Source organism: Podarcis pityusensis (genome assembly GCF_964106645.2).
Source record: "Podarcis pityusensis genome assembly, chromosome: 14".
Taxonomy (NCBI): domain Eukaryota; kingdom Metazoa; phylum Chordata; class Lepidosauria; order Squamata; family Lacertidae; genus Podarcis; species Podarcis pityusensis.
Genome location: NC_138039.1, coordinates 2001980 through 2107915, shown reverse-complemented (window position 1 = coordinate 2107915; position 105936 = coordinate 2001980). Strand labels below are relative to the sequence as shown.

The following is a 105936-nucleotide window of genomic DNA, read 5'->3' as shown; positions in this document are numbered from 1 at the left end:
ACCCCGGGTTACATACACTTCAGGTTACAGACTCTGCCAACCCAGAAATAGTACCTCAGTTAAGAACTTTGCTTCAGGATGAGAACAGAAATCGTGGTCCAGCGGTGCAGCAGCAGCAGGAGGCCCCATTAGCTAAAGTGGTGCTTCAGGTTAAGAACACTTTCAGGTTAAGTACGGACCTCCGGAACGAATTAAGTACTTAACCCGAGGTACCACTGTACTCCCATGACCGATTTTGCAAACCAAGGGGTCTTCTGGCTGTGTCGAGGCCTTAAAATGTATGGGGTTTTGTTCCCTGTGCGTTCCAGTCTCGGGTAAACGTTTTGTTTTCTTGTGACCACCCAAACAGAAACGTCACCTTTTATTTATTTGGGGTGCTCTTAGGCCATCTGCCTCCCATGTTTTCGGGACCGATACCTTAATAAATTCCAAAATACAGCCGAGGAAGAAATGGCAAATTCCCAGCAACCTCACAGTGCTTCTCTTCCACCCGATTCGCAAGGAGAGCCTTGCAGATTTCTTGGGTTGGTGTAGGGGATGGGCTTACTTTGAGTAAATGGAAGGGTCTTTGCTTCATCTTTGCCCCTGTCTGGCTTCTCCCCACTGCAAGGGGGGAAGGTTGTGAATGCGCCCTTGCCTGTATCTACTCATGTGTAGCCATAGGTATTCCTGGTGCATCGCCGTGGGGTTGGACTGGATGACCTTTGGGGTTTCCTTACAATTCTACGATTCTATGAATTGCCTAACCTCAAAACAGGATGTAGCAAAGGCTCTGTGTAGGTTTCTGGTAGCTGTTGGCCTCCTATGGGCTTGTTACACAACTGTCTATCTTAGAATGAAATCCCTCTCGTTACATCAAGGGGAAGTTGAGTCTGCAGCCGTACAGCTGTCACTGGACTCCCAACATTCTGAACCCCCTGCCAGGTATGAGGGCCGCACCTTTGCTCTCCCTGATTCACCTGTTCAAGGGGTGTTGGAGCAACTATAATGTCTTCAGGGCCTTGGTGTAGTTGGGGACCCCCACCTCTCCCTTCTGAGTTGAAAAGGATGACCCCCAAAAGGCAGAGTGACCCGCCCCATAGAGCGGGTCTCATAGCCCCACAGAAAAATGGAAGGATGGCGAGGTGCCTTAGCTCTGAAGGAGAATGGGCGTCCGGCGTCAATCCCTCAACATGGCCAGCCCTATCATTAGACAGAATGAGGCACCTGCCTCTGGCAACAGGTTCACAAGCAATAGGCTGCGCTGGGCACAGAGCAGTCTGCTCCATGGGTCTCTAACCCCAGCTACTGTATGGTGGACAGTGCAGTCAGAGGTTCCACTGCCTGCCTAGCTGACTCTCAAAATAAATAAATATGGATTTGTTAACAAAAAGAGAGAGAGCGCAAACAGAACAAAAGGGATGAACATTCAAGAATTTAAACCACAAAACCTCACAACCCAGAAGAACAAAAGTACAAAGGTTCAGCACAGCTCCAAAATGGATAATAAAAATATTAACTCATATGAATATCCCCTTTGCAAATACGAAAGATACGTGAAAACAGCCCCCTGCAATGCCAGAATGCAGTTCCATCATTCTTGAAAATAAAGGTTCTATATAGTCTCAAATGAGCCAGACATCTGCATATACCACGTGCCGCAATATTTCTATAAGAAGTAAAATCATGTCATATATCTAAAAAGGGTCATTTGAGCTCTGCCCTTTTGATACTTCTAATTCATGAGATAATTTTAGTTTGTGAGATGCTGTCTTGGCGGCTTCTGTATGTGGGATGGTCCCCTGGACCAGCATCCGCTGACCAGATGCTCTCCAGATGTGTTGGCTAAGACCAGGGGGAGCTGTCGTCCGAAACACCTGGAGGGCACCAGGGTAAAGAATCGTGGCTTCGGTGTTTTTTTGCCTTCTGTATCAAGATGTGCATCAATGCCAGATCTTAAGTGCTGTGCTCTTCTGCGGAGGAAACTGCCCTTCCTAACCACGCATATTTTAAGATCACAGAAGTGACATTTTGGAAGCAACAACAAACCTCTTGGGTCCCACAGTGAGAACTAAGAGGAAGAGCAGAACATCAGAGCGTCGTTGTGGTGGCCTGGGACTCGGCTCAGACTCGGAACCAGAGGAGTCTCATTCTGCACCGTATCCTTTGCCTCAGGCATCACCTGAACCAAGTCTGGGGCCTGATCCTGAAGAGCCCCAGTCTGCACAGGTCTCCCTGCAACAAACACCAGCTGGGCCGAGTCAGGGGCTGAGCCTGCCCTCGCTCCAGATGCGGGGATGACCTCATTGCCTCCAGCTGGGCCATCACTTACAGCTGCTCCACTACCGGTTGGGTCAGGGGAGGCTGAGGCGGCCTCTGGGTCTAGTAACCCACCGACGTCTCCCAAGCTGCAGAGACTAAGGCCTGAGAGAAGGAGAGACCTGAGTACTCGCAGTAGGAGTGCTCACCTTTGGGTGAAACAGGGAGGTGAGTTGCCGGGGGATCAGGACCAGCCGCTACCCTGACAAAGATAAAAGGCTGTCGGACCCCGTCCCAGGTTGAGGGAGCAACATTGCTGTATGCTAGAACCTGCCTGAGATCCTGTACCTGCCCTTGCCTGGTTTCCTGCCTCGTGTCCTGCCTTGGCCCTGTCGGACTGACTCCCAGCGGAACCTTCAGATTCTGGACCAGACCTGGACCACGTTTCACAGGTTACCCCTGGGCCCAGCACAGTCATCTCAAGACCATCAGGGACAGATGGCCATCCAACCTCTGCTTTAAAAGTTCTTCCTGACGTTGAGCTGGAATCTCCTTTCTTCTGACTTGAAGCCATTGGTCTTCCCCTCTGGAGCAGGAGAAAACAGCATCTTCCATGTGACAGCCTTTCAGATATTTGAAGACGGCTCTGATACCACCTCTGTCTCCTTTTGTCCAGGCTCAACATGCCCAACTGTCTCCACCATTCCTCCTAAGACTTGTCCTAAGTATGTTTCCAAGCACAATTCAAAGTGTTGGTGCTGACCTTGAAAGCCCTAAACGGCCCAGTAGACCTGAAGGAGCGTCTCCACCCCCATCGTTCAGCCCAGACACTGAGGTCCAGCTCTGAGGGCCATCTGGTGGTTCCCTCCCTGCGAGAAGCGAGGTTGCAGGGAACCAGGCAGAGGGCCTTCTCAGTGGTGGCGCCCGCCCTGTAGAACGTCCTCCCATCAGATGTCAAGAAAATAAACAACTATCTGATGTTTAGAAGACATCTGAAGGCAGTCCTGTTTAGGGAAGATTTTAATGACTGATGTTTTAATGTATTTTTAATCTTTTGTTGGAAGCTGCCCATAGTGGCTGGGGAAACCCAGCCAGATGGGTGGGTTATAAATAATAAATTATTATTATTATCCAGACCCTTTATTATCCTTGTTCCCTTCCTAAACCCATTCCAGCTTGTCAATATCCTTCTTCAACTGGGGTGCCCAGAACTGGACAGAGTATTCCAGGTGGGGTCCAGCCAGGGCAGAATAGAGTGGTGCTATCACTTCCCTTGATCTGGAAACTAGACTTCTTTTCTGGCATCAGGGTAAGATGTTTTATTTACCCAGACATTTTAATCTGTCTCCAATTTGTAATATTATTTTTTTTGTCTGCTGCCTTTTATTACGGTTGCTGATGTGAGTGTTTTGCTGCATTGTTCTTCCTAATTTATTATCTATGTCGCTGTGTATTCCACCCGGGAATCGCTTTTGATGGGCTGAATTCTAGAGAAGGCATCAATGAATATGAAGGGATGGTGGAACTACTCTGAAGGCCACGCTTCGGCCCCAAGCCAGGCTCTGCTGGGTTGCTTTGCAATGGCACTGGACAGAAACAAACTGAGGCCCGTGTTTGGGCGAAGCATTTGCACAACCAGTTCACCACTGATGCCTTTTGAGATCAGAACACAAGCAAACAGCCTCGTCCCAAGCAAAAGGTTATATAAACCAGCTCTGTGAATTTTTAAAAGAGGTGCATGAAAATTAAAAAATAGTTTACTCATTCCATTTCACATACCTTTTGCTTATTGCACAAATCCTATTGTTTGCACCTTCTATTTCACAAGGAGTTGATTCATGCGTTCATTCATGCTTTCTGCATGATGCCCCGGTCTAGACTACCCGTGAAGGGGGATTTTAAAAAATCAGTGCCTGAAAAGCACAAATAGCTTATGTATTTGCCCACCTTATTACTTAACAAATAAGCATAAAAGTCCTGTGGCACCTTAAAGACTTAACACATTTGTCATGGCATGTGTTATGTACTGAGTTGAATAGGATCCAAAATGCAGCAGTCTGATTGGTCCTAGAACAATAGGATTCAGAAAGCAGCAGTCTGATTGGTCTGCAGGAGCCACCCAATCCAGCTCCAGGTGAAAGTGAATCCGCAACCTGATTGGCTTACAGGAGAATCCCAGAATTAGCCAATCACGTGGGGCCCATTGTGTAAATAATGTATATAAAGCAGACGTTTTGGGGGAACTTGCATTCCTTGCCACTATGAGCTGAATAAAGAGCATGAAATCCACACTCAACTCCGAGTATATTTCAGCATGGGCCGGTTCACTCCAGCGGAGATCCTTCCGTGGGCTGGGTTGCGCCCGTGCCCATGATTTCTGGCGTCTGCGTCTGCACAGATGTGATTTCCGGCGCCATGGAAGCGAGTCCCCGCAGTGCGCAGCGCCAGTTTAGCGCAGCACGCGGGGACTCGCCGAGCGGACAGCTCGGTTCAGGGGTGGCTCATGGGCCAGTTAAACGACCCCCGTGGGCCGCTTGTGGCCCATGGGCCTTAGGTTGCTGACCCCTGGCATAAGCTCTGACGGGCTTGGAGCCCAACAGGACAGGCTTAAGACTTGATGCCTCCATAAACGTGTTGGTCTTTAAAGTTGCCAAGGAGCTGCAGTCTTCTTCTTGTCACAAGAGATTAACATGGCTACCCCTCTGGTTTTATTTATTTAAAACCCATTTGGTAAAACAACTCTTTTTGAAAGTGCAAAACTGCAGGGGGGGGGGGCTGCTTGATGACAGGGGAGCCAGCCAATCGGTTCTGAATCACCCTGAGATGTTGTGTGAACCATTCCTGAGATCTACGGGCACAGGGTGGGATACAAATTTAATAAATAAATAAATTTAATAACAAATAGGTAGCGTACACAGCTGGCTTCTGCTTCAGACTACCAGAACCTTTTGCTTTCTCCAAAGCTCAGACTTTTGGGGACAGGTACATTCTGTCCTTCCAGGACAGCTTGGCTGAAATATCAGGGCAGAACAGCTGTGATAAGACGTGCCAGATTTTTCACGCCAACCAGGAGCAGTGCTAGGGGTTTGACATCCCATCCCCCATACCCATTTCCAGGGCTGTGCCCGTGAAATGCGCCTGGTTCATGCCTGCGATATCTGTGTGTCTGCCACCCTCCCGGCCATTATTCTGCTGCGTCTGATCTCAAACTGGGCAGCGGAGAATCAGCTCCAGCCTCAGATTGGAATCGAGGATAACCAAAGGGAGTTTGTCAAATGTGTCTGTGGAACAAAACACATCCCAGTTGCCTGAATATTGACAACGAGCGTTAGATAACAGGTTTTAAAATAGGGTTGCAATATAAAAAGCAAACAGCCCCACACCTCTTTTGCGGTTGCTGTGTATGGAAATCATTTCCTGTCTGGCCTTATCTTGGTTGCGGCTTTTCTTTTTATTTTCCTATCGAGGATTTGCAGGCAGCAATCTCTCCCCCCCCCCCCCGGCCTCTCTTAATACTGGCTGTTTGTGTGCTTTTATTCTTCAGCTGAAGGGAGTTAACGTGGGGTTAATTAAGCACATCCAGGAAAAAGCGCAGAGAACATCTGTACTCCTTCCTAGCGACAGCTGAGGCTGTAAAAAAACAACAACCAAGGCTGCTTTTCTGGTAGAGACCAGCAAAGCTTGCTAGATAAGGTAGAGAAAGAGGCTTGCCTGACGCTCCCGCTTTCTGATAGATGAAATAAATTGGTTACCTAATACAGATTTTTAAAAAGCATTGAGGTAAGGAGCCTTTGATAGCCCTCTCCTCCTCCATGAATTTGCCCAGTCGTCTTCTAAAGCCATCCAAGTTGGTGGCCATCGCTCCTGTGGCAGGGAGTTCCACAGTCTCCATAGTTCCGCTTAGACTTTATCTCTCCTGAATCTCCCAGCATTCAGCTCCGTGCACACAAGTTTGAGGGAGGAAAGCTTTTCTCTATCCGCTGGTCCACGCACTTTGCACTCACCCGCACGCTAATATTTACAAGGCTGCAGAAAAGTAGTGCAAAACTCACGCCAAAACGCTACTTGCATTTATAGTTGTGTAAATGGTGCAGTTTTTGCATCTGTGATCTGCATAACAGGCCTGTTCGGACTGGCCTTGGAGAGAGCCAAGGAGCTACGTATGGACGCTCTGAACCAGGGGTCAGCAAACTTTTTCAGCAGGGGGATGGTCCACTGTCCCTCAGACCTTGTGGGGGGCCAGACTATATTTTGAAAAAATAATAATGAACGAATTCCTGTGCCCCACAAATAATCCAAAGATGCATTCTAAATAAAAGGACACATTTGACTCATGTAAAAACACACCGATTCCAGGACTGTCTGGGGGCTGGATTGAGAAGGCGATTGGACCGCATCTGGCCCACGGGCCTTAGGTTGCCTACCCATGCTCTTAACTCATAAAACTATGGAACTCACTGTCGCTGGAATCAGGGATAGCCACCAACTTGGATGTCTTCAGAAGAGGATTTGACAAATTCATGGAGAAAGCAGGCTATCGATGGCTTTTAGTCACAACGACTGTGTTCTGCCTCCACGGTCAGAGGCAGCAATGCTTTTGAATCCCAGTTGCTGGAAGAAACAGGAGGGGAGAGTTGCTCTTGTGTTCGATTCCTACTTGCATGCTTCCCGGTTAGGACATCTGGTTGGCCACTGTGAGCAGTGCCAGATTTATGCAGAAGCTAAACAAGCTATAGCTTAGGGTCCCACTCTCTTGGGGGCCTCAAAAAAATTTAAAGGGAAAAGACTGGATGCACCGTATTTTTCACTCTATAAGACGCACCAGACCATAAGACGCACCTAGTTTTTGGAGGAGGAAAACAAGAAAAAAAATATTCTGAATCCGAGAAGCCAGAACAGCAAGAGGGATCGCTGCGCAGAGAAAGCAGCAATCCCTCTTGCTGTTCTGGCTTCTGGGATAGCTGTGCAGCCTGCATTCGCTCCATAAGACGCACACACATTTCCCCTTACTTTTTAGGAGGGAAAAAGTGAGTCTTGTAGAGCAAAAAATACAGTATATTTCCAAAAGATAAGATAAAAAACAAATAAAATAAAATCTACATAGAGCAACAATGTTTTGTGTTGTATAGGCTCCTATGATGTAAATCATGGGCCCTGCCTGCTAGCCTGCTCCCTAAAATATCACTGGTTTGCTCTTTTCTATAATAATAATAATAATAATTTATTATTTATACCTCGCCCATCTGGCTGGGTTTCCCCAGCCACTCTGGGGCAGCTTCCAACAAAGTATTAGAATACAGTGGTCTGTTATACATTAAAAGCTTTCATAAACAGGGCTGCCTTCAGATATCTTCTAAAAGTCTGGTAGTTTTTCTCTTTGACATCTGACAAGAGGGTGTTCCACAGGGCGGGCGCCACCACCGAGAAGGCCCTCTGCCTGGTTCCCTGTAACCTCACTTTGAGGCATCTAATCATAGCCTGCATTTTTATCAAGGCTTATAGTTTGATTAGGGTCTGTATTTTAAAATGAGCTTAAAGATTTTCAAATGTTTTATGCCAGGCAGAAGACCAGCTGCCTAAGTACTTTGGCAAGATGTTTATCCTCCTGGACAAGGGGGCCCCCTGATTTATAGCAGAAAACAATTCTCAAAGTCGTAAAAAGGGAATTACAGGCTGAGAGCAAGGTTACACCACCCTACATAATTAAGAGTTGGTAAATAGTAAAATCATTAAACTTGAGCCATATCTTTCTAAGGTTAAAGGCCAAGAGCAAATTGAAAAGAAAGCAACTGGCTGGAGAAGTGTAAACAGAAGAAGAGGCTTCTTTCCTATTTTATTTTGAGGCTGTAAACTGATTCCTTCCTGTTACTTTGAGAAGGTTTATTCTTCTAAAAAGCTATCTATGATAATGTATGAAATATACTGGCTTAAATGTAATTATGCAAAGGATCTAGAAAGAAAGAAATGTTAAATTCTTATTTCATAGAGTCATATTGCTGTAGGAGACCAGAGGGGCAAACGAGCCCAGCCCCCTGCCAGACAGGAGACGCCATTGAGCACTCCTGATATATGGTTGTCAGGCCTTTGTTTAAAGACCTTCAAAAAGGAGATCTTTCATTGATGATGTATGAGAATGTGAACCCCAGATCTCTGACATCTGTTTAAGATAAAAATTTAAAACTATTAACCATCTGTTTTGGAGGGCAATAGGGCAAGGAGGGCAAGAGGTGAGCTGGTAATTAAGGTTCCTTGTTGAGACAAATGTAAGATATATGACTGCTTATTTGTCATTTATAGATAGAAGAATATATAGCTTTTTGTATCCCATAAAAGGCAATAGGAAATGGGTGTATCTTTTAGGATTGGTTATAGCAATCAGCCAATAGGAAATTCAACCAGGCTGATTGGACAGAGGCAGCCAAAGGAGGAGCAAGGGAGCTGGGCTGAGGGAATATAAGTGCTGGCCATAATGGCAGGAGACCAGGCCAGAGCTTGGTAACCATATACCACTGTGCCTCTCATTTATTTGTCTGACAAATAAATTATTATTTTAATTTCTCTATTGCTGCGTTGAATATTTCATTCCAGCTAAGCGTTAACCACAAGCAGGGTGCTACAACTTCTCACAGGGAGGGAACCGCCAGAAGGCCCTCGGTGCTGGACCTCAGTGTCTGGGCAGAACGATGGGGGTGGAGACGCTCCTTCAGGTATACTGGGCCAAGGCCATTTAGGGCTTTAAAGGTCAGCACCAACACTTTGAACTGTGCTCGGAAATGTCCTGGGAGCCAATGTAGGTCTTTCAAGACCAGTGTTATGTGGTCTCGGCGGCTGCTCCCAGTCACCAGTCTAGCTGCCGCATTCTGGATTAGTTGTAGTTTCCGGGTCACCTTCAAAGGTAGCCCCATGTAGAGCGCATTGCAGTAGTCCAAGCGGGAGATAACCAGCGCATGCATCACTCTGGCGAGACAGTCCACGGGCTGTCAATTGCTGCCCCAAGTGCAACTGAGCAGCTCAGTGATTTGCAAGGTGTGTTGGGGGCACATTGCCCGCCTAGCTGTCTCTACTTCTGCTCTCGTATTCTCTCTCCCCACGCATAGGGCCAACCAGCCATGGGTTCCGTGGGGGGCGAGCACTTCAAGGACCTCAGCCCCGTGGTGACTCCCGAGGGGAACGTGGTGATGAGCTTCAGCTTCGACAGCTACCAGCTGGAGGAAGAGGAGCTTCAGGCCAAAGGCTGCCAGGCCAAAGGAGTCCTCACCTTCATGGAACCAGGTAAGAGCCCACGCAGGGTGTCGTGGCTCGTGATCAAACTCTTCACCTTATGCAGTTGCCTTTGCTTCCTCAATAATGTCCACTTTTGCAGACTCCCGACGCTTTGGACCACACAAGGGGGGGCCTGTAACAACAACAACAACAACAAATAAATTAATTTATATCCCTCCCATCTGGTTGGGTTTCCCCAGCCACTCTGGGTGGCTCCCAACAGAATATTAGTAATAATAATAATAATAATAATAATAATAATAATAATAATACAGTCATACCTCGGGTTGCAGTTGCTTCAGGTTGAGCATTTTTGGGTTGCACTCCGCAGCGTTACTTCCGGGTTTCACCGCTCGCGCATGCGCAGACCGTCAAAATGACGTCACGCGCATGCGCAGAAGCGGCGAATCGCAACCCACAATTGTGGGTTGCATTTGCTTCAGGATGCGAACAGGGCTCCGGAACGGATCCCGTTTGTATCCAGAGGTACCACTGTAGTGCGATCAAAACATCTGGAGGGCCATACGGTCGCCGCACATGCGCAGTCCGTACGGATGTTGCACGTGCGTCACCAGGTGGTTTGCCCCCCCCCCCTCGGCGTCCCGCCACAGGTGCCTGAGAGGGTTCCTCCACCACTGTAACGGGGTTGTCCAAAAACTTGTAATGAAAATTTTTCCACCTTTCTATATTTCCCAAAAGGAGACGTGGGTCTCCCTTGCCTGGCACAGTAAAGTCACGTTTTGCTGTGGATCCAGACCACTTTGCTCCTCTCAGGCTGGGATGAAGGAAACCACGCTCCCCAGCTCAGCCTTAGAGCCAAGCGCAGGATAGTGGTTTTTTGTTTTCTCCCAGGAAACTGTGACCCGCAGCCCAGATTTGCTCTTGGTTTACTGATGGTGGTTTCTTGGAGCAAAACGAAGCACAAACCTTGGTTTGGTTGTAGAAAACTTAGCCAGGGATTGTGATTTGCTTCTTCTGGGCAATGCTAAACCACATAACTCCAGTACGGCGTGACCAACAGATTTTGCATTTCCTCTGTTTGTTGGACTCTGTTAATCTCTCTGCATATACACTGGTCTTTCCACGCTCCGTGATATGTGATTTGGAGACGTTGCACAGCTAAGATCTGGTATTTGAGCACCTCCTGAGTATCCGCCAAAAGGTTGCAATTTGCCGAATGGAATTTAATCAGACTGGTATTTATCGTCTTGAACGTGCATCATCCCCTCAGGCGCTAGATACCCTGCAAGAGCCTGCCGCTTCCGAACATTAATGCCAGCATCTTAAAAATTAAAAGCAGAGAGGGGTGGTTAAATCCCTTTTCCAAGCTGGAATGAGTTTTCTGCTCTGGAACGTCTTCCGTTTTTATCCTCTGGGAGCCCATGAACAGAGATTTATACCCCTGCCTTCTTCATAACAGCTCCAATCCTGTGCACGCTTACTCAGGAGAAGGCCCAGTGAGCAGAGTAGGCGTTATTTGTGAGCAGGGTTGCAATGTTTAGTTGGCTGAATGAATTAAATATTTTATTGTGACGGCACCTGCACACTGTACAGTGGTACCTTGGTTTTCAAGCGTCTCGGAAGCTGAACGTTTCGGAACCCGAACGCCAAAAACACGGAAGTAATTGCTTCTGTTTTCGAACGCACCTCGGAAATCGAACGGCTTCCGCTGTGTGTTTCTCAATTTTTCCAACTGAACTTGCAGCCAGACCTTTGCGCCTTGGTTTTCGAATGTTTCAGAAGTCAAACGCTCTTCCAGAGTGGATTACATTCAAAAACCACTATACTCTTTTCGGCACCTGCAAAAAACATCCCTGCTTGGGCAAGCCTACCCAGATATCCAGAATGCTGGTGTGTTTTTTTGTTTATTGCTGGCTTTCAATTTTTGAATGCATTGTTTTTACGAATCATTTAATTGCCCTATTCTCTTTGTGAGCTGCTTTGAGGTTTTCTTCACTATAAACGCTACAAAATAAATAAAGGTAGCCTCTTGCTCACCATTTGTCCAAACTAAAAAAAGCTCCAGACGTTGCGACGTTTTCTCACTGGAGAGTTGCTCCATCCTTTTGATAATTTTGGGTGCCCTTTTCTGAACCCCTTTTTCCAACTCTGCAACTTCCCTTTTGAGGTGAAGCGACCTTTTCTAGGTCTCCCGCAGTCACGTCACTCTCATTTTCTCTCCTCTTTCCTGGCTATAGTCTGCGAAGACCCTGAGCCCCAGGACCGCTACCATGGGATTTACTTCGCCATGCTGCTAGCAGGGGTCGGTTTCCTCTTGCCTTACAATAGCTTTATCACAGACGTGGACTATCTCCATCACAAATACCCAGGTACTGTTTCCTCAATATTTAAGAAGAACATTCTGGAAGGTCGAAAAATTCAGGTTTAGGCTGTTTTCCCGGAGCCAGTCATTCCATCCCCAGGCATTCAACACTCCTTCAGATATATTCCCCCTCCCTCCTTTCCTTCTTAAGTATTTTTATTTAATTCTATCCATACTATCCAAATAACAAAACATGAGACAAACACGTAAAAACTAAACTGAATTGTTCCAGGCTGGCGTGGGATGTTAACATTTACAAAAAGAAGTTGTAAAGCTGCTAAGATCATATATGATGCGAGTTCTTTTGACTACTGGTATCATCGAGACGATGCAGCAACAATATTATTATTTATTCTTGTTTATTCAATTTATATACCACCCTTTATCAAAAGATCCCAGGGCGGTGTACAACATTAAAAACACATCACAGAACATCAATGTTAAAAACATAATAAGAAACATAGTAAAAAAAACCATACTGATAGGGAGCCTAATAATAAAGCAATCATCCCAAGAAATATGCCTGAGGAAGGTGGATGGGACCCCTCCTCCAGCTGTGTGTTAGTGGGCAGAGACAAAAGGGTTTATGGGATGTAGGATTTCAGTTTTGATGATGTAAGCAAGGAAAATCGATAGTATTATTAGTTTCTATCGTAATATTTATTGTTTCTTTTAAAACTAAATCCCAAAAACCTTGCAGTGATATCAGTGTATTGAAGCTGAAATCACCAGGTGCGAAAACACTCAAAGCGCCATAGAGATAATTTTAGGAGGTCCAGCTGATGGCTGGAGTTCATAGCTGTCAACTTTTCCCTTTTCTTGCAAGGAATCCTATTCGCAATAAGGGAATTTCCCTTGAAAAAAGGGAAACGTTGACAGCTATGACGGAGTTGCTCCCGTCTTGCTTCTGGTTTGAAGGCAGAGCTGGCGGCCAAGAGAAAGCAAATCTCGTGCACCTGGGGCCTGTATCCTGAAAGCTTATTTTGCCCTTCTTGCTGCCTTCCTCTCCTTCTGCAGGGACCTCTATCGTGTTTGATATGAGCCTTACCTACATCTTGGTTGCCTTGGCAGCCGTCATCCTCAACAACGCACTGGTGGAAATGTTGAGCCTCCACACCAGGATCGCGGTGGGTAAGTCTGGCCATGCAAAGCTCATGTTAGGCTCGCCACTAATGCAGCGAACCTCTGTCCACAGCTTTCTTCTGTTTGTCAACATCTTCCTTTAAAAGCGCAGATCTCAGGAAAGATGCAGGCCACGTTTCGCCAACCTCGAGCGCTCCAAGGACTCAGCTACATTAGTTAAAAAACAGTGTTTCGAATGCGTTATAAACATGCAACACTAGATGGCAAAAAATAAATAAAAAAAAAATTCTTTGTGATTTTCCATTGTGGTTCCCCCCCCCCTTTTGTTATAACGATTTAATTTCTGACATTTATAGCGCTTTCCCCCCTGTGTGTAGATCCACTCCAAGTGTTTTGTACTACAAATCACATCCATCCCAGCCAGATGTTTTGTAGTCCAGAACATCTGGGGGCACCAGGTTAGGGAGAATGCATGCAGCCTCCTAGATGATGATGCAGATGTTGATGATGATGATAAGTAAAAAAAAATTTATTTTTTTTTTAAATTTATATGCTGCCCATCTGATTGGGTTGCCCCAGCCACTCAGAACAGCTTCCAGCAAAATATAATCTGGTTGACATCCATCTGCCTCAAGAGACAATGGAAGAGTGTGCCTTTGGGAGTGAGGTCAAGCTGTTGGACAGTTGCAGCACCTGCCGCGGCTGTATAGACCGATAGGGGAGAGACATGTTTTGTTGCAGCCGGGGCAGATGGAGGCGTCCAGTTGCCCTGATTCAGATGCACCAAGGCGTTTCTTCTCTCTGTGCTCCTCCCAGTGGTCATTCCTCCTCTGTTCACTGCTATGGATGCACAACCTGCCTGTCTCTCTCCAGGCACTGTGGTTGTCTGCAGGGGAATCCCACACAGTGGGGTTGATGTCGCCAGCCTTTGTAGATATCTTTGTAACACAGAGTTGGTCTGCCAACGGGCCTGGTGCCTGAAGCCAGCTCCCCACAGAGCATGTCCTTGGGGATCCTGCCCCCTTTATTATTTAAATTTATATGCTGCTGTTCCATATAAATATGCCCAAAGCAGCTCACAACAGAACAGTATTAAAAGCACAACTCTTAGTAAAAAGAACATTTTCTGCTGATAGTCCCATGAAGAACCTATTCCAGTAGAGCTACCATCAGATGTTCTTGTTCAGGTGTCCTTCCATTCTGTGGACCTGACCAAGCCAGCATAGAGGTCACTGAGACAGGGATGCAAACATGCTGGGAATGTGGACTGTTGCCAAAATTTTAGGGGAGAATGAAAGAGGCGAGGCAGCTGCTAAGTGGGAGGGATTTCCATCCCATAATCCCAGTTCTAGTTCAGGATTTACATCATCACCATCATTGTTGTTATTTTACAGTGGTCCCTTGGTTCTCAAACTTAATCCATTCCGGAAGTCCATTCCAAAACCAAAGTGTTCCAAAACCAAGGTGTGCTTTCCCATAGAAAGTATTTCAAAATGGATTAATCTGTTCCAGACTAAAAACAACCCCTAAAACAGCAATTTAACATGAATGTTACTATCTAACGAGACCACTGATCCATAAAATGAAAGCAATAAACAATGTACTGCAGTCACACAATCAATCAGTAGCTGAACTGGGTTCCACACAGTCACAAAAACAAACAAAAAAAAAGAGCTGCAAAAATAAAACCGCAAAATAAATAGCAAAAACAGACAGACCTCAGCGTAACACTCAAAATGGAAGTGTGGCACTCAAAACAGAGCACGTTTGGCTTCCGAAAAAAGTTCACAAACCGGAACACTTACTTCCGGGTTTGCAGTGTTCGGGTTCCAAGTTGTTTGAGTACCAAGGCGTTTAAGAACCAAGGGACCACTGTACTTATCTTGCAAAAAATTCAAAGCGATTTGCTCCAAGAAACAAACATATATTAAAACCAAATCAAGCATGCCACCCACTCAAGCGAGCCACAGTTAGTGAAGAGCCAAAAGCCTTGCAAAAAATGATTTTTTTCCCCCTGGCACCTAAATAAATGTAACAATGGTCCCAGGCCAGCCTCTCTGGGGAGAGCATATTCCGCAAGCTGGGAGTCACCACCGAAAAGGCCCCGTTCTCATGTTTCCACCCTCTGGACCTCACCCAGGGAACGAAAAAGGGTCTCAGCTGATGGACACAGTGTCTGGGTCAGTTTGTAGGGTTTCAGTGAATGTGGTTGGCTTGCAGCTTGAAGTCAAGTCAAGTAACCTTTATTGGCATCACATAAGAACATTCAGAATACATTCAGAATAGATAGGCCAGTGTGATCTCGTCGCCACCCCAATGGCACAGTCAACCACCAAAGGGCAGAAGGGGCAAGCAATCTGCCTCATCTCTGTGGGTTTCCAGCAAGGGCAGGATCCTGTAGCATACTTCGGCGACAAAAAAATAAATCAAATACAGTGGTGCCTCGCAAGACGAAATTAATTTGTTCCGCGAGTTTTGTCGTCTTGCGATTTTTTTCGTCTTGCGAAGCACGGTGTCGGGAAAGTTTTGGAAAAGCTTCAAAAATCACCGAAGTCTTTAAAAACCTCAGAAAAGGCTACCACACCGCGTTCTATGAGTTGCTCCTCGAAGTCAAGTCGCAACTGTATTAACGGTGTTAAGAAAAAGGAAACAAACTTGCAAGACGTTTCCGTCTTGCGAAGCAAGCCCATAGGGAAAATCGTCTTGCGAAGCAGCTCAAAAAACAAAAAACCCTTTCGTCTAGCGAGTTTTTTGTCTTGCGAGGCATTCGTCTTGCGAGGTACCACTGTAGAGGAATTTAGCTACTGTCTTGGTGAACTCCTGGTCTCTCTCCTGTAATATGAAGCTCATAACTTCCGTCTCTGGTTTCCATGTTGGGATAGGTGGTCTAGAAATTGTTGGCAGAGATCATCACACATTTTACATTTAAGGGCCATGTGAGCTGGAGTTTCCACCAGGTGGGCATCGCATGGGCAGAGCCTATCTCCTTCTGCCAAACCCGCAAACCTACCCCAAAGGAGGTTAGAAGGATTAGAATTGAACCTAGCCAGCGAAAAAGCCCTTCTTTCTTGCGGATTAAATAAGAAATTTAAATAATTAAGATTAAGTTCCTGCGTTGCAGCTTGAAGCTCCGGGCACTTCTTGCTGAGAAATGATTCCCGCCCCCCTTCTCTGTTCCAGGGTACCTGTTTGCCTTGGGCCCCCTCCTCTTCGTCAGCATCTGTGACGTCTGGCTGGACCTCTTCACGCAGGCGCAAGCTTACGCCATCAACCTCATTGCCGTGGGCGTGGTGGCCTTTGGTTGCACAGGTAGGCGGGGGGCGGGCAGGGGGCAGCCAGCCTCACAATGGACACAATAATCATAATTTATTATGTCTACCCTGCCCATTTGAGAAAGATGGAGGGCACAAGGAGAAGGGGGCGACAGAGGATGAGATGGTTGGATAGTGTCTTCGAAGCTACCAACATGAGTTTGACCAAACTGCGGGAGGCAGTGGAAGACAGGAGTGCCTGGCGTGCTCTGGTCCAGGGGGTCACGAAGAGTCGGACACGACTAAACGACTAAACAACAACAACAACCCTGCCCATCTGGCTGGGTTTCCCCAGCCACTCTGGGCGGCTCCCAACAGATTAAAAACAGCATAAAACATTGAACATTAAAAACTTTCCTAAACAGGGCTGCTTTCAGATGTCTTCTAAAAGTTGGATAGTTGTTTATTTCCTTGACATCTGATGGGAAGGCGTTCCACAGGGCGGGTGCCACCACCGAGAAGGCCTTCCGCCTAGTTTCCTGTAACCTTGCTTCTCGCAGGGAGGGAACTGCCAGAAGGCCCTTGACACTGGACCTCAGTGTCTGGGCTGAACGATGGGGGTGGAGACTGTTAGGATCGTCCTCCTCTTGTGTAGGGCCCTGGTAGAGACATGTGCCTGACTGGCATGTTCTCTCCCTCCTGGTCAGTCGTTCGGGAGCTTCAAAAGCTTTCTTCAGCCTGAACATCACAGCGACTGATACCAAAAGGCATCAGCACACTTACGATCCTGCAGAGTATTTGCGTAACAGAACTCAGTAGCTCAGCATTTTGGCTAATCTACTTTATTTACATATAATACACTTGGAGCATTCTGACTTAGCTCCTTCCTCTTTCTCATCAGACAGCAAAGAGAGAGAAAAACAAAGGACAATAGTCCCACTTCACGGAACACAGTAATACCAAAACATCCTGTCTCCATCACTTCCCACTCTGTGGAATGAAAACATATACCATCATGTGATAGACAACAATCCCATGACTGCAAACATGGAGCAAGAATCCTAACTCCTTCAGTTATAGAGGGCCGTTTCCCCTCCCCTTTAATTGCTTTAGCTGGGATTCCTGCATTGCAGGGGGTTGGACTAGATGACCCTCAGTGGTCCCTCTCAATTCTACAATTCCACAATTCTGCCATTTTCCTCCCTGAATTCCTCTGCTCCCCGTAGGCACAGCCCAGATCAAAGGCAGGACGTAAATGTCACAAAACGAATCCAGAAAGCCGTTTCTGGAATAAGTCTGGAATCAAGCTTTAATTTGCTGGCAGCTTTATCCAACTCAGTTCCCTCCGGATTTGTGGACTTCTGCTTCCATCAGCCCCAGGCAGCCAAGCCATTGCTGTCCAGCTGGAAGCCACTAGGCTGGGAAGGCTGACAGAATAGCCATGCTCCTATTCTAGGGTTACCAGACGCCCCGGTTCCCGGGGACAGTCCCCGGATTTGCAAATCTGTCCCCAGAAAATGTTGCAACGGCAGCCTCAGCAGCCTAGAGCCAGCCTGGTAGTGCAGTTGGCTCTGGCTGGCTTCAGGAGCTGCTCGCTGCCATGGCCCCACCATTTTTCCTCGCCGAAAGTCCCCATATGATGTGTTGCGCACAAGACACATCATATGGGGACTTCCGGGAGGCAAACTGGTGGGCGCCACAGCAGCGAGCAGCAAGCAGATCCTGAAGCCAGCCAGAGCCAACTGCGCTACCAGGCTGGCTCCGGGCTGCTGACTGCCGCTGCTGAAGGGGAACCAGGGACATCTGGCGGTACAGATCTCCTGCCCCCTTCCCCCTTTGTTTTGACTGATTGGGGACTGAGTTGTGGGTGGCTGGCTGTTGCCCAGTTTTTAAAAAACTCTGTGCATTTATGTTTTACAATTCTCACTACTGACTCCCTGTTGCTACTCAGCTTCAAAAAAAAAAAAAAAGTGTCCCCGGATTCATTGGAAAAAAATCTGGTAATCATATCCTAATCTTTTCTTCTGTCTGTCTGTCTGTCTCTCTCCTCTTAAGTGCAGCAATCCAGCTTTTATGGCTACACCGGGATGTTACCAAAGCGCTACACCCAGGGGGTGATGACCGGCGAGAGTGAGTATTGTCCAAAATCCAACCCCCCATTTTTTTGTTGTTTTCACTTATTTACCGTATTGGCTCGAATATAAGCCGCACTCCCCCACCCCCTAATTCCGACCGTGAAAAGTTAAAGTTCGGCTTAAATTTGCGACCTTACAAAAATGGGCTTTTACGATATCGCTGCTGAAACAGACGTGCGGTAAAACGGAACAGGAAAATGTTTTATGGCCGATTTGTGAGCTCGAGGCTGTTCCTTTGCCATTTGCATGTGTGCGTGCCTGTGGAATTGTAGCAACTGAACAGCGATTTGCGATGTTAGCGATTGTACTACAACTTTTGCAGGCTTGCAAGATCAAAGGCTTAAACTGACTTGGAGTTACAATTCTACCAACCGCAGCGATTCTCAGCCTGTAACCCAATTTTAAGGGAGCAGCTTGTATTCGGGTATTGTCTCCCCACCCCCTTGAATTTTAAAGGTGCGGCTTATTTGTGGGTGCAGCTTATATCCAGGCCAATACGGCATATAAGAAACAAGAATCAACATTCAACAATCCATCTGTCAGGGACTGTTTATCTGTGATTCCTGCATCGCAAGGGGGTTGGAATAGATGACCACTGGAGATGACAAGCAATCATTTGAATGTTTATTTCAATAGTGTGAGTGAATGTAAATACACGGCTACTCCAGGAGAGAAATAGCCAACAGAGTCCCCTCCAGGTGCCCACCATCCCTGATCATGGTATCTGTTCAGCCACTGTGAAATCAGGATGCTGGACTAGATCAGCCATTGGCCCCACCCAGGGGCCTCTCCTTATGATCTTACGTCAGCCATGCTGCCGTCATCAGGTGAGGAAAGAGATCTGAAGTCCTGCTTCTTCAGGGCCAGCTAAGTGTCTGGATATCGAGATCTCCTGATGATGCTTTTCTTAAACCAGCGGTTCTCAACCTGTGGGTCCCCAGATGTTGTTGGACTACAACTCCCATCACCCCTAGCTAGCAAGGCCAGAGCTCAGGGATGATGGGAGTTGTAGTCCAACAACATCTGGGGACCCACAGGTTGAGAACCGCTGTCTTAAAACGATTGTGCAGGGAGGGCTGGGAAACAGCCCAGGTGTGTGTGTGTGTGTGCAGGTGAAATCCTTCCCTGATCAAAATCACTCTTCCTCGCTCCCCATAATAATAATAATAATAATAATAATAATAATAATAATAATACTTTATTTATATGCCACCCATCCAACTGGGTTGCCCCCAGCCACTCTGGGCGGCTCCCAACGACTACAACAAAAAGTAAAAACACAGTACAACTTTGCACCCTAAAAACTTCCCTGCTTTTTGTGGGGGGCAAATGCCTTCCCCCAGGGAGGAACTAGAATGGTAAGAGCTCTTTTTACCATGAACAATGAGTTACTAGAGGAGAAGGAATTGGTATTTTCCTCTGCTGCACTTCTATAGGTTCGTGATTGTAGATTCCTAGATTTCTCTCATACAGAGAAGCTCCTGCTGGAGCTGCCATTGATTTCCGTGGGCAGTAAACGCTCCTCAGTAGTGCAGTATTAATCTGACTAATAATGAGCTTGAGCTGGAAGATTAATCAACTGAAACTCCGGAGAAGAGGGGAAGGTTGTTAGATTTCTGCAGCAGGCTGCTAGGAAACCTGCCGTTTCTCTGTCTCGCGAGGGAGGTGCTTGAGAGTGTCACATCCCTGCGGCAGAAGAGTCAACCTCTGAGCCCAGCTGACCCAAATTTTGGCCCCAAGGAAATCTAGATTCTGGGGCTGTGGTTAAATAAGGCAAACCAAGCAGATTGGGAAGAGGACGTTCCTGGCTTTGAGGCATTTTGTAATTTGTAAATGGAATAGAATAAATGGCTACTGGTCTGTTTCCAGGCACAATTCAAAATGCTGGCTGTGATCTGCACTGCTTATATCCAGGCTATCAGAAAGACCAGGGTTTCCCAAACTTGGCCCTCCAGCTGTTTTTGGACTACAACTTCCATCATTCCTAGCTAGCGGGACCAGTGGTCAGGGATGATGGGAATTGTAGCCCCAAATCAACTGGAGACCCAAGTTTAAGAAACCCTGAGAAGGACTATCTTCCCTCATGCACCCGCCACCCTCAGAGGACCACTTGGTGGGGTGGCGGGAGAGGGCCTCCTTGGTGGTGGCTCCTTCCAGGCAACTTTGGAACTCCCTGCCTAGGGAAGGCAGACTGGCTCCCTCCTTGCCGTCCTCCTGCCACCATATTGTTCCAACTGGCTTTGGGGAACTGACTGCTTTCATGAAAGCCCTGGTGCTGTGCTATTTTAATAGATCAATTCAGACACTGAGAGATTATATTAATGTTTAATTATTTTAAATGATTGCGGGTCTGGTTCCCCCCCCCCATGTTTTTGACTGTTTTTGTCTTATCTTTGAGCTGCTTTGTGTCCCTGCAAGGGGAAAAGGTGGGGTATTATTATTATTAAAGGTAAGGATGCTAGTAAAGGTAAAGGTAAAGGGACCCCTGACCATTAGGTCCAGTCGCGGACCACTCTGGGGTTGCGGCGCTCATCTTACTTTATTGGCCGAGGGAGCCGGCATACAGCTTCCAGGTCATGTGGCCAGCATGACTAAGCCGCTTCTGGCAAACCAGAGCAGTGCATGGAAACGCCGTTTACCTTTCCACCGGAGTGGTACCTATTTATCTACTTGCACTTGACGTGCTTTCGAACTGCTAGGTGGGCAGGAGCAGAGACCGAGCAACGGGAGCTCACTCCGTCGCGGGGATTCGAACTGCCGACCTTCTGATCGGCAAGTCCTAGGCTCAGTGGTTTAGACCACAGAGCCACCCGCGCCCCAAGGATGCTGGTACAGAGGCCAAATACAAGTGTTTTTGCACATGCGTGTAATAATAATAATAATAATAATAATAATAATAATAATAATAATAATAATATCATCATCTTTGGAACGTAACCCCTGTGCAAGATGCGACCATACTGAAGTCTTAAAGTCGGAGGTTTCTGCAGCACAGATGAGGCTCAGGGTTGCACCTGACTTGCCAGGGTCCCCTTGCTGTATTCCCTACCTCCTTCCCCCTTCTTCCTAGAACTGTGTGTGGGAATGTTAAAGATAGTACAAAAGGATATATTGAATAAGTATTATCCTTATTTCACTCACCCTAGTGATGTAGTGATGTAGCAGAGCAGATTCCCCTCAATATAGCTGGAAGCTAGTGTGCAGATTTATTTGAATCTCTTAGTTAAGATTATTTCTCAGTGTCCCCTTTAATCCCACTTAAAAGAATAAGGACACGAGAGTCTTTCAGAGTACAGTAGAACCTTGTGTTATGTACCGTCCTCCTTGCGAACGCTGTGGGTTACGAGCTCCGCTAACCCGGAAGTAGTTGCTCCTGGTTGCGAACTTTGCCCTGGGATGCGAGCAGAAGTCGCGCACCAGTGCCAGCAGCGGGAGGCACCATTAGCGAAAGCGTGCCTCGTGTTATGAGCAGTTTCAGGTTAAGAATGGACCTCCAGAACGGATTAAGTTTGTAACCAGAGGCACCACTGTAAAGTCACAAAAAGTTTACTCACATTTCAGTTCATGATTTGATCCCTGAAAGGCAGAATTTACAGTGGTACCTCGGGTTAAGAACTTAATTCGTTCCAGATGTCCGTTCTCAACCTGAAACTGTTCTTAACCTGAAGTACCACTTTAGCTAATGGGGCCTCCTGCTGCTGCCACATGATTTCTGTTCTCATCCTGAAGCAAAGTTCTTAACCCGTGGTACTATTTCTGGGTTAGCAGAGCCTGTAAAAAAAAGCGTATGTAACCCAAGGTACCACTGTGCTTGGTAGTTACACAAAGAAACTGTGGTTGATCTCATATGGAGGCTGAACTCAGGTGCTGCTGACTGAGAGCCAGCAGACAGCAAAATTATGTTGAAATAACAAAATGGCTGCAGGCAGGAGAGCAGCATGGCAGCAAAAGACAGAGCAAGACAATAGAAAGATAAAACAGACTGAGAAGCTGGCTGCATGACTTGGCTCTTTATGGAGTCAGCCAGATCCATGCCCATCTCCCAGGTCACATGTACGGGGGAGATGCTCCAGGAAGTTACACTGACTGGATGTCCCCCTGCCTGTGCCCACGCTAGGGAAATAAGACATGTTGCATTTGACTGCACCAGCGGATTACGTCCCACACTTGGAAGGGACCCTGAGGATCATCTAGTCCAACCCCCTGCTTTGCAGTAATCGGGGTCTGGGTGTCGTTCGCTTGTTTCTGTTTTTATTTTCATTGTGTACAGTGGACCCTCTGGATATGAATTTAATTCGTTCCAGGTGTCGGTGCACACCCTGAAAAATCTGTATCCAGAGGCGTTACTTCTGCGCACGCGCGAGCGGCGAAACCCAGAAAAATACTTCCGGGTTTGCCGCTTTTGCAACCCGAAGTTGCGAAACGTAACCTGAGGGTCTACTGTACAGTCGTACCTCATGTTATGTTTGCTTCAGGTTGCGTGTTTTCAGGTTGCGTCCTGCGGTGACTCGGAAGTACCGGAAAGGATTACTTCTGGGTTTCACCGCTTGCGCATGCGCAGATGCGAAAAATGACATCACATGCATGCACAGAAGCAGCAAATCGCGACCCACACATGGGTAGACATGGGTTGCGTTCTTTTCAGGTTGCGAATGGGCCTCCGGAACAGATCCTGTTCACAACCAGAGGTACCACTGTATTTGTGTTTTTATATTGTAACCTGAGGATATAGGGCGGTATATAAATTTAGTAACAATAATAATAATAATAACCAAAATAAAAAATATCCTTCCAGTAGCACCTTTAAGACCAACTAAGTTAGTTCTTGGTATGAGCTTTCGTGTGCAAGCACACTTCTTCAGATACACTCTGTATCTGAGTGTATTTCGTGCTTGCACACGAAAGCTCATACCAAGAACTAACTTAGTTGGTCTTAAAGGTGCTACTGGAAGGATATTTTTTATTTTGACTATGGCAGACCAACACGGCTACCTATCTGTAATAATAATAACCGTCAGCTTTCCTGCTCTCGCTTCCTCAGGCACCGCTGGGGTCATCATTTCGCTGAGCCGCATCTTCACCAAACTCCTCCTGTCGGACGAGAAGGAGAACACCATCATCTTCTTCTTCATCTCCATCACCCTCGAGCTCCTCTGCTTCATCCTCCACCTCCTGGTGAAGCGGACGCACTTTGTGAAGTACTACACCGCCCGCTCTCGGGACAGGGGGGCCCCCGAGTGCAGGGGGGCCGGGGGCCACGGCTCCGGGTACAGGGTCCACCACGACGTGACAGCCGAAGACATCCGATTTGTAAGTGGCCCCTTCCCCGTGGAAGTGAGCCCACGAGTTGGGCAGGGGGTGTCAGGATGGAACCACTTTTTCTCTATTGCATTTGAAAATTCGGATCATTGTTGTTTTTAATTTAAAAACAGCTGTGTCTTGAGCATATAATTTAAATAGACAGCGCCTATATGATATCGAGCAACAGAATAATCTGACCACAATAAGGAAATTTTGTCCATGGTATTATTTTCCACCTAGTCATTTCTACGTGTCTCTCTCTCTGTGAATAATAATAATAATAATAATAAATTTTATTTATATCCCGCCCTCCCCAGCCGAAGCCGGGCTCAGGGCGGCTAACAACAATAAAACAGTACAAAAGTACAGCATAAACAACAGTCTAAAATCATTCGTTATAAAATTAATTAATTCAAGCCACTGGCAACCATTGGGCCAGAGCTCCGCGAAGATTGCCGAGGGAGGGAGTCAGGCTGTGCCCTGGCCAAAGGCCTGGTGGAACAACTCTGTCTTGCAGGCCCTGCGGAAAGATGCCAAGTCCCACAGGGCCCTGGTCTCTTGTGACAGAGTGTTCCACCAGATCGGAGCCACAGCCGAAAAAGGCCAGCCTAACTTCTCTGGGGACCTTCAAGATGTTTTTATTCGAAGACCGTAAGTTTCTCTGTGGGGCATACCAGGAGAGGCGGTCCCGTAGGTACGAGGGTCCTAGGCCGTATAGGGCTTTAAAGGTTAAAACCAGCACCTTAAACCTGATCCTGTACTCCACCGGGAGCCAGTGCAGCTGGTGTAGCACCGGGTGAATGTGATCTCGCAGCGAAGACCCCGTAAGGAGTCTCGCTGCAGCATTCTGCACCCGCTGGAGTTTCTGGGTCAGTCTCAGGGGCAGCCCCACGTAGAGCGAGTTACAATAATCCAGTCTGGAGGTGACCGTCACATGGATCACAGTGGCTAGGTCAGGGCGAGAGAGGTAAGGAGCCAACTGAATTAAAGACCTTGGTAAGAGCTTCTTGCCTTTCCGCTACTGGCAGACCGCCGTGAGGGAGGGGGGTCAGATTCCCTGAAGGACAACAGGTGATGAGGCTGGTTCTTTCCTCCCCTTTTGCTCTCTCAGGAGAACCGGCCGGGCAGGCAAGAGGCCTCCCCCCCAGAAGCCTTTGGGCAGGAAGGGGAGCTGGCTGGCGGCGGAGGCACTTACGTGAGATTTGATGTCCCTCGGGCCAAATTCCAGAGGAGCTGGCCGAGCTTCAGAGGTAAGGGTAAGGGGTCCCTCCCAGGGGCGTCGCAAGGGGTGCGTGGGGGGTGCGGTCCACCTCGGGTGTCAGGCCTGGGGGGGTGAAAAAAATCTCCCTGGGTGGATTGGTGTGGTGGCGCTCGCACTCCCAGTGGGCAGATTTTTGCGATTGGCGTAGTCGTTGGCGCGAAAATACACCCGCTGATTGTGCAAATACACCCAGCGATCAGTCTCGCACCCCCCTCCCAGTGTACAGCGTTCGCACCCCCCAGTGGGAGGAGCTTGCATCCTCGTCGGGCAGTTTTAAGCGATTGGTGGTTGGATTATCGTGCTTGGCGGGTGGCGCTCAGTAACCTTCCCTAAAAACTCTGGGCAACGTTCCCAAAAATTGCAATGGTGGCGGGGTGACAAAAAAAAATTGCACCAGGTACCACCTGACCTTGCTATGCCTCTGATCCCTCCTGGGGAGAAAGGTGCCCAAGACTTTTGTGGGTTCAGCCGCTGCCTGGCCTTTCCCCATGATGTTGTTCCCTGCTGTGGAAACCCCTCTCTGCCCCTTTGTAAAAAGGGTGCAAACTCCCCAGTCCCAGTTACACCGCGACCCCCACCTCCTGTGCCACTCCTCCTTTGCAGACATGATGCTCCACCGATACATTGTCTCGAGAGTCATCTGGGCTTACATGCTCTCCATCGCGATGACGTACTTCATCACGCTGTGCCTCTTCCCCGGACTGGAGTCGGAAATCCGGAATTGCACCCTCGGGGAGTGGCTTCCCATTCTCATCATGGCCATCTTCAACCTCTCAGACTTTGTGGGCAAGGTAGGAGCTGGCTGCCCCCCCCCATCCGAAGTAGGTACCCAGCGCCCCACTGAGAAGGGGGATTTTGAGTTAATTTATTTCAAACATAGGCAAACTCTGGCCCTCCAGATATTTGGGACTACAGTTCCCATCATCCCTGACCACTGGTTCTGTGAGCTAGTGATGATTGGAATTGTAGTCCCAAACATCTGGAGGGCCAGAGTTTTCCTATGCCTGATTTATTTACTCCATTCACGCGCCACCTTTTTCTCCAAGTAAAAACATAATAGAAAAAAACACCAATTTAAAATACAGGTTAAAATGCGGCCTCATTTTAAAAGTAGCCCATAGATCAAAATCGTAAGGGGAGGGAAACATAAGGGTCAGACTGAGTCCAAACCAAAGGCCAGGTGGAAAAGCTCTGTCTTGCAGGCCCTGCGGAAAGATGTCAAGTCCCACAGGGCCCTAGTCTTTTGTGACAGAGCGTTCCACCAAGTCGGGGCCAGTACCGAAAAGGCCCTGGCCCTAGCTGAGACCAATCTAACCACCTTGCCACTTGGGACCTCCAAAGTGTTGTCATTTGTGGACTTTAAGGTCCTCCGCGGGGCATACCAGGAGAGGCGGTCCTGTAGGTACGAGGGTCCTAGGTCGCATAGGGCTTTAAAGGTCAAAACCAGCACCTTGAACCTGACCCTGTACTCCACCGGGAGCCAGTGCAGTTGGTAAAGCACTGGATGAATGTGATCCCGCGGCGAGGACCCCGTGTGGAGTCTTGCTGCAGCATTCTGCACCCACTGGAGTTTCTGGGTCAGCTTCAAAGGCAGCCCCGCGTAGAGCGAGTTACAATAATCTGTCGAATGGTCTCTTTAAATTTGAAGGGTCATTATTGTTTCACAAGATGTGTATGTCTTTAACGCCCAGAGCAAATAACATGACCTGGTTTTACAGCTGTGAAGCAGTATAGCAGGTGCTGTTAAGATGTGGTAATTAAGCTGTTGGGTATGGGATATAAAGAGCAGTATGTAGCTCTCTCAGTACCCTGGTGGATGGGTCATGCTTATGGATATATTGTAATTTAGTGTAAAAGGAGTTTTTGTTTTTGTTATTAAAACCTAGCAAAAGTTATTTTGCGTTTCTTGAATGTGTGGTCTCCTCAGCACGCCTTCTGCAGCGCAACTAATCTGCAAATAGACAACATAATCGAGCCTGGAGGTGACCGTCGTGTGGATCACTGTGGCCAGATTGGGGCAAGAAAGGTAAGGGGCCAACTGCTTAACACAGCGCCTTCCTCTTTGCCCTTCCAGATCCTGGCTGCCTTGCCTTACGACTGGAGGGGCACACACCTCCTCATCTATTCCTGCCTGAGGGTCGTCTTCATCCCGCTCTTCATCATGTGCGTTTACCCCAATGGGAAGCCCACCTTTGGCCACCCGGCCTGGCCTTGCATCTTCTCCCTCCTGATGGGCATCACCAACGGCTACTTTGGCAGCGTGCCCATGATCCTGGCGGCGGGCAAAGTGAGCCCCGAGCAGCGGGAGCTGGCAGGTAGGCGGGCAGGTGGGGAGCCGGCTGCCCTGCCCTGCAGGGGGGTCGCCATGGAGGAAGGGGCTGGCAGAGTATCCACAAAGGGAAGATTCACACCTGGGTCCCATTGCACCGAGAGAGGGCTCGTAGGTGGCAGGGATCGCCATGGGGCGAGGGTTCATCCATTTCGGCTGTTACTCGACGGCATTTGCTTCCAGGTCACTCCAGAGCCATTTTTTCATTAGAGAACGACGCCAATTCCCGGGAAGTTCTTACAGAAATCGAGTGCTTTTAGAAGACATCTGAAGGCAGCCCTGTAAAGGGGCGTTTTTAATGTTTGATGTTTCCCTGTCTTCTTCCACTTGCTTCCGGGTTTGCGGCGTTTGAGAACCAAGGTTGTTGTTGTTTAGTCGTGTCCGACTCTTCGTGACCCCCTGGACCACAGCACACCAGGCACTCCTGTCTTCCACTGCCTCCGTCGTCCCCTTCTCCTTGTGCCCTCCATCTTTCCCAACATCAGGGTCTTTTCCAGGGAGTCTTCTCTTCTCATGAGCTGGCCAAAGTATTGGAGCCTCAGCTTCAGGATCTGTCCTTCCAGTGAGCACTCAGGGCTGATTTCCTTTAGAATGGAGAGGTTTGATCTTCTTGCAGTCCATGGGACTCTCAAGAGTCTCCTCCAGCACCATAATTCAAAAGCATCAATTCTTTGGTGATCAGCCTTCTTTATGGTCCAGCTCTCACTTCCATACATCACTACTGGGAAAACCATAGCTTTAACAATATGGACCTTGGTCGGCAAGGTGATGTCTCTGCTTTTTAAGATACCGTCTAGGTTTGTCATTGCTTTTCTCCCCAAAACCAAGGTAAAGGGACCCCTGACCATTAGGTCCAGTCGTGGCTGACTCTGGGGTTGCGGTGCTCATCTCGCTTTATTGGCCGAGGGAGCCGGCGTACAGCTTCTGGGTCATGTGGCCAGCATGACTAAGCCGCTTCTGGCAAACCAGAGCAGCGCACAGAAACGCCGTTTACCTTCCTGCCAGAGCAGTTCCTATTTATCTACTTGCACTTTGACGTGCTTTCGAACTGCTAGGTTGGCAGGAACTGGGACCGAGCAACAGGAGCTCACCCCGTCCCGGGGATTCGAACCGCCGACCTTCTGATTGGCAAGTCCTAGGCTCTGTGGTTTAACCCACAGCGCCACCCGCCTCCCAAGAACCAAGGTACCACTGTAATAATAACTGTTAACGTTTTTTTGGCTGGCCATCCATCAGGGAGGTTTTAGCTGTTTCTCCTGCAGTGCCCAGGGGTGGACTAGATGACTCTTGGGGTGCCGCCCTGTTTAACCCTTTGCCCTCCTTGTCTCCTTTCCCTCCTTCCCAGGTAACACCATGACGGTCTCCTACATGTCGGGCTTGACTCTGGGCTCGGCTGTGGCCTATTTTGCTTACAGCCTCACAAGCCTGTCCCACAGCACCTGCTTCCGCACCGAGACCTACAACAGCTCCATCACGCCAGGGTACTGAGTGGAGGTTCCCCCCCAGGGCCGCCTCCACTTCCTCCTCCGACTGGCAGGGTCCCAGGCAAGGTGGGGAGGGGGAGAGAGAGAGAGGAGGGGTCTCCCACGAGGCTGCCGTTCTGCAGGAGCAGCTGCCGGACAGTGTTGGGAAACGCCAAGCGACCATCTTCCTCGCTCTGGCTGAGAAGGGGAAGGACCAGCAGCGGGGAAGCTCTCCTGCGCAAGGCTTGTTGGAATTGGGAGGGGACCCTCAGGGGTCATCCATCCCAACCCCCTACAATGCAGGAGCTGGAACTGAAGAGTCCCTGACAAGCGGCCACCCAAAAGAAAACCTCCACAGAAAGAGTCCTCTGCCTTCTGAGGAACTCCATTCCAGTGTCAATCAGCTCTTACTTTTCGGTGCAGGATAATTCCCCCAGGGGCCAGATCCCTGCTCCCATCTGGCCCCTTTCCCACCCCGATGCAAGTTCTCCTGCCACCCTTGCGAGGTAGGACCCCTCGCGAGTGCTGCTGCTCACTGGGCTTGGGGGCGGCCCAGCTTCTGTGAGTTTGTGGGGAAGGGGATTCAGAAAGGGTTCGCTTTGCCCCAAAGTGGGGAGGGGTATGGCTTTGTCTCCCCCTGACTTTGGAGGGGCTTCGACCGGGGTGGAGGCAGGAACCCTGAGGCAGCTTTTTCACACACCAGCCTTCCCCCCCGAAGCTGATCGGTCCTGTGGTGGTAAATTTTGTCCCATCCTGAGACTTGTCCAACTGAAATTAAAACAGGTGCACTGCTTTTACGCTGCAGAGGAGAGTAAGTGTGTGGTTTGGCTTTGTCTGGATCACACTGCGCAAAGCTGCAGGGGAGTGTTGTTTTTTTTAATTTGAAAAATATTCAATTCAGAATCAACAGCTCCCTTCGCATAGAAAGCTAGCATGTTGAAGGACCTAGTTGGGTCTTCTCCCTGACTTGCTACCAGTGCAATTTTTCTAGAAAAAGAGGTGCTGGAACTCACCCTTGTTCTCTTAGAATGGCAATGGTGCCAACCCGAGAGGGGCTGGAACTGAGTTCCAGGGAGTTCGGGATGAAAAAAGGCCTTACTTGCTACCTTTCTAAGTGCAGGGCAGTTATGTGAAAACTGAGAATTCAAACAGATTTCCCATCTTCGCATGTTTCTAAAGCAGAGACTGCCCTGTCTATGCCCCTGCCAGATGTATAAATTGGCTGTTATCTCTCGGGGGCCAGAAAGGTCACATGGATAAATTATCCGGTCCTAAGAGTTTTAGGAATCTTTACTCCAAAGTATTAAGGGATGGGAGAAGCAAGTTAGTGGTTCTGTATCTCCCCCATGCCTTTTTATTGATGAAGCAAACAAGCTAAACCCCTAAAACCTTCTGCTCCTGCACCCAGGTGGACAGTTTTACTCCCAAGGCCTCTTCTGTCCTAGCTGCAGACCCCTCTCCATTGGCCTGTCTCCAAAATGAGCTTGCCAAAAGCAGAGATGCACAAGATGTATCTCTGCACAAGTCGGGACAGATCTCCTTGCTTTGTAGAAGCGCCAAACTTGTATCTCTCGGGTGCAGCGCCATCGTGATGGCAGACAGCCTCTCTGAAGCCGGCTAGCTGCTAACAGCGGCTTGCTTTTCGCACCGAGAACGTCCAAGATGCAGATTGCCTTCAGCAATTGTCTTGGACACCTGGGGAAACCCCTCCCAGGAGCTGCAGACGGGAAAAGGGGTGTGTGTGCACGGGGAGGGTTGCTCAGATATGATGTGGAGAGGAAACTGGTGGGTGGGGAAGGGTGCCGGAGAAGAAGCACCCCTTCCCTCCCGGCCTCAAGCTGTATCCTCCCCTCGGCTGTTTTGCGGCTGTTTCGCCCACTAGGCTCCCACAGCTCTGTGTCTTCTGCCAAAGGTCTGTTTTTGTCTCTTTCTCCCATGTGTGCAACCCCCCCCTCCCCGGCCCCCAAAGTCCCGCTGTCGGCCTCATTTCTGCACTCGGCGTGGCACCGGTTTTGATAATCCGGTTAGCGTGGCACACCCTCCTTGAAGCGCTGCAGCCCGGACACTGTTGCCAGCTCCCCCCTCGCCCCCAGCTATGTGTGTCTCTTGTTCAACACAGCCAGCCCTCCGTGGCCTGCACCCACGAGAGCCACGGGCCGGGTCACGGAACAGGTTCTTCGAGGAGGACAGGGCGTTGTGAAGTCTTGTGTGCGTGTGGCGTGTGCATGTGTGTTGGCTGACAAATAAAACTGTTGGGTTGGCTATGTCCCCCCTACAGAAAACGCACTTGCAGTTCAGTTTTTCTGTCTCAAGGAGGGTTGGTGGAGCATAAAACTGCGGGTGCGCAGACTTCGTTCTGCCTGCAGAGGCGCCCTCAACACGTGGGAAGTAGGGATTTGAACCCTGGTGTCGCCCACATCTGACACTCTAAGCACTACCCCTCTCTGTGCAAACAACAACAACAATTTTATTATTTATATCCTGACCATCTGGACCAACAATCCCTGTGCATTTCAAAGGCTTCTGTTGATTTTCCCCACCAGCGAAGATTAATCTCCAGCCATGTTTCTTTTCTGCAACCAGAAACCTGTACGTTTTGTCGATTCCCCCAACCAGCCCCACTGATTGCAGCACTTGAAACAAATAAACGAAAAGGAGGAGGGACCAGGCATTGCTTGCAGAACTGCTGGTCTGATCCGGGCGCTTTCGTTTTCGTGGTGAAAGGTCATCACAAAGTGGTAGAGCAGACAGGACTGGCAAAGACCTCTGCCAGAAAGAAGCGTCCCGGTTGCTCCTTTTAGGATTCTGGCGAGGGTCAAGGGGCAAGACACCTGCTCTGGGCGCAGCAAAGGGCCCACGGCTGCCCCTTGCCAGCACAGGCGTTGGGTCTTGCAGGGAGCAAGGCAGGATAATCGGACAACCCAGTGGCGTAGCGTGGGTTGTCAGCACCCGGGGCAAGGCAAGTAATTTGCGCCCCCTAACCCGTGGATTTGCGCCCCCTAACCCTAACCCCCAGATGTTGCGCCCAGTGCGGCCGGCCCCCCCTGCACCCCCCACGCTATGCCACTGGGACAACCGTCAACAGAAAAGCGATTTTGAGCACCATGGGGCAGTAGCCTGACTCAGCCCCTAAAGTGTATTTTGTAAGTTAACCACAGGAGGCTTGGCTGGATGTTGGACAGGCCATGTTGATGCCAAGGGGCTGGGGGGCAGGAACCTTGTGTCCTTACAGATCCAGCCAGCCATGCTGAAGGGGCCTGGTGGGACTCCCACAACACTGGGACGTCCGCAGGTTCCCTGTCCCTGTGTGAGACGGCAGTTTGGGATCAAACAAGGAAGGACTGCAGCTCAGCGGCAGAGTGTCTTCCTTGCAAGCAGGTCGCAGGTAGGGTTGGGAGAGACATACCTGAAATTCTGCCGGTCCGTGCAGGCAATGCTGAGCTCAATGGACCAGGTGGGTCTGTATAAAGCTTTCTATGTTCCGATGAACCACTCGGCTTGTCTCTGAATATGCAGCCCCAAGTATGCATGCAGGTGGATGCAGTGCAGAGAAACAAAAAAGTATATGTGCATTTTATCTGCAAGTGCCTTGGAAAGGAGCAGGCAAGGCAAGGCAAAAGTTGTGCAAATTACACACCAGACTGGCCTGCAAGGAAGAAGGGAGGCTGTAGCCCTTTAACCACCAGATGGCGACGTTGAAGGCACCCATAGCCTAGTGTCTCCTAGTGGGTGCTGCTTGGGAAGGAGGTGTCGGGAACTGGGAAATTAGCCGCCACCACTCGAAGCTTGCTCAGCCGGCAGTGGAGAAAAGTCTGCTGTGGATGTGGGGCAAAGGACTTCATACAGGTGTGTGGACTCAGAAGCAGCTGCCCACCTGCCTAGCAGGGCTGGGCCTTCACCACACAGCTGCGCCAGTGGGCGCTGCAGCTGGAAGACACACCTTGGCATAATGTACTCACTGATTATTCTGGTACACTCTTCCTGTTTCAGTACTGTGATGTTTCTTGCCAAAGTGGCAGAGCTTATGGCTGTCCCTTTAAAGACCAGGCAATGGTATAAGATACCCTTCGCACCTAACTCCAAACCCAAACTTGTGATGTTTCCAAAAGACTGACAAACAGGATGGTTGTTTTTTGCTGGGGGGAAGGACACACACCAAAGGAAGACCAAAGTTTGGGGCGTGCTTTTCAACAGGACAAAAAAGTTCTGCCTCAATTTGCAGACAGCCATAGAGTGTCTATTCTTGAACTGCTATAATAAACATGAGAATAGTAAGTGAACTATTTATCAAACAGCTGTCTTACTCTCCATAGATCTAGCAAATTTAACGTTTGAGCCAGTTAAAAAAAAAGTCTTTGGTAATCTAAGGCAGGGCAAAATTAAATCACCTCTGTCATAAAAGAGAGTAATTATTTACAAACCCTAAGCTCCTGGGGCATATATGTAAACATTTAAAGCAAACTGGAATCTCCCCCCCAATAAGGTATGTCCTAAAAAGAGACTGTGCAATAAAGGCACCAGGCGCTCCTCTATGAGAAGGCAGTCCCACAACTCAGGGGCCACCACAGAGAAGGCCTTCTCCCCTTGCCCCCCCCAAAGCCTTTGAGGATGGAGGAACAACCAAGAGGGCCCCCTCTGTCAATCTCAGCACCCCACAGAAGGTCTGTAGGAAAGCAGGCAACCTTGCAGGTCTTTGGGGTCCGAGTCCTTCAGGGCTTCTGACATCAGCACCTTGTATTGGCCCAGAAACAAACTGGCAACCAGGAAAGGTATTTGAAAACAGGGGATATATGAACTGTAAAGGGAAGCCCAGACAGATTTATGGGACCAGTCAAAGCTTCCATGTTGTCCTCCAGGGCAGCCCCACGTTGAGCTTGTTGGATTATTGTAATCTGAAAGGTTATTGGAGTAATTTCAGGATAGGGTGAATTTCAGGGGGGGGGGTATTCGCTGCCCCCTGCCAGCTCCTTCCTCCAAACACCTTTTATTCCCCAGGATGATGAGGAGGAGGAGGATGATACAGCCTTTTGAGAGTTGGGGCATATTTTGGCCAACTAAAGACAGTGGGAAGGAGGTAGGAAAGTGCCCTTGCCTGTGCTAGGCCCGGGGGTAACCCGAGTAACGCGGTCCAGGTCCGGTCCCGAATCCAAGGGTTCCGTGAGGAGTCAGTCCAACAGGGCCCAGGCAGGACACGAGGCAGGAAACCAGGCAAGGTCAGGCACAGGATCACAGGCAGATTCTGGCAAACAGCAACATTGCTCCCGCAACCTGGGGCAGGGTCCAGCAGCCTTTTATCTTTGTCGGGGTAATGGCCAGTCCTGATCCCCCAGTGACTCACCTCCCTGTCTCGCCCGAAGGCGAGCACTCCTCCTGCGAGAACTCAGGTCTCTCCTTCTCTCAGACCTCAGTCTCTGCAGCTCGGGAGACATCGGTGGGTTACTAGACCCAGGGGCTGCCTCAGCCTCCCCTGACCCAACTGGTAGTGGAGCAGCTGTAAGCGATGGCCAGCTGAAGGCAACGAGGTCACCCCCACATCTGGAGCCAGGGCAGGCTCAGGCTGCTGACTCGGCCCAGCTGGTGTTTGTTGCAGGGGAACCTGTGCAGACTGGGACTCTTCAGAATCAGGCCCCAGACTTGGTTCAGATGATGCCTGAGGCAAAGGATCCGGTGCAGACTGAGACTCGTCTGGCTCCGAGTCCCAGGCCATCACATTGCCTTTTGCGTCTCTCCTTGAAATTTGCTTTCGCCCCTCCAAATAGCCAACATTACCCCCACTCCCAGTCTGGCCTCCCCACTTGGAAAAAGGGGGTCGCTGCAGAAAACAAGGTGGGGTTGCCCCAGTGGGCTGGATTGTGAACAGATGCAGCAGGCAGCTTGCAGCAGACATGGTGTGGCTCAAATGCTCATGCTGGGAGCACATTTTGCGGGAACCGCCAGGGTGAACTGTGGGGTTTCTCCACACACACACACCCCCACTGTGGAGAGGTGGCCTTTTATTCCTTGCTTCCAGGCTGCTTGGCTCATTTGCGCCGTAACCCTTAGCGTGGTGGGGGGAGGTATGGGGGGAAGCAGGCTGAGGGCCAGCCAGGCCTCTGAACACAACAGCCCCAGCCAGGATGAAAAAGGGACAGGACTCGTTTCATGTCTAGAAACTCTGGATTCTCTACTTGGCCACTCTCAGGGCAAACAGGGCTGTGAGGCAGGAGGGCACACACGCAGGGCCATCGTACGGCTAGGAATTCATGGCTCCTTTGGCCCAAAGCTCTGCTGATGGTGGCAGCAGCAAAACAACAACAAACCTCTGGTTACGTGAAGCACAGTCAATAAACTCACAAGGCGTAAGCGGATGTACTTTTGAATAAATAAGGTATACAATTCATTGTATCAAATCGTAGATTTCAACGGAAGTCTCATAAAGTCCAACGAAAAAAGCAGAAGAGCCAGTGGTTCAGTTCATGCATAAGGTCCATACATGTATAAGTGTCTATCCCACCTGTCTGTTCATAGAGCCCAATAATCCACATGAAGGGTTGTTACATTTCCACAGAATCCTTTCAGAGAGTCTAAAATATTAGCCTTGTTTCGCCATACTAGGCTTCATCAGTAGTACAGGCTCATATGTAATGTTACAGGATAGTGGATCTTATAGCATGGTACAGTGGTACCTCTGGTTGCAAACGGGATCCGTTCCGGAGGCCCGTTCGCAACATGAGCAGAATGCAACCCACATCTGCGCCTGCACGGGTGATTTGCCGCTTCTGCGCATGCATGACGTCATTTTTGTGCATCTGCACATGTGTGAGCGGTGAAACCTGGAAGTAACCCTTTCCGGTACTTCCGGGTCACAGCAGGACGCAACCTGAAAACGCACAACCTGAAGCAAACGGAACATGAGGTATGACTGTGGGGTTGCAGTGTAACATTACATATGAGCCTGTACTATTGATGAAGCCTAGGACGGTGAAACAAGGCTAATATTTTGGAAATCCTTGTCTTAGACTTTGTGAAAGCATTCTGTGGAACTGTAACAACTCTTCATGTGGATTATTGGACTCTATGAACAGGCAGGTGTAATAGACACTTATACATGTACGGACCTTATGCATGAACTGATTCACTGGGTCTTCTGCTTTTTTCGTTCAACTTTATGAGACTGATGGTGGCGGCAGCACACAACCCCTGGAACTCCTTGCCACAGGAGGCAGTGGTGATCACCAACCTGGATGGCTTTAAGAGAGGGCTGGGCGTGGAGGACTCTGAACGGCTACTAGCCACGAGGGCTCCAGAGCAAGACATGCTTCTGAATCCCACAAGAGGGCAGAGGGCTCTTGCACTCAGATCCCACAGGCACTGAGAGAACAGGATGCTGTTAGCTCTGCAGCAGCCAAGCCATCACCAGCTCAGAACGGAAGGAGGCAGGAAAAGTGGGAGAGGAGAGATACCACCCTTTGTAAGTGTGGGATGTGATCCAAGGCAGTCAAGTACAACATTCCTTGTAATGCTAGAGAAGACATGCGAGGGAACGTTTGGTCCAGCCAGTCAAAACTTCCTGTTCCTCCTGACTGGAACATCCTTCCTCTTGCATGTGATAGGTGGGCGTGACCTAACCTGTCCAGGTAACATGTGAGGATACCCAGAGCTTACAGGGTTAACAGCTCAAGGGAAATAACGTCCTGTCAGTGGGATGTGTTCACATACGGGTGTTGTACTTTGTTATGTGAAAAGTTTTACTTTCTGTTTTGGCTGCGACAGGAGAAGCATCATGCCTTTGTTGTTGTTTTGCTGCTGTACAATAAAGTTTCATAGAATAGAAGCAGCTGTTGTACGAGAGTTTTACTGCATGGCTGAGATTCCTTCCACACAGGCACCGCTGCACAAGATACTCTGCTGTAGCCGGGAGAAGCAGATTGGCACAGTGGAAGCGGACTGGACGCCACAAGAGTCCCGCTGCTCGCAGCCGAGATGGACGCTGAACGGAACAGGTTATGGGGGCCCAAGTCGCCCAAGTTCTGGACGCTCAACAGAACATAACAAAAGGACGAGTTACACAGCAACCTCCCTCTCTCTCTTTTTGACTTCCTTCTTCATTTGACCAGCTTTTAGCTAGGGCTGCTCTGCCAGCTCTCAGCTAGCAGAAGCACTGGGATTATTCCCCCATATGGGTTAGACCCGCATGTACATCTTTGTAACTAAGTCTGCCTTCCGGAATCCCAACTGTGAACTGATGTGAGTAAACTTCTTTTATTGACTTTGAATAAGATTGCCACATCTTTTTTCTTTTAAGAGGGATTCGAGGGAACTTACCAGGAACGTAAATTCTGAGACAGACTGAATTGTAGAATAGTGAGAGGCTCACACGAGCCTGCAACCAGCTATCGGCTGTGGATGTAAAAAGGGGAATGTAAACTCCGCTACTTAAAGGAACTTGCTAGCACAAGTTAGCAAGGATATTAATAAACAATATATCCTCTTCTGCCACCCTGAATGTTCCCACAATAAGAACGTAACAGCCCTGGTGGATCCAGCCACTCCCCAGCATCCTGTTCTCACAGGGGTCAACCGGTTGCCCCAAAGGGATGCCCACAGGCAGGATCCTGGCATAGGAGCCTTCTCCCCTCCTGCAGTTTCCAGGAGCTGGTCTTCAGAAGAGTTTACTGCTGTGAGCTATAAAGGGAGAGCATTGCTATCGTGGCTGCCACTGAGAGCCTTTCCCTGGCTCCCGTTGGAGCCAAAGGAATTCCTTAACCAGAGCCTGTCCGGGTGTGGATTTCTGTCGTGTCCTTGGGACTGTGTGGGTGTTTGGGATCCTGTTCCCCCCTGCTCCAAACCCAACTCCTTCCACCCTCTCCGCAGGGGTTTTTAACAGACCTCTTTCTCAGCGTGGGGCAGCCACCTCCACGAGCCTTCTGCCCCATCTTAACAGCTCCTTCGGCTTCAGCAAATACAGGATCGCACCCTCATCATTTATTTTTTTTAAAGGGAGGGGGGAAACCAAGACGACAAAAGAAAGGCAGAGCTCGGGTTGTTTTTTTGTTTTGTTTTTCAATTGCTTTTTTTATGAAAAAGGATCGCACATAATTCGGCAACAAACAGAATGCAAAAAGGGGGGGTGCGAATCGAAAACATAAAACAACAGGGGGGGAGAAAGGGACAAAAAACCTGGCTCCTTTCCTCTCGATTGTCTGCAAAATATCCTTGTGTTCCATAGAAGGCAATGGGCAGTTAAGTGCTTTCTATTTAACATTCACATAAATTCTCTCTTTTTTTCTCTCTCTTTCTTTCTCTCTCTCTCTCTCTCTCTCTCTCTCTCTCTGTGCATCTCTCTTCAAACATCTGCTCGCGCAAGGTTTGCTTCCACAGATACAGTACGCAGTTCGTGTGGAAGCAACGTTTTGGATCTCCTGTTTCCCCTGTGTTCTCTTCTCTCTCTCTTTTTACAGTCACAATCCAACGGGAAATAAAAAATAAGACTCTAAATGTCAGACTGTGTTTTGCTTTTATAATTTCATAATTTTTTTTCACAGTTTTTTTTAAAAAAAGTTTATATATTTATATATATTTATATATTTATACTTTATATTTATAATTAAAAAGTTGAATCCATTTTTGCTTCTTCTCTTTTCCCCCCTCTCCTTTCCTTTCTCTGTTTTTAAATTTTTGTTTTTTTTCCTTTAAAGAGCTTATAATACAGGGATGGGGTGTGTGTGTGTGTGTGTGTGTGTGTGTGTGTGTGTGTGAAAGGGGCACATTACGAGTCTTTTGGTACGTTAAAACTGTACAGAGTGACTGATGTTGCTTTTAGAAATATTATCCACCAAAGTCTTCGGAAAGCCGGGAGAAGGCAGGCAGTACAGCACCACTGTGGTTCTTTAAAAGGAGGGGATTGCAAAATTTGGGGAGATGGGATGGCGCCTCTCTCCGCGGCTACAGGTCTGTGGTATTTCTCTTTGTACCAGGTAGTTTTAAAAAAAATACACCTGTCCGAGTTAAGTGAAGTAACTCCCCTCTGTAGTGTTTGAATTGTACACTCTGTTCAGGGCAGAAACAATCGTGGCGTCTTGGGCTTGTAGTGTGTGAGGTTTCTTAAGTGCAAAAACACTGTGTCGTCATTCGAGTCCTCTGCCTCCGTCCCTCAAAACCAACCTACTCTCTGGTCGTCCCTACTTCAAGTGGGCTTCGTACCCTGCAAAGTCCAGAGCTGTGGACCCAGAAAGGGAGGTGGAAAACGGCAGAGATCCAGGGGCGAATTAATGGACACTCACAAACTTTGGGGGAGGAAAACAATCTGATTCGGCATGTGCTGGGTCCACACTTAGCTCAGCGCAGAATCCCGCCATCCTGCGGGGGGCGGGAGGGAGGAAACGTGAGGTTTCTGCAAGTGCCAGTCTCCTCCTTGCCCTTCGTAAGTAGTGCCAAGGGGGGGGGGAGGCACGGAGAAGTGGGGTGGGAAGCGAGTTGAGGCATCTCGTTCTGCGTGGACATCTTCAGAAGGCAGCTCGCTGGGTCCAGAAGACGTAAAAAAGAAAAGAAAAATAGGAGGAGGAAAAAGTGTTTTTCTGGGTTCCTGAAGAGGCAGCAGCAAATTGACCAGCAGCAAAACACGATTCTTCTCCTCCCAAACTGTGTAATATTATTTATAGAATATCTGATGTTTCCAAGAAGGACTGGGCGACTTACATTCAACTTACACGAGGAAGGGAAATGCTGTTGTTTGGGAAACAACCCCCCAATGGTTGGAGAAGTGGGGCTGGCCCAAAAATAGAGGGGTCCCCCAGCCCCGTGCTGTGAAAATGGTTCAGCACCTTATCTCCTCGCCCGTCTGCTCGGCTCCTCGTAACCTAAGAGGGATGTCGGCCCACAGTTCTTTGCGCCCAAGCGACCCCCTGCCCCTCTTGCGACCGGAGATTTCGGGGATGCTCCCCTGTATCAGTTCCCTGCTAGAGAGCGGAGAAGAGGTCCTTTGAGGCGAGAGAGTCAACAACAAAGTGTTCCTTAACTGGCAGTCAACGCACGGTTTGCCCCCTCCCTGCCCTGGCAAAAGTTGGCTGGCGAGGGAAGGTGGGACGGGTCACCTTGGAATCGGAAAGTCCAGAGAAAAACATGACCAGTGTCCTGAAATATCCTACGGAAGTCTGAACCCGAGGGAAAAGTTCAGGGGTTGTGGCCACAAAGCCGAGGGGCAGAATCTGATCTGCCGTTTCTTTTCCTGCAAATCTGTTCCCTTCTTCTGCAGGAAAGGCAAGCTGTTGGATCTCAGCTGATTTCGGGAAATCCCTTTGGGCAAGGCGAACCTCTTTCGTATTCCGGAACCTGTCTTGTCGCAATGCGGCTGGGCACTTAAACAATCATGCTGTCGTCGGAAACAGGCACATTAACTTCTCTTCTGCCCCGCTCTGCTCCCTCCCTCCCCCCTCGGACAGGGGTGGGTGGGCTGTATTGATCCAAATGCTTTGGGAGTGTCGGGGTGCCTCCCGGAATTCCCTTTCCCAGAAGCGGTTAGCAGATGACCGGCACCCCGTCCGTGCTGAAGATCATGCCCGTGGTGGGCTCGTACGTCCCCGCTAGGTAGTAGAGGTCCTCACTGTCCTGGTACTTCTTGGTCTTCAACATCTGCTCGTACTCCTCCAGGTCGACCACCAGACACTTGTGCGAGATGGTCTGGACGTCGTTCTCGTCCACGTGCGAGGACTGGTACAGCGCTCGCTGGGGGAGGAATGGAAAAGGGAGAGAGAGAGAGAGAAGAGAGAGGAGAGAGTTAGCAGGCAGTTTGGAACACACCTCTGGGCTGTGGGTTCCCAAAGCCAAAGCGGGAGGAAGGGAAAAAAATATCAGAACCGGTCCACCTATTGGACAAAATGAGCCAATGGCCTCAGGCAGAGGGAGGCTCACTCCCCTCTTGGTGGTGGCAGGGAATCTTGGCTTTTTTTGGTCCCTTAGGCCTCTTAAGTACCTATCCTGCATAGGACTGGCAGGAGACGCCAGACAGCCTCGCTAAGAGAAATGGTGGGCAGGAGAAGGCCCTTCTTCACAGTGGCCATAGATAGTTTAACAGTTTTTGTCTAGTGCCTAAAGATGTTGTTGTTGTTGTATTGAAGGAATGTCTCCACCTCCATCGTTCAGCCCAGACACTGAGGTCCTTCTGGCGGTTCCCTCCCTGCAAGAAGCAAGGTTACAGGGAACCAGGCAGAGGGCCTTCTCGGTAGTGGGGCCCGCCCTGTGGAACGCCCTCCCATCAGATGTCAAGAAACAACTATCTGACTTTTAGAAGACATCTGAAGGCAGCCCTGTTTGGAGAAGTTCTTAATGTTTGATGTTTTATCATGTTTGAATAGTTTGTTGGGAGTCGCCCAGAATGGCTGGGGAAACCTAGCCAGATCGGTGGGGTAGAAATAATATATTATTATCATCATCATCATCATCATCATTATTATTATTATTATATACTGCCCTATACCTGGAGGTCTCAGGGCGTTTCACAGAGCAAGACGCGCTTTTCATTTGGGCGGTAATGCAGTTTGAAACTCTAGCCTGCATCAGTTGGGTAATGTAATGAAGGCACCAGATGAGCCTCCCCAGGGAGAGCATTCTGCAAATGAAGTGCCGCCCCAGAGGACGCCCCCCCCCCCCTTGCAATCTTCAGGAAGGAGCACAGCTCTGCGAGGAGTCGAGAGATCCTGGAACACGTCCCAAAGACCAGTTTCAACCACCCACGCCAGCTGCCTTCTCTTACAGCCAGATGGGCAGGGTATAAATTCTTCATCGTCATCATTATTATTATTACACACCTCCATGAAGTCCTTCCTCTGGCTGGAGGCCTGGAGAGCGGTCGAAAGGCTCCTGCTGGATTTCTGATCCCAGCGCTGGCAACAAGCAGAGTGATGGGGCGGTTGGGGTTGGCGAGGAGAGGAGAGGAACAAGAAAGGGAAAGCGAGATTAGGAGGCGAAGCCCAGAACTGTTCAAATCATTTTAACATTTCAAAACTTGACTTCCCTCCCCCTCTTTCTGCGGTTCCCTAAAAGTTATTTTTAAATATCTTTTGCATATCCAAATCCATTTAATTTTCTTGTTCATTTATCTACTTTAAATATATATTCTTACAAAACTGCAGGTTATTACAATAATCCTGCCAATGTTTTTATCTGTTTGCAATTGAGGTGTGAATATGCAATAAACCATTCGTTTATAAAAAGTCTGTTATCTTGATTTCTTATTCTTCCACTAAGTTTCGCTCTGAGCTAATATATAGAGACTTCCACCCATCGAGCAAACCCCCCAGCGATTCTTGGCTCGTTTCTCAATGAATCCTTGGTTGATGGTGCTGCGAGGTCACGCCTGGGTCTCCTACCTTGCCTTCGTTGAGCTTCTTGCCAGGGTTGGTTTCTTCCGGGTGGTAAAACCATTTCACTCGGACAACCATGTTGTTCCCCCAGGATTCCCACATGCTCTGGATGCGGCCGATGTAGGGCAGGTTAGGGCGGCCCGCCGACAGGAAGACAGCGCAGTCTCCAATGCGGATGATCTCCTTTCCGCGGACAATGGCTTTGTAGAAGAGCTTCCGGGCTTTCCCCTTCATCCCACGCCTCTGTGGAATCGAGAAAGAGCAGAGTGGCGTGAGCTCAGAGTCTCTACACATTTTTTTTTAGTGTTTGTGTTCAGGTTCATTGAGATCTTCAGGATGTAAAAACGAGTACTTCAAATTGTAAAATAGAAAATTTAATATATATAAATTTTCTTTTTTACAATTTAAAGTACAGTAGAAGCTCGGGTTGCGAACGTGATCCATGCGGGAGGCACGTTCACAACCCACAGCGTTCACAACCCGCAGCACCGCGTCTGAACACGTGCAGGTTGCGATTCGGCACTTCTGTGCATGTGCAAAGTGCGATTTAGCGCTTGTGTGCATGCGCAACCGCCGAAACCCAGAAGTAACTCGTTCCAGTACTTCCGGGTTTCGGTGCGTCCATAACCTGAAAAAACGCAACCTGAAGTATGACTGTACTCATTTTTACATCCTTAAGATATCAACGACTTCCGTTCTTCTCCTTCCATGGTTCATTTTGCATATCATAAATTCCTGCATATTTTACAGAAACTATACCATTCAGTATTCCATTATTACATCCATCATAACTTATTTACACTGAGGTCCAGCTCCAAGGGCCTTCTGGCAGTTCCCTCCCTGCAAGAAGCGAGGTTACAGGGAACCAGGCAGAGGGCCTTCTTGGTGGTGGCGCCCGCCCTGTGGAACGCCCTCCCATCAGATGTCAAGGAAATAAACAACTATCTGACTTTTAGAAGACACCTGAAGGGAAGTTTTTAAAGTTTTATGTTTTATTCTGTTTTTAATACTCTGTTGGGAGTCGCCCAGAGTGGCTGGGGAAACCCAGCCAGATGGGCAGGATATAAATATATTGTTGTTGTTGTCATTCGCCAAGGCTGTATTTACATTCAATCACATCCTGTGTCATGCAACCTTTGCAATGCGTGCTAAGATAACACCCCTGAGAAAGTGGGGGGGGGGGGGGCAAAAGGTCCCAGCCGAAGACGCAGAAAGCAAAGGAAAGACCCCCTGGCAGGAAAAGGAGCTGACCTGGGTGGGCTTCCCAAACCACTTCCAGAGCTGCCTCGCAGGCAGGAAGGCCGCAATCTTGGGCCGGTTCTCCACGGAGGGCAGCCTCTGCCGCTTGGCCAACTCCTTGGTGGTGGGCAGGTGGATCCCCTCGCGCTTCTTGGGGCGGGTCTTGCCCCCCGCCTGCTGCTGTTGCTGCTGCTGTTTCTGCACCGCTTGCTGCTCCTGCTTGGGGCTTTGGGGGTTTGCGGCTGATCGAGACTTCCCTGCTTGCTTGGCCACCTTGGCGGGGAGGGTCTGCTGGGCGGACGAGGCCCCCGCCTGGGAGTCAGCCGCCTCGTCGTCCGAGCTGCAGGAGGAGTCTTCGTCCGTGGCGGAGGAAGACGACGACGAAGAGGAGGAAGAGCTGGAGCTGGAGGACGAGGAGGAAGAAGTGGAGGACGAGGACGAGGAAGAGGAAGAGCTGGAGCTGCTGGAAGAAGAGGAGGACGAGGAGTTGGAGGAGGAGACAGGCGTGGAGGCCCGCGAGCTGGCCGAGCTGCTGTCGGGGGCTCCCCCTCCGTTCTTCTCCGCCTCCTCCTCCCCTTCCGAATCGGAGCTGCTGCCGCTGCTGTTGCTTTCCGACTCGTCTCCTGCCGGCCCGGCCTGCGCCTTGTCCTCTTGTTGCTTCGCAGAGTTCTCTCCGGAGCCACCAAACTTCCCCCCAAAGTTCGGGGCCGGAGATTCGCCGCCAGCCCTCTTGGCCCTGGACGCTTTTTGCCGCTTGGCGTCGGCCACGGGGGTGTAGCTCAGCCCCAGGATGCTTCTGGTATCCCTCCTGCCGGCCAGGCTGGAGCTGCCCAGCATCCGCATGGCCTCCTTCGTCTTCTTGGTTTTGGGAGACATCACTCCTTCGTGGTCCAGCTTGATGAGGATATCGCTGTCGGGGATCTTCCTCTGGGCTTTGGCTGCCGAACCAAACTCTGGCGACTCCTCTGCAGATTTCTCCTTCTTGGACCGGGCTTTGCCAGAGGAGGTGTCCGAAGAGCTGAAGGCTCCAAGGACGCCTGGGATCTCGGCATAGGACTCGTCCCCCCGGGTGTTGCTGAACGCCGGGGGCTGGAAGGCGGGCTGGGCCGGGCCGGGCACCTTGGAGGAGAGCTTCACTTTGCTGCCTTTGCTGTGACGTTTTTCTTCTGTCTGGGAGGAGGTCCTGGTGGGGACCTGCTGTGCTTTCTTTGAGCCTTTTGCGCTTTGCTTGCTAGGGCAAATGGGCTTCTCTGGCACGAGGGATGGGCTTGTTGAAGCTTCTCCCTGGCTTGCTTCTTCCTTGAGGACGGTATCTTCTGGAAAGCAGAAAAAGTAAAATTAAAACTTTTTTGGGGAAATGGCCTTTGCCCAAGGCCAGAGTGCCTCTACTCTGGATCCTAGAAGGATGTTGTCAAACAATGAGGCAGGCTGCTCCAGCTCCCCCTGCCCCCAACCTGGTACCCTTCCAATTGTTGTTGGGACTCCAGCTCTCCCATAGTGCTCTAGCCGCTGGCCGTGCTATGGCTATGGCTGATGGGCATCATAGCCCAGCAAAAGATCTGGAGAACATCTGGATTGGAAAAGGCAGAGCTGAAGACCCAGGCACAGAAAGAGGTGAGTGAACAGAGACCTCTCTTTCAAAGTACTATAGTGTTACAAAGGATGCAGAAGCTGACATGTTTAACGAACGCATTAACTCTGCTATCTGCATATATTATGATGTGATGTTTGACAGTGCCCTTCCAAGAACCATCTCTGAAGTGCAGTTCAATTGACTGCCATATACAGAGAGAGGTGAAGAGGTAACCAGGCACATATGGAAGAAAATCCTAGTTGATTTAATCATTTGAATACAACAATAGTTTTGAAGGAGAAAAATGCTCCCTCGCTATGCTTTTAGATGCCATGACTATTTATGCTTTCTGCAGACACTCTTCTGAGAAGGAGCATTCCTTCCCACAAAAAAGGCAATGCTCTGCCATTTACAGTTCTGTTAAAAACAATCAACTGTGTTGTCTGATTAACTGGAGGTGCCTTTTCAGTCAATCGAAAGCTTTTTAACACTCCAACCTAGACGATCAGAAATTTTTGCTATTATTATTACATTTCTGTCCCACCTTTTTCCCAGTCTAGGACTCAAGGCAGCTTAGAACACATTGGAACAACATAGATAAAATACAAAAAAAGCTAAAAACAGATGCAATGTAATCACTTAAAAGCAATTAAATATAATTAAAACACTATAAAAACATATCTCTTAAAACAGAGGCAGTAAAAGCAGCTCCAAAGGCCTTTCCTTAAGAAACAGCTCCTGAAAGCATGTTGGAATAAAACAGTCTTCACCTCCCGGCGGAAGGACAACGAAAAGGGAGCCAGTCTGGCTTCCCTAGGTTGGGAGTTCCAAAGTTCCCAGCTACGGAGAGGGCAGAATGCAGAAGGTCCCAGGTTCAGTCCCCAAAGGCATCTTTAAGGAGCAGGTGATGGGAAAGAAATCCTTCTCTCTCTGCTTCTGACCCTGGAGAACCACTGGCAGCTCCTGACTCCAACTCCCATTGGCCTGGGCTAGACTAACCTGGCCTAAGGCCATTCCCCGCATTCCCCAGGGTTTCGCCCTCAGTATTTCCACCCGCTAAGGAAACTGCCGCCTCGTACCAGCTTTCTGTTTGGTGCTTGGTTTTCTCCCACGCCCTTTGCCTTTGGATGCCGCTGGCTCCTCGGACCCCGTGCCACTGCCCTCCTTCCCTTCCCCGGTATCCTTGCTGGACTTGCGGCTGCGGCGTTTTGTGCTGGGCACCAGGAGGGCGGGAGAAGGCTCAGCACCTGAAAGAGACCAACAGCTATTCTTGCCATGCGCTGCAAAGACTCACACACAGAGAGAGACAATCACTCCACTCCCCCCCCAGCTCAACAAGGGTTTATTCAAACGGAGACTCCCACCTGTGGAGGTAATGCAAGCAAGTGTTCAGTGTGGGGCAGCTCAGAACCTGCATGGAGACCCACAAGTTCTGGGGTTCCATTTATTAAGGAATTACAGAGCAAAACGTCCCCGGACCTCCAATGCAGACCTTATTAGGCTTATGTGATAGGCCTGCTAAGGACCCAAAAGACCAGAAATTGACTCCCCAGCTTTGATTAGCAGCCCAGCCCATCGTAGCCGAATTCTGGAAGAAATTTAGATTTTTATAATTTGGGTTACTAGTAAGCAAAGGGTTTGGAGAGCGGCTTTCTTTGAGAAGTGAACCTGTAAGATGAGAATGCAAAGAGGTCAAAGAAAGAACAGGCCTTTGGTTGATTTACACCCTATGCCCTTTTAAAATGTGTTTTTTTGTTGGGGGTGAGGAGCTCTTGAGTTGTTTTTATTTTTATTACATATTTTGTGGTTTTATATCTTGATTTCATTCCGTGAACCGCCCTGGGACCCCTGGATATAGTAAAGGTAAAGGGACCCCTGACCATTAGGTCCAGTCGTGGACGACTCTGGCGTTGTGACGCTCATCTCGCTTTATTGGCCGAGGGAGCAGGCGTACAGCTTCCGGGTCATGTGGCCAGCATGACTAAGCCGCTTCTGGTGAAACAGAGCAACGCACGGAAACGCCGTTTACCTTCCCGCCGGAGCGGTACCTATTTATCTACTTGCACTTTGATGTGCTTTCGAACTGCTAGGTTGGCAGGAGCAGGGACTGAGCAACAGGAGCTCACCCTGTCGCAGGGATTCGAACCGCCGACCTTCTGATCGGCAAGTCCTAGGCTCTGTGGTTTAACCCACAGCACCACCCACGTCCCTACCCCTGGGTATAGGGCAGTATATAAATTCAATAAATAAGAAAAAGAATAAGAAAATCCATTTGTGGTGATCCTTTATTGAATATGTGAATGTGCAAACCACTAACAGACTAGCTCCAACCCAATGCAAATCTGGTTCTTTTAGGCATGATGGGTGTAGGAATTAGAATCACTGAGGTGGGAGGGAACCCCAAATGTTATCTAGTCTAACCCTGCAATGTAGGAATAACACATACTGAATCCCTTTTCTTCACTCTGTTCCTGCTGCAATCAGGTACTATGAATATGCTTTGAATGTGCTGATGACAGAAAGCTTTCTTGGGGAGGCAAAGTGAATGCTTTTTTTGGGGGGGGGGAGACACACAAGGGGATTGTATGTTTCTGGGTTCCCATTACCAGCCTACTGTGGGGAAATGAGGGGTATCAGGAGGGGAAAGGGACCTGGGCTTCTGTCCTGTTGTGGGGCAGTGAGGAGGGCTGAGAGAGAGGGGCTCTCAAACTACTCTTCTAAATAAAATAATAATAATAATAATAATAATAATAATATATTATTATTTATACCCCGCCCATCTGGCTGGGTTTCCCCAGCCACCCCGGGCGGCTTCCAACCAAGTATTAAAATACAGTGGTCTGTTAAACATTAAAAGCTTCCCTAAACAGGGCTGCCTTCAGATGTCTTCTAAAATTCTGGTAGTTGTTCCTCTCTTTGACATCTGATGGGAGGGCGTTCCACAGGGTGGGTGCCACCACCGAGAAGGCCCTCTGCCTGGTTCCCTGTAACTTGGCTCCTCGCAGGGAGGGAACAACCAGGAGGCCCTCGGAGCTGGACCTCAGTGTCCGGGCAGAACAATGGGGGTGGAGACGCTCCTTCAGGTATACTGGACCGAGGCCGTTGAGGGCTTTCAAGGTCAGCACCAACACTTTGAATTGTGCTCGGAAACATACTGGAAGCCAGTGTAGGTCTTTAAGGACTGGTGTTGTGTGGTCTCGGTGGCCGCTCCCAGTCCCTAGTCTAGCTGCCGCATTCTGGATTAGTTGTAGTTTCCAGGTCACCTTCAAAGGTAGCCCCACGTAGAGCGCATGGCAGTAGTCCAAGCGGGAGATAACTAGAGAATGCGCCACTCTGGCGAGAAAGTCCTCTGGCAGGGAGGGTCTCATCCTGCGTACCAGATGGAGCTGGTAAACAGCTGCCCTGGACACAGAATTAACCTGCGCCTCCATGGACAGCTGTGAGTCCAAAATGACTCCCAGGCTGCACACCTGGTCCTTCAGGGGCACAGTTGCCCCATTCAGGACCAGGGAGTCCTATTCTGCAACAGAAGGGCCAAACTCACACTGGATCTTGTAATCAGGCGGAAGGAGCCGGATGTGGGACAAGGGAATCCGGCCGGTGTCGCCATCATCAAACTCCACTGTTATCAGATCCCCGTCTTCCTCCTGATCGTGAGCCCCTTTGGATAGAAAAGGAAATGATTGTCGTCAGAACACACACACCTTCCGACTGCTAAGTTCACTCTGCAGTCTTGGGTGAGGTACTTCGCGGAAACCTTCTTGAAAGTCCATTGCATTAAGTGGATTACAAATATCTGCATGCTTTCTGACACTTCCAATTGACATTCCCTTGCAGAAGCCATGCTGGTTTCGCTTCAGCAAGGCTTGTTCTTACACGACGATTTACCCTTAACAATCCTCCCCATTTTCCTGGAACTGACGTTAACCTAGCCAGACTGTAATTTCCAGTCCATGCCCCCACTTCCCAGATCCCTTTTCTAAAAGCAATTGGTGTTACATTGGCTACTTTCCAGTTCTGTTATGGAGGCTGAGGGACAAGTTGCCTGTTTTTGTTAGTTAAAAATTCACATTTGAATTCAGACCCACCCAGGCCCAGTGTTTATTTTGTCAGTAAGGCTTGGCACTTCATCTCATATCACCAGCACCTGCCTCTTCCTAAAACTCTCTTCCTGCAAAAGGCACTGCGATCTTCTCTATAATTTTTGCTATGAAAACAGATGCAAATAATTCATTCTCTGCCATCTCCTTATCTTCCTTTAGAGCAGGGTGGATAAAAAAAAATCAATGATTTTTTTTAAAGATAAAAAAGATTGGATTTTTTAAAATGAAATGCTTTTGGAGGAAAAATCTTCCTAAAGATAGCTTTCTGTTTAAGTTACATTACAGTCCAAAGGCTATTCATCAGGAAATAAAGATTTGTATTAAGTTTTTCATGTGTGCTAAAACTCAGTCCAAGTTTGTTTTTAAAAAATGCTTAACCACATCACTTAGCAAACATGGATACATATGCTATAATGTTATTGTTTTAGCTAAATAAATTGTTTAAATTGTTACTAATGATTATTTTTCTCCTTATGATAAAGAACAGCAGAAAAGTTGTCCAAATATAAACAGTTAACTTACTAAACCTCACAATAATTTCATAATTAACGGCCTATGTATTTCTAATAGTATAACCGAATCAGTAATTTTTGATATAACTGTAAAAACTACTCTGGAAATTTATTATTCCAAAAATGAAACCTTCATCTGGTTGTAAATATTAAGATTATACCAGCAAGGATGAGTCTTTCTGTAAAAAAGAAAAGAAAAAAGATTTAAATCAAGTCTTACTGACGTGATTTAAATCGTGATTTAAATTGATTTGATTTAAATCAAATCCACCCTGCTTTAGAGCACCTTTGACTCCCTCATCATCTGACTGAATTACGGTCTCACCTCGTACGACTGTCCCTGGGTAGAGGCAACGATACTGCTGGCTCCAGTAGGCGGCAATTCGCGTGCCTTCCGGGAGGAATCGCACCGAAGGAGGCTTCACGTCAATGATCTGTGCAGAAGGAAGCATCCGTTAACTCTTGCTTTTTGCCCTGTGTGGTAGGTCAGGGATGAGCAAAAGGTAGACCAGGGTGGCAACACGAGAACAGGGCCTTTTCGGTGGTGGCTCCCCGTTTGTGCAATGCTCTCCCCCAGAGGCTCACCTGGCACCATCATTACATGTCTTTAGACACCAGGCAGATGCATTCCTCTACAGTCAAGCCTATGGCTCTTAACTACCTTTTATCCTTTCAATGTTTCGGGGGGGGGGGGAGTTCCTAATTTTTAACTGAATTTATCTGGTTGTATTTTGTACTGCTAAGTCACTTGGGGACTTTTTGTATTTGTAGAAAGCAACTAAGAAATCTAATAAATAAGAATAAAAGCCGGAGCTCCACCAACACCAGCCCGTGTCTTGTGAAGGAAGAAGTCAAATTACTGACTAAGGAAGTCAGATTATCCTCCACCAGGGCCAGGGCCTTTTCAGTGATGGCTCCAACCTGGTGGAATGGCTCTGCAGGATTTCACTTCCTTCCGCAGGGCCTGTAAGACAGAGCTATTCCACCTGGCTTTCAATCTGAACTTAGCCTGATCTTTTATTCCTCTTCCTTCCCTTTTTATGAAGATTACCCACTCTGGGATCCCACAGCTAATTCTCCCTTGGTCTCCTCACTGGCCCAAATAAGGACTAATTTAGCCAGCTAGCCCTGGTGATCATCTGATGTTTATTGGATGGATTTCCCCCAAAAAAGATTTTTGAATTCTGAATTTATTGTTATTCACATTTTATACTGTTTTTTGTTGCATCAATTAAGTGTTTTAAATCTGTTGTTAGCTGCCCTGAGCCCGGTTTTCTGAACCGGGAAGGGCGGGGTATAAATAAATAAATATATATTATTATTATTATTATTATTATTATTATTATTATTATTATTATTCCCCTCCCTCCTCTTCCCACCTCCTTTTCCCAAAGGCAACATGGAGCATCCGTCTTCCTAGAAAACTAAGGGGTCCCACTTACTGCTTCCTGCAGCAGCTGTTCCAGACAATAAATGTGGGGTCGGTTTCCTCGCTCTCCTTCCACCACGACTCGGTATCTGAAACGCACAACCCCAAAAAGCAACAGTGAGGGAGGAGGAAGAGGAGGAGGCGACGAAATATCAAGAAGTCAAAACAAAACCATCAGAGAGAGATTTTGATGTCCAAGAATGCTTTACAAGCCGGTTTCCTTGGGAAACAATTGCTTCGGGTCGATCTGTGCAGAATGGCAATTCAAGCCACCCAATTATTTCCAGTTGCAGGAGGAGATATTTATCAAGCTGGAAATATTTGCAGCATGGCTCGTCATTTTTAAGCCAGAGATTTTGGGTGGAGATAAACAAAAAAGAGCTGTCTTTTGGCCCCCAGGTCAGAAGCAGTGGATATTTAGTGGCACTCCCCTGGTTGATAATTAGAAACAGATAGAAATAGATCCAAAACTACAAAGCTAGATCTGTTTTTTTAAAAAATTAAGAGTCAGAGGCTGTCATGGCATTTAGCATGTGGCTCGCTTTTGCACGAAGCCTGCTAGAACTATTGCTGCGAATGTATGCAGGCACCAAGGTGTGCTATTCTGCGCTTAAGAGCACCATATAAAAGCCCAAACTCTGCATTAATCAAAGCGGGACTCAGTGGCCTTGCACAGATGAAGAACGTTCATAATTGTGCAAGTGGCAAGAAAAAGTGTTTTGCATCTATCTTAAAATGGCAGTAGATGAAAATATAGCAGGAGTTGCGGGGTGAGAGAGATGTCTATTCAATGTGATGTTGGATGCAAAATACACTTCTATATCCTGATAGCCGGTTTCTGCAACAGGGTTAAAGGCAGCTGGTTCATCTGCTACGTGGGTCTTTATGGTTTCTCGAGGGCTGCAGGGACCACTGTGTCAAAAAATGGCCTGGGAGTTTAATAAGTAAATAAAGTGAGCCAGGTTTGTACTGCTTAACGCCATTTGCCTTCAACAGGTTGCTGTCAGTTTGCATTTCTTGGTGCAGAAAGTATTGATCTGATGTGGAGAGATCTTTCCTATTCTAATTATTTCAAGAGGGTTCTGGAAGCTTCTCTGTGTGAAAGAGACCAGCAGAAGGTTCCTGATGTTTGGGTTATTCCTTCCGAGAAGCTGAGTACAGTTGGCTTAAGCTGGTCCTGTTATCTCTTCTGTCAAGGTCCTGCTGACTATAAAAGTAGGGCCAGAAGGAGCCCGGGTTTCTCTTTCTCTTTCTGTCTCTTTTCCTTCTGGTGTGGTGTTCTATATATAGAGTTAAGGTTTAGTCTTATTATAAATTATTGCAAGTTTAAGTTAAGTCTGTTGCAACTGGATTTCTTATGGACGGTGCCAATCCTGAAAGTATTGGATTTGTGATCATTATGCTCATTTGCCTTCAGCAGCAGTCAGTGACGGATTTCCGTATAAGCCAAACAAGCTATAGCTTAGGGTCCCACTCTCTTGGGGGCCCCCCAAAACATTAAAGGAAAAAAAAACTGGATGTACATTTCCAAAATATAAAATAAGTTCAACAATTACTTTATAAAATACATATTTTGTTATGCGCAAATGACTTTAGATACCTATTGGGTCCATCAATTACCATATAGCATATATTCAACAAAAAACAGCGACAATTTGTTGTTGACAAAGGACAGCTGGACATATAAAAGGGCCCCAGTACCTTCAGCAGCTTAGGGCCTCATCAAACCTAAATCCGGCTGTGGTAGCAGTAAAGCTCTGCTGGATGAAATACAATTGCCTCTGGTCTATTTTGGGGGAATCCTGCAACGCGTTTCAAGTTTTTACTTTGCTAACTATACACTGGAGTTCTGTTCTGGATCAATACTGAGTAGAATTCCAGGACAGTTGCTTGTCATCATTTTGCTCTGCTTCTGATTACCGTATTTTTTGCTCCATAACATGCACCTGACCATAAGAGGAAAACAAGAAAAAAAATATTCGGAACGAAACAGTGGATGTATGATTTTTGTGGTTTATGCTGTGGCCACAGACATGATAGGTGATTTGACGGTGAGTTTGGGGTGACCCAATTCAAAAATCCTGAGGATCCATGTGCTTTTACCTCCCCCCTCCCAGGCAGCCTCCTTTATCGCTAGCGTCCCTTATCTCCCTCCTGATCGCTTGTTGATCAGCCGATCAGCAGCTTTGTTTCAACACCCCCTTCCCTCTTTCTAAAAAAGAAAAAAGCATGATCTGCTTTTCGCCCCTGGAAAATTTGGGTCCAGGGACCACACATTTGCTCCATAAGACGCACAGACATTTCCTCTTACATTTTAGGAGGAAAAATGTGCGTCACATGGAGCGAAAAATACGGTAAGTCACAGGCAGGAATCTTGGTGGGGCATTTCCATGCCCACCACCCCCAGGGATCAGAGAGCTTTGGGCTTAAGATGTTGCTGGACAGCAACTCCCAAGGCGCCATGACTTTCCAAGCATGTAGCGCCCGTCCTTTTTCTTACATGTCAGGAGAGTGGACGGTCTTCACGTGGCCAGCGTAGAGGAGCTTGTCATCCATGGGGATGAGGACTCTCAAACCATCCTTCAGCTCATCTTTGTCGATGATGCAAGAACGGGGGGCTGGAGGGCGACAGAGGGAGGGAGGGAGAGAATTAGCAGCACTTTCAAAGGCAACAGAAATCTGCACCCATGTGACTTATGGCATATGCAGCCTTCTCCTTTTTTGTTTATTTTTTTACATACATACAAAGAAGTTCCATGCACTGGGCTGGCCAGCCAGGTGCTGTCTCAAGGCGTGAATGAGACTGATGGTATAAGGAGGAGAATTTGGGGCTCACTTCAGAAGCATTGATGCCCTCAATTGTGGAGGCAGAGGAGCAGAGCCATCCTGGCAGAGGAGCAGAGCTATCCATAGCCCTCTCCTCTCCTCTGAATTTGTCTAATTCTCTCTTAAAGCCATCCAAGTTGGTGGCCACACTGCCTCCTTGTGGCAGGGAGTTCCGCTGTCTTTGGAATGACGTTCCTGAACTATGTCTGAAAGCAGTCCCTGTAACTGCCGGGCAAAACTAAAGGATCCCAAAGATTATGCCAAAATGGCTAAAGTGCCTGGAAGAATAAGAAATCGGGAAGACCAAAATTTTAATAAGGAACGGGGGAAATTGATAACTGATCTTAAAGACCATTGTAAACAGTGAAAATCATTAGTAGGATTGGAATGATCACTTGTAGTTTAATGGTGAATTTTGGACACAGTGGAGAGGTAAAAGATTTGGATCATCATAAAAGATGCAGGAGAAAATGATTAATAACAGGACCCACAAAGGGGACGAAGGAAGTGCAAGAGATTCCTCAGAATCTGGTTTTTATGATCTGTGTTCGATATATGACTGCAAGATTTTAATCTGAAAAACCAAATAATTTTTTTAAAGGATCACAAAGATGGCTACCCCCAGCCCTGCAAAATAATAATAATAATAATAATAATAATAATAATAATAATAGAGGTGCGGGGAGAATACAAACACTCCACAAGGACTGAAAGTTCTTGGAACTGTTTGCAGCCTTTTGGACGGGGCAGGAAGAAATCTAAGGAACTAGGAACCGTCTCTCACCTGGAGTCAGTGGCCTCTCCAGGAGCAAACTGAGCGGCACATTCTCATCCTCCGAGAAGCTGCTGTCCTGGTTGGGCTCAAAATCCTCTTCGGCAGCCATGCTCTCCATCAGTTTGCTGACGGCTCCTCCTTTCCCTCGGTTCTGGGCAAGGGACAAAGCAAGCGGGGGTTAGAAAAACCTTTCTGCCAAGACCCACAGCCCTGGGGCAGAACTTTCCCTCAAGCACCAACTCTCCTCTTTCTCCCCTGCAACCCCCGTTCCATCCTCTAGCTTTTCCAGACCCGTTATCTGCGTTTATTTCCCTCCCCGCAAGTGAAACGACGCTGTGGTTTGTGAAGAGCACCAAGCTTGGCTAGGGGACCCCGATTCTCCTTGCGGAGCAACAATCCCTAGGATTTACACAAAACAAATGCAATACTGTGAAAATCCCTGAAACGAGAAGTAATCGACTAGAAATATTATCGTATAGAATTAAACTAAATAACAAAAATCAAAAAGTTTAAGGAAAAAAATTAGAAAACCTAGAATTGAACAAAGTCTTCATGGGATGCCGGCTACAAACTTCGTTTCTCTGAGCTTTTCAGTTTCCTCAGAAGGAAATAGAGAAATCATAAACCTTAAATGACCAAAGAAAGGGGGTAAATCTCCCAAAAATTCTGAAGTACTATAATCCTAGCTCGACCAAGGTGAAGCAAAACGCAGTAATAAAGGATTGAGGACTCAGAGGTAAAGTTTCTAAAACTGAGTTTGCAAAAAAGGTTTGAAAACCTAAATGGCAAGTTTTAGACAAAGCCCAGCTTGAAGAAAGCCAAGCACAGTAATAAAGAGTTGAAGACTCAGCTGTGAAAATTCTTGTATTGCCCTTACAAAAAGGTTTTTTAAAAAAAACCTAAATGCACAAATTTGAAGAAAGGAATACAAGATAAGCTGTTTTAGATTTTATTTTAAACAAACTCAAGAACAGGGCTATCTCTGTTGGTTTCTGTGTGTTGCTACTGTACAGTCTTAGGGAATGTGTTCAGAAAGGACTCGTAACGGTGTCCTACATGCCAGGTAACGAAATTCCTGCTGATTTATTGTCCAAGGTTGTTCCAAGGGATCAACACTGTACCTATGTACAGAAACTGGGTTTGTACTGAGATTGTACTGAAACACTGCCCAGCAGTGTTCACAGAAAGGGGGAGGATGTTGGTTTCTGTGAGTTGCCACTGTGCAGTTGCCTGGAGTCACAAGACTCTGTTTTGCATTCCAGAGATTCCAGGCTATTGGAAGTTTCACGGAAGACAGGAGACGGATGTGATGTTACTGGTTTCCTGTCCCTTTGTGTTTCAGTTGCTCTCTGCTCTCACAGAGAGAGGATGTTTCTTTTCTGTCTGCGTAGTTAGAAATAACTGCTCTTTGCAATGTGGCTCATACTATCTCGGCTCCTTCCCTGTGTGCTGGATACTCTGCTTAATGGGGGAATGTGCTTGGAGCCTCATCAAAGGCTCAGGTCGTTAATCACGTCGGAGGACTCGACCGGAAGAGTCACTCGGTCTAACACAAGTCCGACAATCCCTAGGGTAGCTTAACAGCCATTCCCCTCTTCTGCCCAGGGAACTCTGGGAAATGAATAGGGGTCTCCTCGCAAACCTCAGCGCACGTAACCAACTACAGATCCCAGAATCCTTTGGGTGGGAGCCATGGCTGTTTTGGCACCGCTGTGCTTTAAATGTATGGTATAAAGGTAAAGGGACCCCTGACCATTAGGTCCAGTCGTGGCTGACTCTGGGGTTGCGGCGCTCATCTCGCTTTATTGGCTGAGGGAGCCAGCGTACAGCTTCCGGGTCATGTGGCCAGCATGACTAAGCCACTTCTGGCAAACCAGAGCAGCGCATGGAAAAGCCGTTTACCTTCCCGACGGAGTGGTACCTATTTATCTACTTGCACTTTGTGCTTTTGAACTGCTAGGTTGGCAGGAGCAGGGACCAACCTTTTGATCGGCAAGTCCTAGGCTCTGTGGTTTAACCCACAGCGCCACCCGCGTCCCTTTAATGTATGGTGTGGTAGTAGCCTAATTCTGGAAGGGACAGAGATGCTTCTGCAGCCCCCTGTGTGGCTGTGGAGCAGCAGAAGAACCCAGGGTGGCGCATGGGGGCTGCCCAGCGCCTGCTCCGAGGTGGCTCTGGAAATGGCTACTGCTTCCCCAGTGGTACCCAGAAGACCAGGAAACTCCTCTGAGGATGGACTGGCTGCAGGGATCAGGGTGGCATTCCTTGGGGGTGCAATATACTAAGGGCCGAGAGCGCATAAAAGGTGTCCAAAATCGCAGTGGGCAGCAAATCAAGCTTCCCTTGGAACCTCACCTTCCTTTATTTTTCTATGGAATTCCAACCCATGAATGCAACTGGATCAGGAGTAGGCAAACTAAGGCCTGGGGGCCAGATCCGGCCCAATCGCCTTCTCAATCCAGCCCACGGACGGTCCGCTAATCAGCGTGTTTTTACATGAATAGAATGTGTCCTTTTAATTGAAATGCCTCTCTGGGTTATTTGTGGGGCATAGGAATTCATTCATTCCTCCCCCCCAAAAATATAGTCCAGCCCCCCACAAGGTCTGAGGGACGGTGGACCGGCCCCCTGCTGAAAAAGGTTGCTGACCCCTGAATTAGATGCTTTCTGAAATCTCACAAGCCACGGGGGGGCGGGGGGGAGGACCCAAGTCCGGGGGCAGAGGGCAGTTTGAGCAACCTTGGCTGCTCCCCCCGTAAGTAGCAAAACCAGAAGCCCATCATGCAAAACAGCAAAAACTGCAGAGCGAATTATGCAAAACAGCAGAAACGTGTGCAAATTCCCCCCTCCCAACATTGATATTATTCAGAATAAATTATGCAAAACGGCAGAATGAATTATGCAAAGTAAGAGCGGGGAAATTTGCAGAGCTTCCCAGTATGAATACTTCAGATCTGACCTACACATTTTTTGGGGGGGGGGGGGAGATGATGGTTGCTGAAGTGAATTCTACCACTTGGGACTGGGGCGGGTGGATGGAGATGCCATTTTCAAATGCTCCTCCACACATCTAAGAGGTGCTGCCAGCCTGTGTGAAGACCTCACCTCTTTCTTCACTTCTTTGGCTTTGGCCTTGGTTTTGCTTTTCTTGCTGGAGCCCAGGGAGCTGGTCAGGCTGCCTCGGGCGTCAGGCATGGAGCTGGCAATGCCCGGAGGCGAGAGGGAAGAGGACGAGGACGAGGAAGACGACGAGGACGAGGAGGAGGAAGAGCAGAAGGGGCCTTCTTTGCTTTTCTTCTTCTGCACAACGGAAATAAGAAGGGAAAGAAAGTTCTCCGTCAATCAGTCTTGCTGGTCAGAAGGAAGGGAGAGGCAGGTGGACAGCGAGTGCGACTCAAGAGGAGCAGGGGAACGAAATCTGCCCGGGACTCCTATCCTCTTTTACCTTGCCCAGCCCTAGTCTCAGGTGTGAGGTGGCTGCCTGTGATTTGCTCCAAAGTGCGGGGAACTGCATTCTGCACATGCTCAAATGACACTTTCTGCATAGGTTCTGGAAACATCGACTACAGCTTCTGCTAAGTCAATCTGGACCGTGTAGTAATAATAATAAATTTTATTTATAACCCCCCCTTCCCAGCCAAGACTGGGCTCAGGGCGGCTAACAGCAGGTACAAAAACAATTGATTAAAATACAACTTAAAAACAAGATTAAAACACAATGTTAAAATGCAGCCTAATTTCAGTAGAAACTCAAATCAAAAACTTTTTGGGGATGAAAACGTCAAATCTTCACCAAGGCCAACTATCCAGGCTGGACCTATGTGGGCCAGAAAAAAGCCAGGCAAGTCCCCAAATAGGAGTTCCATCACAGAAGGAGAAAGGAAAAAAGAAAGAGGGGAAGGGGATCAAGTTGATTCCTAGCCAAAGGCCAGGTGGAACAACTCTGTCTTACAGGCCCTGTGGAAAGAAATCAGATCCTGCAGGGCCCTGGTCTCATGAGACAGAGCGTTCCACCAGGCCGGAGCCAATGTTGAAAAGGCCCTGGCTCTGGTTGAGGCTAGTCGGACTTTCTTAGGGCCCGGGAACTCTAGGGTGTTGCTATTTATGGACCTTAAGGTCCTTCGCGGGGCCTAGTGGGAGAGGCGGTCCCATAGGTATGTGGGTCCTAGTAAAGGCAGGAGGTCCGTCTTTCAGCCCAGTTCAAAGAGGACCAGAGAGCAAAGGCCTCTCATGGCATGGAGCCCTGGAGATGCTTGGCTACATGGACTAGTCGGTCAGACCTCATATAAGGCAGTTTGATGAGATGATGCTTTGGGTTCCTTCCAAAACACTATGGAAAATGGATGGCCGGCAGGCATAAATGAGCTGCCAGGAGATCAGACACCACAGAGCAGGCTTCCCCAACCTGGTGCCCTCCAGATACAACCTCAGCCAGCAGGGCTCACGGCCAGGGATGTTGGTAGCTGCTGCTGTCCAACCACTGGAGTTCACCAGACTGGGGATCACGGTGGCCAGCCAGGTGTGTGTGGGAAATCAGCAAGCAGGATTCGAGCACAAGCGCCCTCTCCCCTCCTGCGGTTTCCAGCAATGGGTATTCAGATACATTGCTGCCTCTGACCGTGGAGGCAGAGAAGAGGACCACCATGTCCAGCAGCCCCCAAAAGCCCTCTCCTCCCATGACTTTGTCTAATCCTCTTTTAAAGCCCTCTCCTCACATGGAATTTGCCATTTTCTTGGCTGGCCACACACTGGGCCTTCCAACGATGAGAAACGAGGTAACAGGCAGGCTGAGATTCCTGCATTGCAGGGGGTTGGACTAGATGATCCTTGGTGTCCCTTCCAACTCTACCATTCTATGTGCGAGCCATTGGCCCAGACCCTGTGGCCACTTCTCTAAGAAGACCCCAAGACTCTACAGGCCAGTTCGCATGTGCATCAAAAACTAATACACCAACTCCTTGGCCAACAAACGAATATGGCCAACTCAAGGCAATCAAATGCTTTAATTATGTTCTGCACCCCTGCCCTGTTTAAATATTATGCCTACACAGCCGTACCTTGGTTTTTTAAACAGTTTAGTTCTCGTACATTTTGGCTACCGAATGCCGCAAACCTAGAAGTGAGTGTTCTGGTTTGCCAACTATTTTCAGGAGCCGAAATGTCAGAAGCGGCTTCCAATTGGCTGCATGAAGCTCCTGCAGAAGCCGCGCTCTGGTTTCCAAACGTTTTGGAAGTCAAACGGATTTCCGGAACGGATTCTGTTCGACTTCCGAGGTACGACTCTACTACAAACAGTCCCAGTCGCTACCTCCAACAAATTCACATACCTTTGGGTTTTATGTCTCGTTTCCCCCTGACAACAATCCATAATTGCATATGGACTACAGTCATACCTCAGGTTACAGCCGCTTCAGGTTGCGGGGTTCTTGGGTTACGGAATGCCGAAACACGGAAGTACTGGAATGGGTTAATTCTAGGTTTCAGCGGTCACGCATGCGCAGAAGCGCAGAAGCGCAACCCGCACATGCGCAGACTTGGGTTGCGAACGCTGCGGGTTGCGAACATGCATCCCGAGTGTCCACTGTATGTATATTGTCACCAGATCCTGTTTGCTAACACTGCGTTTTGCAGAATTTTGTACAGCCTTTCCCTTTTGCACCTCGTGGTTCGTACCTTGCTAAGCTCCTTCCTTTCTTTCCCTTTGCCTCCGTCTTTCTTGGGGCTGAGGGGCGTTCCCTTCACGCAGCGCCCGGCGGCTTTGGCCACGGGGGTTGAGCTGGTCTGCGCTGTGGAGGCCAGCCCGGCCGAAGAGGCCGTGGCGTCGTGGAGGAAGATCCGCTCGCTGCGCCGGCGGCTCCAGAGGTCGTCGTCGCTCGCCTCCAGCCCGAACTCGAAGCTCAGGTCCTTTGGGGACTTCAACTTCTTCAGCTTCCTGCTGCTCTTTTCGGACGCCATCTTGGCCCTCTCCAAGCTGCCTACAGAGGTAACGTCCATTGCGCTCCCTGGCTGGGTGCCTGGGGCACTGCCAGCTTCCGCCAGCCCCTTCTTCCCACGCAGGAGGCCGGAGGGAGACTTCTTCCTGATCTTCACCTCGCTCTCAGAGTCCGTGTATTCAAACTCCGTCCCTAAACGTGGAGAAAAGGGGCAGTCAAACCAAGCAACTCGACTGAACTTGGCAAGGTGCGTTCCTGGTCAAGGGCCAAAATCTGCATTTTTGTTTTGGAAGCAAAGAAGCAGGGCCTTTGCTGAGGGGGCCTCTGTAATGGCCTCTACAGCGGCCGGCTCCTCCATTTTTAAATATATATATATAGAGAGAGAGAGATAGATAGATAGATAGATAGATAGATAGATATATTTTTCAATTAAATTTTCTAAATTACATTTTGAAATAGTCATTTAAACAACCTTAAAGCAATGACTTCCCTTCTTCTCCTTCCGTGGTTCATTTTGCATACCATACATCCCTGCATATTTTACATGAACTACCGTATTTTTTGCACCATAACACTCACTTTTTTCCTCCTAGAAAGTAAGGGGAAATGTCTGTGCGTGTTATGGAGGGAATGCCTACGGGTAGCATGCCTACAGATTTTCCTCCTCTAAAAACTAAGTGCGTGTTATGGTCGGGTGCGTGTTACAGAGCAAAAAATACGGTAACTAAACCATTCAGTAATCCATTGTTACATCCATCAAAACTTATTTACACCGTTGGATTTAGCTTAAGGCTACCAGCATTTTTTAAATAAACACAATAAACGACCAGCTCCTCCCTTATACGACCTTCAAAAAGGTCTTTCAGAGGCTGGCTTGATAGGTAACCGCTTTGACTCGCTGTTTCCCGGCTGCTGAATTTGCTGCGGTGGTTTTATATTGTCCCATTGCATTTCTATGTAAACAGCCAAGAGGCTAGGAAAGGCAGTATATAACAATATTATATATACGTACCACCTTTCACAGCATAGCTTCAAGGCACCTGACAGCTCAGGAAGATGGCTTATGTTGCAAAAACACACATTGCACATCCCTCCCCCCGGGAAAATAGAAAAAAATATGGATTCTCAGACTTTGGCGTGTGTGTCAAACCATTCAGAAGACATCTGAAACAAGGGGAACTGCCCCCAAATTCTCTCTCTCTCTCTCTCTCTCTCTCTTCTTTGAAGATATTTATGTGGAAAAGGTTTGACTTTCAGGAGCTCGGACCTTATTTTGACACGCCTAGCCAGATGTTTAGAAAGTTAATGTGAGTTTTAATCTTGTTGCCTATTGCTTTTTAAACATTCTGAAGTTTTAAATAATTGTGGTTCATATTTGTTATTGATAACTTTACTGTTTCCTCTTCTTCTACAAACCTCTTTGAAGTTTGTAGAAGTTTGTTATGCTTCCCTCCCCTTATGGTTTTGATCTATGGGCTACATTTAAAATGAGGCTGCGTTTTAAGTTACATTTTAACCTGTATTTTAAATTGGTCCCCCCCTCATTATGCTTTTGCTGTAATTTTTACTGGTGTTAGCTGCCCTGAGCCCAGCTCTGGCAGGGGAGGGTGGGGTATAAATAAATTATTATTATTATTATTATTATTGTTGTTGTTGTTGTTGTTGTTGTTGTTGTTGTGTTGTGTGTTTTTACAATCAAACAGAAGCCCAGTTGTCAGTCCCAATACCCTAAAGCCCAAAGTCGTTTCAGTAGCATCCTACTGGCCCTTTCCTTGCATTCTCTTTCAACCGCGAGTCGTGCTTTGAGCTGCAGTCTCCTGGACAAGCGGTTGGTGAGTTTTGAAACAAAATCAAAACCAGGCAAGGTCCTAAAAGAATCATTTTTGGCCCCAGAGTGGAAGTCAGAGCTCTAAAGCCTCCGGACGGGGGTCTCTCCTTCCAGTGCACAGCGGCGAAAGAGAGGAAGGGGAAAGTGGACCAGCCGGAAGGTGTGAATCTAAAGAAAGCCGTCTACCTGGTTGAGCTTCCCAGTGCCGGATCCCCACGCTTGCACCCCCTATTTCTCCCCCTTACCTCACAGACTGAGGGGGGAGAGACCCCCCCCCCAAGGAATTACTGGACCCTCTGCATCTCTCTGGCCTCCTTTTGCCAGAAAGTCTTTTGCTAGCCTGAACCGACATCTCCGTTACCAAATCCAGAAGGAAGGCCAAATTCAGGAAATGAGACTGGGGAAAACCCCCCCAGCGCCGCTCTCGGACCCACAAATGGGTCACAAGATCCTTCCTCTTTTGAAGCGGAGACCTAAGCCTTTGTTTTCTTCAAGCCACAGGTACTTTTCTCAGAAATCCCCCTTGGCTCTGTTCCGACGGTGGGCTCTCTCGCTCCCTTATTCTCAAATGCATATTTTCAAAACTGCATAAAAGGCGAAAGATTTATACGATCTGAGGCGAAACCAGAGTAAGAAAGAGTGAGGAATGGTTTGAGAAGATATTGAATTATTTGAGTAGGTTTGAACAATTTGGGGCAATTAAAATGTTAAAAGTTAAATAAACCTTGTGGAAGGAGGAGTGTTAAGGTATATAGAAGTGTACATATGGTTAATTTGAATATGTTATTATTGAATATTATTGAATATGTATATTATTGAATATGTATATTATTGAATATTGTATACCCAATATATCAGCTGCCTGGGAGGTTTCACTGTGTTTTGGTGGTTGGTAAAAAAAATTATATATATATATATATATATATATATATATATATATATATATGTTTCAGCTGCAGACATTACTGAGGGATCAAGGAGCTCTAGATCACTCTGGAACAGGGGCAAAGACAATACCTAAATTGATTCATGCCCCAACTAGAGATGGAAAGGCCTGGGGGGGGGGGAACTGGGGGGAAATGCCAATAAAACAGGTCCCCCCCATTTTCCCCTGGGGGAAAACAGAAAAAAACCCTGGGTTCTCCCCCAATTTCCCCGGTTTCTTTCCAGACCTTCCCATCTCTAGTTCCGACCAGAATCCCCAACCATCCAAAATCAGCAGTGCTCACCTGGGGCAAGGAAGAGAGCAAAACAAAGACTTTCCCACACATTTTTTTTTCAAAGCCTGAAGGACAAAGTTGCAATAGGTAATAATAATAATAATAATAATAATAATAATAATAATAATAATAATAATTTATTATTTGTACCCCACCCATCTGGCTAGGTTTCAAAAGCCACTCTGGGCGGCTTCCACAGAGACCAAAAATACACTAAAATGTCACACATTAAAAACTTCCCTGAACATTACTCAATTGTAATTATTATAAAGGCTTTAAAAAAGAGGGAGGGGGGAATCTGCGCCAAGGTGTCCTTGATTATGAAAAAAATGAATTTTGCAATCCGTATGAAGAATTCAAACCCTCATATTTTTGCATAATTTAATCTTCCGGTTAAGAAGCCGGACACTGAAGGATCTGGGGGCTGAAGCTTCCTGATCACCAAATGAAGGTGAATATTTCAGGGCCTTAGGGTGAAGGGCAGGTAATCAATAAGAAGGGAGGAGGAAGATGCAGACAACCCGTTTCCCCACAAATCTGTTTGCTTGCAAAATGTTTGCCCTTGCACAGTTATGGTAAGTCCATTTATACATCACTGCTGTATCCAAAATCTTTTTTAAAAAAATCGTTCGGAAATGGGGTATTTCCAATACAAAGAGATGTGTGCCTTTGCTGAAGTCAAAATAATAGTTGATGGACTATGCTGAAATGGCAAAACTAACTGGAAGGCTCAGGAACCAAGAGGACAAGAACTTTAAAAAAGAACGGGGAGAGTTTTTTATTTACTTAGGAGACCATTGTAAGCAGATGAAAACATTAGCAGGATTGTAATCACACTTGTAAGGTAACAAAGAATATGGACAATTTAGATGGATTTTATCATGTGGATAATGGAATGATAATGCAGTTGTAAATGTCAACACTAAGAGCCATGGAGGCGATGGGGGGGAGGGGAAGTCTCAAGATTCAGAGTAGTCTCTTTATATGGATAGGTAATTGGTTTTGTTTTAGAATGATATTTGTAAAATCAAATAAAAATTATTTCAAAAAATAAATAATAATAATAACAACAGCAGCTATCTCTTTTTACAACCATCTCTAGCTGTCCTTCAGTATAGTTCAATATAGTTTAATAATACGTTGGTAGTTTAATATAGTTTAATAATATGTTGATAATATTAATATATGACTGCAAGCACTTGGCAATCGTTTTTAATGATTTCTGTGCAATTTTACATACATTTACTTACCAAGCAAGACTAACTGATATTAACTTAACCAAAATAAGACTATGAATTCCCAAGTCATGTTCAAACTTTTTTGCAATTTGAAAGTGAAAAATTCAACAGGCCCTAATGTTGTAGGGGCCAGCTGGAACTGGAGAGAAAGGAAGGACAGAAATACATTCAATCATCATCATAATTACCCCTGAAATAGCCCTGGGCTATTGCTCTGTGGTTATTGAATGTTGACCTGAGTGTTGAGATGATGGAAACTGAAAACCAGGGACAGAATGGGGAACAGAATGGAGCAGCTGGAAAAGGAGGGAGGAGGAAAGACCCCCCCCCTGCACCCACAACCTCCTTCTCAATCCCCCTTTAATTCTCCTTTAAGGCCTTTGCCACACCTATATATATACCTTTGGGGACATTGGGATGCCACAGGAAAGCATCTCAGACCAAACCTAGGTTTCTATCTCCTTGCAATGCAGGGAGATGTGCAAAGATAGAGCAGCGAGAAGCGAGAGGCTAAAAATAAGGCAGGCGTCCTTTCCCGTTCCGAATTCCGCTATAATTCCATTATCATTTAATACATATTAATAAAGGGGGTTTATAAATGGAGCCTTTTTGCAGAGCTGCCTGCCTTCGAAAGATGTTGCCCTGGGGGGACTTATCCAGCCACGGGCACACGAGGGAATTTGAAAAAGTGAAATTTCCATTATTCATGGAGGAAGCCCCAGACAGGCGGTGGTGAGCTGTTGCCAGATGGGGCCGCCTCTCCAGCCCCGCTCCCCTGTCCCAGGATTCATCCCCGGACATTTGCATAGCCCTAAAGACCAGGATGGGACACAGGTGACGCTGTGGGTTAAACCACAGAGCCTAGGACTTGCCGATCAGAAGGTTGACGGTTCGAATCCCCGCGATGGGGTGAGCTCCCATTGCTCGGTCCCTGCTCCTGCCCACCTAGCAGTTCAAAAGCACATCAAGTACAAGTAGATAAATAGGTACCGCTCCGGCGGGAAGGTAAAGGGCGTTTCCGTGCGCTGCTCTGGTTCACCAGAAGCGGCTTAGTCATGCTGGTCACATGACCCAGAAGCTGTACGCCAGCTCCCTCGGCCAGTAAAGCGAGATGAGCGCCGCAACCCCAGAGTCGTCCACAACTGGACCTAATGGCTACAAGGGGTCCCTTTACCTTTAAACCAGGATAGGTTAATGTAGGAATGAGCCCTGCCCTGGGTCAGACCACTGGCCCATCTAGACATGTCCTGGGTTTCCTCTTACTGCCACCAGGATTTATGGAAGACCTTCATCCCACCCTCTTTAACTGGAGGTCCTGGTTGGCCAGATGAAGTCATTCTGTCCAGCCAAGCTCTACTTCTCTTTCAAATCAGAACCAGTGAAGGTGGCAAAGGTACTGTGTGAGTGCCTGGAGGCGGTTGGAGGATGGATGGCGGCTAAGAGATTGAGGTTGAATCCTGACAAGTCAGAAGTACTGTTTTGGGGGGACAGGAGGTGGGCAGGTATGGAGGACTCCCCAGTCCTGAATGGGACAACTGTACCACCGAAGGACCAAGTGTGCAGCCTGGGAGTCAATTTGGACCCACAGCTGTCCATGTAGGCGCAGGTCAATTCTGTGTCCAGGGCAGCTGCCTACCAGCTCCATCTGGTACGTAGGCTGAGACCCCACCTGCCAGCGGACTTTCTCGCCAGCGTGGTGCATGCTCTAGTTATCTCCCGCTTGGACTACTGCATTGCGCTCTACGTGGGGCTACCTTTGAAGGTGAGTCAGAAACTACAACTAATCCAGAATGCGGCAGCTAGACTGGTGACTGGAAGCGGCCACCGAAACCACACAACACCGGTCCTTAAAGACCTACATTGGCTCCCAGTACGTTTCTGAGCACAATTCAAAGTGTTGGTGCTGATCTTGAAAGCCCTAAATGGCCTTGGCCCAGTAGACCTGAAGGAGCGTCTCCACCCCCATCGTTCGGCCCTGACTCTGAGGTCCAGCTCCGAGGGCCTTCTGGTGGTTCCCTCACTGTGAGAAGTGAGGTTGCTGGGAACCAGGCAGAGGGCCTTCTCGGTGGTGGCACCCGCCCTGTGGAATGCCCTCCCATCAGATGTCAAGGAAATCAACAACTATCTGACTTTTAGAAGACATCTGAAGGCAGCCCTGTTTAGGGAAGTTTTTAATGTTTGATGTTTTATCATGGTTTTAAATATTCTGTTGGGAGCCTCCCAGAGTGGCTGGGGAAACCCAGCCAGATGGGCAGGGTATAAATAAATTATTATTATTATTATTATTATTATTATTATTATTATCATCATCATCATCATCATCATCCAGATTGGAGGAAGAACAAATTTTAAACTTGTGGGTTCTGTTTTGTGTTCTCCTAGCAGGCATCCCCAAACTCGGCCCTCCAGATGTTTTTGGGACTACAACTCCCATCATCCCTAGCTAACAGGAGCAGCGGTCAGGGATGATGGGAATTGTAGTCCCAAAACATCTGAAGGGTCGAGTTTGGGGATACCCGTCTCCTAGGAACCTGAAGCCAACACCTAGAGTGCAGTGCAAAAGACATACAGACGCTTAGAGCTGAAGAATGCGGTGCCTCTGAGCGTCTGCAGAGCGCGGGGATTAGTTCGGAGCGCCAGAACTGAGCCTGACCCATCGATGCAAACTCACCCATCAAGCTCTGCCTCTCTTCCTTCTTCTTGGCTTTCTGCTTGGCTTCCAGCTGGACGATGGAAAGAGAGGGTGGGATGATGGGGCTGGGGAGGGCGCTGGCCGCAAACCTCGCCAGAAGCCCCAAGCCGCTCTCATCCAAGGCGGGGGACGAAAGCCTGCCGCTGTTCCCCACTCCATAGTCCCCCGCTTCCTCCTCCTCTTCCTCCTCCTCCTCCTCTTCCGAGCTGGAATCTGGTAGGAGACAAGATGGCGTTACGAATCTGAAGCGTGGCGCAGCCAAGCAGCCTCTCTCTCTCAGCTGATCACAGCAGCAACGCATCTTGCAAGCTCTCAGCCCAAACAAGGTTCAGCTTTGGGTTGTTGTCTCTGCATTGCCGGCTCCTTTTGGACTGCGGTTCCCATCATCCCTGGCAGCTGGTTCTGCTGGCTAGGGATGGTGGGAGTTGTAGTCCAACAAGACCCAATTTTGAGAAACGCGAGGTTTGAGGAATGGGTAGGTGTATGGGGGCAGAAATGCAGATCACCTGGCCCCCCTTTTGCCCAGGCTCCATCCTTGAATCAGTGAGATTTACAGAACAGAGCGAAGGACCTCTAAGACCTCAGGCCAATTTTGGCTCACCACTTCGGCCCAGAGGCCATTTCCCCAAAACTGCCCACCTATTACTGTATTTTAATATTTTGTTGGAAGTCGCCCAGAGTGGCTGGGGAAGCCCAGACAGATGGGCGGGATATAAATAAATTATTATTATTATTATTATTATTATTATTATTATCATCATCATCATCATCATCATTATTTGGTAGAAGAGGGGCTCAGTAGAGAGAGGAGACTCGCGAGGAGTTATAGGGCTAGAGAAGGCCAACAACTCTGGGCTAACACTGCCCTCCCCCCATGAATTTAATTATTCTTTAACCGTATCAGTTAACAAACATGGATACATATGCTATAATGTTATTGTTTCAGTTAAATAAATTGTTTACATTGTTGTTAATGATTATTTTTCTCCTTCCAATAAAGTGCAGCAGAAAAGATTGTCCAAACAGAAACAGCTAACTTATTAAACCTCGCAATAATTTCATAATTATCGGTCTATGTATTTCTAATAGTATAACCACATCAGTAATTTTTGACAGAACTGTAAAAACTACTCTGAAAATTTATTATTCCAAAAATGAAACCTTCATCCGGTTGTAAATATTAAGATTATACCAGCAAGAACAAGTCTTTCTGTAAAAAAAAAAATAACAATGATTTAAATCAAGTCTTAATGACTAGTGATTTAAATTTTAACCGCTGCGCAAGTTGTGAGTGACCTGCGTTGAGTTTCTTAGCTGCTGCCAAAAGCTTACAGGACAGCTGCACCTCCAAAACTGCTCGCTTAGTGTGGATTTCAAATGATACAAACTGGGAGTTTATTTTAGTAAGGCTTATCTACACACACACACACACACACACACACTGGATTGCTGAGTGAGTGACCCAAAACTTTATGGAAGTATCCTGGACGTTGATCTATTTTTGTTATTTACACCCCACATTCGCATTCTAAAATAGAAACCAGCGCTGGAAAGGGAACCCCCAAAGGCCATCTATCCCAACCCACAGCTACAGCATCTCCAGCAAGTGGCCGACAGCATCGTATCCCAAAAAGGATCCTCAGGGTAGCTAAGAGCCGGTGTAAGATAAGCTAAAAGTCAATGTAACACATAGATGTGCTAAAAGTCACCCTCGTTAATGAGATTAGGAGGACGCCTTTTTTTGCGGTACCATCACGACCAAAATCTGCTTTTGATAGCCCCCCCGACAGAGCAGCAAAAATAAGGGAAGCGAAAGTTTGACCAAGCAACAGACAGACATTTGTTAAGTCACCACATAAATGCAACAAGGGGTGCGGGATGGGGGGAGCGGAGGGCGAGCAATGCACACGGAAGATTAATTTGGCATCGATATCGCAGCAAAGACAGGACGGTTTCATCACAGAGCCAAGCAGACTTGCAGTGTACAAAGCTGGCTAAGTGCAGGCAGACGTTAGACAGCTATGGGGTCCTCCACATCTGGTTTTAAATTGGCCGGTCCAAATTCCAGTAACTTTGGGGTTTTCCTTTCAGAGTCTTACACGCATTTGCAGAAGGCATAACAAGCCTCAGTTATTTTTCCATTTGCGTTTACATACTGCCGACTCCAGAAATAGACTTCCCATCAGCGACAATAATAATAATAATAATAATCAATCATCACTGTTATTATATTATTAACTCTTTCAGATGGTGGCATTGCTATTATTATTTTGTCTCTAGGAGTGACGCAATATTTACTATAATATACCGTATTTTTTGCTCTATAAGACTCACTTTTTCCCTCCTAAAACGTAAGGGGAAATGTGTGTGCGTCTTATGGAGCGAATGCAGGCTGCGCAGCTATCCCAGAAGCCAGAACAGCAAATGGGATTGCTGCTTTCACTGCGCAGCGATCCCTCTTGCTGTTCTGGCTTCTGAGATTCAGAATATTTTTTTTCTTGTTTTCCTCCTCCAAAAACTAGGTGTGTCTTGTGGTCTGGTGCATCTTATAGAGCGAAAAATACGGTGATAATTACAGGCAAGTGTGGTGCGGAGGTTAGAGGGTCAGACTAGGGCCTGGGTTCAAATCTCCCCTATTTGGCCATAATGAAGCTCATTGGGTCATGGGTTTGAGTTCCGCAGCGGGGTGGGCTAGATGACCCTTGGTGTCTCTTCCACCTCCACAATTCTGTGATTCTGTTGTGACATGCAAACACGGCCACAGAGCTCCTCTGCCAGAAGCTGAGTTTCCGCCTTGCAGACACCGACCCACTTTCCAAGCAAAGAAGTCGGCGCAACTGGAGTTCATCTTTTTTTAGGGCAGCGGCCTACTTCTCGTTCAAAGGGCGGGGAAGCAGAAATCCTCACTCAATTTTTGTGCGTTGGGTAAGTAGGAAACTTCCGAGGGGCGTAGAAAACGAGGCCGGCAAAGGAGGTCTCGTGTTTTCCCTCGAGGGATATCCTTTGTTCCCGAAAAACTTTCTCCATTCTCACGTTGCCTCGGGCGGAAACGTTCGCAACAGATAATAACCCACCCCCCGATAATTGTCGTTTTTTCTGGAGCCCTCAGCAAGAAACAGCTGGCTGTTCGCAAAAGTTCCTTGCGGCAATCGAAATGGGCACGCTTAACTTTTTATGGAAGAGAAGGACCGGGAGGGGGAACCAGAAAATTTCAGCGTTTTTGTCATCGAAAACTGAAAAGACCACGAGGCTGCCGAGGTTCAAAGAGGACGTCAAAAGGGGGGAACAAAAGCGTTTTTTGCCTACCTACATAACAAGGTTTAGGGACCTTTCGCTGCAGAGTGCCTGCCCTGCTCCAAGCCAATCGCTTTGCCTCTTGAGCGGAGCGCGAGAACAAACGCGAAGGACCGACACAGACATGGAAAGCATCATGGGGAGGGGTCAGGGGCAGAGGGGCTGCAAGGAGAAAGCGAGCAATGCTAGAAAAGCTGAGGTTAATTCATGGTTTAGTAAAATCAGGGAAAGCCATTAGAAACGCCGCTACCCAAATATCCCTCGTCGTAAAGCGCTCTTCCCTCCCTCCCTCCCTCCCCTCCCCACCAAGATTACGCCAATAATGCACATTTCCAGAGTTCTGTTTTCATCACTGAACAAACACCTAATTTTTATTATTGTTGTTATTTTGGTGGTGGCGAGGAGTCCTGTCTCTTCATCTCTCGTTCCCCCCAAAACCCTAGCCGGGAAGACGTTTGGGGGCAAAGAAGTAAAAGGAAAACAGGGAATTATTATTTTTTTGACACTATAGAGCAGCCACCCCCAAACTCGGCCCTCCAGATGTTTTGGGACTACAACTCCCATAATCCCTGACCGCTGGTCCTGTTAGCTAGGGATGATGGGAGTTGTAGTCCCAAAACATCTGGAGGGCCAAGTTTGGGTGATGCCTGCTTTAGAGCAAATTCTCTATTTGATCCTCCAGAGCAAAGATTAAGCAAAATTTACTTCTTTTTTTAAAGGAGGGAATAGATTTCTTCAGGGTTTGAGGTTTACTTTAAAAAGCCTTGAAAATACAGCTTATGGGGCAAGGAGGCGGGCTAGTGCTAAACTACGGAACAGGAAGGAACATTTACAGCGCGAGCCAAGGCACACTTACTTAAAAGCCATTCCCCTTGTAGTCAGTGGTGTTTACTTTCAGGTAAGTGTGCACAGGATTGCAGCTTAATAGAAGTTATGTTAGATATCTTTACTGGAAAGCCCTCCCCCTCGGGTTCCATCTTTTCTCTCAATTGCTTTAAAAAAAAAAATTATTATGGTTCTTCAACGCTGCCACTGATTTCATGTTTCTGCAACCCCATTTTATAGTTTTCTGTTCCAGAAGTGAGCAAACTTGGATTGAGGGTGGGGGTCATGGCTGTCAGCTTTTCCCTTTTCTTGCGAGGAATCCTATTCGGAATAAGGGAATTTCCCTTAAAAAAAAGGGAAACATTGACAGCTAGGGTGGGGGGAGGCAGCAGAACAGGATTAAAAGGAAGATCCAGCGCCAAAAATAGTCCTTCTGTGACCACAAGTAGGATTTGAACCCAGCTCATCAGATAAAGTCTTTACTTTGAAGGTAACAGCTGCATTCTACATCTCCCTCTTCCCTCTTGCTGGTCTTTGCGGGATCCAAAATTGAGGTGTCTCTCCAATGACCTTTCCCCGTTACAATTATTGAATCAGTCGCTCTAAAATCGGGAAGAAGAGGGAGCAGGGACCCTTGTGGTCTAGCAGCCTAGTCCCAAACATTTCTCCTTTCACCCCTTTTTCTCTTTCTTTCTTTCTTTCCTTCCTTCCTTCTCCCTCCCTCTTTGCCAAGGGGCAAAGGGCACTAATAAAATTGCTGTTTCCCCCCCAAGGCCTTGCATTCAGATCTCTCCCTCTACACTGATCTCATATTAAGTAATTCCTTTGCTCTTGCACATTTGTTGCAAGGTCTGAAATATTCATAACCTGCTTTATTTATTTAATTTTTAAAAAGCAGAATTAATAGGGGTGGAGGGAAGCCTTAAAATTATTAGAGCCCAATTGGAACTGACAAAGAAAAATCGGTTTCATTTTATAGAATTAAGCCATTTTTAGAAGCAAAAATTACTAAGCTTAATCATTCCTTTTTTCTTTTCCCAAGCTACGTCTTTCTTCCTTTATAAAAGTGAATTTGCGGGGGGGGGGGGGCTGGGGAAACAGCCCACTGTGGAATAATCTGTGCCGAACATGACAAGCTGTGTTTTGGAGTCGGGGGGGGGGGGAGAGATTGATGCATAATGTGCTTTTCCTCCTGGAAAACAAAGCACCTTCAGAGAATCTGCAAGCCAGGGATATTTGAATAATACAAAGAACGCCACAATTTTGTTAATTCTCTCTTTTTCTTTGGTGCTAAGACATCGGGAGCGATGAAGGGACAGCGGAATGGGGCGAAGAAGCAGCAAGCTAAAAAAAAAACCCCCACTAGCGAGAGATGCAGCAAGAGAGACGAGGCAGACTGGTTTAGTTAAATACAAACTGGATACTTTTAATAGAAAGCTTGGTACCAAATTGCAGTACAGACATCGAGGGGGCACTCCCACACAACGTGGCATCTAAGTTACAAACCTCCTCCCAAGACCTCTAACACATGCAAAAAAAAGCAAAGAACCACATACAACAACAGCGATGGCGGCAAGAGATGGAGGGTTAAAAAAAAGGAAAGGAACAGATTTGGGAAGGGTCGGGATGGACAGCAAAGGCTAAATGCTCCAAGGGATCTTAGAGCTCTTAGAAGAGCGAGTCAGTAATAAAATACAGGGGTACCTTGGTTCTCAAACTCCTTGGTACTCAAACAACTTGGAACCCGAACGCTGCAAACCCGGAAGTAAGTGTTCCGGTTTGCGAACTTTTTTCAGAAGCCGAACGTGCTCCATTTTGAGTGCTGCACTTCCATTTTGAGTGTTACGCTGAGGTCTGTCTGTTTTTGCTATTTATTTTGCATGTTTGTTTGTTTTTGCGGCTCTTTTTTATTTTTGTGACAGTGTGGAACCCGGTTCAGCTACTGATTGTGTGACTGCAGTACATTGTTTATTGCTTTCATTTTATGGATCCATGGTCTCGTTAGACAGTAAAATTCATGTTCAATCACTGTTTTAGGGGTTGCTTTTAAAAGTCTGGAACGGATTAACACATTTTGCATTCATTTCTATGGGAAAGAGCGCCTTGGTTTTGGAACGCTTTGGTTTTGGAACGGACTTCCAGAATGGATTAAGTTTGAGAACCAAGGTACCACTGTAATAATAATAATAATAAGAGCTAGTGGCAAAAGCAGATGTTGTTGTTTTGCAAAAGAAAATACCAACAAAAGCACCATGAGGACCAAGATGGTCAGCCGGAGCCCCTCTCCCTGCTGCCAACACGCCCCTCATTCACTCAAACACCGACGCTTTGTTTGGTTTTATAATCTAGTAACCTTGATCGAACGAGTCCTCTGAAGAATCACTGAAGGAAGACCCCTCTCCGGGCAGCAAGCAAAACTGCGGCTTCCTGCTTGCCGTGGCAGCCAGTTTAGATTTGAGAGTCCTGGCGGCACAGATGCCTTTCTTGGCTGCCGCCCTGAGGCCTCCTCCGGCCGTCCGGCCGCTCGTGGGGGCCACCACACCGTACAGGCTGGGGGGTCTCGTTCTGGAGCCGTGAGAAGACCACTCGTCCTTCAGGGATCCGTCGTCTTCCTCAGAGTCTGTATCTGCAGCCAACGTAATTAATTTGGTGGGGTGTTCAAAACAAGGTGACAGAATAATTTGCAGAGGGAGAAGGAACCCACCAGCCGCCCTGATTGGCTGGGGCATCCCAGACAGACGGGCGAGGTATAAATAGTAAAATTATTATTCCTCGCTTCCATTTGGCTGCACACCATTGGAGAAGGCAAGGAGAACCTTGACTACCTATCTGTTGCGGGTGTGAAGCAAAATGTTCTTCAGGACCAACGCTTGGCTCCTAGATTGCTGAGGGAGTTGTATTGATGCTACACACAACTGTATCCCACATCGTTCTAGTAATTTCTGTAAAAAACCACCACGTGGGGACACTGCATGGTTCTTTCACGTGCAAATGGTGGTCGATGGCGCCGATATGGGGAGACAATGTGCCATTTTCTCAAACAATTCACGTGGCGGTACTGGAATAGTGTGGGATTCAGACAGTTCGAAGAGGAAACTGCCCCAAACCAGCAATGTATGAATGTTTAGGCAGTATATTTGTAAGCAAGGAACTTCTCCTTCACCTATACAGCGGAACCTCGGCTGTTGAGTGCTTCGGAAGCCGAACACCGACAATCCAGAAGTGAATGCTTCCATTTTCGAACTATGTTCAGAAGTCAAACGGCTTCCAATGTGTGTTTCTCCATTTTTTTTTTTTTGGTCTTCTGAAGGGATTACGTTCAACAACCAAGGTTCTGCTGTAGAAGAAGAGTCTACAGAATTCAAAAGGGCAGCAATCGGGAATTCATGGCCCTGCGGACATTGTGGGACTCCAACGGCCACCATCTCTCAATATGAAGAACGTCAGAAGACCCGGCTGGAGCAAGACCCTGGCCCATCTCGTCCAGAATCCTGTTCTCACAGCGGTGAAGCAGGTCCCTGTGGGAAACCTGCAATCAGGGTCCGAGCACAAGAACAACTCTCCCCTCCTGTGGTTTCCAGCCAGTGGCTGGTAGCCATCAAGAGCCCTCTCCCCTCCATGAATTTGTCCGATCCACTTCTAAAGCTGTCCAAATTGGTGGCCATCCCTGCGTCCTGTGGGAAGGAGTTCCACAGTTTAACTGTACTGCATGAGGAAAGACTTCCAACGTTCAGCTTCATTGAATGTTTTAGGGTTATGAGAGACAGAGAAAATTGGTTCCTAGTCCTCTTTCTCCTTGCCGGGCATCATTCCTTAAATTTTTGTCGTGTCACTGTTGGGCCCTGCGTGGCTGGAGCTGCTGGGAACTGGAGTCCAATGACATTTGGAGAGCCGTTGGTCCCTCGCCGCAGCAGAAGAGGCAAGCCATGCGGCACGGATTGTGGGATCAGCCTAAAGATCTCTCTCGCCCTCGCCACCATGCTCTGAGAAGCACACAGGCAGAGATGGAAAGCAGCCTTTGTCTCTCACCACAGATCCCAATTAGTGGAGATCCAGAGGCAAGATGGCGGCCGATCGCCCTTCACAGTTCTCTCCAGTGTGGCAAATGCTGAACGGAAATCCATTGGACATCCTGATGGAACTGCTTTCTAAGATCCTTCTGGTCTGATCGTCCCTCGATCTATTTGCCCCCACCCCCGTGGTGAAGCAGGGCTCCGTCACTGCCACAATGAGCCTAGAGAATTTGAACCAATATTCCCCAGCCTGGTGCCCTCCAAAGGCTGACGGACTCCAGCTCCCATCAGCCCCGGCCATCATGGATTAAGGGGGCGGCCGTCCAAAAACATCCAGAGGGCAGCAGGTTGGATGAAGCAGGATTAAACCTTTGCAAAGCCCATCAGAAACGCAACAGCTGAGGAAGAGCAGAAATAGCCAAGTTACTTACTGTACGAATAACTGCTAGCTTCGGATATTGTGGGGGAAATGGATGCCTTCAGGTGACCCTTGAGCTTTAGCCCCACCTCCATCTTCTTCATTTTGGCAGCCATTTTGTTTTTACCTTCTTTGGGGTCTTTCAGCGAGTAGCTCAGCGTTTCAGCCAAGCTCCTCTTCTCGTCCCTGCCCAGCGAGGGCTCGTGGGGAGACGCGTATCTGCCGCCGTAACAGCCGCCATTTCTCGGCCTCCCCGCCGAGCCGTCAGCAAACTTAAAAGGGGATTTCAGCTTGCTGTGTCTGCCGAGGGAGAGCGCTTTGTCAAGCTTGCTCACCAGCTGCTCCTGCTCGGACGCCAGCTTCTTCTTCTTAATCTTTAGCTGGCGAAAGAAAGGAGGAAAGGCAACGAACGGGACACGGGTGAATTCGTGGCACAGACGTCTCCGGTTTGGCCCTTCTGACTACACTGAGGTGACTTTTGAACTTTCTGCCTTCGGGGCAGAACTTTCCTCACAGAGGAACCCTTAGATGTCGTTCATGGGACAAAAGAGCATCATGAGGAATTCTGGGGCATGTACTTGGGCATGGCTCTTGCATGGCACCTGCCACTCCTACTGGACCTCACCCAAAAACCCACATGGCCTGAGAACATCTACACTTCGCCAGGGAAGATGGGTAATAGTCAGCAAGGAGCCTTGTCTTCCCTGGTCCTGAATGGGGTAACTGTGCCCCTGAAGGACCAGGTGCGCAGCCTGGGAGACATTTTTGGACTCACTGCTGTCCATGGAGGCGCAGGTCAATTCTGTGTCCAGGGCAACTGTCTCCCAGCTCCATCTGGTACGCTGGCTGAGACCTTACCTGCCAGCGGACTTTCTCGCCAGAGTGGTGCATGCTCTAGTTATCTCCCGCTTGGACTACTGCAATGCGCTCTATGTGGGGCTACCTTTGAAGGTGACCCAGAAACTGCAACTAATCCAGAATGTGGCAGCTAGACTGGTGACTGGGCGTGGCCACCAAGACCGGTCCTGAAAGACCTACATTGGCTCCCAGTAGGTTTCCGTGCACAATTCAAAGTGTTGGTGCTGACATTGAAAACCCTAAACGGCCTCAGTCCAGTATACCTGAAGGAGCGTCTCCACCCCCATTGTTCTGCCCGGACACTGAGGTCCAGCTCTGAGGGCCTTCTGGCGGTTCCCTCACTGCGAGAAGCGAGGTTACAGGGAACCAGGCGGAGGGCCTTCTCGGTGGTGACACCCGCCCTGTGGAACGCCCTCTTGTCAGATGTCAAGGAAATAAACAACTATCTGACTTTTAGAAGACATCTGAAGGCAGCCCTGAATCTGTAAATTTTAATTGTTTCACTTTTTGTTGTTGTATGTGCTGGAAGCCACCCAGAGTGGCTGAAGCAACCGAGACGGATAGACGGGGTTTAAATAATAATAAAAAATATTAACTACCAACCTCGCTGGAGAAGTTTGCCAGCACGTCCTGCTCATCCCAGCTGCGATTCCGTCCTCTCAGCTTCCCGCTCCTGCTCTCCGCATCGTCTTCTTCAAGGATGAGGCCCCTGTGCCTTTTCCTGGTTCCTTCGCCAGCCTCAGAGTCTTCGGAGAGCAGCAAGGATTTGCTCAGCCTGGAAGCCAGATAGAAAATAGTTGGTGACCGGATCTCCCTTTACCTTCCCTCGCAGGGTCACGGGAGACAAACTGTAGATCCCCCTTGGGATCTGGCACTTTGGTGGCGACCAGTAAGAGTGACAGGAGGGCTGTGGCTAGAGAGTTCCTAAAAACAAAGGCGTGGCGGTTATTTACGACATTCGGTACCTCCGGCAGGATGGGAAGTCGTGGAGACGTCGCTCTGTGTTTCTGCAAAGTCGAGGGCAAAAGGAAGGTAAAGGCTAGAGGCATAGAATAGTTGCGTTGGACCCTTGCTGAAATTCACACTTTGCAATTGCAATGGTATTTTGTCTTACTTGATCGCAAAGATCATCTCCTTGTCAATATAGTCTTGTTACAGCCATAGAATTATATAAAGTGGTACCTTGGTTCTCAAATGCCTGGATCCTCAAACACCGAAAACCCAGAAGTGTCCCGGTTTTCAAACGTTTTTTGGAAACCAAACGTACAATGCGGCTGTCGGCTATTGTTTCCAGGCGCCTGCACCAATCAGAAGCCGCGCCTTGGTTTTTGAACATTTCGGAAGATAAACGGACTTCCGGAACAGATTAAGTTTGGCACTTTTGTTTTTGCTATTTATTTTGCGTTTTTAAGGCTTTTTCGGTTAGTTTGTTTTTGTGACTGTGTGGAACCAAGCGCAGCTACAGACTGATGGATTGTGTGACTGTGGAAATGGATAAAAGCCCCCCATCCAAACAACGACTATCATCAGTGCAGGTAAGAAAAAAAAGTAGTTTTAAATTTTATCATCTACAATGTTGCCTTATTTATTTTACAGTACAGTACATTGATTGTTGCTTTCATTTTATGGATCAATGGTCTCGTTAGATGGTAAAATTCATGTTAAATTGCTGTTTTAGGGGTTGTTTTTAAAAGTCTGGAACGGATTGATCCGTTGTGCATTCCCTTCTATGGGAAAACGCACCTTGGTTTTGGAACGCTTTGGTTTTGGAACAGACTTCTGCAACGGATTAAGTTTGAGAATCAAGTTACCACTGTAAATAAAGAGTTGTGGGGTATCCCTGAAGGGTCATTGAGTCCAAACCCCTGCAATTCAGGAACCTCAACTATAGCATCTCTGACAGATGGGGGTGCCCCCTCTACTTAGAAATCCCCAGTGGAGAAAAGCCTGTTGCACTTTTTGTGGTTGTTACACAGAACGGCGCCCTTGCGTGCAATTTTGATTTCATCCTTTGCCTCTTTCTTTTTCCAGCCACTCTTGGGCACACTTCTTCAGAGCCTAGGGCTTGCCGATCAGAAGGTCAGCAGTTCGAATCCCCGCGACGGGGTGAGCTCCCGTTGCTCAGTCCCTGCTCCTGCCAACCTAGCAGTTCGAAAGCACGTCAAGTGCTAGTAGATAAATAGGTACCACTCCAGCGGGAAGGTAAATGGCGTTTCCGTGCGCTGCTCTGGTTCGCCAGAAGCGGCTTAGTCATGCTGGCCACATGACCCGGAAGCTGTCTGCGGACAACGGCGGCTCCCTCGGCCAATCTAGCAAGATGAGCACGCAACCCCAGAGTCGTCTACGACTGGACCTAACAGTCAGGGGTACCTTTACCTTTATCTAAGGTGCTACTGGACAATTTTTATATATATTTCAACTGCGTCAGACCAACATAGCTACGTACCTGAATCCCCAATTATTTTGTCAATAGAGAGCTGGCTGGCAGCTGTTGCAGCAAAAGAACAGGGGGCGCTGCCAGAGGCGTTGGTTTAGGGCACCCTGGGAGCAAAAATCCCAAGGAGAGGTAAGCCTAATTCAATAAATTGTGCCTCAGGCAGAAGAAATTCTGCAGAAAATAAATAAATCACATTCTTGCAAATGTTATTCCAATCCAACTGCTTAAATTTAGCACAGCAGAACTCTGTTCTGAGCTAGCAGGGAGCAGCAAGACATTCTGCAGGGACCTTATCCGTAATTAAGTTCAGCCACTCCCAGGACAGTATGTCCTTGGCGCTTTGAAACGGCAATTAAAAGTTCTCTGGTGAAACAATCATAATCTTGCACCATCGAGAACAGCTGATTCTCTGTTTATTTGGCTTTTGCTAGTCACAGGGGAAGGCCAAGGGGACTCTGCTCTCCACCTCCCCCCCCCCCATATACTGAAATTGGGAAGGCAACGAGATGTTGAAAGGCAGTCTAGAAATATTGCAAATGAACAAACAACCCCTGCTCTGACTTTCAAGATTCCACCAGGCATTTACACACCTCCAGACTGAAAATCTACAGACTCTCTCTCTCTCTTTCTCTCTGTACATAAATTCTCAAGATGTTTTAATTCAGCATTTGGTACCCATTGCTGCATGTGCACAGAATGGCTACAAACTATATATATTTCTGGGCCAGGATTATGTTCATACGAAACCTGCCGTGGCCCAGGAATTTAGCGGCAGAGTGGCAGCTTGGAGATCTGAGGCCACATGGGTAGAGCTGGGCAATATCTGGTTTTCAACACTGTGATATTATCCTCAGCCAGGGCCAGGGCCTTCTCAGTGATGGCTCTGACCTGGTGGAATGCTCTGTCCCATGAGACCAGGACCCTGCAGGATTTAACCTCCTTCCGCAGGGCCTGTAAGACAGAGCTATTCCGCCTGGCTTTCAATTTGAACTTAGCCTGATCTTTTATTCCCCTTCCTTCCCTCCCTCTCCCTTTTTTATGAAGATTACCCGCTCTGGGATCCCACAGCTAATTCTCCCCTGGTCTCCTCCTCCAATTAGGACTAATTCAGCCAGCTAGCCCTGGTGGTCATCTAATGTTTATTGGATGGATCCCCCCCCCCCCAAATTGATTTTTGAATTCTGAATGTATTGTTACGTTTTATACTGTATTTTATGCTGTTTTTTGTTGCCTCAATTAAGTGTTTTAAACTTGTTGTTAGCCTCCCTGAGCCCAGTTTTCTGAACCAAGAAGGGTGGAGTATACATAATAATTTATTATTAGTTCTTTATTATTATCACCAGCCAAACATTGTGATGTATATCGCTATGTCACAATGTCTGAAATCAGGATGGAGTTATGTGGAGTTATGTCTGGGGAGTCTAGAAACCCTTTGCTCCCTGCTATGCTTTGCTCCAGCCTGCGAGACAGAAGCTATCCTGAGACCCACCAGCAGTTTCTTTTCTTTGGGGGGGGGGCAGCTTTCCAAGCCAGATTCAGCTGCAAGGGGGCACAGGGGACATCTGCAAACTAAGGGGAAACTTATATAACGTACAACCCTATCTTACAAGATATGGGTTCAGTTCCAAGGGCTCCACATATACACAAAAAAGCACACGGTGTGTCCACCCACCATGTATTGGGGGGCGGAGTTCCGGCTTCAAGGTCCATGCACAAAGGCAAAATTGTATAAAAGCCACCAGAAACGCAGACAGACATTCCTACCTGTCCAGAGCAGGTTTTGCCCTCCACATCACTTACTGGGCTCTGGGATGTTTGCATAATAATAATAATAATAATATATTATTTGTACCCCGCCCATCTGGCTGGGTTTCCCCAGCCACTCTGGGCGGCTTCCAACAAAGATTAAAAATACATTAAAATGTCACACATTAAAACTTCCCTGAACAGGGCCCCAGAGCCCCCGCACCTCTTTGCTGGAAATAAAAGGTTTTATCAGCCTCTTAAAAAGCTTTGTCCCCCCATTCTCCAATTATTTAGTTTTACCACCATCCTCACAAAGCTGCAATCATGTTAAGTACAGATGAGCGTAAGTTGCAGGTCCTCTGCATATTGTGCAATCGCATCTTACGGGGTGCGTATGTGTTTTCAGTTCCAAGACTCCTGCAAATACAGTCGTGCCTTGGAAGTCAAACGGAATCCATTCCAGGAGTCCGTTCGACTTCCAAAAAGTTTGGAAACCAAAGCGCGGCTTCTGATTGGCTGCAGGAAGCTCCCCGCGGGACGTTCAGCTTCCAAAAACAGTTTGCAAACCGGAATCGTCACTTCCGGGTTTGCGGAGTTCAGGAGCCAAAATGTTTGGGAACTAAGCTGTTCCCAAACCAAGGTATGAAACAGTGCATACTCACACACTTGGAACCGAAACCCTGTGCAAGCATTCGATGCCGCTGCTAGATTTTGAGAAGCCACCCAAGTTCCTGTGAGATCTTGCAGGAGCATCCCAGGCCCAGAGGGAGAGCGGCAGGGCTTGGCGCTGGCTGGGTGCCGTCCCCACACTGAGCTTGAGGGGTTCCAGCCAGCCTTCAAGCCCGTATATTTGAAATCTCGCAACTTAAGTGCACATCAGATGCGGCCGTCAGCGGCGTAGCGTGGGTTGTCAGCACCCGGGGCAAGGCAAGTAATGTGCGCCCCCTAACCCCTAACCTGCCGCCGCTGCCAGCTTCTTCTTGCTGCTGCCTGGTCTGGTCTGGTGTGGTTCTCTCCCGCGCTCAGCGCTGCGCTGGGCGGCCGCTGCACTGTCCCTCCCCCAGATACTCCCTCGCTCTCTCTCCGCACCGCACGCCTGGCACCCACCCCCTCCACAGTGGGCGGCGACCCAGCGGTTCGGATCGGATTCGCACAGCCAGCACTGCAGTGAGAGAGAGTGAGTGAGCCAGGTAGGGGCAGAGAGCTGCGAGTGCGAGCGCGGCCCCCCAGATGTTGCGCCCGGTGCGGCCAGCCCCCCCTGCACCCCCCACGCTACGCCACTGGTGGCCGTACTGCAGACATTGCCCTTCTCCTCTTGACTATTTTTAACGAATTTAAAATATATCGTAAGCTGCCTTGAGAACTTTGGTGATCAGGCCAGGTGTAAACACTCCAAATAAATGAATGAATCAATAGTCTTGAACTAAGCGGTATGGAATAGCGGAGGAGGAAGTAAAGGATCTGTGCAGCGACACACATGGATCTGGTATTCTGCCTTTAAGGAAACGGTAATTCCAGACCCTCTCGATGCAGAATGCGGCTTCTTTTAAGATTCCCATCATGTTTGTCCACACAGACATATACATCAGTACCTTGGTTCTCAAACGCCTTGGTACTTGAACAACTTGAAACCTGAACACTGCAAACCTGGAAGCATGTGTTCCAGTCTGCAAACTTTTTCTGGAAGCCGAACGTACTCCGCTTTAAGTGTTACACTTCCGATTTCAGTGTTACGCTGAGATCTGTCTGTTTTTTGCTATTTATTTTGCATTTTTGTTTTTGCGGCTCCTTCTGTTTTGGGGATTGTGTGGAACGCAGTTCAGCTACTGATGATTGATAGATTGTGTGACTGCAGTGTATTGTTGATTGCTTTCGTTTGATGAATCAATGGCCTTGTTAGCCATTCATGTTAAATTTCTGTTTTTGGGGTTGCTTTTAAAAGTCTGGAACAGATTAACACATTTTGCATTCCTTTTTATGGGAAAGTGCGCCTTGGTTTTGGAACGCTTTGGTTTTGGAACGGACTAAGTTTGAGACCCAAGGGACCACTGTACACATCAAACACACTTACACAAGCCCCAGATAGCAGCAATTTCCACACGTTTCCCAAACCAGCTAAGCAGACGAACAGTGGACAGGGTTACAAAGAGACGGAGATTTGCGAAGACACACTGGACAAACAGCAGGAGAGGAAGAGGAGGAGAGAGAGACCGAGGGAGAGAGCAGGAGCTGCACACCCACATTGCCTGTTAAGCCCTTGGCAGAACCATTAAGGCTCCCTCTTGGCAAAAGACGCAAGGAAAGTAAGAACAGCCTTAGTTCACCATGTCCAAGCCGGATTCCTTAAAGCCGCTATACTTCTAATATGTCCCAGACTCCTGAGCAGAGGCGAAGCAATTTTTTAAAACATCCTCCATTAGGGAGCGAAGACGGAAGCAAAAGAAGAATCAGTGCCCCGGACAGGACCCAGGAAGACCCAGGGATCTTCTACACAGATCTATAATGGCGACAGTGCGCAGAGGCCATTGCCAGGATCAGGGCCCCACAAATAAGCAAGCGGACTCGTCTTGTGTGCTGGTCTGCTGTTCAGCTACCAAAACAACTTCTCTTCCCACCCTGCTTTGCTCATCCAGCGGTCCCTCCATGTGTGGCAGCAGCCCACCCCTTTCTGCCGCACTCTGTGGCCACAAGCCCTGGGCGCCTTGCGCGGCAACCCTCCTCCGAGATGCATGCACCTGCCGACTCAGCCCTGCGCTGGAAGAGAGCGTGTGTGTGTGCGCAAGAGAGAGAGAGAGAGCCGAAGAGACCCTGCTGCCCACGGCTTTCCCCGCAGTCCAGCCTTACTTTCCGCTCCTGCTGTCCCTCTTCCCTCTCTCCATAGGGGGCGACACTGCGCTCGGTCCATGCTTCCTCTTCCTGGGCCTTCCTGGGCCTCGTCTGGACAAGCTTCTACTTTTCTCGTCATGCTTTTCCCTTAAAAGAAACCACAGGCTGGGCTGTTAACCAAAAGCGACACAGGCATCAAAAATAAAATAAGTCGTCAAAAGAAAGAGAGGAAGTAACAGGAAGGAGACCGCCAAAAGCCACCTAGATCCATCACCAAACATCTAAAACTGCCCTACGCTCAGATCTGACGCCTCCAGGAAGGCCACCGCGAATCCAAAACGTGGAGAGCGCTCAAGGCCATATCCATGATCATGTCCTGCTCTCGACGTTTTTGCAAAGCTCAGTTCAAAGCACACCAATAACAGATGCCACCAAGAGGAGAATGAGGAAAGCCAAGGAGGAGAGTCTAGGGACAGCGGCACCAGCCAGGCAGCCGTGGAAGGCCGTAGGGGGGCTCCTCCGCGGCAACTTACTCTGAGTCTCTCCGCCGCTGCAGTTTCACCAGCTCGCGCTGCTTCTCCTTGTACCTCCTCTGCAGCTCGGCCAGCCTCATCCTGAAGTCCAGCTCCATGGGATCCATGTTCTCGATGGCCGACTTGATGGAGTGCATCTGAGAGGAGAAGAGTTGGGGATGCGGCAGGAAGGGAGGCAGGGAAGGAAAAGAAGAAGAAGAAGAGAGGATAGTGAGGGCAATGATGAGAGGGCAGCTCAGAAGACAACACGGACCCATCTGCAACTCAAGATGATAATAATAATAATAATAATAATAATAATAATAATTCATTTTTATTTGTATCCTGCCCTACCTGGCTGAGGCTGGACTCAGAGCAGCTAACATCATAAAAACAAGACGATATGCATAAAAACAGACACCAGTTAATTAAAATACATCTTAAAATTAATTCAGACAAATTAAAATCTGGGCAGGTGGTAATTATCAGGTTGGAATTGAGAGAGGTTAATACTTGCCAGGACCAACTGTTTCCACTGATCATACAAGGACCTGTGTGCAGGTTGGGGGTCTCCTTTGGGCTTGTTTTATATAAAAGAAAGTAAGTCAGACTGCATCCTGCCCAAAGGCCTGGCAGAACAGCTCCGTCTTGCAGGCCCTGAGGATGTGGTTCACTTCAAAGCTCAACAGCCGCAATGGGCAGGATGCTCAGAGTGTATGACGCACTGAGTCTGCACGAGTGACTTCAAGTTGCCAGTTTGCTTCTAGAGTCCACATCATGTGTTTGTGTTAACTTTTAAAGTGCTCAACAGCCTAAGAGCCTGTGGTCATCCTCTGAGGTCCTTCTTCATGCCTCCTCCATGAGAGGTCTGGAGCGTGGCAACATGAGAACGGGGCCTTTTCTGCAGTGGCTCCACATTTGAGGAATTCTCTCCCCAAGGAGTCTCACCTGGCACCCTCATTACACATCTGTAGGTGCCAAGTGAAAACACTCGTCTTTTTCCAGGGCTTTGGCTAATTACTGGGGGAGAGGGGAAGTATTTATGTTATTGTTGTTATGCACGTTGTTTTCATGTTGTAAACTGCTCTGTTATCTCTGGGTGACAGCGGTATATAAATTTAAACAACAACAACAACAAAATAATAATAATTCAGAAGGTACTCTTGTTTCAGCTGCAGCTTGTCACTCAGTGAGTTCTCCCACCCGCTCACAGAGCTCCTCGAGACCATATAACACCGGTCCTGAAAGACCTACATTGGCTCCCAGTACGTTTCCAAGCACAATCCAAAGTGTTGGTGCTGACCTTCAAAGCCCTAAACGGCCTCAACCCAGTAGACCTGAAGGAGCGTCTCCACCCCCACTGTTCAGCCCGGACACTGAGGTCCAGATCCAAGGGCCTCCTGGCGGTTCCCTCATTGCAAGAAGCAAAGCTACAGGGAACCAGGCAGAGGGCCTTCTCGGTAGTGGCTCCTGCCCTGTGGAAACCCTCTCTCCAGATGTCAAAGAGAACAACAACTACCAGACTTTTAGAAGACATTTGAAGGCAGCCCTCTTTAGGGAAGCTTTTAATGTTTAATAGGTTATTGTATTTTAATATTCTGTTGGAAGCCGCCCAGAGTGGCTGGGGAAACCCAGCAAGATGGGCGGGGTATAAATAAATAAATATATTGTATTATTATTATTATTATTATTATTATTATTATTACTGCCGCCACCTTTCAGAGCCAAGTCAGCTGCATAGAATTCCTCACCGGTTCATCTTTCTTCTGCATCCAGCTGTACTTTTTGTTGGGATCCAGTTCCCGGGGCAGGCGGATGTTTTTCAAGCTGTCCATGAAGGGGTTTGAGAGGACTTCCATGAGCATCTGAGTGCTGGCAGCTAGCAGGCTCTCCAGGGTCGGGCGGGCGGCAAAGCTCTCCAGACCTGCTTGGGAGGCAGTTTGGGCTTCAGTTAGAAGGATGGAGAAGTCTCAGGTTCACAGAGAAAATGGGGCAGCCCTAAGCCACACACGTAACACACAATGGCCTGGTTCGGATGAAACAGCCAGATAATCACTTGGCTGTGTGTCCCCAGCCTTTGCTCAGATTCCCTCTCCCGGATCTCCTGGGTTTGGGACACGACTACAGTTTGGCAACAAACCAGAACTCGAAGCCCGCTTCAAAGCACAACGCATGGATATTTTTTTTGGGGGGGTGGACCACAGGGAGAACTTCCTATCACTTTTTCATAGCTCTAGAACCCAGGTTCATTCAGTAGAGCTGAATGGCGGGCTTCTTCAACTATGGCAGTGGATTCCACAGCTTCCGTAGGAATGCGTAGGGGTGGCCCCTGACCTGCGCAGGTTTAAAAGAGGTTCATGGGTACCACGATGCACAAAGGCACCAATGGCTACCAGCTGCATGTTACTACAGTCTACCTCTACTGCTGGAGGCAGCGCGCTTCTGAACACCAGGGACTGGGAACTACAAGCGGGGGGAGAGAGAGCTGTTGAGCTCAGGCCTTGCTTGTGGGCATCTCCTAGGCCTCTGCAAGAACAGGAAGCTGGTCTAGGTGGGTCCCTGGCCATTCCGAGAAAACTATAGTTTGAGAAAGCCGTAACTGACCTAGTTCAGCAGTAAGAGCAAATCATGGCATACAGTGAATCAACAGTTAAGAGGGGGGCCAAGGAGAGCAATCATAAAAACCCCTGAAATCTTAGCTAAGGAATCCCTGACAGATGGCCTTCCAAGCTTTGCTTAAAAACCTCCAAGGAAAGATACCACCTCTCTTGGGAGTCAGTTCTACTGTTGAACGACTCTCTATGTCAGGAAGTTATTCCTAATGTTTAGTGCTTCCTTATAAATTGAATACATTGGTTTCTGGAGGAGCAGAAAACTAGCTTGCTCCACGTGGCAGACCTCCAGATATCTGAAGGTGGCTCTCATGTCAGCTCTCAGTCGTCCAGGCTAAACATACCCGACTCCCTCGTAAGGCTGTACAGCGCATGTGTCTTTGAGCATAGCCTCTCCAGCTCCTTGCACTGACCCAGGCCTTGTTCCTGAGCAGGACCCCCAAACGCACGTTGCTTTTGAGAGGAGCTGTGGCTCAGAGGCAAAAAAAGGGCTTTGCATTATGCAGTCCCCCCTCCCCAGTTCAACCCAGTTAAAAAGCATCTTGGGCGCCTGGGAATGAGCAAGACCCTTGCTTGTGATTCTGGAGTCTGCTAAGTCAGAGGAGGCAACCCTGGCTAAATGGACCAGTCATCTGTCTCTGCAAAGAGGCAGCATCAGAAACTCATTCAGCTCTAAGAGGCACCAGTCAGACTTTTGCAGTCCAAGCTCATGCATGTTTACCAAGACTGAGGTCCTGCAATGTTCAGTGAGTGCCTTGCCCTCTGTGTGTTTGTGTCTCTCTGTCTCCAGTGCAAGGAACGCAGCCCTCTGCCGCCCCAAACCCACCTTCTGCCTCCTGCCTCCTCTTCTCCAGCTCCAGTTCGGCGATTTCGCTCAGCAGCGTGATCCCCTGCAGGAAAGTGTGTTCCGGCGACAGGCTAGAGGACACCTCCAGGTTCACCACCGCCTCTTGGGCGACGCTGTCACCCACCAGCAGCGGGCACGCCTGGGGCAACTCGGCCGCGGCCACCAGGGCGTTCATCCCGGCCAGGGGGTCTTCCGGCTTGATATCCAGGGCTGAGACGAGGCAGGAGACTGGCTCGCTCCCGCAGCAGGGCCTCTCCGGGAGCGGCTCCTCTTCCGGAATGAGGACGGGGAATTCCCTCCCCTGCGGAGAGCAGATGTGAGGCAGCTCCAGGGACAGCGACGGCTCCTCCGCCTGCTCGGCCGGTCGGTGCAACAACGCACCATCGTAGTGGACGGGGCAAGTGTCGGCGTCTGCAGCCTCTGCTTGGCTCTCCAGATCTGCAGGACAGGCCATCGATTCATACACAGGCTGGCAGTCCTGAAGAGCTTCTGCTTCTTCCTCCTCTTCCTCTTCCTCCTCTTCTTCTTCATGCCTCAAGCTGCTCAAGGCCTTGCCATGGCACATGAGGAGCCCTCGACCACCCACGTCCTGGAGCGGGCGAGCCACGGAGGCCGCCAGGTCCAGGGCTCCCACGTCCTGCTTGCAGATGTCCCCCTCGTGGTTTGCGTCCAGCTCCAGCTCCGTCTTCACCCGTTCTTCCAGAAGTTCCCCCTCCTCCTCTTCTTCTTCTTCCTCCTCCTCCTCTTCCTCTGCCCGCATGGGCTTCACGATTTTAGACGGGGAGAGGTGGGTGGGCTTGACTTCTGGGGAAAGAGCCAGGCCCTCGGGGTCCCCAGCGGGCAGCGGGACGGCAGGCGCCAAGCCATCTGCGTCCGAGGCGGCCGTTGGCTGGAGGAGGTATGGGTAGTGTCTTCTGAAAGAAGCCGGGAGGGCCTGGAATGGGTATCCCGAAGGAATCTCTGCAGGGGGGAGAGAGAAGCTGGGATCATGGCCAGAAAGCAAGGAGGCGGCCCAAGGACCCCCTGCCCTACAAACAAATATGGCTGACATATCTCAGCTAAAGCATCCATGACACATGGCCACCCAACCTTTAATTACTTTCCCCTAGCAGAAAAGAGGGTCCACATCTTGTTTAACCGTCACTCATGCACCTGTAATTTATTTACTTTGGTTTTATTTTATGCCTGCATTTGTTCAACAGAGATCTGTAACTGTACAGGGGCTATGCACATTGTCATCAGATCCTGGGCAAGAACTCGTAATTTGCAAAATCTTGTACAACCTTTTTCTGAAAATGAATAAAATTACTGCAAGAAAGGGAGGAAGAAGGAGTCCCTTTCTCCCCAAGGGAGAAGAACTGCTATAATAATAATAATAATAATAATAATAATAATAATAATTTATTATTTATTATTTATACTGCACCCATCTGGCTGGGTTTCCCCAGCCGCTCTGGGCGGCTTCCAACACAATATTAAAATACAGTAATGCACCACACATTAAAAGCTTCCCTAAACAGGGAACATTGGCCTGGGTCTTGCTGCTATATACCTGCTGGGATTGACAAGGCATTTGACCCTCACCTGAATCTCATTTAACTCTAAAGCAGACCTGGAAGGTTCTCCTTAATCGCGCCCAACAAGAAGCCATGATTCAGGACATGGGCCATTTTTTTAAAAGGCTGGCAATTTTCTAACGCTTCTGTTTGCAGAGACAGGCTTGAATGTGTGTGAGCGGGGTGAGCAGGGTTTGGCAGAGGACTGCACAAGTTTCAGCTGTTTTAAATGTAATTCATTAATCGATTAGATGAGGGGCGGGGAGAAAGCGAATACTTCCTTAAGAAGCACCCACATTGTTTTTAGTTAAGGCATGCATTGAGATCGCCTTGCCCCACATCTGCCCCCTGGGCTGCTTTGGTTGGCAGAATTGGTCCCATAATACCTGTTGTGCGTTTGTAAGAACTCAGTTGTTTAGTGTGGCAGACCCTAGACCCTGACACTCCCTGCCTATTGACAATGTTATAGTGAATTGTTGGTCCCTTGTCTTCCCTTCCCCCACTGCCCTGCTCACAGTTGTGACAAATATTCCTACCTTATGAATGGTCTGTGTCATCATTAAGAAAAGGAGGTCAGAAGAGGCCAGTATAGATGTAAAATGTCCCTGGATTGAGTGACTGTTCTTCTTTAAGTTCTCAAAGCTCTTAACCTAGCTCAAGATTATACCTGAGGTATACCTGAGTATACCTCAAGGAGCATCTCCATCATTCAGCCCCGACTCTGTGAGGTCCAGCTCTGAGGGCCTTCTGGCAGTTCTCACTGCGAGAAGTGAGGTTACAAGAAACCAGGCAGAGGGCCTTCTCGGTGGTGGTGCCCACCCTGTGCAACGCCCTCCCATTAGATGTCAAGGAACAACTACCTGACTTTTAGAAGACATCGGAAGGCAGCCCTGTTTAGGGAAGTTTTTAATGTATGAAGTTTTATTCTGTTTTTAGTGTTCTCTTGGGAACCACGGAGAGTGGCTGGGGAAACCCAGCCAGATGGGCAGAGTATAATTATTATTATTATTATTATTATTACTACTACTACTACTACAGTGGTACCTCGGTTTACAAACAGTCCTGTTAACGAACTATTCCATTTACGAACTCCACAAAACCAAAAGTAGTGTTCCGGTTTGCAGACTTTGCCTCTGTCTATGAACAGAAGCCGAATGATGGTAGGCCTCATTAGAGAAAGCGTGCGTCGGTTTAAGAACGGATTTGGTTTAGGAATGAACTTTAGGAACAGATTAAGTTCGTAAACCAAGGCACCACTGTATTATGTTGTTGTTGTTGTTGTTGTTGTTGTTGTTGTTGTTGTTGTTGTTGTTGTTGTCGTCCTCTAAACTAAGCCAGATGTTTAATTGATAGCTCACCAATGGAAAACCAAGACTTTAGAGCGGTCTTGCCCCAAAATGGAAACCAGACATTCTGTTTTGGCAACCGCAACCTTGGTTTGAGGAGCCATTTGGTGCCTATCTTATAGGTTTCTCCTGCTGGGTCTCCCCTCGTTTCTGCTTCACCCTCGGGGTCCTGCGTCGCATGAGAACCCCAGCCGCACATTTTTCGCATGCCGATGACTTCTGAGCGGTGATGGGGGAGTCTTTTTTTGGGGGGGTGGAGAGCAGGAGAAAGCTAAGGAAGGTAACAGCGAAGACAAGGACGCCAGGATCAAAGTGCGAGGGGGCTCCCTGCCCAGGTTTGGGCTCCCTTACCTGGGAACAAAGCCTGGTAGGGGCTGGAGGCTCCCTTCTCCATCTCCTTCTTCTCGGCACCGTCAGGTTCCTCCTCTTCCTTGGGGGGGATGGCGGGAGCCGGGGGCGGAGAAGCGGGGGGCGGGCTGGAAGGGTGGGAGATGGGGGTGGCAGGGTAGGAGTAGGCCGGCTGCAGCGGGGGCTCCTCCATCTTTTGGATCACCTCCGCCTTGAGGACGGGCACAGGGGATGCCCTGGGGGACAGGGCAGGGGGGCTCCCGGCCTTGCTGTAGGAGGCAGAGGTGCTGGGCGACAGGACGGGGGGCTTCCGGCGCAGGAGGCCCGAGGCGGAGGTGGCGAGGCCGGGCTTGGCGCCCTCCAGATTCCGCTTGGACATCTTCTCCTCCATCTCTGCCCGCTGCTCACTCGCTTTTAACCTCTCCTGCATGGGGGGAGGGAGAGAAGGGTGCAAAAGAATGATTAAATTTAAAGGGACCCCTGACCATTAGGTCTAGTTGTGGATGACTCTGGGGTTGTGGCGCTCGTCTCGCTTTATTGGCCAAGGGAGCCAACGTACAGCTTCCGGGTCATGTGGCCAGCATGACTAAGCCACTTCTGGCGAACCAGAGCAGCGCACGGAAACGCCGTTTACCTTCCCGCCGGAGTGGTACCTATTTATCTACTTGCTCTTTGACGTGCCTTCGAACTGCTAGGTGGGCAGGAGCAGGGACCGAGCAACGGGAGCTCACCCCATCACGAGGATTTGAACCACTGACCTTCTGATCGGCAAGTCCTAGGCTCTGTGGTTTAACCCACAGTGCCACCCGCGTCTGTATTTGTATATATAAAGGTAAAGGTACCCCTGCCCGTACGGGCAAGCGTGTCTGACTCTAAGGTTGTGCACCCATCTCACTTAAGAGGCCGGGGGCCAGCGCTGTCCGGAGACACGTCCAGGTCACGTGGCCAGCGTGACGAAGCTGCTCTGGTGAGCCAGCACCAGCGCAGCACACGGAAACGCCATTTACCTTCCCGTTATAAAGCGGTAGCTATTTATCTACTTGCACTTAGGGGTGCTTTAAAACTGCTAGGTGGGCAGGAGCTGGGACCGAAAGACGGGAGCTCACCCCGCAGCGGGGATTCGAACCACCGACCATACGATCGGCAAGTCCTAGGCACTGAGGTTTTACCCACAGCGCCACCCGCGTCCCTATATTTGTATATTTGTATATTTGTATATATAGCTCACAATAAATATAGTGCACTGAAGAACCTGGAACTCTGAGCATGTCTGCTAAAGCGCCGCGAAGAATTCACGACATGAAGCTGGCAGGCCAACCTTCAAGCAACAACCTGCCCAACCAGGGGCCTGTTTTGGATTGCATCGCCGGTGGTCAAAAGCAGTCGGGGACAGTGGGAGTTGATTCCAACATTGAGGGGGCACCTTGTTGGTCAAAGCCAGTTCCTTCCGCTTCGGAAAGGAGAAAACTCTGGTGCGGTTTGGGCCTTTGGCATCGCCAGAGCGGGTTGCCAGTTTTGCCCCTGCGCTGGGGGACTTACCACCAGCTGGGCACTCCGGTGGAGCTCCATGGCGTGGGCGGCTTGCTGCTGCAAGATGTACAGCTCGTGCTGGCGGATCAGCTGCTGGTGAGAGAGGAGCTGCAGCTGCTGCGCGTGCTGCAAGGAGCTCCTCACCGGGGGGTACATGGCGGGCCAGAGAGGCGGCGCACGGTCCATCAGCTCCGCCGCTGTGGAGAGAGACAAGGCGGACAGGAAGTCACAACAACACCGCTACTCAAAAAACAAAAGACCACAACATGTTCATAGAAGCATAGAGCTGGGAGGGTCGTCAATTCCAAACCCCTGCAATGAGACCTGTGGGTTTAGGGCACAATACAAATTCAATAAATAATGATGATGATGATGCAGGAATTGTTCATCATTATCATCATCAGTCTTTATTACGGTCCAGAGACCCAACAAATCATTACAAAGCAATATACAATTCATACAGCCTACCTCCAGGTTAAACAAGCATTTTGTTCAGAATATAGTTCAGAATATATATAAAAACTTTGCCACTGCTAATGTTCTAGCATTTGTCCGGTCTTCCAATAGGAACCTGACATAGTGAGCCTCTGATTTTCCCGGGAAAGGTACCAGCAAGGGTAGTATCAGTTCAGCCCTGGCTGGCTCATATTTTGCACAATGCAACAAAATATGTTTTATGGAATCGATGTCTTGAGCACATGAGCAAAGTCTGTCCTGGTAGGGAACTCCTCTCAACCTGCCATCCAACACTGCAGAAGGAAAGACGTTTAGTCTGGCTTTGGTGAAAAGCCTTCGATAGTTTGGTACTGTCAGGTTTTTAATGTAAGATGTTAACTTAAAGACACACACATATTGTACTCCTACTGCCAGCGGACTACAGACTGCGTGTGATCGAGAACACAAGTCACTGTGTGCATTGTCCCATAATCTTTGCTTTAATTGTTTGCCGAACGTTGGGCTCGAACCCACAGCCCTGAGAGGAAGAGTCTCGTGCTCTGCCGACTGAGCATTCGATCCCTCAGGACCCAAAGGACCACAAACAATTCCACCCACCCCCCCTGCATCTGACCACACTTTTTTAAAAAAACATATCTTTATCCAAATCTTTATCTCTTCCACCCCAGTGGGCCAACTCTGACAGGAGTCACTGGCCTGTCAATCAACTGGTGTCATGGTGTCTGGTAGGTGGGTGATCTGACCTGCCTGTCAAAGCCGACCCACAAGAGTTGGCAAGAGGGGTCTTGTTCACTTGCAAGACAACTCAACCCTCCATGCCTGCGGATCTCATCCTGAATATGGGGACGCCGCAGGGATGCATGTTGAGCCCACTTTTATATACGCTCTACACAGCTGACTGTGCCCCCAAATACCCCAGTAATAAGTTCATTAAGTTTGCAGATGATACAACAGTGGTTGGTTTAATCACGGTTGGAGTGGGGGAGGTGGCCTATAGGAAGGAAGTTGAGCAGTTGGGGGAGTGGTGCAGGAAAAACAACTTACTCCTTAACTTAAAGAAAACAAAAGAGGTTATTGTGGACTTTAGGAAATGTAAATTGAATATTCAGCCACAGATTATTGAGGGGAAGTGTGTGGAACAGGTCCCAGTGTTTCGATTTCTGGGAATGGAGTTGAGAGATGACCTAACCTGGGGGAAAAACAGCAAAGACCTGATGAAGAGAGCACAACAGAGGTTATATTTTCTGAGAATCCTCCGGAAAAATAATCTCTCCAAGGACCTGTTGATGGCATTTTACCATTGTACTGTTGAGAGTGTATTAACTTATGGTCTGTGTGTGTGGTTTGGGAGCTGCACGGTCGGGGAAAAACAATGCTGTCCAGGGTTGTAAAGACTGCAGAGAGAATAATTGGGCACACTCTTCCCACCTTGGATCAAATCTATGCTTCCAGGTGCCATAAGAAAGCTGCAGAGATAGCGCAGGATAGTGCACACCCCGGAAATGATCTCTTTCAGCTTCTGCCTTCTGGAAGAAGGTACAGGGTCATAAAGACTAGGACTAGCCGCCTGAGAAACAGTTTCTATCCAAATGCGATTTGGGTTTTAAACGCAGTGTAAGGTAGTCTCTATGGGAGTATGTTGTATTTAATTACGGGGTATCAGAGTTTTTAGGGGGCTAACCAGGCTGGGGTAGCAGGCTTGTTGGTTTTTGAATGTCTGACGTAGATTTTTTCAATTTTGTTGTTCTGTATGGGACAATGACATTAAAGATTATCGTATCGTATCTGATAAACAGAGGGCTCAATCCTTCTGCCTGCAGGGATCTGCTTGGGCACGGTGTTCCCCGCAGGATTGAACTCTGCCCATCAGTGATGGACAGCTGAGCAAGGTTAGGGAAAACATGGCCTTAGGGCCAAGCTGGAAGAAAGGGAAACAGCCACGGCTTGGGCCCTGGGCTCTTGAGGGTGAAGAAGGGAGTTCTAGCATCCCGAAAGCTCCTCCATCCCAGAAAAGAGCCTTTCAAGCCATCCCTCCTCACTTAGGTACTCACCAAAGTGCGGCAGGTGCTCGCTGGGGATCACGACAAGCTGGCCAGACTGAGGGTCCCTGGCAAACTGGTAGGCGGAAGGGAGCGCTCCCCCCATGCCAGCGGGGAAGCCGGGAGTCATGCCTTGGTGCAACGAAGGGTGGCCGAGACCTAAGAGAAAAAGGACTAGAGATTACTATACGTGGGGCTGCCTCGGAAGACGGTTCGGAAACTTCAGCTGGTGCAGAATTCGGCAGCTGGGTTGCTCACCGGGGCAAGACGGCTTCAGCATATTACACTGATCCCAGCCTGACTGCCCTGGCTGACAATCAATTTCCGGACCCAATTCAAAGTGCTGGTTCTGACCCAAAAAGCCTTAAACGGCTCCAGACCACAATTCTCTCAAGGACCACCTCTCCCCATCTGAACCACCCCAGACCCTGTGATCACCATCCAAGGCCTTTCTTTGTGTGCCTCCTCCGCAGGAGGTCCGGAGAGTGGCAACACGAGAACAGGGCCTTTTCTGTGGTGGCTCCCCATTTGTGGAAAGCTCTCCCTCTCGAGGCTCTCTTGGCGCCTTCACTACGTATCTTGAGGTGCGAGAAGAAAACCTCCCTCTTCTCCCAGGCCTTTGGCTAATTAAACCACCTATGGCCTTTCAAACTGGGGAGTATTGTTTAAGTCTCTTACTATGCTATGCATTTTTGTGTTTATACCGTATCGGTCTGAATATAAGCCGCAGTTTTTTCAAATTTCCAACCGTGAAAAGTTAAAGTGCGGCTTAAAGTCGCGACCTTACAAAAATGGGCTTGTACGATATCACTGCTGAAACAGACATAAGGTAAAACGGAACGGGGGTGAGTGCCTGCGGAATTTTAAGGGAGCAGCTTATATTCGGGTATTGTGTTTTTTTCTTTTCTTCCCCTTGAATTTTAAAGGTGCGGCTTACATTCAGGTGCGGCTTATATTCGGGCCAATACGGTATATTGCATAACTGCCCTATGATCTTCCAATGAAATGTGGCATATAAGTGAATGAATGTATGAATGAATGAATGAATGAACGAACGAACAAACGAACGAATGACCTGGCTCCCTGTCTTTGGAAACAGCAGTCCAGGAAATGGGTGCTGCTGGAACGAAACTGCTCCAGGTGAGGCCTTCACAGATTATTTGCCCAGACGGATGCTGCCCCTCCCCACAAGAGCGGAGACCTTCTGCCAGCCCACCCACCTGCCCCTCAAGTTCGGTAGGTGCCGGTCCAATCCTGCAATCCCGCCAGCAAGCGGAACCCCTGCCCCACAGACTCACCGTAGGGATGCCCTGCCAACCACATGGAGGAGCTGCTGGTTCTGGGCAGCCACGGGTGAGTCGCTAGGTGAGACGCGGGGTCAGCGGACCACCGCCCTGAGCCAGTCAAGGGGGGGCCCCCAGTCACCATGAGGTTGGAGTTCAAACCGTTCGCAGTGCAACCGGCAGGATGTATCCGCGCGAAGTCGGCCAGCTCTTTGCTTTCTCTAAGGGGAGGAAAGACGAGGGAAAGGATTAGGAGCGAGGGCAGCCTTTGCCAACCTGGTGCCCACCAAGGGTTTGGATTATAACTCCCATCAGTCGCAAGTTTCCATAGCTATTCCAGGCTGCATCAACAGAAGTATATAGTCCTGGGGAAATCATAGTACCCCACTATTATGTCTTGCTCAGACCACACCTGGAGGCCTGTGCCCAATTCTGGGCACTACGTACATCTTCCCCTGGGCACATGCTCAGCCCAGGAATTTGCTTTTAGTTCCACAGTCCCGACACACTCATAAATATCTGTTCTGTGCAACCCTAAGCTGCCCAAATTGGGGGTGGGCTGGCTTTTTTGTTGTTTTGTTGGGGGGGTCAGAGTAACTGCAGATACTTTCTGCTTCCTTGTTATAAAGTGCCGGGAAGTGCCATTATGGTACCATATACCAAATTCATCATAACCACAGCTTAAAATGCATTGTGCTATTTTTTAAAAACAAAATCTGAATTTCAAGTTACACATTTATTTATTAAATGTATATTCTGACCACCCTCCCAAAGTAGCCCAGGGCAGCAAACCACAAGTGATAAAATAGTGAAAGTATCTTTGAAACTTTGATGCACTGGTATACTGGGGACATATTACAGAGCTGACATTTATTCCAAGGCATGGGAATTAGACTAAGAACATAAGGCTTTGGGACTCCCTCCTTAGAGAGGCCAGACTTGCTCCCTTCCGCTGGCGGGCAAAGGTTTTTATTATTATTATTCTGGCAGTCCTTTGGGAACTGACTGCTTTTTATGGAAAGAGTTTTGCTGTTATATTATCTGTATTTTAACGAATCTGGTTTTTGTATTGCTTTAACCCCCACAGGTAGCTTAATCGCTCGTTAACGTTAACATTAACCTTTTACATGTTCTCATCTATATGTGCTTCATCTGCCTTTGTTTAAATTTTTGTGAGCCGCCTTGAGTCCCAGTTGGGGGGGGGGAGGCGGGATATATATGAATAAAAAGAGGAGGAGGGAAAAGAAAGGAAGAAGAAGAGGAGGAGGAGGAGGGGGGAGGAGGAGGGGAGAAGGAGAAAGAGGAGGAGGAGGAGGAGGAGAAAGAAGAGGAGGAGAAGGGAGAGAGAGAGAGAGAGAGGAGGAGGAGGAGGAGGAGGAGGAGGAGGAGGAGGAGGAGGAGGAGAGAAAGAGAAAGAGAAAGAGAAAGAGAAAGAGAAAGAGAAAGAAGAGAAGGGGAGAAGGAGGAGAAGGAGAGAAAGAGAAAGAGAAAGAAGAGAAGGGGAGAAGGAGGAGAAGGAGAGAAAGAGAAAGAGGAGAAGGGGGAGGAGGAAAAGGAGGGGAGGAGGAGAGAAAGAGAAAGTGAAGGAGAGAAAGAGAAAGAGAAGGAGGAGGAGGAGGAGAAAGAGAAAGAGAAGGAAGAGAAGGGGAGAAGGAGGAGGAGGAGAGAAAGAAAAAGAGGAGGAGAAGGAAAAGGAGGAGAAGGAGGAAAAGGAGGGGGGAGGAGGAGGAGGAGAAGGAGAAGGAGAAGAAGAACAAGAACAAGAACAGACCAGAGAGATCCCATCTAGTCCAGCATCCTGTTTTCCACAGTGGCCAACCAGATGCCCCAATCGGAAGCCCCAAAACAGGACAGGGTGGGGGGCAACACCTCATGTTTCCCAGAAACAGCTATTTAGCGGCAGCTGCATTTCCACCACCCCCATTCAGTTCCTCCTCCGCCCACCAAACGGAGACACAGAATTGTGAAGAAGCCGCACAGCAGCCCAGGTCTTCCCTGCAGTCCACCGTTCCCGGATCCCCAGCTGCCAAGCAGCTCCCCAAGCACAACCTGCGCTCCACGCAGCCCACCCACGGGGGCGTCACCTGAGGAGCTTCTCCTGGTCTCGTTCCAGACGACTCGCCAGGAGGTGGCTGTCTCGGTGGCGCGGGCGGTCGTCCCCACAGTCCTCGCTGGAGCGTCCGTGTCCTGGAAGTCACGAGCAGAGGACAGTTGGCAAGAGAGCAAGATCAACCCTGGTGGAATTGGGGTGGGTGCTGAGCGCTCTAGTTCCGCCCCGCTCCCACAAAACTGCGGTTCCCAGGGTTCTTTGTGGGAAGACCATAGCAGAGCACGGAAGGGCCAACTTATGGTGCAAATCTATGTCCTGAGAGAGCCACTTCCGCCTGCAGAGTAGGTGTGGTTGCGGGCTACACACCCAGCCACCTCGCGATTGGGGGAATCCCCGGGCCACGTCACCCCTGGCCAGCCAATTGGCTGGCTCTGGGGGTGGGACTGGCCCTATTTAACACAGTTGCGCCAGGGATCTCCCTCTTTTGCCGCCTACCAGCTGTTCCTGTTTCCCACCCTCCCGCCCTATAAGGTTTTTGTTCCTGGACCTTGGTTGGTCGCTGTTGAGGGACCTGGTAGGATTTTTTCCACTTGGCAAATTGGCACCAGCCACTTGGTTTTTGCCTACCTAGTAGCAAATTGTCACAACTTTCTGGGTATTGGCGGTTAGGAATTGGTATTGGTATACAGTGGTACCTCTGGATATGTACTTAATTCATTCCAGAGGTCCATTCTTAACCTGAAACTGTTCTTAACCTGAAGCACCACTTTAGCTAATGGGGCCTCGCGCTGCTGGAGCACGATTTCTGTTCTCATCCTGAAGCAAAGTTCTTAACCTGAGGTACTATTTCTGGGTTAGTGGAGTCTGTAGCCTGAAGCGTATGTAACCTGAGGTACCACTGTAGTTCTGTAGATGGAAGAGGGGAGGAAGCGCCATCACCTGCCCCACATATTGAAGGGTAGTCCGATAAAGGATTCCGGGGGGCGTGGCGCTGTCTGAAGCCTAGGGAGGTGAGGGCGACCCTGGGGGAGTTCCTAGTTGATGTGCATCAGCAGGACTCCCCCACTGGTGGTTAACCCTTCCCGGACTTCAAGCGGACGGCCTGAAGTCAGATATAGTCGGTTAGGACCAATGCCTAAGCCAATACCGCTCATCACCTGTACCCAATAAAGTTGTGGCCTTATTTAGCCCATTAACCTTAATAATTGCGTCATGTGTCTTTATTTCCACAGGGGGAGGGGAGGAACTCGCCACGCAACCAAGGTGGGCTTCCAGTTTTGGAGATGCTGAAGGGACCCCTCCTAAATCATTCGACCCGGTTAGGTTGACTTGGTGGTGGCAGTAACAGCAGCTGGGAGCTGGCATTTAACATTCCTACACTGCCCTCTGACACATCAGTTCAGCGCCTTGTGGGAAATTCATGTGAAGCCCAAACACTCTCCTTCAATTCCCCACAACGTTCCAAAGCAATCTCACATCAGGAAGCTCTGCAGGGCATTGATAAGTTGGCTTCCAGGCCCAGTCGCCTGGGAATTTTTGTTTTTTGGAGGCTGTAGGTCCTGTGGGCAGCTGCCACGTGTCAATGTCAGGCCCACAGGAAGCTATGCTTTAGGTATGTTGTCTTATCTGCCAGGAGGCGTGAAGGTGTGCAAGCTTCTGGATCACACAGGACTCAGTGTCGCGAAGAACCAAGACTGATTCACGCAACCCAGCTGGGAAGTGTATCATTTGCTTCTGGATATAGGTAGGCAGCCGTGTTGGTCTGCCGTAGACGAAACAAAATAAAAAAAATCCTTCCAGTAGCACCTTAGAGACCAACTAAGTTTGTTATTGGTATGAGCTTTCCTGTGCATGAACATGTGTATCTGAAGAAGTGTGCATGCACACGAAAGCTCATACCAATAACAAACTTAGTTGGTCTCTAAGGTGCTACTGGAAGGAATTTTTTTATTTTGCTTCTGGAAATGATTTTGTGCCCCTGATAAGAGGACTGCTTTCATGCAACAAAAAAGATTGTGCAATGGGCTGCAGTTCTTACTTGCAGGGATGCCAACAGGATTTCCTGGGCCCTGGTAAACTGTGGATTGCACCTACCCACACCTGCAATCTGTTGGCAAGAACTGCTACTTAGGCATATGTATTAACCTTCCCTAGCCTACCTCACAGGGCTGTTGCAAAGATAAAAGGGGGAGGGTGGGGAAGGCAATGTACTCAACCTTGTGCTCCTGGAAGGAAAAGCAAGCTCTAAATATATAGTGCCATGGATGGAAAGAAAACTAAACATGCACACAGCCACGAAACAGCCCCCCACCCTTTGCTTTAACTGCAAGACTTCAGAGTCCGAATATTTACAGAATACAAAAACAAAGAAAATTTGGCAACCCTGATAAATAAAAACAACCAACAAATACTCTAACTACATGCAGGTTCACAACTTTGGTGCCTGGGCTACCGACTCCCAAGTCTAGCCTACCTCAAAGGGCTGCTGTGAAAGTTTTAAAAGGGGGAAGGGAAAGGGAAGACAAGACTGCATTTTAAATGTTTTGTTGGAAGCCGCCCAGATGGGCAGGGTATAAATAATAAATAATAAAATAATAATAATAATAATAATAATAATAATAATAAATTATTATTATTATTATTATTATTATTTACAGTCTTGAGCTCCTAGGATGAAAGAAAGATACAAATACATAATGCCATTCAGGTAAAGAAAAATAAACATTCACAGTGCCAGAAAACCATCCCTCTTTGCTTGTACTGCAACATTCCCACAACCCTGATCTTTTGCTTAGTAGCTTGACAACCCTGGAAATGTAAAAATGCATCCACTATATTATTGCAAAAACCAGTTGGTCAATGCAAAACGATGGTTTAAAAATCAGTATTAGCTTCCTACTAAATAACACCAGTAACACTAAGTAAACTCTGCCTAATTGCTTTTAAAATAGGATTGGAGGAAGCGAGGGGCATATTAACAACATAATCCTATGTCTACTCAAAAGTAAATCCTCTTCACTTCCATGGGGTTTACTCCCAAGTAAATGGGATTAGGACTGTAGCCTTGCACTTGGAAAAGTGAGTCTAGGATGCTGGGAAGGAGCAGATTCAAGGCACTCTCAGAATTAGAGGCGTAAACTGCATTGTTCAGCAGACCAGGGAAGAACGAAACTTGTATAGCTCTTTATATTTAGAAAATAGCTATCAGCACATTTTAATGGCATCATTAACTGCATGTGCACTTTTAGATTTCTTTCCAAAAATTATTTGATGGACAAAAAGTACAATATGCTGCTCTTTCATATTTCAATGCCTCATATGTACACTTGGAGGGGAAAAAAGAATTGGCACCCGGGCTGCAGTCCTAAAATGTTCAGAAGTCTTAAATTCATTAAGCAGAGAGACACACATTTGATCTGGTTTTGATGTGCACAGCCTCCCAAGAATAAAGGAAATGAAGACCCAAAGGTTCACAAATCAGACAAGCGGGTGCACTGGAAAAAGGAAGGGAGGGCCCAACTTCTGCAGACAAAAAGTGGGGCATGATTCTCCTATGAAGGACCACTCTCCCCATCTTTAGTTGTGATTTGTGCATTGGCAGCGGGTTGGCCCTAGATGACGTCGCTTCCAACTCTACTGGAGCTGAAGTCTCCTAAAACATCAGCTGTATGTGGCATGGATTTGCTGTGGAACAGCCCTGCTTTGCACTAATTTAAAGGAAAAGAAAACAGCACACCTTCAGATTGAAGTTGCAGGTAGGCAGCAGTGTTGGCCTGCCGTAGTCGAAACAAAATAAAAATTTCCTTCCAGTAGCAACTTAGAGACCAACTAAGTTTGTTATTGGTATGAGCTTTCATGGGTGATACAGTCATCAACAGGTTTACCACACCTATCAGCCAATCACCCATCCCCACCACCCTTTTAAGTACAGTGGACGCTCGGGTAGCGAACGTGATCCGTGTGGGATGCACGTTCACAATCCGCAGCGGTGCGTCTGTGCATGTGTGGGTTGCGATTTGGCGCTTCTGTGCATGCGCGACCACTGAAACCTGGAAGTAACCCGAAAAAACAACCTGAAGCATCTGTAACCTGAGGTATGACTGTAATAGCACACCCCACCTTCTCACTATACAGTGGTACCTCGGGTTACATACGCTTCAGGTTACATACGCTTCAGGTTACAGACTCCGCTAACCCAGAGACAGTACCTCAGATTAAGAACTTTGCTTCAGGATGAGAACAGAAATCGTGCTCCGACGGCAGCGGGAGGCCCCATTAGCTAAAGTGGTCTTCAGGTTAAGAACAGTTTCAGGTTAAGTACAGACCTCCTGAACGAATAAAGTTCTTAACCTGAGGTATATAAGGGTCTGGTGACTTCTGTTTCAGTGTATCTGAAGAAGTGTGCATGCACACGAAAGCCCATACCAAGAACAAACTTAGTTGGTCTCTAAAGTGCTACTGGAAGGAATTTTTTTATTTTGTTTCAACTTCAGATTGAAGATACAGTATGCCAGACAAACGTGAAGTGCAACTCGGCAGCTACGCTGTGCAAAATGGCAGGCTGCTTGGTGTTTTGGTGTTCGCTGTTCATGCATTTTTAGAGGGATGAGGTGCATGACGCAATTACCGTATTTTTCGCTCTATAAGGCGCAACAGACCATAAGACACACCTATTTTTTGGAGGAAGAAAACAAGGAAAAAAATATTCTGAATCCCAGAAGCCAGAACAGCAAGAGGGATCGCTGCGCAGTGAAAGCAGCAATCCCTCTTGCTGTTCTGGCTTCTGGGATAGCTGAGCAGCCTGCATTCGCTCCATAAGACGCACACACATTTCCCCTTACTTTTTAGGAGGGAAAAAGTGCGTCTTATAGAGCGAAAAATATGGTACTCCCCAGAGATTCTCACAGTCCCTCTGCCCTCTGGAGATGGAAATGTGTATGACTTCATTCTCTCCACTGCTGAATTTGTCGCTCATTCTGCTGAAGAGAGGCAAACCCTAAAGTATGACAAGTCTAGCTAACATTTTAACAAGGCATCCCAAAAAAGGTTTGTTTGTTTGTTTGTTTTTAAACCAAATCAAGGAGAAAATCTGATGTTGATTTTCTAGGTACTGATATTTTCCGCCCTCTAAAAAATAAGGTGCGGGCCATCCCAGCAAATAGAGATCGGGAAGCACACAGAGGCGACAAGCAATGATTTTTGGTGTGAAGAGAGGGAGAGTCACCATTTCCAGAGGGGATCTCCTTTTGCAGGAAAAACAATCTTGTGGTACCTTCAAAGTCTAGCACATTTCTTATAGCAAGATGGGCTCCACTCCATCAGAAGCACAAAGTCCTATCCTGCGTTGCAGGTACATATATTAAAGGTAAAGGTAAAGGACCCCTGATAGTTAAGTCCAGTCGCGGATGACTCTGGGGTTGCGGTGCTCATCTCACTCTACTGGCCGAGGGAGCCGACACAGTTTTTCTGGGTCATGTGGCCAGCATGACTAAGCCGCTTCTGGTGAACCAGAGCAGCACATGGAAATGCCGTTTACCTGCCCTCCGGAGCGGTACCTATTTATCTACTTGAACTTTGACGTGCTTTTGAACTGCTAGGTGGACAGGAGCAGGGACCGAACAACAGGAGCTCACCCTGTCGCAGGGATTTGAATCGCCGACCTTCCGATCGGCAAGCCCAAGGCTCAGTGGTTTAGACCACAGCGCCACCCACGTAAGATACATATATTACAGAGTGGTAAATAGTGAGGTCAGAAGGAAATGAAATTATAGAATCAGAGGAAAGGAGAGCTGGAAGAGTCGACAAGGGTCATCTAGGCCAACCCTCTGCAGTCCAAGAATCTTTTGCCCAACGTGGGACTTGAACCCGCAACCCTGAGATTAAGAGTACAGTGGTACCTCGGGTTAAGAACTTAATTCGTTCCGGAGGTCCGTTCTTAATCTGAAACTGTTCTTAACCTGAAGCACCACTTTAGCTAATGGGGCCTCCTGCTGCTGCCGTGCTGCTGGAGCACAATTTCTGTTCTCATCCTGAAGCAAAGTTCTTAACCCGAGGTACTATTTCTGGGTTAGCGGAATCTGTAACCTGAAGTGTCTGTAACCCGAGGTACCACTGTCTTGTGCTCTACTGACTGAGCAAAATGCACACGGGGCTATAACTGTGTCATAAACAGGGCTCCCTTGCGAAAGATTTTAGAAAAACCTCCCTAGTTTTGCTGGTGAAAACACGGAGAGCATATGAGGGACTGACCCTCGCTGCTTTCGGACTCCCAAACTTCTTTGCCCAGCGACACCAAACCTTCCCTGCAACGCATGCCGGAGTCCACAACCCAAATGCGGAGTGCTTGGTGCCAGCTGATTTGGGGTTATTTTTGCACCTGCTAACTAAGCCCAGCCAACAGGCAGCCTCGGGGGTGACCCTCACCGCAATGGCACATCCAGCACACTAACCCACACCCCTGCCACGCAGTGCATTTTATTTATTTAATGAAATGTTCAGCCGCTTTTCAGGGGGGCTGCTGGGTTGGAGGCAGCCTGGACTCAGTCTCCCACACACAGACACACACTCCCTGCCACTCTTGCATGCGCCAAAATGGCCTGAAACCAAACAAACAACTGGCGTGGTGTTTATTTTTGCAAGACACATTATTATTATTCCAAACTATTTGTTGCTGCGGCGGTTCATTGTGACGTCTGACTGCAAAAAATAAGGAGGGTGGATAACAGCCAGCATACTCTTTGCTCTCTCTCCCCCCCCACTTGCTCATAAATGTCACCCACCCCATTCCTGCAACAGGATAGGCCCCCCTGCAATTTACAAGCCGGCAATTGTCTCCGGCAACTCAATGGCCGGTCTTGTCTCGATAAAATACGCCCGGCGTTTGACGCACGAAGGCGCCTTCGAGATTCAATCAGTTATGCGCAGGCTAAAGCCAGAGGGGTGGGGAGCAACCCTGGGCCCCGTTGCCTCGGCAACCGATGCCCTGCATTAAAGGAGTATAGGTTTACTTGCCAAATACGAGGAGATTAGCCAAGTAAAGCCCTGGGCTTTTATCATTGTTTTGCAATGAACACCCCCCCTTCAAAAAAAGCGAGAAAAATGAAGCTTAAAATGAATTGGTCTATTTATAAGAGCTTTGCAGCTGTGTTGGTCTGTCAGAATAAAGCAAATTCCAAACACTGACAGGCAGATAAACCAAAAAGTTACAAAATCATCAGCAAGTTTTAGCTGGTGAACCAAAGCAGTGCATGTCTGTTGAATTTCAGCGGCTGTACTCTTTGAGTAGGAGTTGGATACCAGTTTAATTGTTTGTTTTCTCTGAAGCATGGTGTTGTTGCTTATTGTTATTTATTCAGTATGCGACTTACAACCCAGTAAGGTGTAATTTTGAAATCGCAGAAAAAACAATTTCGGAATTAAAATTAATTAAAAAAACGCTTCCTGCATGACTTAAGAGGAGAAGAAGAAGAAGAGTTTGGATTTGATACCCCGCTTTATCACTACCCGAAGGAGTCTCAAAGCGGCTAAACTTCTCCTTTCCCTTCCTCCTCCACAATAAACACTCTGTGAGGTGAGTGGGGCTGAG

General features: G+C 48.3%; 2 protein-coding genes across 4 annotated transcripts; one reads left to right on the top strand and one right to left on the bottom strand.

Annotated features, from left to right (window-relative positions):
- Window positions 1-9237: 9237 nt before the first annotated feature.
- On the top strand, window positions 9238-30929 carry LOC308462982 (equilibrative nucleoside transporter 4-like). The gene is made up of 10 exons (XM_080981095.1): window positions 9238-9510; window positions 11700-11831; window positions 12842-12955; window positions 16088-16216; window positions 18214-18288; window positions 23335-23603; window positions 24706-24844; window positions 25459-25646; window positions 26930-27170; window positions 28530-30929. Exons 1-10 carry the CDS (start codon window positions 9348-9350, stop codon window positions 28670-28672), a joined length of 1593 nt encoding a protein of 530 aa, XP_080837221.1. The 5' UTR covers window positions 9238-9347; the 3' UTR covers window positions 28673-30929.
- Window positions 30930-37669: 6740 nt separating this feature from the next.
- LOC308462909 (trinucleotide repeat-containing gene 18 protein-like) lies at window positions 37670-98509 on the bottom strand. 3 transcript variants are annotated; one of them, XM_080980911.1, is made up of 25 exons: window positions 98386-98509; window positions 96317-96522; window positions 95031-95177; window positions 92533-92720; window positions 90997-91417; window positions 87723-88703; window positions 86036-86208; window positions 84306-84442; window positions 83791-83919; window positions 77367-77538; window positions 75919-76285; window positions 73828-74100; window positions 67335-67568; window positions 60118-60569; window positions 57550-57744; window positions 54454-54595; window positions 53344-53461; window positions 50857-50932; window positions 49740-49848; window positions 48344-48460; window positions 45879-46046; window positions 43239-44542; window positions 41994-42230; window positions 41433-41507; window positions 37670-40350 (listed from the first exon to the last, which is right to left on the bottom strand). In XM_080980911.1, exons 2-25 carry the CDS (start codon window positions 96444-96446, stop codon window positions 40144-40146), a joined length of 6552 nt encoding a protein of 2183 aa, XP_080837037.1. In that variant the 5' UTR covers window positions 96447-96522; window positions 98386-98509; the 3' UTR covers window positions 37670-40143. The 3 variants fall into 3 exon arrangements, with proteins under 3 accessions (XP_080837037.1, XP_080837038.1, XP_080837039.1); XM_080980912.1 differs by having other exon boundaries at window positions 43239-44539; XM_080980913.1 differs by lacking the exon at window positions 83791-83919.
- Between the last annotated feature and the right edge of the window lie 7427 nt (window positions 98510-105936).

What these genes read in the sequence shown, in the direction of transcription:
- LOC308462982 (XM_080981095.1), top strand. Translation starts at nt 9,348, where the DNA reads ATGGGTTCCGTGGGGGGCGAGCACTTCAAGGACCTCAGCCCCGTGGTG. An exon ending in GGGGGTGATGACCGGCGAGA is followed by an intron (nt 18,289 to 23,334) that starts GTGAGTATTGTC and finishes TCGCTTCCTCAG; the next exon opens with GCACCGCTGGGGTCATCATT. An exon ending in GAGCTGGCCGAGCTTCAGAG is followed by an intron (nt 24,845 to 25,458) that starts GTAAGGGTAAGG and finishes CCTCCTTTGCAG; the next exon opens with ACATGATGCTCCACCGATAC.
- LOC308462909 (XM_080980911.1), bottom strand. Translation starts at nt 96,446, where the DNA reads ATGGTGACTGGGGGCCCCCCCTTGACTGGCTCAGGGCGGTGGTCCGCT. An exon ending in ACCGGAGTGCCCAGCTGGTG is followed by an intron (nt 91,418 to 92,532) that starts GTAAGTCCCCCA and finishes CCCCCCATGCAG; the next exon opens with GAGAGGTTAAAAGCGAGTGA. An exon ending in CAGCGGCGGAGAGACTCAGA is followed by an intron (nt 83,920 to 84,305) that starts GTAAGTTGCCGC and finishes GTTTCTTTTAAG; the next exon opens with GGAAAAGCATGACGAGAAAA.